The sequence below is a fragment of the Lontra canadensis genome, unplaced genomic scaffold (genome assembly GCF_010015895.1).
Source record: "Lontra canadensis isolate GAN:19392208 unplaced genomic scaffold, GSC_riverotter_1.0 scaffold45, whole genome shotgun sequence".
Classification (NCBI taxonomy): domain Eukaryota; kingdom Metazoa; phylum Chordata; class Mammalia; order Carnivora; family Mustelidae; genus Lontra; species Lontra canadensis.
In genome coordinates this window covers 9,731,933-9,850,330 of record NW_022631039.1, presented here as the reverse complement: position 1 = coordinate 9,850,330, position 118,398 = coordinate 9,731,933, and the positions used below count along the sequence as shown (strand labels likewise).

At 48.0% G+C, this 118,398-nt stretch overlaps 1 protein-coding gene across 8 annotated transcripts; it reads left to right on the top strand.

The window, feature by feature from the left end:
• The first annotated feature begins 1,475 nt into the window (after positions 1–1,475).
• Positions 1,476–114,800, top strand: TRRAP (transformation/transcription domain associated protein). 8 transcript variants are annotated; one of them, XM_032872669.1, is made up of 73 exons: positions 1,476–1,583; positions 4,561–4,721; positions 5,125–5,174; positions 10,831–10,941; positions 12,373–12,477; positions 13,428–13,511; positions 15,578–15,634; positions 17,904–18,029; positions 19,262–19,339; positions 19,545–19,633; positions 20,511–20,607; positions 23,276–23,414; positions 26,924–27,002; positions 28,344–28,578; positions 29,247–29,607; positions 29,695–29,792; positions 30,248–30,442; positions 31,453–31,644; positions 33,828–33,993; positions 35,854–36,110; positions 38,395–38,595; positions 40,092–40,243; positions 41,206–41,405; positions 43,192–43,409; positions 43,521–43,718; positions 44,280–44,540; positions 45,234–45,395; positions 47,328–47,424; positions 48,724–48,845; positions 49,167–49,337; positions 52,534–52,602; positions 54,966–55,019; positions 55,150–55,170; positions 56,838–56,957; positions 57,203–57,322; positions 57,758–57,922; positions 58,019–58,200; positions 58,645–58,843; positions 59,283–59,411; positions 61,435–61,701; positions 63,040–63,246; positions 64,279–64,437; positions 64,535–64,666; positions 65,527–65,637; positions 66,546–66,692; positions 68,195–68,408; positions 69,143–69,268; positions 71,115–71,261; positions 71,969–72,168; positions 72,809–72,930; positions 73,250–73,463; positions 75,828–76,007; positions 78,074–78,220; positions 81,587–81,706; positions 81,902–82,189; positions 82,353–82,490; positions 83,104–83,216; positions 83,676–83,811; positions 86,722–86,913; positions 89,096–89,291; positions 89,922–90,187; positions 90,789–90,889; positions 94,739–94,940; positions 96,313–96,477; positions 97,924–98,014; positions 99,326–99,525; positions 100,311–100,572; positions 103,715–103,940; positions 104,825–105,042; positions 107,397–107,581; positions 111,791–111,994; positions 112,082–112,276; positions 114,355–114,800. In XM_032872669.1, exons 2-73 carry the CDS (start codon positions 4,622–4,624, stop codon positions 114,637–114,639), a joined length of 11,616 nt encoding a protein of 3,871 aa, XP_032728560.1. In that variant the 5' UTR covers positions 1,476–1,583; positions 4,561–4,621; the 3' UTR covers positions 114,640–114,800. The 8 variants fall into 8 exon arrangements, with proteins under 8 accessions (XP_032728560.1, XP_032728564.1, XP_032728566.1 ...); XM_032872671.1 differs by lacking the exon at positions 1,476–1,583 and adding an exon at positions 1,699–1,715; XM_032872670.1 differs by lacking the exon at positions 1,476–1,583 and adding an exon at positions 1,907–1,977.
• Positions 114,801–118,398: the final 3,598 nt, after the last annotated feature.

The window sequence follows — 118,398 nt, the reverse complement described above, 5'->3', positions numbered from 1 at the left end:
TTTGGAGGGTTTTAAGCAGAGGAGTGGTGTGATCTAATTTACCTGATAGAGATAGAGTTGACACTGTCTCTGACAAGAAAGCAGACAAAAATCAAACAGCACTTTGGGTACTTTGTTAGGAGAAGCTAGGGCCATGGGAAGTGCAGGAATTTAGCCAACATTAGAGCTAGGCTTAACTGTAGGTCTTTAGCATGTGCAATTAATCTGAAATTTATCAAAAGATTTATCTACTTTCTGCTTTTTTCTCCACCCCCTTTCCACGGAACAATATGAAACAACTGTACACTGATTTCAGCTCTCAGATTATTAAACCTTCCCCAGCTTTGGAGCTATTACTTTGTGGGGGCGGGGGGTGCTAAGGAGCAGAGAGGATTCTGCTTGCAAGTACTTTTTCCATGGGCGGGGAAGTTATTCTGACCCATTTTATTTCTCCCAGGGAAGAAACAAGTGACACGAAATATATTGATGTAAAATCCCAGTTCAACAGAAGGTTGTTCTTGAGTGGCAACATTTTTAAACAAGTAAGGAGCATGCTTCTGAATAGGGCGCCTTTCTTCTGAGACACATTGCAGCTGTTGCAAACTGCATTTATTGCAAAGTGTGAAATGTATCTTTCTGTGAAGGGAACACAAAGACTTTGGTAACTTAGTGATGATGTGGGGGAGGGTAAGATATTGTTGGGAAAGGGTAGGTGGTGGAACCAGGTAATGGAGATGGTGGAGATAGGCCATCACTTTAATGCTCTGTCCATCTAACATGGTAACCATGGGTTACCAGGAGCCGCTCTTCTAGATGGAGTCGTAGGTAAGGCTCAACAGTACTTTTCCCTTCTAAGGCGTCTTGGTCCTGCCCACGCCATCTCACGTAGGCATCAGGGCCTTCTGCCCCACTCCCCTTTCTTCTCATCACTGGTCTGTCCTGGCCAGAGACATCTGCCCGCCAGGTAGGAGCTGACAGAGATCGTCCGCGGTCCCGCCTCGGTGATGCAGCTGCAGAACAAATGATCAGGCCGGCCACCTCGGAGCAGAACACCAGGGCTTTCCTTTGCATACAGGGTCTCCTCTGTCTCCAGCCTGCTTGCCTCCTCCCTTTACTGGTTAAAAACGAGCCCAGGAAGGGAGGAGGGAGGAAACCCGCCCGGACTGCCACATTCAGTTCAGGGATGGACTCTGCCTGGGCCCGACCGCCGCCTGCTAAGGGAGCCCCTCGGGTGCCCACCGCCCTGCCGCAGCCCCCGCTGTCCCTTCCCTACCCTTCCCAGACCTGGCTCCTGCGCGCCTATTTAGGGCAGAAGGAGCCCCAAGACTGCCGGCACCTGCGGCCTCTCCAGCCATGCGGGCGGCCCGCCCACCAGGCGGTTTAAAGGGTCCAGCGGGACAGACCCGGCGCAACGCCCCTCCCCGCTCCCGCCGCTCGCCCAGGCCGCACCCACTTGGGGGCGGCGCGCCCGGACCTATTTCTCCCGCGGCGGGCGCGGCCGCTTTAAGCGGGGGCGGGACTGCACGGCGGCTGTGGCTGCGGCGGCGAGGGCTTCGCCGGGGGTCGCGGGCTGGGTCTGCAGGAGGCCCGCCGCCGAGCTTAGGGTAAGCGCGGGCCGGCGCGAGAGGGCGGCGGAACGGCCCCGGGAGGCGCGCGCGGAGGCCCGGGCCGGTGCGGCGGGTCCCCAGCGTGGGGAGGAGGCCTCTGCGGCGCGGCGGCTCCGCGCAGCGACAGAGGTAGGCTCCTTGCGTCCGCTCCACCCGGCCATCCCCTCCCGGTACCCACCGGTGCCCGGCCCGGCAGGCCGAAGCCGGCGGCCGCCCTGTAGCCTCCCGCTGCTTGGCCGCGCTGAGGAGCGCTGGGAGGCGGAGGGCTAGCGGCGCGAGAATTGGCCCTCGGCGCTCGCCGTACCGCGGCCTGGAGGGCGGACGCTGGGTGTCCGGAGACGGCGACAAAAGGAGGGAAACGGCGAGCCGTTTGAGACCTGGGAGAGAGAGCGTGGGTTTGGGGCCCCGTACCCCCAGAAGCGTCCCCAGGCCAGCCTGGCACCCCCGGCCTCCACGCAGGCCCCTGGCTGGTCTGGCCCGGCGCGGAGAGCGAAGGTAGCGGCCAAGACAGCGCCCCCTCTGGCCCGGCGGCGCTGCATCAGGCTCCGCGCGGCGCGGTGGGGCGGGGCGGCGGGGCCGTTTGTCCGTCCGTGCGCGGGCGGCGCCGGCCTTTTCACCTGGGCCGGGAAGAGGGGGCCGGACGGAGGCCAGGCCCTCGGCCCCGGCGTCTTCAAGCCTCTCTCCCACGGACAGGCGCGATGGGCCGTTTTCCCTTCTCAGGCCCACGCCTCCTCCCCCCACGGCCCGGCAGGAACGCGGGGCCTGGCCTTTTGGGGCTCCGGGAAATGGAAGAGTGAACCGACTTCGGTGAAAGAGGGGGTTCAAGCTTTTAAGGAGTTTGGGCACGACCACAAGTTTCGTAGGCACGGAGAGGCCCTGACCCTGCTCTTGGGTCCCCAGGGATGGGATGGGGGTTGGGGGGGCATTCGTGTTTGGCGGAGGGCGTGCGTCCTCAAAGAGGAAGCAGTCGTCAGGTCATCCAGCGGGGCTGACAGGGTGCCTCTCTTCAGTCTCGGAGAGTTTTCCTGCTCTGAGTCGGAGGAGTGCGAGAGAGCAGCAGTCGGCGTCTTCTCTGCGTGGGAGAAGTGCTTTTGGTGTCTCGAAGAGAGTGGCCCGGAGAGGCTATGTGGAGTCAGGGTGTCCCCGTCACTTGGGAGCAGAAGTGTGAGCCGCTAAGGGAGGGCTTCCGGTAGGGAGGGCTTTTGAAAGGCCTGCAGAAAGGACGAGAAAATTAAGTCATGAAGCTGCCTTTTGATGCAGAGTGAAAATAAACGGTTATATATACAAGGAGGATGCGTAAAAGCAAATTAACCAGGTTCTCAAGATACTTTTTGTGAGCTCTTTTTTTTTTTTTTAAGATTTTATTTATTTATTTGACAGAGAGAGATCACAAGCAGGCAGAGAGGCAGGCAGAGAGAGAGGAGGAAGCAGGCTCCCCGCTGAGCAGAGAGCCCGATGCGGGGCTCGATCCCAGGACCCTGAGATCAGGACCTGAGCCGAAGGCAGTGGCCCAACCCACTGAGCCACCCAGGCGCCCCACTTTTTGTGAGCTCTTAAAGCAGAAACCAGGTCTCCCTCTGTGTAGGTGTCAGCCTGGAGAGGTAGTTCTTCAAGTGTGGTCCTCAGCAACTTGAAGTATTCATTCATTCATTCATTCAGGCAGCATTTCCTAAGTGCCTACTTTGTGCTGCTGCAAGCAAAATCTACAGCTTCCCGGGCCCCTCACTGAACCACAGTCTCTGGGTAGTGCTTGGAGGTTTACCTTTGGCACCTGGTGATCTTAGTGCACACTGAAGTGTGAAAACCAGTCACCTAGGGTAGAGGTTGCCCAATCCAGTCAGCTGCCCTTTTTTTGTTGTTGTTTTAAGATACTTATTTTTATTTTTAAAAGATTTTATTATTTGACAGTGAGAGATCACAAGTAAGCAGAGAGGCAGGCGGGGGCGGGGGGAGCAGGATCCCTGCTGAGCAGAGAGCCCCATGCGGGGCTCGCTCCCAGGACCCTGAGATCATGACCTGAGCCAAAGGCAGAGGCTTAACCCACTGAGCCACCCAGGCGCCCCAAGATTTTTATTTTTAGGCAAGCTCTACACCCAACGTGGGGCTCGAGCTTACAACCCCAAGACCAAGAGTTGCGTGTTCCACAGATTGAGCCTGTCAGGTGCCCCTCAGCTACCTCTTTTTATTTGGCCCACGAACTAAGAATTTTTACGTTTTTAAATAGTTGAGAAAAGTTGAAAAAAAGAGTAATGTTTCATGGCATTTAAGAATTCTATGACATTCTTAAATGCCATGAAACATTACTCTTTTTTTCAACTTTTCTCGGCCTTTTGGCTAAGATCAAGTGAAGAATTACATCACACTCAAATTTCAGTGTTCCTAAATACAGTTTTATGGATCACAGCCATGCTCTTCCATTTATGTGGTCCACGGCTGTTTTCTGGCTGTAACAGAGCTGAGTAGGTTTTTTTTTTTTTTTAAGATTTTATTTATTTATTTGACAGAGACCACAAGTAGGCAGAGAGGCAGGCAGAGAGAGAGGAAGGGAAGCAGGCTCCCTGCCAAGCAGAGAGCCCGATGCGGAACTCGATCCCAGGACCCTGAGATCATGACCCGAGCCGAAGGCAACAGCTTAACCCACTGAGCCACCCAGGCACCCCCTGAGTAGTTTTGATAGAGACCACAAAGTCTGAAATATTTACTGTCTGGCTTACAGAGAGGTTGCCCACCCCTGGCCTAGGGAAAGAAGGATAAACAGTAAGGGAGGGAAAAGCCTCTGTTTATAAAAATCATGTTTAGAAATTAATAGAAAAAATGGGTTCAAGTAAATTTTACTTTCAAAAAAGCAGAGGGAATAGTATTGTGGGTTAATTAAAAAGTAATTAGCTAAATACAGCCATTTAGATATGATTTTCATAACGACCGTGAGCCTGTGCCTTCAATAAGTTGGCTAACCATATGCTTCTTTTCATAGGCTGGGTGAACTCATGGGCCTGATACTTTTCTCTTGAGAAACAAACCAGCTCAAAAGAAAAATGGCATTTGTTGCAACGCAGGGGGCCACGGTGGTTGACCAAACCACTCTGATGAAAAAATACCTTCAGTTTGTGGCAGCTCTCACGGATGTAAATACACGTGAGTTGATCCTTCTTGTCATTAAGAAATGCGTTATGGTGACTCCTTCATCTCAATTCAGATGATGTACACATTGAGATGAACAAATATTCTTACCCTAAATTTCCCATTCTCTGCCTTGTGGAGAAGCAAAGTGATGTACATTACTACCTGGAGCCCCAAAGAGGCACTTGTGTGTGTGTGTGTGTGTGTGTGTGTATCCTTGTCTGTGCATGCACACGTACGTCTGAGAGTGTGAATGTGTGTGACTGGTTGTAGGGAAACTAGTTATGTGCCTTCTGTTGGACTGTGACAGTGAAACTGATAAGATCTGATTGCTTCTCTTAAGTTGTTAAATCCATTAATTTTGTGAAGATCCTTAATGTAATTTCGATTATCTGACGACTTGTTTTGTCATTCACAGCTGATGAAACAAAGTTAAAAATGATGCAAGAAGTTAGTGAAAATTTTGAGGTATGAGTTTAATGTATATATTTTTTTAATTACGAGGTAAATATTTACGTGAACTTGCTAGTCGCTTCTTTGTTGGTCTTACTAGTGAGTCAAAATCATTCTGTTAATGTGATTTATGTTATTTCACAACTGAAATTTGATGTGTGCATAGTGTTGTCCAGCTTCTTCATACCAGTGACTGTAAACTTCAAATGATGTTGAGGGATGTTGCTTTGGTTTTGGTGGTTAAACTTTTTTCCATCTTGAGAGGCATAAACTTTCAGGATGCCTTCAGACTTACACTGTAGGTTCATTACTTTCAGGTGTGTTACTGTGGACTGAGAGCACTTGCGTGACCTTGACCAGTTCCTCTTTCCGAGCCTCATGTTCCATGATTTCCCAGCGGACCGTGGGTCCTTGGGCTCTGTTCACTTTTCTTCAGTCTTCCCTTTGTTCTCTGGATGGGATGATTTCCATTATCTGCCCTCAGGTTTGCTGTTTCTGTGTCTTGTCTAGTTGGCTGAGAGGTTGTAAAGTTTCAGTTTACTTTTTATATGTTTTTGTTTTAGTTCTTGTACTTTCAGTTTTAGAATTTCCATTTGGTTCTTTCAGATTTCCCTTCTTCAAGAGATTATCATCATGTACCAACATCGTCTTGTTGTTGTTATTATTCTTGGACTGTTTTATAATGACTGCGTTAAAGTCTTTAATAAATCCAACATTTGGGCTAGATGAGGATTAGTTTCTACTGACTATGGGTCACATTATCCTGTTTCTCGCATTGTCTAGTAGTTTTTGATAATATGGCAAATACTATAGGTGAAGTATAGGGACTCTGGATTCTGTTACCTTCTCTGAAGAGTACTGATATTTTGATTGTGATAGGCAGTTCAGTTCCTAGCTGATCTCCTCGAACATGTGTAGGCTTGGCTTTATGTTGTGGCATAAGAGGATCCATGGAAAGCTAAGGTGTTCACCAGGTGTCTCTAACTTGGCAGGATTCAGCCTCCAAACTCCAGCTCCCCTCCCCATGTATACTATCAGAGGTTGATTTTAGGCTTGGCTTGTTGTAGAGGTCTAGAATAGGTCTTCCTCTAGGGCATGGTCCTTCCTCAGCTGCATGTCTGGGGTGGGTTGTTTGTTTGTTTTTGTTTTTAAAGATTTTATTTATTTATTTGACAGAGCTCACAAGTAGGCAGAGGGGAGGAAGCAGGCTCTCCATGGAGCAGAGAGCCTGATGTGGGGCTCGATCCCAGGACCCTGGGATCATGACCCGAGCCGAAGGCGGAGGCTTAACCCACTGAGCCACCCAGGCACCCCTTGTTTTCGTTCTTTTAAAAGATTTTATTTGTGGGATCGAGTCCCACATCAGGCTTCTTGTCCAGCAGGGAGCCTGCTTCTCTCTCTGCCTCTGCCTGCCATTCTGCCTGCCACTCTGCCTGCTTGTGCTCTCTCTATCACAAATAAACAAAATCTTAAAAAAAAAAAAAAAAAAGATTTTATTTGATAGCTCAAGTAGGCAGAGCAGCAGGGAGAGGGAGAAGCAGACTCCCTGCCAAGCAGGGAGCCCAGTGCGGGGCTTGATCCCAGGACCCTGGGATCATGACCTGAGCTGAAGGCGGCCTCTTAACTGACTGAGCCACCCAGGTGCCCCTGGATGTCTGGGGTGTTAAAGAAGTGTTAAGAACGTGTTTGCACTGTGTCCAGGCTGGAACCCCACCATCCTACAACATTGCTGGACCTCTTGTACATCTTCAGATCTCTCAGTCCCAAAGCTGTCAACTGTCTGGTAAGGTTCAGGTGGTCTTACTTCATCTTAATACGTGCCGTCCAGTCCTCAGTCAAGGTCTCAGAGAAGACCATTGCCCGTAGTTCTGTTTCTCTGGGGCTCTACTTTGCGGATTCCGGCCACCTGGACTGCTTGGAACTCTTGTTAGCTCCTCACTTTGGCAGGGTCCGCCTGCTGAGCCCCAGTCAGGACGTCCGGAGGGCCGGAGGGACGCAGGCGGAGAGCCACGGTGGCCATATAAGCTCCCCTTCTCCTGGAGATTGTGGTCTGGCCCTGCCTCTTGTTCAGCATCTGAAAACCATTCTCCGTTTTGTTTTTTTGGTTTTTTTGGTCCAACTTTATGGTTAGTTGTTAGCTGTTAGTTTCATAGGCAGGAGAAAAAGTCACATTTCTTATTTTTGATGTGGGGGTAATAAAACATTTTTCAGTTAATGTGATTTAGAACAGCAGATAAAATGTTTTTAGCTGTTGGCATGGTCATTTGAATTACAAAGGATCAAATAAATGCTAGTGGGAATGAATCAGGGCCCTACTCTGTAGCACTGGATAGTATTTCCGTTCAGTGGGAGGTTTTTTTGGTGGTTTTATTTTAAGTCGACAGTTTTTAAGGACTTGTTGCTTTGAACTGAGCTGGGGAAAAAAAAATCCTGAGATATTTCAAGATTGAGCTAAAGAGCTTTCTCTTCTGCCCAAGCTGCTAACGCAAGCTGTTAAAAAATAACAACAACAAAAAAAAACACACCAAAAAACAAAAAAGCTAAAAAAAAAAAAAGGTGGGAGGGAGGACGTGATAGGCGTGCATTCTGCATTTTTGGAAGAACTGCTAAGTGAGAACCATAGCCTCAGCGGCTTTGAGAGGATGAAGTCATGGGGAGCTGGTGAACCCACAGAAAGGAGCGCTTGTTTCAGGTCTCTGCGTGTGGGGCTGGGGCTGTCTGCTGTAAGTGTCCCACCTCTTTCTCTCCTGTCTGGCAGTTAGCAAGTTAATTTTGACTTTGGTCACAGACACATTGATTAAATTCACAGAACTAAAAGGCAGTGAAGCAGTCTGTGTACCTGGGGCTTTGGAAAATTGTGACTTTGGAAATCTGTTTGATAGAAACATTGGCCTTTCATGAAATTCAGATGACTAAGCCCTTCAAAGAATTAAATACTAGAATGAACCGCAGTAGGTAATTCTAAATTACCACCACTACTGCCCCAGAAGAATATTAGAATGAGGTGAGCGAAATTAACAAAAGAAAAATCCTGATGCTTTCGGGAGTCTTAAATACATTTCACTAAGCACTTAGAAATAAATTTGTGGGCCAAGTAAAGGTTCTATGGGCCATCTTTCAGGACTGGAAATAAAGGAACCTTCAGGTTAGAATTCACATGAAAAGTTCATTTGGGTCAAAAAGCTGGGGGCTGAGTTGAAATCCTGACAGAATAACCCGGCAGCTTTGCTGAATGAATCTTTTTTTATCAGAGGAACTTGAAACTGTTTTGGAACCTATGGAAGCAGCAGTTGGTATGGACTCATGTGCTGATGAACTTGATATTTTGGTGACCGTGATAACGTTCCAGTGGGAATCTTCTTGTTCCTTAAGTCCTTGAGTGTGGGCTTTTTTTTTTTTTTTTAAAGATTTTTTTATTTATTTGACAGATCACAAGTAGGCAGAGAGGCAGGCAGAGAGAGAGAGGAGGAGGAGGCAGGCTCTCTGCTGAGCAGAGAGCCCGATGTGAGGCTCGATCCCAGGACCCTGGGATCATGACCTGAGCTGAAGGCAGAGGCTTTAACCACTGAGCCACCCAGGCGCCCCGAATGTGGGTATTTTGTAAAAAGCCTTAAGCTTTGGGGGTTAAGGTTCCTGCCCCCAGTGAATTCCCAGCCTGTTTGGGGAGACGCTGGGAGGTACCTGAGGGCTGTTCCCACCAGTGTTTGGTGTGAATGGAGCCCTGGGTTGAGCCTGGGAGCCTGGTGCTCAGGCCCACATTCTAAGATTCCCACTACTTTCTTTCTTGGCTCCTGTGGCAACACTTTTTTGGTTTTCGTCTGTTCCTTCTCTTCCTTCATAGACTCCTCTTCCAAGATTACTTTATAATGGTAGAAAACCCCACATCTCTGTCTGCAGCCCAGATCCATGTCTGGAGCTCCAGACACTTGTATTTAATTAACTGCCCAGATGCCTCCCTCAAGGGCCTGTCAGGCTCGTGATGGTAACAGCCGGACCCCTTGCTCTCGCGCTCCCACCTGCGGGGCTCAGCTAGTTTACGTGCCTTTTATGCCCATGCTTTCTCATAATTTTGTGCCTTTGCATAGGCTTTTTTTTTTTTTAAGATTTTATTATTATTATTTTGACAGAGACAGAGATCACAAGTAGGCAGAGAGGCAGGCAGAGAGAGAGGAGGAAGCAGGCTCTCTGCTGAGCAGAGAGCCTGATGCAGGGCTCTATCCCAGGACCCTGAGATCATGACCTGAGCCAAAGGCAGAGGCTTTAACCACTGAGCCACCCAGGCACCCCTGCAAAGGCTTTTCTTAGAACCTTCTCTGCCCTTGGTTCCATCCAGCACTTAGTGTTCCCTTAGTTGCCAGTATTTCCTCCATCATAATTCTGTATTGTTCTTTTTTTTATCTGTTTTCCCAGTACATGACTGCCTCCCCCATCTGGGAGGGCATGAATTGTATCAACTCTCTTTTCTCTGTCTCTCTCTCTCTCTTTTTTAAAAATATTTATTTATTTTTAGAGAGTGCGCACATGGGCAAGCATGAGTTGGGGGAGGAACAAAAGGAGAGAAGAGATTCCTAAGCAGACTCCCCACTGAGTGCAGAGCCTGACATGGGGCTCGATCTCACGATCCCGAGATCATGATCTGAGCCAAAGCCAAGAGTTGGACCCTCAACTTACTGAGCCACCTGGGTGCCTCTCTCTTTTCTTTGTTTTATCCCCACTGAGCACATGATAGAGCCTCAGTGACTGTTGAGTGAGCAAGTGAGGCCTTAAAAGGGGAAAGGACTTGGCTGTTAAAGACACTCAATTTCCAACCACTTCTAAAGCCTATGGACTGACACTCAGCAAGTTTTATGACCTCTCTGAGCCTCTTTTTCCGTGATATGGAGACAAGACTTCACCTTGGGCTCATGAGGAGTGAGTGAGAAAGAGGAAGAACAACACCGCTCCGTATTTAGCACACGGGGGCTCTGGTAATAACACCGGATGATATTAATGACCATTTACCGTAGAGCATTTACTGTGTCCTAAATTAACTCACGTAATCTCCACGTCATTCCGTAAGGTGAGAAATGCTAGGACAGTCAACAGATGGGGGCGTGGTCACTGCCTCTGGTTCCCACTTCCTAAGCGGGATCCAGAAACTGCTTAGGATGCATTTTACTGCACCATCTCCAGACTGAATGTTCATTTCCAGTTCTCCTCTTAAAGTCAGTGCTGGGATTAATAGATGAGGTTAGATTATCATCAAATTGATATGGACCTGACCAATAAATTAGCTTTTCCGAGTAGAAAAATGTGCCAATTTGTTTAAGCTCTTCATTTCCACTTGAAGATGCTAAGATCTAGAAGGCAAACGATTTTTCGGAGGGCTCAAACTTAGATTGTGGCAGAGTCAGTCTCTAGGACAGGTGCTAGATTCTACCTTTTCCCCAGCATTAGTATGTGTACTTTGAACAGTAAATTTTAACATTCGCTTTCTATCTTAAATTGTATTTCAGAAACAGTGATCATTTTTACTTAAAACTGTGTTATCACTGAAGTGTCTAAAAGCATTAAAAATTACTGTTGACTTCACTAACATGCTTTATATTTTCTTGAGATTATAATACATGAATTTGAAAGGAAGGTATGTCCACAAACTTAATGGGGTTTTCTTTTATTTTTGCAAAATTAGAATGTGACATCATCTCCTCAGTATTCCACGTTCCTGGAACATATCATCCCTCGATTTCTCACATTTCTTCAAGATGGAGAAGTTCAGTTTCTCCAGGAGAAACCAGCCCAGGTAATCTGTTCAGAAATGTCGGGGAGCGGGGGTATGTCATGCTGTAAGATCACAGGCATTTATGAATTAAAACACCTGAGAAAATTTAGGATTCCACTTTATTTATTTTATTTTTTTTTAAGATTTTATTTATTATTTATTTGACAGAGATCACAAGTAGGCAGAGAGGCAGGCAGAGAGAGAGGAAGGGAAGCAGGTTCCCCACTGAGCAGAGAGCCTGATGCAGGGCTCAATCCCAGGATCCTGGGATCATGACCTGAATCGACGGCAGAGGCTTTAACCCACTGAGCCACCCAGGCGTCCCTAGGGTTCTGCTTTTTAAAATAAGGTTTTGTCATGTAAGGATAACTCTGTCCCCAACCATGCCTCATCAGTTAAGGTTTTAATTTAAGTCATTCACATTTGCCAGCTGGTGACGTGTGTACACTGAGTTCAAATATCCACAAAAAGGAGTGATCCTTTAGTGACCCTCTCCATACCTAGTGCCTGCCTCTGCTCTTCTAGTTACAGTTCTGACTTCTGACCAGTTTGTTTTTTTTTTTAAAGATTTTATTTATTTATTTGACAGAGATCACAAGTAGGCAGAAAGGCAGGTAGAGAGAGAGAGAGGGGGAAGCAGGCTTCCCGCTGAGCAGAGAGCCCGACGAGGGGCTGGATCCAGGACCCTGGGATCATGACCTGAGCTGAAGGCAGAGGCTTTAACCCAGTGAGCCACCCAGGCACCCCTGACCAGTTTTTATCTGTATCCCCACTGCTCTTTGCACCCCCTTCCCCACCTTGATTATTTGAAGTCTCATACCAATTTTTTCTATGAACATATATATAATATAAAAATATATATTATATGTAAATATAAATAAGTCTTTAAAAATTGCCATAATGCCAGTGAAAGTTATTGCCAAATAAAGTTATTGCCACATTTTTAATGTCATACCAGTTGAAGGCCCACACCTTTGACCTGCCTTTCAGTTGTCGGCTCCATCGCCTGAATCCTGAAAGCTTAGTCGGGTTGTGTAATCAGCCACCGAGCCCAAGGGGGATCCAGAGATAGGACTGTAGGAAGCAGACCCTGTTGGCAGGAGACCCCAAACCAAGTTCCGTTTGTGCCAGGCTCTTTCGCGTGAAACCCTCCAGATGTTCACACGCTGGGGCCCTTCCTAACCAGGGAATAATGGTTAGTTGTGGAAGAGGGAAAGTTGGACTTGATTCATTTGGTGCACAGCTGTTAGAAATCTTGAAAACAGTGGTTTGTGGTACATACCTGGGATACAATTTTAGTAATTCACAGCATTATTTTTGAAGTGGGGTCTATCTTGTAGTTTGGCATTTCCCAATGCTGGCTGCAGATAGCCGTGTACCTTACAGTGTGAAAGAATGACTTTGGGACTGTTGGGAGGATTTGATACTGACCTTCTTTTTTTCCTTCACCAGCAACTGCGGAAGCTAGTACTTGAAATAATTCACAGAATACCAACCAATGAACATCTTCGTCCTCATACAAAAAATGTTCTGTCTGTGATGTTTCGCTTTTTAGAGGTAATCTTTGAGAATTTTTTGTTACTTAGCCGTATCTTGATTGTCAGTGGTTTTCTTATTGTGGAATCTAGTATTACACAACTATTTCCCCTTTCACTAAAGTTCTGATTCACATGAGTAAAAATTTTCTTAATGTCTGTTTTCCCCCCATTTTGCTGACCAAATTACTAAGAAGTAGTATTAATTAAAGATGGTTTGTTTTGAGTTGGCAGGGAATTGACTACATATGGTGGAAATCTTTGGAAAGGGCTGGGCTGGTAAACTCAGAGTTGCAAGGCTCTTTGACTTCGTGCTACTTTAGGCACAGTAGATGCTTATAAAGAGTTTGTCTGATTCTTCTGGTGAATCCATCTGGCACCTACCTGTTATGTTAGCCTTGAAAATTGTTTTCTTGCTGTTCTTAAGCACGATATGTTTAGAATTCTGTTGTGTTTCTGGGCCCCTTGGAAGAATGAGCTTTGGAGGGGATAGAGATGGCTTTAGATCCGGCTCTAACTCATGTTGGCTGTATCATGTTAGCCATGTGGCTTACCTTCTCTGAGCACTAGCTTCCCGTGGGTAAGATGGGGAAGACACCCCATTCCAAGAGTGTAAAGTGTTTAGCCAGTGGTCCAATAAAAACATACTGGGTTTTTCTGACAACATTTTCAAGCAACGAAGAAGTGTCATTTGTATCACTAAGACCTTCACTCATAGCGTGACTTGCCTTAAGTGCCGTTTTTAATCTGTGGGAGCGTTACTTTCCAAAGCTTACTGGTGGGATGCCCTTCATGTGGTCCACCAAAGACCTCAAAAGCTTCTTATCTGAGATAATTATGTTCTGTGTTCCACAGATTGAATCTGAGTTGGCTGATGTAGGGTGTGTATGCAGAAAAATGCTTGGAAGATAGTCTGTAATCTTTAAGATAACCTCAGAAGTATAACTCTTTTCTAAATACTTTTTTTTAAAGACGGAAAATGAAGAGAATGTTCTTATTTGTCTAAGAATAATCATTGAGCTACACAAACAGTTCAGGCCGCCCATCACACAAGAAGTAAGTGTTTATCCGGATGGCATTTATACAAGTGTGTCAACAGGTTTTTTTTCCTACCGTGTGGTTTATTTGCTCTCTTAGAATTGACAGGAGATGTGCTGCATTCAAGAAAAGGATACCCTAAGTTTGGGGGAAATTCTTACAGGTTTCACTGTGACTTTTTTTCTTGATAATGTTTACATGACTATTTGGCTGAATTTGTACATTTCTTTGAAATGTGGTAAACTACCAGACTGGCAGGGCTCTTTGGGTAATTCTGGTATTTACACATCTGGTGTGCTAAAAGGCTCCAGTCATTTTATGCCCTGCATTGGTTTAAGATGTGGGTTCTGAAGTCAGAACTGGGTTGGAATCTCAGCCTTGTAATTAGTAGGTACTAACATTGTAAGTGTCTAGCCTTTTGGAGCCTTTATTGTAAAATGAGGATTCTCACAGGAAATATCCTCAAAAGGTTGCTTAAAGAATTAAAAAAATTGGGGGGGGGGGCGCCTAGGTGGCTCCGGGGGTTAAACCCTCTGCTTTCGGCTCAGGTCATGATCCCAGGACCCTGGGATCGAGCCCCGTATTGGGCTTTCTGCTTGGCAGGGAGCCTGCTTCCCTTCCCCCTCTCTGCCTGCCTCTCTGCCTACTTGTGATCTCTGTTGGTCAAATAAATAAATAAAATATTAGGAAAAAAAAAATTTTTTTGGAAACACATATAATTACAATCTGTATATCCTGGCAAACATACTCTCCCGCAAAGTGCCTGTTTTTTATACTCATTCTTTATTGATTCGAGTTAGATGTGGAAGAGTTCATAGTGGGCAGTAACCATGTTCATATAACAAGAGTGGAGAATCAGTCAAAAATCAGGTGTTCTTTAAGGAAGTCCTACAAGAGTAAAATATAAATGTAGCAAGTGTGGGAAAACCTTTGATTCTGCGTCCTGTTCTCTGTGACACCAGAGAACTCATACCCAGTTAAATATGTGGGTATGCAATAAATAGGGAAACATGAAGATTTAGTAGAACGGAAGACTTTCCATCTGGAGTCAGGATCCTTTAGCAGACTTTTTTAGCGTATCAATAAACCCCCTGCTTTTCTAACTGCATTTTGATTTTGCCTGTCCAAACGCCACTCATTGGTTGTTGGTTGAAGTTGAAGATGGATGAGAAGCCTCTTATCACCCTGAAGTATTTAAAGAATTAAATGACAAAAGTTAAAGTTCTTAAGAGTGATTGGTACCTGCGTAGTAGGCACTAAATAGGCTGTTAACCCTAATTATGATACTTTTTCTGTTGGGAACCTTAGTAACCTGTTGTAGATTATTGTGAAATTAAAAGAAGATGAAGTAGAATTCTTGTCATCTGAAAAAAACTGTCTTTATTTTTGTTCTTTTTACTATGTATATTTTCTGTATAAATGTGATAATACTGGATGTGGCGTTTTTTTGTTTCCCAAAATCCAAAAAATCATCATACAAGGTATGATCACATCATACAAGGGTGTTTTCCAATCATGAAAAGTCCTTTATAAAGGTAGTTTTTAATGGATGTGTAATAAATTGTCTTTCTTACGATGCCCTTGTGTTTGGATATTTAAGGTATTTCAGAATTTTTATTTTAGGGCTGTTGGTGAGTATCTTGTTAACCGTTCAGGTGATTTCCTGGACTGTGTTTGTAAGAGCTGGGTTATCAAGTCAAAGGTGTAAATGCTTTAATGCTTCTGATAGATACTGTCAGGTCGATTTCTGGAAAGGTCTGAGCAGTTGATGCTTTTCCTGGTAGTACAGGAGAGTCTCCCTCTCATTGGACTCTCTCGCACGTGGTATAGTAGTACTTTCATAAAGGCAAAAAGTGGCATTTATTTTAATTTTCATTCCTTTGCCCTTCCTGAATTAGAAACTTATCCTTTTTTTGTCTGTCTGTTCACGTCCATGGCCTGTTTGTATTTTGAGTCTGACATTTTTCCTGCCTGGTTTATTAGTTCTTATATAGTAAGACTATTAACATTTTTGTTACTTACTATCAGCGTTTTCGGTTGATAAATAGCTTCCTTATATTGTCTTTTTTAAATTTTATTTTTAGATTCATCATTTTTTGGATTTTGTGAAACAGATTTACAAGGAGCTTCCAAAAGTAGTGGTATGTTTTTTAATATTGTTTGACTCTGTTATTTATATTTACTTATTACTTCCTCATTCCGAAGGGAATTAGGAATAGTTGGGTTGAAGGAATAATGAGGGAAGGCTGGATGCTGATTTTAGAATGAGGAGGGTTGATGATGGTCAGAATGTAGCTTGATAAATCAGCCACTTAAAAGAAGAATTCTCCAGGCGCCTGGGTGGCTCAGTTGTTAAGCATCTGCCTTCGTCTCAGGTCATGATCACAGGGTTCTGGGATCGAGCCCCACATCAGACTCCCTGCTTGGTGGGAGGCCTGCTTCTCCCTTTCCCCCTCCGTCTGCTTCTGTTCCCTCTCTCACTCTTTCACTGTCTCTCTGTGTCAAATAAATACATAAAATCTTTAAAAAAAAAAAAAAGGAATTCTCTTGCTTTCACAGTTTAAATATGTTATTTTTGACATAAAAGCAATAATTTTATTTTGGAAATTAAAAAAAATAAATAAATAAACAAGTACAACAAAACCCAAGGCAGATCATCTGTAATTTCCTCACTTGTAATAAACCATTGATGTTGAAGAGTGTGTGTGTGGGTTTTTGTTTTGTTTTGTTTTTTTGCCTCTATATTTTTCCTGCTTTTTAAAGTGGTTATACTCCTATTGTGACAGCTTTCTGGGGAAGGGGCGTACACTTTCAGCCTCCTTTTCAGTATCACTAGAATTCTTTCTGTATTGAAAAAAGTCTGTCTTAGTGATGTCAGCAGTGTGTGGAAGTGCGTGGTGTGTGTGAGGGCGGGCTCCTCCCTGCCTTAGTCTCACCTGGTAGAGCCACTGGGACCAGTTTGGTATGTCCTCTAAATCACTTCTGACAGCAGTCATAGTTCCTTTTTTTTTTTTTTTTTTTAAAGATTTTATTTATTTATTTGAGAGAGGGAACAGAAGCAAGGGGAGTGGGAAAGGGAGAAGCAGGCTTCTCCCAGAGCAGGGAGCCTGATGGGGGCTTGATCCCAGGACTCTGGGATCATGGCGTGACATGAGCCAAGGGCAGACGCTTAACGACTGAGCCACCCTGGCAGTCATAGTTCTTAGTGGCCCCTTAACTTCCTGTCCTATGCATGTACTGCAACTGTCTCCTTGGTGCAGGTTTTCCCAATTTTCAGTTCCTGACTATCACAAGTAATCACAAGTAATGGTAATCATTCTGCGTAAATCTGTTCATATGTCAGAGTTTTTATTCTAAAGATTTTTTTTCTCCCCAAAGATTTATTTATTTATTTATTTGATAGAGAGGGAGAACAAGCAGGGGGGTGGGAGAGGGAGAAGCAGGCTCCCCACTGAGCAGAGAGCCCGATGCAGGGCTCCATCCCAGGACCCTGGGATCACGACCAGAGCTGAAGGCAGACGCTCAACGACGAGCCACCCAGGCACCCTCTAAAGATTTTTTTTTAAAGCTTTAAAAACAATTTGTAAAAATTATCAAAGTAAAATGGACCCCTTTTGGTATTTTGAGGATTTTAACCTCAGAATATATAAAACTTAATTAAGACTTAAGGGGCACCTGGGTGGCTCCGTTAGTTAGCATCTGCCTTCAGCTCAGGTCATGATCCCAGGGTCTCAGGATTGAGCCCCCGTCAGGCTCCCTGCTCTGCAGGCCTGCTTCTCCCTCTCCCTCTGCCTGCTGATCCCCCTGCTGTGTGCACGTGTGCTCACTCTCTGTCAAATAAATAAAATCTAAAAGAACCAAAAACAGCTTGAGTTCTGGTTACCAATTTCTGTCACCCATCACTTCAGTCAGAGAAGCTGCTTTTTGTAAGAAGTGGTCTTATTTCTGTGAAGCCCAAATTGCATTGAGAACTAAGGATGGTGAGAAGGCCTTGGCTTTTAAAAATGTTCTCTGTCCTTTGCTTCGGTCCCTGCCTTTGAACTCTGTGGAGGAGACTGTTTGCAAGGTGGATTCAGTGGGGACTAGCTCCTAAGTTCCTACCACCAGAGAGATGGGCTGCCTTCTCCCCTGCCTGCTGAGGTAGTAATGTAATCTGTCACACATTTCAGCTTCTCCCAGCTAGGAAAAAAGGTAGAAAATACTTTGGGCAGGTTTCTTTCCTCCACTGTTGGAGGTAGAGAATGTTGTCACTGTTGTGTTATCTTTGTCCATAGGACCCCAGGTCGTATGGAATCAGTGTGACAAGAGACGTGGACAACATTAGGTTTCTTCCACCACAGGTCAGGTGTGTTTTGCTGAGGAATATTGTGTCTGACTTTAGGAAGAATGATTTGTGCTCTCTTTATGCAGAACCGCTACTTCGAGAACCCTCAGGTGATCCCCGAGAACACAGTCCCTCCCCCGGAAATGGTTGGTATGATCACAACAATTGCTGTGAAAGTCAATCCAGAACGTGAGGACAGTGAGACGAGAACAGTAAGTTTTTTTCAGGTGTTTTGTTTTGTTTTTATCCTTGTCTTCCTGTACTAGGTAGAGGAGAAGTATGAGATACTGACTTTTTATGCATATCTTTAGTGTATTTTGGGGGTTTTTTCTCCGAGTATCAGAGGCATTTAAAATAACACATGTGTGCGTCACTGATTGTCTGTGCAGCCTTGAGGTGCTGAATGGGACTGCTGCTCACCTTGGATGCAGAAATTAAATGGTAAAACTGTGGAAATCCAGAATCACCTGTTGGAAAGACAGCCTCCCGGGCAGAGAGGCCTCCCCTCCATCCTTAGCTTTGACATTAACAAGGTCTCTTTAAGCTACACAGAAATTTCTAGCTCAGTACCTGAGAGTGTGGGCTCCGGGGGACAGAAGCTTGGGGACGATGTTCCAGCCCCACCACTCCGGCTTTCTAACTGCAGCAAAGCACATAATTTTTGTTCTGGCCTTAGTTTTCCCTCTCATTATCTGAAAAACCTTTCTTGTAGACTTTTGAAGAGAATGCTGGTATTGTCTGCAGGTAATAGGTCAGATTTGAACTATCTGACACACAGATAGTCTGTCTGGAGCAACTGTTTCCAGGGTTGAATTAAGAATTTCATCCGTATTTGTTTTACTGTAGTCATTTTGCAGAACGTTTCAGTTTGGGCTGGAATAAACAGGAATCTACATTTTGAATGAAGCCTTCATTCCTTTTCTCCTCCCTACTCAGAAACTTGTCTTCAGTTTTAGTCTTTGTGTTTCTTTTCTGGCTTATCTGCTCCTGTCCGTTGTCCTTTGGTATTTGAGTCTCACATTTTCCTTACCTGCCCTGGGAGTTCTTATATATTTAGACCATTCAACTTTTTCTTATATTTATCATAAACATTCTTTCTTTATAAATGGTTTTAAGTAAAACTGGGCAAATTTGTACTTTTTGCTGTTCTTTTGAGTTGGTTAATAGATACTAATTTAAAATCTCCTCAAGTGATTTGAATGTCTAAGTTTTGACAAATTTTCTTGATATCTTAACTGTGGGTGATGGCGTTGGAAAATATAAAAACCCTTGTATTATTAAATGATCTTTGTGCTTTATTTTTAAAATGTTTGGGTTCTTTGACCACAGATACGTACAAAGCTGTGGCAATACTTTCTCTTTATTTCACGGGGGCGATGCTTAGTGGTGGGCTGTGTTACATGCCATGGTGGTAACTGTGGCCCTGCTTGCTTCTCTCTTCCAGCATTCCATCATTCCAAGAGGATCTCTTTCTCTGAAAGTGTTGGCAGAATTGCCCATTATTGTTGTTTTGATGTATCAGGTATGCGTGTTGCTCACTAGTGTCTTGGGTTTGGGGCTTCTTGTATTACGACAAAGTTCACATCCAATTTTCTGTGCTAAATGGAAGATGTGTGGGGTGTACATGTGCTAACTAATGTAATGAATCGTGGAGGTTTTTTGCTGGGCCACCTTCTTTTGCCATAGCAGAGTGTAAGAGCATGAAAATCTGGTATGTTTGCTTTTAGCTCTACAAACTGAACATCCACAATGTTGTTGCTGAGTTTGTGCCCTTGATCATGAATACCATTGCAATTCAGGTATCTGCACAAGCCAGGTGAGATTTCTTCGGACAGAGACATGGCCGACCACCACAGTTCTAGAATTCCAAGTAAAAATACCCTTGCTGTCATCTTCTGTAAGACGTAAATATTTTGAGTGATAAAATCTTGGTAAAAGGATAAGCAGTTCGGACTTCTTGAACTTGTATTTCCATAACGATGTGAGTAGTTATTATCAGTTCCTTATTTCGAAAAGATGAGCTAGTACCTCAGGTTTGGGGGGCTTGTGAGTTTAGAACTATCGTTAGGGGTTACTGTGCTCACTCCCAGCTGCAGGATACGTGAGACTTCCCGTCTTCAAGCCCCATTCCTGCTGTGCCTTTCAGCACGAGTGCTACAAGGTTCTCTACCCCTTTTCCCCGTCACCCGTCACCCTTCGTCACTGACCATGTGAACCGTGCATATCCGTCTTTGAAGCCCCACTGAAGCTTTTTCCTCCAACTTAGAGCATTCTCTTAAGACCTTTCTCACTCACTCCACTGACCAGCCCCTCTGGCTCTGAGTCATTGGAGGACAAGATCTGAGGGTGAATCAGCCGTAACACTCTGCGTGGCCCTGACCGGGTCTTTCACGGAATAGGCAGTCCCCTGGTAGCATCTCCTGGCTGCGTGGGTCAGTCTGGCGTGGGCTCTGTGGGACGCCCGTCACGGCTGCTCTGCAGTGGCTTGGAGACCTGCTTGCTTCCTGCCTTTGTATCCTTTGTGTTATTGGGACCTGCACACGAATGTAGAGTATTTACGGTTGGTGCTGTGTTCCGGTCTATGTAGAAATCACACTTTTAGGGCTTAGTAATTACTGTAGGCTTTGATTAATACTGACATCACCTAAAGAGCTAAGAGCTAACATTGTAAATTCTTTTCACTTCTCATCCAGGCAACATAAGCTTTACAACAAGGAGTTGTATGCTGATTTTATTGCTGCTCAGATTAAAACATTGTCATTTTTAGCTTATATCATCAGGATTTATCAGGTAAGTTCATTGACAAAATTTTAAGTCAAGTTTACAGAGATATAATGCACATCCAATAAAATTCACCTTTTATAGGTGTTCAGTTCTACGAATTGGCCGATGCATACAGTTAGTAACCACCAACACACCGAAATTGAGTGCATTTCAAAATTCCTTTTATACGTTTTACAGTCCCATTTTCTCCCTAGTCCCTGGCAAACACAGACTTGTTTTTTGGCACTTAGTTTTTGCCTTTTCCAGAATGTCAGACAAATGAATCCCAGAGCTGATAGTGCATATAACCTTGGGAGTGTGAATTCTTTCACTTAGCAGTAACGCTGAGAGTCAGTCTTCATGCTTTATGTTTATTGGTGGTTAGCTGTCTTCGTCTGCTTAGGCTCCCTCACACAATACCATAGACTGGATGCCTCAAACAACAAAAATTTATTTTCTCACCGTTCTGGAAGTTGGGAAGGCCAAGATCGTGGTTCTAGCAGGGTTTGGTTTCTGGCAGGGACTCTGCTGCGCTGCAGGTGGCCGCCTTCTGACTGTGTCCTCGCATGGGGAGGGGGAATGAGAGGGTGAGATGGTGGCTTCTCTTCTAAGGCCACAGTCCCATTGGATTAAGGCCCTATACGTAAGACCTCATTTAACCTTAAATTCCTGAAGACTCTCGTTTCCAGGTACAGTCACAGTGGGAGTGAGAGCGTCAACGTGAATTTGGGGGGCGGGGGACACAACTGTGTGCAGTAATACCCCATATGGGTGCTCTGTGCTGTGTTTATCCATTCACCAGGTGCTGAACATTTTGGTTTGTTTCTAATTTTTCTTTTAAGGAGCTTTATCAGGATATAATTCACATATCAGCTGTACTCTTAGTTTATTCATAGCTTTGTATAACTGTTACCACCGTCCAGCTTTAGAACTATGTCTTCACCCTAAAAAGAATCCCCGTCCTGATCACTGGTGACATTCCTCTTCCTACTGTCCCCAGCCCCTGGCAACCACTGCTGTCCTCTCTGTCAGTAGATACGCCATTGCATTTCTGGCCTCTGTTAATAGGTCCGTTATAAGTAAACCCTGGCACACAGGCTTTCATGTGGGCCGACTTCTGTTGTTGGAAGTCATGTGTTAAAGCAAGTTTTAAGGAGAGATTAGAGTTTTAAAAAATGGCCTCGTTCATAAGCCAGGGATAGAGGAGTTTGGGATGCTCTTTTGAGGAATCTGAAGGGTGATTCTGTTTCTGTGTTTCCCCACTCGTAGTTGTATTCTGTCCAGATTTCAGTCCAGAGAAAAACTTGGAAGAAAGAAGTGACACCTTATTTCTCATTTGTGTAAGGTTCTGGTGTAGTTATGTATAACAATGGAATTATATTACAGTTATTTTTTTAAGGAAGAAACTTTATCTTCAGGAAAATAAAAACACATTACCAAATTGTTTAGGGTAGAAACTATCTTTTAAGACATTTGTGGGCACCTGGGTGGTTCAGTGGGTTGAGCCTCTGTCTTCGGCTCAGGTCTTGGTCCCAGGGTCCTGGGATCGAGCCCCGCATCGGGCTCTCTGCTCGGCGGGGAGTCTGCTTCTCCCTCTCTCTCTGCCTGCCTCTCTGCCTCCTTGTCATCTCTGTCAAATAAATAAATAAAATCTTTTAAAAAAATAAAACATTTGTAACTCTAGGGGCGTCTGGGTGGCTCAGTGGGTTAAGCCTCTGCCTTCGGCTAAGGTCATGGTCTCGGGGTCCTGGGATTGAGCCCCACATTGGGTTACCTGCTCTGCAGGGAGCCTGCTTCCCCCTCTCTCTCTGCCTGCCTCTCTGCCTACTTGTGATCTCTCTCTCTCTCTCTCTCTCTCTCTCTGTCAAATAAATAAATAAATAAATAAATCTTTAAAAAAATTCGTAACTCTTTTTTTGTCCCTTTTTTTTTTAAAAAGATTTTATTTATTTATTTGACAGAGATCACAAGTAGGCAGAGATGCAGGCAGAAAGAGAGAGAGGAGGAAGCAGGCTCCCTGCTGAGCAGAGAGCCCAATGCGGGACTTGATCCCAGGACCCCGAGATCATGACCTGAGCCGAAGGCAGGGGCTTTAACCCACTGAGCCACCCAGGTGCCCTTTTGTCCCTTTTTAAGGGCATTTGTCTAGATAATGGTAATAAGAGTTTGGAATGTTTGGCTTTAAAAATCTGAATTAGGTACGCTGTACATTTTAGTTAGCTTGTGCTATCATGGCGAATTGCCGCCTTTACACTCCTCAAAAGGAAACTTGTGAGAGCTTGTTTTGAGTTGAGGAAAGGTGTTTCTGGTGTCATTCGCAACTACATTAATGGGAGGACTGAGTAGATTATGTTCTATGAAAATTTTCAGTATTCTCCCTCCTTCCCACCAATAATGAAGTGATTCATGTTTATTGTTAAAAGCTGGGAAAATGCAGAAAAGTCCAAAGAATTCCATAATCCCATTGTGTAAAAGGAACTACTACTTAACATTGCTGTACATCCTTCCACCGTGGCAGCGAGCACACGCGCTATGAAAACTTTCTGGATGGTACTAGGATGATTACTCTATGAGGGTCCTTCGAACCACACTTAAGTCTTACTGAAATTTTTTGAAGTTTATAAAATTGGGGTTTGTCGTATCCACCCCCCCCATCTATATCAGTGTAACTGTTGTTTTCCTCTCGTTTGTACAGGAGTTGGTGACCAAGTACTCCCAGCAGATGGTGAAAGGAATGTTACAGTTACTTTCAAATTGCCCTGCAGAGACTGCACACCTCAGAAAGGAGCTTCTGATCGCTGCAAAGCATATCCTCACCACGGAGCTAAGAAACCGTATGTCCACCGTATCTTGCAATGCTTGCATGGGCCTGTCTGCCTGTGGGTCTGCAGACATCCCATTGTTGGGCGGAGTCTTGAGTTTGCTGGGGTGTTTCAGGCTCCATGTGTGCTTTCTGTGCTGCTGTCTTGGGTTTGCTCTTTCCCCTTCTTTCTTGGCCTCATTGCCTCTGCACTCTTAGTCTGCCTCTCTCCTTTGCCTGCTGCGTCCAGGGTTCTCCCTGTATCTTCCCAACCATCTCATAATTCATGTGATGATTTCCTTATCATAGTGCATGTCGTTAGCATCTCGTGGTACTTCCCTGCCTTTTGGCTGCATATCTTTTGAAACTGCAAGGGGCTGTTTCCTTATTAACTCACAGCTAACAGTCTTTAAAAGGTGAGAAGAAAAGAGTGTTTTCTTTCTCCATAGTGTGAAAATGGTGGATGGGTCCTCTTTTTATGCACAAGATTATTATTTGCTTTTTGCTAATCTGGCAATTATACTTTTTTAAAGTCAGTTATCGATATATATATAATTCAAAACTATTTTTGTATTTGCTATCTCCAAATCGTTATGTCAGAGTTACATCTTAATTGTTTTGAGGTGGTAATCCTTTTCCCCTCCAGTAAGGATTCAATATTCAATGTTTTATTTGCGTGGCTTGTAAATTGGAGTGTATGTAAAACAAAGATTGGGCTTTCTTACATAGTTCTTTAACGTGAAAGAAAAGGAATAGTTCAAATGCTAACTCATAAAGCTCAGATATTTCTATGCTGTTAAAATACAGATTATAGTGATATTGTATATGGATATAATAAGTGGAACATAGACTTTTTTTTTTTTTAAAGATTTTATTTATTTATTTGTCAGAGAGAGAGCGAGCACAGGCAGACAGAATGGCAGGCAGAAGCAGAGGGAGAAGCAGGCTCCCTGCCAAGCAAGGAGCCCTATGTGGGACTCGATCCCAGGACGCTGGGATCATGACCTGAGCTGAAGGCAGCTGCTTAACCAACTGAGCCACCCAGGCGTCCCGAACATAGACATTTTTAAAACCCCTTTTAAAAAAAAGTAACACAGCAGAGTGCACAAAAGAAACGTATGATTTTGCCAAAAATTACAGAACAAATGCGGGTGCACATCCCCCAGGGCAAGAAATCCAGTGTTCCCGGCACGCGGACACCCCACGTGCCTCCAGGGCTGAGGGCCGCTGGAGTTGCTCCAGCCCTGGCTCCCTTGGCTGTGTGTGGCTTTTCTACATGTTCGTCTCTGAACAGTATCAACATGGGAGAATTTTTAGGGGAACAGTTTAAAATCAAATCACTGCGGTTCTCAGATTAACTGTAGGCATTCCTGCTGTTCGAGTCATGAGGTTCTCTGCTGGGGAGCTGTGTAGCAGGAGGTTTCTACTTGTGAAATGTGGACAGATTAAAAAAACCTTTCCTGTGCTTATCAGATAATCGTGTTCCATCACCCACGGCCTGGCCCCGTAAGCCGCACAGCTCTGTTTCCGTCTTCAGGCTGTTCCACAAAGATCACTGTGTTTCCACGATGCTGCTCTCAGGGTTTGATCACGTCAGGCTTGTTGAATTCAGCTTTTAGAGTCCCTCTCCCCCTCTTAAGCCTTTTCTACTGATTGGTTTGTTTTTTGTTTTTTTTTTTTTAATATAAGATTTTATTTATTTGACAGAGGAAAAGAGACAGCCAGAGAAGAAACACAGGCAGGGGGAGTCAGAGAGGGAGAAGCAGGCTCTCCAGTGAGCAGGGAGCCTGACGCAGGGCTCAATCGATTGCAGGATCCTGGGATCATGACCTGAGCCCACGCAGACGCCTAACAACTGAGCCACCTGAGCACCTCTGACTTTTTGTTTCTTTTTATGAGGATATTCTAGGATACTTTGTTTTGAAGGCCATAGTAGTTCTTGGACTAAGTGGGTGACATCATCTCAGGTCTCAAAAAAGGTTTTTATTTAAAGAAACACTTAGAGAATCATCTTAAATATTAGTATTATATATCACGATATTATAAAATACCAAAAGAAATGTGTTAATGGAGCTAAAACTTTAATATCCACTAGCTGTACTTTCTTTTGGCATCCAAAACCATACCAAATGGTAACCCATTCGCACTAGTACTAAAGAACAGTGGTTTGAGAAAATCTAGCAGTTCAACAGCATAACCCATTTTTCTGGGATTCTGATTCTAGGTCACGGAGGGAATCTGGGAACTAGTGCCGCACAGCTTAATTTCTTATCACTTCCTCCTTGCACGCTTGGCTGGTCCTTAGCCAGCCCACCAGCAGGTGGTGCGTGAGTCCTTGTCATCTTTCCTTCTGTGCCTCCTTGCTCTGGGCTACCCACTGGGGACATCCCAAGCATGTTCCCTTCTCTGACTTCAGAGGGATCGCTGATTGCTTCTTGCATTTGGCACTTGTCCCTGTGCTGCCTCGCTTTGGGAATTACCTGGAGATGTGCATTTCTTCTCTCCAGTGCCCACACTTCTTTTGACCCCTAATAGCTATTAGCTGGTGGAGGAGGTACTGTATTCAGTTGATTGAAGCTGGCCACGATGTCAGGCTTGTTACAGAATCAGAACATCCTTTGAATATTTGTGGCCAGAGTTCCCTGGGGGAGTGTGGAGGAGAGGCCTAAAAAATGCAGGTTGCTGTCCTGTCTGCACATCCTTAGAGTTGTGATTTGTCCCTGAGTGAAGACCAGCTGTTTCTTCTCCTCTGAGATCTACAGGCTTGGTGGGGGGCGGGTGTGGGGAGGTGTGGCCAGGAGGTTTGGTGATGATTCCGTCTGCAGGATTAGACAGAACCCCCATGAGTTCCTTGTTCGCATCACCGAGGAGTGGGGACTCCTGACCTGGACCCCATGTCTAGAAGAACCCTGTAAAATTTTTAAGATTTTTGTAATTTATTTAGAGAAATACCCTTACTGCTCCATAAAGAGTAACTATAAAATGTTTAAGAAGGAGGACTTCGGGGCAGTGAATAAAGGGGCATTTAGAAGATGCTACCCCTCTTCTTCAGACAGGCCTGGGTGGATGGTGGCAGTTTTGTTGTTGTTGTTTGTTTGTTCTTTTCAGATAAGACTTTGTTGTTTTTGTTTTTGTTTGTTTTTTAATTTTTATGTGATCTCTGCACCCAGCGTGGGACTCGAACTCAAAACCCCAAGACCAAGAGTCACATGCTCTTCCACCTGAGCCAGCCAGGTGCCCTGCTGGTGACAGGTTTTAAGGATGGTGGGACGGGCCTCCAGCGAAGTACTAGGAGCAGGTTCTCTGCCAAGGAATAGGAAGCTCACTTTTTCTTGTTCATTCTTTGATACTGAATGTGATCCCACCTGCACCTTTGCCAGCAGATGGCTTGTATGGCCTGGCAGAGCCAATGTCTCGGACTGAAATACAGCATGTGTGTTTTTTTCCTCCCCACGCATTCCCAAATCTAGATTGCCAATTGCCTGTAGGCTCCTGTGTTGTTGGTGTAACTGGTGACATGTGCAATGGATATTTATGTTCTAGAGTTCATTCCTTGCATGGACAAGCTGTTCGATGAATCCATACTCATTGGATCAGGATATACTGCTCGAGAGACTCTCAGGTATGGTATTAAACATACATATCTATTGACAAAATGCAGGGGGGGGCAGTGAGCTGTGGCACTTGGTGTTATGAGTATTTTAACAGATGGAGGCTTGACTCTCCCTTTGGATTTAGAATTGCAGGAAATTTGAAATGCCTTAGGTTGGTTTTGTGCCTTAGCTTAGAGGGAGAAGTCAGAATAAGTATCTTGATTTAAATTGTAGGTAAAACTATATCCAACTTGTGTTAGTTTTTCTGTTGTTGTTTTTGTTTTTTGTTTTGCTTTTTTGTTTTTTATGTAACAAGTGTGTTTCTTTATTTTAAAAGAATATTTAATAACTCAAGAAGCAAGAAGGAAAGGAAACCTTTCAGTTCTGCACAAGGAATTCAAGTAACATGGATAATATTTTGGTGTATTTCCTTCTAGCTTCGTTTTTTATGCATTTTATAGAATAAATGTAGCTGTGATCACATTTATTGTTTCTAAAGGAGAAAGTTAATATTTTACCATGTAAAATGAAGCAGTGTTAGTAATTTTTTAGTTTTAATATGGGAGGTGTGATAGATCTTTTGAAAAATATGCAGAACACTTTGAATATGATGTAGACTATTTACTGCGTTTTCCATATAAAATAGTTACAAGTATAAAGACGCTGGCTTCCGTGGAACCTTGGCACTTGCCACTCAGGGCCTTTGTCTTTCCAGTTTCCTCCTTCTGGGAATTTCCCTGGCTCTTTGCCCTGTGGCCGTTTTGTCCTTAAAGTTTCAGCATCAATGTGACCTTTTCAGAGGGGCTTTGCCTGCCCCCCCCCCGCGAGTGGCTCCCCCTCTGGTCTCTGTCCCAGGGCATTCTCACGTCTCCTACAGCACTTACCGTGCAGTTCATCCTGGTGTGTTTCCCCCCTTATGAAGAAGATTCCTGAGGGCAGGGGCTCGGTTCACTTTGGTCTCTGGTATCCTGGTGTCTAGCTCATGGCTGGCACATGGCAGGTGTCTAGACCTTGAGTCCGAGAAAGTGCTCAGTAGCCCAGATGTTCCTTGTTCTGTCTCTATAAAATAGTCACAGTATGTAAGGTGTTAGTTGACACACACTGTTTATCTTTGAATAACAAAACCTGCTTAGTGTGTGATCGAGCTGGCGGTTATTCCTACCCATGTACTGTATGTGCCCTTGTGAGTATGACATGCAAGAACTTGGAAGTAAAGATTTAGGCACTGAGACCAGACTTGAGCCTTGTGGTCATGTAGCTGGGAAGCCGGAACCATAGAACGCCCGTGCCCAGGTGTACTGCCCCCATGCGGCTGCACATGTGGCCCCGTGGGCCTGTGACCCGCCTACTAGCAGAGTCTCTGCCCACAGGCCCCTCGCCTACAGCACGTTGGCTGATCTCGTGCACCATGTCCGTCAGCATCTGCCCCTCAGCGACCTCTCCCTCGCCGTCCAGCTCTTTGCCAAGAACATAGATGACGAGTCTCTGCCCAGCAGCATCCAGACCATGTCGTGCAAGCTGCTATTGAACCTAGTGGATTGTATCCGCTCCAAGAGCGAGCAGGAAAGCGGCAACGGGAGAGATGTCCTAATGCGGATGCTGGAGGTACTGGTTCTCCCGAGGGGCAGTGGCATCCTGCGCTTGTGTCCCACCCATGGCTAAACTTGTTCCAGGTGACAAGTTTATGCTGCTGGCAGATGGCCCAGCTGGATCCCTGGGGTCAGACCACCCGGGTTCAAATCCCCACTCCCCATTAACTAGCCAAGTGTCCTTGGGCAAGATGCTTAACTTCTCTGTGCCCGCCTACTCACGTGACCAGGGATGATCACAGGGTCTGGCTCCCAGGATTTTTGTCATGAGAGATAAGAAAATAATACATGGTTGCTCTCAGCACGCCTCTTGGCAAGTACTTAGAAGAGGTATTTCTGGGACACTGCGTAGCCACGGGCTGGGTTCGCTGCGAACACTGGCAAGGCACCCAGTTGGGGGTGTGGGTGCGGAGGAGAGCGTAATTGCCAAGGCCAGTGGGTGACTGCGTGGGTTTTGGAGTAGTCTGGGCCACGTCCAGGCTTACCAACAAGTTCCCCAGCTTTTCTGAGCCAGATTCTTCGTGGTGACAGTGGCCGTAGTGATGCCACTGCGGTTACCGTTGAGGAAAAGAGCGTGCTTCTCTTCCCTTCATATGAAGCAGATTCTTCTGTCTTCTGAAAGGGTTGTTGGCCTGTTGAAGAGGAATGATTTTTGTCTTTCTTGCCACTTTCTCTTCCTGATAGGTCTTTGTTCTGAAATTCCACACCATCGCCCGGTACCAGCTCTCTGCCATTTTTAAGAAGTGCAAGCCTCAGTCAGAACTCGGAGCCGTGGAGGCAGCCCTGCCCGGGGTGCCCACTGCCCCCGCGGCCCCTGGCCCTGCCCCCTCCCCTGCACCTGTTCCTGCCCCTGCCCCGCCTCCACCCCCCACCCCTGCCACCCCTGTGACGCCAGCCCCTGTGCCTCCCTTTGAAAAGCAAGGAGAAAAGGATAAGGAGGACAAGCAGACATTCCAGGTCACAGATTGTCGAAGTTTGGTAAAAACCCTGGTCTGTGGCGTCAAGACAATCACTTGGGGCATAACATCATGTAAAGCACCTGGTGGTAATTCTGCTCTTGAATTATTTAGACATGATGCTTTCCACAGAGTGAGTTTATTCCCAGTAACTGATTGTGCTCTCTCTCTTCCAGAAGCTCAGTTCATTCCCAACAAGCAGTTACAGCCCAAAGAGACCCAAATTTACATAAAACTTGTGAAATATGCAATGCAGGCTCTAGATATTTATCAGGTAAGGCAGTGCCCTCCAGCCAGACTCCCAGGTATGGAGGAGAGTCGCCAGTGATGGAAGGGGTCTTCAGAGTCTCATCTGTCGACAGTTTGACTGGCTGACAGTATTTGAACACCTGGGTTTGCTTCTCTTCAGTAGCACAGCACTGGGTTAACTGGAAGAAGTCTGACTTGTGTAGTGTGTGGGCTCGGTGGGCCAGTGGTTGGTGTAAATGGATGGCAATAGAAACAAGATTGAAGTTTACTAAATTTGTTTCTGTTTGGAACCCTTAACAAAGCTTTTTTGATTATTTTAAATATTTTCCAAAATTAAGCTGAGAATAGTGAATTAAAAGATGGGATGGGACATTGATTATCTAATTGAAATGTTCTCTTTTAAATATGTAGCTAATCTATTCATGGAATACATTCAGAGATGCCTGGTTTTAATGTCCATGGGTTTTCTTCCTGTGCTAGGTCCAGATAGCAGGAAATGGACAAACATACATTCGAGTAGCTAACTGCCAGACCGTCAGAATGAAGGAAGAGAAGGAGGTGTTGGAACACTTCGCCGGCGTGTTCACAATGATGAATCCCCTAACATTTAAAGAGATCTTTCAAACAACGGTCCCTTATATGGTGGAAAGAATCTCGAAAAATTATGCTCTTCAGGTATAAAACATTAACTTTAAAGTTATCTATGTGTTGAGTACTTGGTATTCTGTTTATTTTGAGGGTTTTCTAAATATGCCTAAGGATGTGCTCCTAGAACAAAAAATTTAGTTTTTGAGAGACCGTGCATGTACGCATGTGTGAACGGGGGTTGCGGGGGGGTAGGTATGGTGCAGAGGGAAAGGGACAATCTCAAGCGGACTTGCAGAGCCCAGTGCAGGGGCTCGATCTCAGGACCCTGAGGTCATGACCTGAGCTGAAATCAAGACTTGTACAGCTAACCAACTAGAGAGATATTGGGGTACAGTATTAAAGTTATTTTGGGGGGCGCCTAGGTGGCTCTGTAGGTTGATTTTCTGCCTTTGGCTCAGGTCGTGATCCCAGGGTCCTGGGATAGAGCCTTGTGTTGGGCTCCCTGGTCAGTGGGGAGCCTGCTTCTCCTTCCCCCTCTGCCATTCTCCCCTCTCATGCTCAGTCTCTGTCTCTCAAATGAATAAAATCTTTTTTTTTTTTTTTTTTAATTTTTAAATTTTTATTTGACAGAGACACAGCAAGAGAGGGAACACAAGCAGGGGGAGTGGGGGAGGGAGAAGCAGGCTTCCTCAATCCCAGGATCCTAGGATCATGACCTGGGCTGAAGGCAGACGCCTAACGACTGAGCCACCCAGGCGCCTCTCAAATAAATAAAATATTAAAAAAAAAAAATCTTTTTTGAAATAACAAGCTATTTTGGATCAGTTTCTTTCATTGGTAGAAATTAAATATATGTTAGATGTCATCTCTTGGTATTTGTTGGTGAGGATAAAATAAGGGACTTAAGTATTTGAAGTGATCTAATCCATTCAATTCTCACAGATTTATTAGTTTCTTTCCCCTTGGGGTGAATAAATAATTTCTTGGAGTGTCTGATCACAGGTTTGATTTTGTATTTTTGGACAGTTCATTACTTTGTGCTCAAGCTACTTGGAAGAGGGGATTATTTTTGTCACATGTATGTCTTGTTTGGGCAGATTGTTGCCAATTCCTTCTTGGCAAACCCTACTACCTCGGCTCTGTTTGCTACAATTCTGGTGGAGTACCTCCTGGACCGCCTGCCGGAAATGGGCTCCCACGTGGAGCTCTCCAACCTGTACCTCAAGCTGTTCAAGTTGGTCTTCGGCTCTGTCTCCCTCTTTGCAGCTGAAAACGAACAAATGCTGAAGGTAAAGCTCACTTAGATCCTGGTATACTGTTGGTGGTGTTGTTTTAATTCCCATTTTCACTTTTGCACAGATTGGAGTTACTCTTTTTATATTTGTAAAGTGCTCTTTGAATTAATAAATACTTAAAACCAGTAAGGGCCAGACATAAAAAAGATTTCATGTGTCTTTGAGCAGAGCTTGATGTGTATCCATGATTTAGAGTGAGACCTTCAGGATGCTTGTGGTCAGCAGTGGGTTGCCAGGAGTTTTGGCCACCACATAAATTTCTTTGGATTGATTACCCAAATTAGGAGCACATCGTTCCTATTCTAAAAATTGAGCGGTGGAAAGGAAAGAGGGGAAAAATGTCTTTGCTAACTTCTGTCCAAGGACAAACAGCTGGTTTTGTCACCGTTTTGATGACATCAGGCATCCTCCACTTTAAGTCTGTTTCTTCTCTACGTTCTTATTTTCTGTGGCGATATATGAATATCTCAATTTGGGACCATTTGTTTATTCCCCCCCTTTATATCAAGAATTCTTACCGATTTGTATTCCCTATTAAGACTGTCTTAGAGCGATGTGTCTCCTGACATTTTTGTGGATGACCAATGCAGTATAATTTGATCTCATCAGTTATTTGATTTTAGCAAATGGCTAAAAAACTTACCCGTGGTTCCATCTACCACTGAAAAAGCAGCAGATGGTATAACAGAAAACTTAATAAAAATTCACTTCCACTGAAGCAGAATATTTTAATTCCTGCAGAAAGTCAAATATTATCACCAGTTGTCTCTGAAGAGTGTTGTCTTCCTGTAGGGGAATTCTGAAGAAGTAAATAAGCCTCCCCCCCCCCCCCGCACCCGCCCCGCATAGTAAATGCACGAATGGTGACAAAGAGCACTGGCCATCTCTGCTCTTATGTGACTGTTTTTAAGGGAGTTTTTCAGTTCTGTAGTAATCACTTGTCAACAACCTTGACATTACTTTCATATTCATATGAAAGAAACATACTTGAATTTTTCCGAGAAGAAATATTTGATTGCAGGCTACGTCCACATGATTTGGTATTGTCAAAAAATACAAATTTTGCTAACTAGATACAGGACAACAAAAACAGAACAAACCCTAATGGTAGGGTGTTGGAATATTGTTCCAGGAAAACATTCAAAGAACAAATTTCACGCAGGTTTTTGTCAAAATAATACGTGTAGTTGATTTAGTCTGTAAAATCAATCTGTCGTGCTGCCTGTGACAGCAGATTGGGAACCGTGTCATTGACTGTGTCACTGCCCATACAGCACTTCTCAGCTCATGTTCGGTATGCTTGTAAAGCATTTTATGTGCAGCTGAACCTGTCACATGTTAAAACCAGGACCTGAAGTACAAAATAAAAAGTTTAATCTGGCTTAAAATGTTAATTTCAGTTACTATTATAAAGTGCTTTTTTAATTTAAGAAATACCCATTTTTTTTAATTAAGTAGTCCAGAACCGTATAATCTCAGGGTTTTTTTTTTTCCTCAGTTTTGTTTTTTTAAGGATTTTATTTATTCATTTGAGTGTGAGAGAGAGAGAGAGAGCGTGCATATACACAGGCAAGCGAGCAGGGGGAGGGGCAGAGGGAGAGGGACAAGCAGACTCTGTGCTGAGGGCGAGCCGTACCTGGGGCTCAGTCTCACCACCCGGAGATCGTGTCCTGAGCCGAAATCGAGGGTCACACGCCCCCTTACAATTTCAATTTTTGCGGCTCTTCCAAAACTCTGTGTGTATCATATTTGATAGTGAAGTTTCCCTTCCCTTAGGGGATTTCTTGTATTTAGATTGTTATAGGAAATGGGCTTCTTCATCTTGTTTGGTGATTGAGTCTTGTAAAGGAAGTGACTGTATTCACAGGACTTACAGGGCCGACAGACCCTCTGGTTCCTGTTCCAGAACGTCCTTTTTTCAACATCAGGTAACTGCGTGGTAACAAAAGAACCTATTAAACGCTTCTTTCGCAGTCACCCCTGTGGAAACCAGCGTGTATTTTAAGAGAAATTAATTTGAGCCAGATAAAGGTCGGACAGATCTTGTTTTTCCTTTCGGAGTAAAGTCATCATAATTACCTTCCATTCCTGTTTGCAATGAACCTTTGGCTTGCCTTGTGCGGGCGGGGCCCCCCTTCCCTGAGAGCCTGTTAACCTGCCTTTTCTCCACCCTGCAGCCCCACCTGCACAAGATCGTGAACAGCTCCATGGAGCTTGCACAGACTGCCAAAGAGCCCTACAACTACTTCCTGCTACTTCGCGCCCTCTTCCGCTCCATTGGGGGAGGCAGCCATGACCTCCTGTATCAGGAATTTTTGCCTCTCCTGCCAAACCTCCTGCAAGGTCAGTGCGGCGACTTGGGTTGCCTCTTAGTCTTGTGTGCACGTAGGAGTTTGGCTGCCTGTGTTTGTGGGGTTCATCCTCTGCACCCAGTGAAGGTCACGGTGAGGGGATGGATGTGCATGTCACCTGCCAGAGGGGTTGTGTGTGTGTGTGTGTGTGTGTGTGTGTGTGTATGTGTGTCCATCCATCCATCCCTGTGCCCCACTCTCTTTAAAGGCAGTGGGACTTTGAAGGGAGCCCTCCTACTCAGGAATGGACCTTCCTCTCCCCGCTCAGAGTGGAATAGAGTTGGAAGGTTTTCATCACGTTGGTCAGGCTTTGTATTTTCGTAGCATTTGGTAAGCAGGCCTGGAACATGTTTTCTGGGGCTGCTTCGTAATAATACCAGGGCTCCTGAGATTGAAAGAGAATCTAAGTAAGACAGGGAAAAAGCAATTATAAAGCTGGCTTATAAGTTTATGTTTTTCTTTTGTTGCACGTTTGCATAAGCAGAACCCTGTAATTGCATGTAAGCAGGAATGCTTTTAAGATAGGGAGCTAGAAAGGGGCTCCTTGAAGAGAAGCCATTTACAACATATGGTACTTAGGAGGTAGTGGGAAATCGTTGACCATGTGGCCTGTAATATGGCCAGAAGTCCACCGTCCATAATCCAGCTCCACTCGCCGTATTTAAGCCTGTCTCCTGTCCTTCCCCAGCCTGAGCCCTCTGCTCTGAGTCTGACTTCCTCCTCCTGCACTCCCTACCTCGTTGTGTTCAAGTGGGTCCCCTTCTGGGGACCTGGTCTTTCCCTCTCCTCTTCCTCCTTCTCCTCCGGACTCTGAATCCAGTGGTGCCTGCTGTGTGATGCCTGCACCAGCGCCTCTTTTCTCTGAGCTCTCTCCATCCTTTCTGCCTTGTCTCTGAGCACGTGGGGCACGTGCTGATCCGACATGTTTCCATTAGGAAGGAGCTCAGGGGACCCTCATGAAGCGTGGGGAATTGACTTTGTGGAAAGGAAGATCCTCTCTATTGATAGGAAACAAAAGTGGATTTTTTTTAAAGAAAATGTTTATTTTATAGCAATAGAGCTCAGCTGTTGTGTGTTGAAAGCCTGATAACAGACGTAAGGTTGTAAACCTCAAGCTTGAGGGGAATGGATCTTACTGGTCTGTGTCTTTGGATTGGGCTTGTTAAAAAACATAACATGATTCTTATTTTTTTATTTTTTGAGGGGTGGGAGGGGGCAGAGGGAGAGAGTCCCAAGCAGGCTCCACACTGACCACGGAGCTCAACGTGGGGCTCTATCTCATGACCCTGAGCCGAAATCAAGAGTCAGACGCTCAACCGATTGAGCCACCCAGGCGCCCCAACATAACACAGTTTTTATTTAATTTTTTTTTTAAAGGATTGTATTTATTTGACAGAGATCACAGGGAGGCAGAGAAAGAGGGAGGGGAGCTGGCTCCCTGCTGACCAGAGAGCCTGACTCAGGGCTCGATCCCAGGACCCTGAGATCATGACCTGAGCAGAAGGCAGAGGCTTAACCCACTGAGTCACCCAAGGGCCCCCATAACACAGTTTCTAAAAGATTTATGTATAATGTTAACCATTTCATGAAGATCGATGTTAAATAACTATAAGTTAAATTTTAATGTGTAATTGCGTGCAGCCTGCTGTTACTACCGTGAACGTGGCCGACAGAAGGAGTCACGGTTATAGGATGGGTTTAGCTAACCTGTAGATCACGAGAACAGGAGATCGTGTCCTCCTGTCGTCACGTTCGTGGTGACAGGGAAAGGCGGAACCGTTACTTTGCACAGTCCGCTGCGGCCGGCCTGGGCGTAACTTTGCCCTCGGTCCTCCTCCAACCCCGCGTTTAGGGTTGAACATGCTGCAGAGCGGCCTGCACAAGCAGCACATGAAGGACCTCTTCGTGGAGCTGTGTCTCACGGTGCCCGTGCGGCTGAGCTCGCTCCTGCCCTACCTGCCCATGCTCATGGACCCCTTGGTGTCCGCCCTCAATGGGTCGCAGACGTTGGTCAGCCAAGGCCTGAGGACCCTGGAGCTGTGTGTGGACAACCTGCAGCCTGATTTCCTCTACGACCACATCCAGCCGGTGCGCGCGGAGCTCATGCAGGTAGGCCCGACATCTCGCCGGGGCCAGCGCGGGCCAGGGCCGGACGGCGGGTGCTTGTGTGTCTGGTTTCTGCTGGGAATTTTAGGCTGGTGTAGGTGGTTTCCAGAGGTGACGGGCCTGCCCTGTGCCCCATGTTGGGCTCTTTGCAAGACGAAGTGCTGTCGCTTTCAACTTCGTGAGTCTTCCGGCTTAGGAAGACATGTGCAGAAATTGCCTGCGTTTCGGGCAGACGCTCGTTTTGTAGTATTTCCCTCTTCCAGAGGGCTTTCCCGGGGGCGCGTCCTTGTTCATTGGAGGACCCGTGAGGGCGGGCGTTAACAGTTCTCTGTGCTGCCAGCGGGATCCTTCCTTTGCCCACAGAAGATCTTGAGATACCACAGTAAAGAGAAGCAGACTCCTGAGGGAAGCACAGGTGTCCACTTGGGGGTCAAGGGAAATGAAGCAGATAATCAAGGAGATTATTTTGTTGTTGTTGTTTTGTTTTTGAAGATTTTATTTATTTGACAGAGAGAGACAGCAAGAGAGGGAACACAAGCAGGGGGAGTGGGAGAGGGAGAAGCAGGCTTCCCGCTGAGCAGGGAGGCTGATGCAGGACTCAATCCCAGGACCCTGGGATCATGACCTGAGATGAAGGCAGATGTTTAACCGACTGAGCCACCCAGGCGCCCCAAGGAGATTGTTTTGAAAACATTTCATATTTTCTCTTCATGAGAGTTTGTATAATAAATATCAGGTTTCTCCTCTATGTTTCGCAGTTGTATTGATTCATAATATAGTCGGTAATTGTTAGAGGTTTATTTAGGCTGCCTGTTACTTACTTGTCTACCCCTTTGGTAGAGAGTATTTGGGCCCAGGCAGGGGTCAGAACGCCAGCTTTGTATGATGGAGACACCCTAACGCCTAAAAGACAGGAGTCCAGATTGGAAACTCACTTGAGGCAGGGTCGGGAGACTTACCCACCAGTCCCGAAATGCAGACCCTGGGCTCTATCTAGGTGGGAGGGAGTGGTCCTGGAGGTCAGGTCAGGGCCTCAAGTCCACTCTCTTCAGCTCTTATGGAGAATTTGAGAGCATTCCTCGAGAACAGCACTGTTGGTTCTGGAAGGCAGACTCTGGGTCTGACCCAGGTGCGGGTGAGCATCATGCGGGAGGGGAGGAGGAGGCAGGGATGGGTTCATGGGCCTCTTGCCATTCCATGAGGCAGACAGCCCTAGGCAGAGACCAGGGCGAGGCTACTTCCTGCTTTTGGAGATGCAGTAAACTCCCCCCACCTCCACCCCGGACAAGGGTCATCTCTCTGTGGTCCCATCAACCAGCATTCATTCCCAATGCCACCTTGTCCTGGGGAGTAAAGCAGAATTTCCCTCTTCTAAGGATATATGAGAAGTGGTTGGGCTGGGTCCGGGAGAGAAGGTAGGGAGGATTAGCATCTCTCAACAGGTGTTCATTCAAGACAAGCCTTTTCAGACCTTTGGGGATGTAAAAGACATTGAAATTTTGCTTTAAAGAAAAGTTCCAAGATTTTATGTTGGCTATTGCTAGGTACTAGTATCTGGCATTGTTATGGAAGATGACTTAAGAAAATTGACTTAATTAGACAGACATAGTAATTTTTAGGACTTAAGATAGTTCAGGTAAAAGAATGTGAGAACAACAAGTTCTTTGGAACTGTTGAGTGCATGTGGCCCTTACACTAATTGTAAGTATGAGGTACATGTCCTTGCCATGTGTTCCCGTAACACGGGTCCTGTCATGATCTGTGTTTCCCCTCTTAACCATCCTTTCTAATGTGAGGTTTGAAATGTATAAGATAGGTTAGTTGTCCTATTTTTAGGAATTTGTCACATTGATACATTATAAAGCTTAAAAAAGGGACTAAAAACCTGAGAACTCATCATCAGACCCCAGGACAAGAACTTCACCGGTAATTAGCACTACTCTCCATGCTTTTCATCCCCGCATTTTGCTTATGCTTAAACCATATGGGGCTTAGTTTTCTTGCTCCTGAGCTCTCTGACACTTACCACATGCTACCATTTGTATTTCAGGGGCATGGAAGGACATTTATGTTTATGTGTGCATTTTCTTTAAAGGCAAAACGTTTCTGGAAGGATACACAAGACTACTAACATTGGTTTCTCCCAAGAAGGGGAAGTGCATGTTTAGGGGATAGAGATGGGAGGAAGAATTTTTGCTGTATAGTCTTATAACTTTCGGATTTTATTTATGAACCACGAGAATGCATGACCTTGGAAGGATTTTAATGGAAGTGCGTTGGGTTGTAGGCTTTATGGCGCACCCTGCGTAATCCTGCCGATAGCATTTCTCACGTGGCCTACCGTGTACTTGGCAAATTTGGTGGCAGTAACAGGAAGATGTTGAAGGAATCCCAGAAGCTGCACTATGTTGTGACTGAGGTTCAAGGCCCAAGCATCACAGTGGAGTTTTCCGATTGTAAAGCATCTCTTCAGCTCCCGATGGAGAAGGTAAATTTGGAACTTGCGGAAGTTTTGAGGAACTTCTTAAAGTTACTATGCATTTCATTTTAAGAACGCTGATTTCTGTTTGAAAATATGTAAATAAAACATGCACTTTCTTGGGAGGGGATATCTTTTTTTTTCTTTAAGATTTTATTTATTTATTTTTAAATTTTATTTATTTGACAGAGATCACAAGTAGGCAGAGAGGCAGGCAGAGAGAAAGGGGGAAGCAGGCTCCCTGCTGAGCAAAGAGCCCGATGTGGGGCTCAATCCCAGGACCCTGGGATCATGATCTGAGCTGAAGGCAGATGCTTAACCAACTGCGCCACCCAGGGGCTCCCCCGCCTTTTTTTTTTTTCTTTTTTAAAAGAAGACTTTCCTGACATCTGGGAGGAATGATACCATCATGGATAAATGTCCCCCTAGAGTTATTTTCCATCATCACCTCAATCTTCCTGTCCCCACACTTCCTGAAGCCCATGCGTTGTCCCTGACCCTCCCCCAGCCTCTCACGCAACCCCATCCCATAGATGGGGGTCCTCTCCAGACCTCAGGGGGAGGACTCCCTCGTGCAACCCCGGCCCCTCACCCAAGCCTTTCTCAAAAATACCTGCCAGTAAAACACCAGTTTCCTTCTAAGAGACTACGGTTAAAAATCCGTCTTTACGTTGAAAGTCGCTCTAGTGAACATTCTGTGTCAGGTGCCCCTTCCCACATTTTAGGGAATTTCCTTAATACAGGATTCTGTTTGCCGTGTCAGTGGCGAGGTGGGTATTAGTAGTGAAAACTAAGGTACCTGACAGAGCCAGAAAATGTCTTTAGAAGTGGTTTTCCCTCAAAGAAGAAACCAAGTTTTGAAGATAGGCTTCCCAGTCCTCCTGCACGCCCACACGGACTTCAGACTATGTGAAGGTCTGGTTTTCTGGCAGCTGGCAGCCGAGGGCACGCAGCACCCTGCTACGGCTGGAGGGGCTGCTCAAGCGAAGGGAAGAAGCAGCTTGGCCACGCTGAGTGCCAGTAAATCCCCATTAAGATAATCCTGCTTTTGGCACACTTCACAATCCTTTGTTCTTTTGGCAGGTAATTGGCTCAACCTTAGCCCCTTCTGAAATTATCCCTGCAAGCCGGGGGTGACTCAGCAGGTAGCTGTGGTCATGCTCCATGTGGCCGTGGGGAGTCTCTAGGGCAGGGCTGCTGTGTCTATCAGCCCCGCTCTGCTTCCTCACACACAGCCTGGGTAAATCTTGCCTCTGTCACACAGACCAGTTTTTTGGTTGGTAGGTATGTAATTGTCATGACAGGTGACTGGTCTCTTACTATTAAAGGCGTCACATGATTTTGTGTGGGATTTTGCCCCCCCCACCCCCTCCAACCTAACTGAACAGGATGAAATGTGTGTGTAGCCATGTGGGTTTTCTGGAAAAGTAAAACCCTCTTATCTTCTAAAGAGAGAATTGAGTGATTGTGTCATTTCTGCATCAGCTGTTCCTTTACTGTTGTAGGCCATCGAAACCGCTTTGGACTGCCTGAAGAGTGCCAACACTGAGCCCTACTACCGGAGGCAGGCGTGGGAGGTGATCAAGTGCTTCCTGGTGGCCATGATGAGTCTGGAGGACAACAAACACGCCCTCTACCAGCTTCTCGCACACCCTAAGTATGTTGGGAATGTGGTTCCTGCGATCGGTGCCTCTTAGGACGTAGGGGTGCAGAAGGCCTCCCAGATTCCTAGTGCTAAGTGCATGCTCTTGTGAGTCGGGAAGTCCCCATGGTACCTGCCTAGTGGTGCTTTCCTGGGCTTTTAGAGGAAATGAAGAGAAGGGACCAGCTGCTGGAGAATTAGAGTTTACCTTCGTCATCGTGTTCCTGATGGTTGCCTCTCCCTGAGGTTGTCAGCTTCAGGAGGCAAGGGTCCTGCCCTTTTCTCTCCGTAGCTCGCTGGTGTATCCGTAGTGCCTCGCACATGGCAGGTGTTCAGTGGGTCTTTGGCTCTTCTGGTCCACCGTGATCCTTTCATTCTCCACACATTTGTCTTGCAATACTTGTATTTTACTCTTACCATTTAGGGCTGTGACCATAGGTGATGGTCTTGTGTGATCGTGTGTGTATGTTTTCTTGCTGTGTTCCCCATATTGTCTTGCTGTGTTCCCCATATTTTCTTGCTGTGTTCCCCATACACATTTCACAAATGGGAAAATGTGTATTTTCACATTTCTCACGGCATCAGTGGTGGGTGGTACGTGTGCCATCAGTGAGCTCTGTGACCTTGTCTGATTGTTCCCGTGGGGTGATTTTTCAGCACATAAGGCGTGTATGGCTGCCATTAATAGCTTTTTTTCATTTCTGTTTCCTCATTGATGGGGGTTACTTCTTAGAATTTGGTTTAGTTAGTCATAAAAGATCAAAATAAGACATCAACTTACTTTAAAAACTGTAAAAATACTGAATCTGCCGCCATGTTTTAAAATGGGTCTGATTCATCCCCTGTGCTTGTATGAGGTAGGACATCCTGGATGTCCCCAGAACCATCGTAATGAAATTCATCATGTAAGTCCTGACGGTGGAATCATCAGCTCAGGACTTCAGTGTTATGAGGACGGACTGGATTTTATCTTTCAGCTTTACAGAAAAGACCATACCCAATGTCATCATATCTCATCGTTACAAAGCACAAGACACTCCAGCTCGGAAGACGTTTGAGCAGGCCCTGACCGGGGCGTTCATGTCTGCTGTCATTAAAGATCTCCGGCCCAGCGCCCTGCCCTTTGTCGCCAGCTTGATCCGCCACTACACAATGGTGGCCGTTGCCCAGCAGTGCGGTGAGTGGGGCAGAGGAAGTGCTTATGGGACTCCTTGTGGTGCTTCAGAAATGCAATCAGGACATTGTGGTGGTCAGAGGAGCGGTTTGGCTGGTTGATTTTTGGCCTTTGTTTTCTGTCTTTTTTTTTTTTTTTCCTAAAGATTCTGTTCATTTATTTGAAAGACAGAGATCACAAGTAGACAGGCAGAGAGAGAGAGGAGGAGGAAGCAGGCTGTCTGCTGAGCAGAGAGCCTGTTGCGGGGCTCCATCCCAGGACCATGGGATCATGACCTGAGCCGAAGGCAGAGACCTTAACCCACTGAGCTACCCAGGCACCCCTGGCCTTTGTTTTTTGATTTCCTGCTTACTGCAGGTTAATTGCTATTTCGGTGGTCATTCTAGTAGTAACTTGAAAACTGCTACCAAGTGTCTCTGTACAGTACACCCAGTGGAAGATTTTCACCCTTTGTTGTTCATGGAAACGGGTAGAATACTGTGGACACTCTGCATATGAGACAGTTTGTGGTCTCCCTTGTTGCTGGTCTTCTCTCCCTCCATGTGTTGCTTTCTAAGGCCCAGCCTCCCTCCCTGCCCTTCGGCTGGGTCCTCCCTGCGGTGCTCCTCGCTGCTGTTCCGACCTCTGCTTTGGGGTCCTCGGGCTCCAAATGGGGAGGGACCACTTTTATTCATCTCCTTGTTTCTCTTTCTAATCCATTGCAGAGATGATAAAAGTGTCCCGAGACTGCCCATTGCTATACAAGTTTTAGAAGTTTCTGGACACTCACTCCCGGTTTTGTAGCTCCCCCAACCAGCACTGGTCAGTGGACACACTCGAGTAGCACTGCGGCAGTTTGTGCCCCTGAGGTCCCCCATTCTCCAGACGGATAAAGCCGCTTTCTCTGAATGCTGCAGAACACTGAGAACATTCCCGCTTGTAGCTCTTCATGCCCTTCTTGACCTGAATAGTCATTGATCTTAGATCGTTTCTCAGTGTCTCTCTCTTAACATCTTTCCAGCAGGCTTGTAAGCTTGATAACGAGCGCCCATCTTGCCGGGTACCTGCAAGGCTTTAATTAATTGTTCTCTCTGTGAGCTGGGCATCATAGCCGGGTTGCTTTTTAATTATTTGTACATCAGGAATGTCCAGAGTGTAGCCCACACTCATTTCTGTGCTGTGCCCCTTGGCCTATTTAATAATTTTTTTTTTCTTTAAGGAGAAGATACATGGTTCTGATTATCTTAGAGAAAATCTGAAAAGAGCCTACTTTATAATAGGAAACATTCAGAAAAATAACCTTAGGCCACTTAGTTTACAAGTAATTGCAGTTTAATGGAAGTTGGCTAAAAGCACCAGTGCTGGCTTTTGTTGAGCTCCTAAGTTCAAGTTAAAAAATGAGATAGTTTTGGGGCGCCTGGCTTGCTCAGTCGGTGCAGCATGTGACTCTTGATCTTGGGTTGTGAGTTCGAGCCCTGTGTTGAGTGTAGAGATTAGTAAAAAAATAAACTTTAAAAAAAAAAAAAACTTCTTAATGAGATGGTTTTGCTGTTTGGGGGCGCCTGGGTGGCTCAGTGGGTTAAGCCTCTGCCTTTCACTCAGGTCATGATCTTAGGGTCCTGGGATCGAGTCCCACATTGGGCTCTCTGCTCGGCAGGGAGCCTGCTTCCCCTTCTCTCTCTGCCTGCCTCTCTGCCTACTTGTGATCTCTCTCTGTGTCCAATAAATAAATAAAATTTATTTGAAGGAAAAGAACACGCATGTAAATAATTAGCTCTTCTTTCTCCCATTCCCACCGCCTCTCTTCCAGGTCCTTTCCTGCTACCTTGCTACCAGGTGGGCAGCCAGCCCAGCACAGCCATGTTTCACAGCGAAGAAAATGGGTCGAAAGGAATGGATCCGTTGGTCCTTATTGATGCAATCGCTATTTGTATGGCATATGAAGAAAAGGAGCTTTGCAAGATTGGGGAGGTGGCCCTAGCTGTGATATTTGATGTTGCAAGTATCATCCTGGGCTCAAAGGAGAGGGTAAGGAAGGGCTGAGGAGTAGTTGGGCATGGTGGTGCCTGTGGGTAGTCCTTCTAGAAACTGGTTCCATGGGGGGCTAACAGCACGGTGTGTCTGTATGTTTCTCCCCAGGCATGCCAGCTGCCTCTGTTCTCGTACATCGTGGAGCGCTTGTGCGCGTGTTGCTATGAACAGGCCTGGTATGCAAAGCTGGGGGGTGTGGTGTCCATTAAGTTTCTCATGGAGCGGCTGCCTCTCACTTGGGTTCTCCAGAACCAGCAGACATTCCTCAAGGCACTTCTCTTTGTCATGATGGACCTGACTGGAGAGGTAGGTGATGGGTGGCCCCAGACCTATCCAAGCGGTTCCAGAAGCTGACTTGCCGAGAGTATTTGGCATAGTTAGTACGAAGCCCTTCTGCCAGCCTGCTCTCCTAGAGGCCTAGATTTCATTACCGCGTCTTTCACACGAGGACAGATCAGGACCCCCATAGGCTTTCCCTGGTTACCTGAATATCTGCGTTGATAAAGAACCGTCCCAGACCAGAGCACGTAACACGGTGCCTCTGTAGAGGGAAGTCGTCCTCCTGGCTCTTGCTGTAGGGCTAAATATTGCACGTGCTGCAGGAGTTTCTCTGGAAGTTGCATTTCCATGAAGCTGTGCGCAGGTGTAATGCACATAGTACGTGGTGGGCATTTCTAGCTTCTCCGTTTGGGAAATGCAGGAGTTTGTCTATGTCGCCATTTTCTTCCCGGAGTGACATACAGCAGGCTGAGGTGCCGTAGCCGCTGAAGTACTATGTGCAGGTTACGAAGCGGTCTTGGTGAACCAGCGGGGATCGGGGTGGATCCGCAGCAACAGTCCCTTTCATTCCGAGTCCCTGGCCCACAGGTTTCCAACGGGGCCGTCGCCATGGCAAAGACCACCCTGGAGCAGCTTCTGATGAGGTGCGCGACGCCGTTGAAGGATGAGGAGCGAGCCGAAGAGATTGTGGCCGCCCAGGAGAAGTCCTTTCACCATGTGACGCACGACTTGGTTCGAGAAGTCACCTCTCCAAATTCCACTGTGCGAAAGCAGGCCATGCACTCACTGCAGGTCTTGGCCCAGGTCACTGGAAAAAGTGTCACTGTGATCATGGAACCCCATAAAGAGGTGAGATTTCTGTCCCTGGAAAAGGATAATTGGAGCAACACTTCTGAGACCTTTTTCCCTCACATCTGACTCGAAGAAGATACATAATCTGTAATTTCGTGTCCACTTCCCCAGGTGCTACTGTATATGCTCTCTTTGACCTCGGGGACGTAGAAAGAAGTGGGCTGATGTTGACAGCTGTATCCGTAGTTGTCAGCATCCAGAGAACAGAAGGCTGGTTTCCCAGGTCTCTAGCAAAACCCAGTCGCTCTTCTCTTTTTTAAGAGCGGTTACTTGGGGGGCGCCTGGGTGGCTCAGTGGGTTAAGTCTCTGCCTTCGGCTCAGGTCATGATCTCGGGGTCCTGGGATCGAGCCCCGCATCGGGCTCTCTGCTCAGCGGGGAGCCTGCTTCCCCGTCTCTCTCTGCCTGCCTCTCTGCCTACTTGTGCGCGCTCTCTCTCTGTCAAATAAATAAAAATTAAAATCTTTAAAGAGCTGCTACTCAGGAGACTTAGGAGTTCAGTGTGCCTGAAATGTAACTATCCACCGGCCAGTTTTAGCCCATGGAACGTAGCTTCCCTTCCCCAACTAAAGGGCATCCTAACCTTTCATGTCATGGCTTTCAGATTGATAGTCGCTTTAGAATGTGGTGATGAGCAGAATTTGCTCTTCAAGGGACAGCAGGTTAGTGGTGCTTCCCCCTTGCCGCCCCAGGTCCTCCAGGATATGGTCCCACCGAAGAAGCATTTGCTCAGACACCAGCCCGCCAATGCGCAGATCGGCCTGATGGAGGGGAACACGTTCTGCACCACGCTGCAGCCCAGGCTCTTCACAATGGACCTCAACGTGGTGGAGCATAAGGTGTTCTACACAGAGGTAGGGGGGTGGTGGTGCGGCGTGGTGTGGATGGTGATGACGTGTGTCTGGTAACCTGTCTCTGTGCGTGAAGACTGGTCAGGCAGCACTCAGAGAAGGCACGGGTGGTGACCCCAGGGGACCGGCCCTAACCTGGCACAGCGCCCTGCGCAGGTACGTGACAGGAGGTAGGCCTGCTGACGGGAGCGGTCCCGCCCAACGCGGCTGTGTTCTGAGACCTTCTCCAGGGCACCTCGCTCTGCAGAGCCTTAAGGATGTAACCTAGAGAAAGACGGACTCTCTGCTTTGACCACTCTCATCGGCTGGTGCCCAGAGTAAGACGGGCTCGGAGCGAGCGCCAGGGCATCGAATGTATTTGTCCCCTGAGAACGTGCCGTGTGCTGGTCAGAGCTTACTCCACACGAGGGCCATCCTTTAGCTCTGACAGCTCTCTGTGAACTGTCGATTCTGATTATTCTCATTAGGGTAGTGGCCGATGGCATTCTGCAAGTGTTTCTCTCTCTGAACATTCTAGTATGGGGCGGTATTAGAAACAAATCGAACTGTAGATACGGTCAAGTTCTAGCTATTAATTCGTAGAATACTTTAATGGTCTGGTGATCAATCCCAATGTGAGATTTTTTTAAGACCCGGATTTTTTAAGACCTAAGGCATTGTTAGAGTAGACGGAGGCAAAAGTCATAAGGAAGCAACTTCTTTCTGATCCACACTAAGTTTGAATTTCCAATTACGGAAAATTTACCTCTTGAGTTTTTAAGTCCTATGTATTTACTTGGACATGGAATCCTATGATAGCGTGGTCTAGCTTTGATCTTTTATACCTTGTTGCATCCCTTGTGTAGGAGTCCTAGTTCATGTGACCTGACAGAGGTCCTAGGAGAGCCACCAGAGAATGGGGGCAAGTTTCCCTTTGCTGGTTCCAGAGGCAGATGTATCTTAACCTACGTGGAAAATTCCTCACTAAGCTTAAGGCCAGAACCTGGTGGTGTTGAGTGGTAAATCCCGGGGGATGCAACTGGTTTCCCAAGTGTTGATCAGAGCATTAACTGTATCAGAACACGTGAGGGTCTTTTTAAAAACAAAGACTCTCCTGAGTTCTCAGGTCAGACCTACAATGGACTGGCTGCAAGCTTCCCAGCTGATTCTGGTGCACGCTCACTCTGTCTAGATAGAGCTGCCAACACAGATGTCTGCACGTGTGTGCATACACACATGTGTTGATACGGGAGGAGAGTTGTTGTGATGGAGTGGAGTAAGGTGGTGACTTGAAGTGCTTTTGGTATATATGCTTTTTTGCTGTTTGAAATCTTTTACTAGGTAGGAATCTTTAACGGAAAAAAGGTGACGGTAAAGTTTATACCGTTTCCCCAGGATGTACGTAAAAGGGGAAAACAGTGACAGAACAATATACATGATATTTTGTGTTTTAGATATATCAGTATATACTGGAGTATCATAAAATGTCCAGAAAGATAACCACAGGAATCTCTGAGTTACGATATTCTCCGTGACTTTCAGCTTCTTTCTTTGTACATTTCCTGTACTTTGTTGGGAGGGGGGGTGTTAAGCACTCCAGGGTCAAATCACAGCACACGTTTGTCGGGCACCAGCCCACAGCTCTGGAAAGCAGCTCTGAATACAGAGGGAGACGTACCTGCCATCGTGTTTGCAGTTCAGGTGATCCCTGGGGTGGGGAAACCATGTTACAGTATCAGAGTGGGGGAGAAAATGTCTCAGAATTTATTTCACTAATGAGGCTGACAGTTTGCTTGAGAGGAAGCTCTGTCACGTTCGATATTAAATTCCCCAGGGTCTGAGTTTAGTTTGTCAGTTGTGTTGCATGTGTGTAAGATTGCTGTGTTCTGTTATTTTCAAGGTTACTGTGTCTTCACAGAAAGAGCTGGCTAAATTAAGTTGTTTTATCTTTCACAGCTGTTAAATCTGTGTGAGGCTGAAGACTCAGCCTTGACAAAGCTGCCCTGTTACAAAAGCCTTCCGTCACTCGTTCCCTTGCGAATTGCGGCATTAAGTAAGTTCATATGAATTAAGTCTGAAACAAGTCATGGGTACGAAGGTGCAAGGAGGCAGTGGCCTTTTGGGGGGTTTTATTTTTTTATATTCTTTCTAAGGTGGGACAGTTACATTTGTCTGTTTCTTAAACGACATGAGGAGGTGTCAACGGGTTGTATAGATGGTTAGGATTTAAACAGTTGTTTACTCTTACAAACTATGTATTTTACTTTATGGTGATTAACTCGGTGCTGTAGTTCACTGGTGAATCCAACACTGTAGTTGAAGAGTGTAGTCCTAGTGTTCGTATGTTGCCAGTTCACCCAATCAGAGGATACGGGAAGATACGCTACAACCTTCAAAGGCTTTTCGGTGGTTCCACGGCACTTGAGAATCCTGCTCTCTTTAGGCTTGCATGACCAGCGTCAGCTGCATTGTTGAATTTTTACTGACTTGAATTCTTCTCACTTAGAAGCATCATTCCCCCCACTATTTTTTTTTTCCTGAATAAATACGCAGTAAAGTTTTTTTAGTTGACTTGGTCTTTTGCCTTGTTGATTTCTATACGCTACGTGAAATGTTGCCAGAATCATCCTTGAATTAGAGGTAGACAAATTGAGAGGCACACCATATTACCTGTGCTCAGGCGCAGGGCTGGGGTGTGGACGACAACGGGGGGGTGGGGAGAGGCTCTCTGCAGCCAAGTTTGGCATCTTTGTTCTTTGGTGGGGATTCCTTTCTTCCTGCACCTCTCATGCAATCCTGTTGGCTAACAGGGGCATTGCTCTAGAGGATTGAGGTGTGTCGCCTTTTCCAAGAGCATTTGTGTTTTCAAAGCCTTGAACTCCCCACGATGGGAGGAGGCTGCCTGATGAGACACGGATAGCGGAAGAGAAGTCAGGCTGTGTGTGTGTGTGTGTGTGTGTTCCCTCCCTCAGCGCTAGAGTTCAAGGCCAGCCCTCTCTGTCACTTCATTGTGCGTCTGCCCGCAGCTCAGCCATCCTCTCACCCTGTGTGGGGATGTCTTGGGGAAGGGGTGTCAGTGGGTGCCCCCTCTTTTCCCCCTCTAGCCCTTCTAATATCTGGATGGGGTTGTATGTGTCACGGCCTTTCTGAGAGGCTGTTGACTTCCCTCTTAGATGACACAAACACGTGTTAGGAGACCATGTGTTCTTTGGTCTTCCTCGCGGCCAGACACTTGGCAGGTGCTTCGGTGATTCATACTTGGTGTTGGTTGGGAAGAGCCTTTAGACGAGGACATCGTTCATATATGGTTTTCAGGTTAATAATGAAATTGTATTGATCTCTCTTCCTAAAGATGCGCTTGCTGCCTGCAATTACCTTCCTCAGTCCAGGGAGAAGATCATCGCTGCACTCTTCAAGGCCCTGAATTCCACAAACAGCGAGCTGCAGGAGGCCGGAGAAGCCTGCATGAGAAAGGTGAGTGAGTGGCGTGTGCGTGCAAATGCGCGTGTGTCCTGTCACCGGGCTTCTTCCCGATCACGTTCACCTGGTTTGTACACCTGGAAGTCTGCCTCGCGTGAACACACACGGGAGTCCAGTAATGTCTCTGCTTGTTTCCTAGTCACACTTGTTTAAAATATTCAACAGTAAGGACGAGTCTCTGTTTCATGATAAATTTTTGGAATGTATGTGGTTAATATTCCACAGATTGGCTGCTGGAGCCAAATGAGTTTATTCCGTTATAAAGTGTATTCTCTTGGCTATTTTCCTCTGTAACTTTTCTTTTTTTTTAAATAGTTTCTGGAAGGTGCTACCATAGAAGTAGATCAAATTCATACGCACATGCGGCCTTTGTTGATGATGCTGGGGGATTATCGAAGCTTGACGCTAAATGTCGTGAATCGTCTCACTTCCGTCACCAGGCTCTTCCCAAACTCCTTCAATGATAAATTTTGTGATCAGATGATGGTAAGCCAAATGCATTTAAACGTAGTTAGTAATCAACCTGATATTTTAACTTATTTTTTTTTAGGTAAGTAATAGATATGTGTGTGTATATATACACGGTTTAAAATTTAGGAAGTGTGAAAGGGGTACTGTGAAAGTCTCCTCCCATCCCTGTCCTCCAGCTGCCCACCTCCCCTGCCCGGGGACAGCCAGTGGTAATGGTTTCCTGAATGTCAGTCTAGAGATGTTTTATATTTGTAGTGGGACATACATATATTCTTTTCTGTTTCCCTCAAAAGGAAGCACCGTATACACAGAGTTCTTACTTTTTCTATTTGCCACTCATCATTTCAGATCAGAACAGAAGTGCTTCTTCCTTCTGTCTCGTGGCCACGTACTATTTCAGTATGTGGACATGCCAGAGTTCATGGCACCATTCCCCCACTGACGGTGTCTAGATTGTGCCCAGCCTTTTGGTATTATAGACATTGATGTAGTAAAAAACATACAGGAACTTTAGAAGTCTTTAGGGTTTTTTAAAATTACCAGGTAATTATGCAAATAAAATACCTCTTTGACAGTGTTTAAATTTGAAGTATAAGCCGATGAAGGAGGTTGAACTATAAACTGTCTTATGCATTCAGTTTTGCTTCTGGTAAGTAGAAGTTTATAAATAACTGAGGATTTCATGCTACATTGACTGCAAATGTGCACGTACTTTTCATGCTTAAGTTTCTCAAGTGGCCTTTGGCCATTTAGACGTCTTGGGGATCGAAAGGCTTCTGTCTCGGTAGCTGTGGTGCGTGTAGTGTGTGCGGAGTATAGCTCTGTGGCTGCGCGAGGACCACACAGCTTTGTACCTCACACACGGTTTCTTTGTACCTGCAGACTCCCGAGAAAGGAACAGTGACCAAAACACCTTGACTGGGAGTTGGTAGTATTGTGGTTGGCCCTTAAAATTGTAGCTGACGTCCTGTTAGAGTGTTACTGGGAAGCAGTATTCCATGGAATTAAGTTTTCCGAACTGGAAGACCCCTTCCTCTTTAGCTTCCAAATGTGTGGAACCCACACGCTCTTCCAGCGTCCGTGCGCGCACACCCTCGCAGGCGTGGGCACGGTCCCTTCCCGACGCGAGCACATTGGATCCGTGCCACATCTGCTGTCACGTTGCAGCTCTTGGTACCTGTGGCGTGTGACCCTTGCGTGCCTTCCAGGTGGCACAGCATTGTCGTTGGCATCTCTGCCCTCCCCGCTGCCATTTCTTGCTGCCTTTGCCTCCCTGCCGGAGGCGACACGTTTGTGGCTATTTCACTGGCAAACCGTCGGGCACCTCGTTCAGTGCACGTCGTTTCCCCAGCGGTTAAGAGTGGCCTGGAGAGACTGCCGTCCCACCTCACAGTCTGCAGTTGCTGACATAGGCCGGGGGCTCTGTGTCTGGTATATTGCGGGGACTTTCCCCCCTTTCTGGCAGGAGAGCTGTTTTCAGAAGGGTTAGGATTTCTCTGAAAGCAGATAGCGTTGATGTACTTGGATAAAAAAGGGCTGAGTTGCCTTGCCATTTGTCCGGCCATTTTCCTCCGGCCCCCACCTTGCCCAGGTCCAGCCTGGGTCTCTGCCGATGGCACATTTGCAGTGGGGTCTTCTAATGTGTCTTCTTCGCGCTGCGCTGAGGCGGGGGCAGCACAGCAGTCTTTGTTTTCCCGAGTATGATATGCTTTTGAGATTAACAGCTTAAGCCTTCAGTGTAATTTTAAGAGCTGAGACACTGCTGCGTAGAATGGTCATTCATGAAATCAACCCCCAAAATTGCCTTTTTAAAAATTCAAACTTCTTGTTACTTGACCTTGAAGTCTCTCATGTAGGTATGTGCCTCTGAGCTAGAAGTGAATTTATGTAGAGTGAGTGTTATTTTTTTCCTTTGTGGCATCTGAAAGCAGAGTGCCTAGGTGAAGCAGCTGGCTGCTTCGTTCGCCTTTGGTTTTTGTTCCTCTCTTATCTTCAGTAAAACAGCTGTTGTGGAAAGATAGACTTTCATGAACGTAGATCTTAGTGATGATTAATATCTTTCCAGGAATTTTACTGGCAAATAGCTTAACATACTAAGTTTCTTTGAAAGCATGTATATTTTAGTGTCTCTCACTGTGTATTCTTTGGAACACTGGCCCCGTGAAGTGTTTAGGTGGACTTAAGTCACCTGTCCCCAAGTCACTTTGACCTCGGAACTTCCTGTAGGGCTTCAGTGTGTGAAGAACAGGTTTTGGACAGTGTGGGACAGTGAATATAGTTCTGTTATTTGGATAGTGTTGTGGTTTTACCTTTAGGCTGAGTGCTTATCTGCCAGGCTTTGCAGGACACCATGGCTGGAAGGCTGGCTGCCGCGTGACTGGGCAGGCCAGAGTTGCTCTGGGCTCAGGGATCTCTCTTCTTGTACTCTTGCCATAGAATACAGGGTCTTACCACATAATGATTGTCCTGGTTCTGCATAGGAGGGAATTGCTTCCTGTTCACACTCGTTTGTGCAGCCTCTGACGAGATGGGATCTGTGCTTCGCCCATCCCCCAACCCCCTCCTTGTGCCCACTGCTCTTTCGCCACATACAGCGGCCAGGCCTGCCTGTTGGTGGCTTCAGGGCCTTTGCATCTCCTTTTCTATGCCTGGTGTGCTCTCCCCTTGTGCTTCTGGAATGTATTCCTCAGCAAGGTCCTCTGTGACCCTGATCGCCTTCTGCAGCTGACTCCTTTTCCTCTTCCACAACCCTTACCGTGACTGTTCCACAGCCAGCGCCCATGTATTTCACCTTGCTCTCCCCGCTAGAACCCGAGCTGGGACGAGGATAGGGATGATGTCTGCCTGTTCACTTCTCCACCCCGGGGGGCCTAGCCTGTGCCTGGCTCCTCAAGGCTCTGCATAAACAGGCGCAGCGCAAAGTAACGTGGTCATAGGAGCGCAGCAGTAAAATGCCGTATCGGAATGGCCAGGTTTCAGGACGTTTCCTGTTACATCAGGGCAAATTCAGCCTCCTGCTCAGAGAACATGATGCACAAGGTTACTCCCTCTAGTTCAGTGTTAGGGCTGTTTCAGATTCGAACACTGCCATCTTCACATGGAATATGATGGAAATTAATGATTACATACGAATTTTCATCTAAGAACAGCATGGACTTGAACTAATCACGTGTGAGAGAAGAATGACTAAGGATGTTGTTTTTTCCAACAGCAACATCTACGAAAGTGGATGGAGGTGGTGGTCCTCACACACAAAGGGGGCCAGAGGAGCGACGGAAACGTGAGTGACTTGTTTGCTTCTGGGAAGGGCACCCGTGCCACTGCTGTTCACAATGTTAATATCGAAGCAGGGCTTTTAATTAAAACCCCGGTCAGAAACCCAGTTTATGTGATTATAGTCGTGTGCATTGTTGAACATCTTCTACTAGCAATTACAGTTTGCCTTTGTTTTTCTTAATTATTAGAACATTCCTTTTTGTGTTTCTTTAAAATCTCTTTTTGTTCACTTTAATACATTTTCGTTGACAAGAATTCTGGGATGCTTGTAATGTTAGTATTTTTAATTTTACTGGTTTTGCCGTAAAGTGTATAAAGTGTATTTTCTAGACTGTTCTTGGCAGCCGCTGTTTGCGTGGGGGCGCGTTCCTCAGCCGTTTCCCATTGCTTCCCATCGTCACTGCCTCACGGAACTAAGTGTAGGTTTCAGGGCTTCAGACACGGAGGAGAACGTAGCAAAGCGTCACGTAGATACTGGCATGTATGTTGACGGGTCTGAATCCCCACCCCAACTGTTTGCCAAAAATCACACGGCCAGTACTTGAAAACCCATTTTCATGGCTTTCAGGGAAAACTACTTTAGGTAAATTTTTTTATGTGTCTGATGTTGGTCACTTAAGACTTCGCTCTTAAAAATAATGGTTTTTGCTGTTTTGAATCTAATCTGTGTATGTTAATTTTCGTTTAAAATACTTTCCAAGTTGATGACTGTCCAATCGGTAGGATCGTGTTTTCCCTAAGGTCCTGTTAAACCTGGTGAAATTGTACGGCAGTGTCCTAACGAGGGGACGCTATAGCTCCTCAGAGGCATAATCAACGTGGCTTTTTGTCTTCCTCTGCGCATTTGTCGGATGCTGTGTTTCATCCCAACTTGAAATTTTTTTTTTTCCTTTGGCTTTATTATGCTTTGTTTTGGCCATTCTGTGTCAAGGTGTTTTGTTTATGTAAGTCTCAATTCCTGCTGCTTTTAAAAACAGCCAACTAAAGCAAAACGAAACCAGGATTTTACACTTTTTTTAGGAGTGTTATACCACCATGACCTCTTGGGAGGTTTGTTACTTATACACAAAGGGAAAAATCAGGAACTCTTCGTGGGGGAGAGCAGAGTATATATTCAAAGCCTAAACTCTTGGGAGTAGGTACAGGTGTCTCTGTGCCTTTCCTCCCCGTCTCTTATCCGCTAGGTATTTTTGTTCTAAATTTTATATCTGTTTTATAATCTGTTAATTTTCTGAAACGCACAGTTCTAGAATAAACATCGAACAACCTCTAGGGGGCAAGTGAATGATTTCCATTAGATCAGAAAGATTCCATCAACTTTTATAGCACATTATTCGGAGGGCTTCTTGGATGGGGCAGAGGCAGTGGGCAGGAGACGGAGCTGTGGGTACTGGAAAGTCTTCCAGCTCCTACAGAAATGTGTTGTGACTTCCTGACCGGCCTGGGAACACCCAGCTCCGCGGGGGGTGGCCTCAGGCCCTGGTGTTTGGGGTTCATGAGCAGCGTGCCCAGTTTCATTGCCTCTGCCCGAGGCCAAGCCGCCCTTCTGTCCTTGAGCTCTGATCATTTTTTATGAATGTTGTTCAGGGTTGGGGATGGATCTTAGATCATAGTCTGTCCCCATTTGGTTGACTCCCAAAATAATATTCCACGATCGGTGAACCTACAACTGAAGACGTGTTAAATATTTGACTAAAATAAAACAAATACGAGCTTTTCTGTGATGCTCTGTACCCTGAAAATCAGAGCTCCGCACGAGCACCGTTTTTAGGAAGGTTTGCTGCTTAGCGTTAAGCTCCCGGGGTAGAGCTCCCGACCCCTTGCGGTGCGGTGTCTCTGTGTGCATGCACAGCTTCCCAGAATAACCCAGCTCTCTGTGGGCAGCGGCCTGGCCTGTGGGTCCCTCCGGCGGGGGTGGGGGCCTCACACGTGCCCCGTTACGGGGGGCTAACCCACCTGGTACTCTCCTGACTTCCGCTGGGAAAGAGGAAGAGCATTTCGTTAAAGTCAGTGCTGCACCTAAGATCGTAACTTACTCCAAACAGAACAGAGTTTTAAATGTATTTCCTTACAATAGTTTCTCCCCCTGGGCCAGAATTCCGAAATTCCTGCTTTTTAAATTTGATATAGGGAAGGGACATGTGCTGTTCCACACTCTCTGAAGGGTTCTGTTTTGACGTCTGAAGGGTGGAAGGTGTACTTTTTTGCTGCTGAGCATTTGCCAATGACTGTGTGCTTTTTGATAATTGTCTTTACTGTCTTGTTTCTCCCCTCCCCATAATCCTTACTGTGTATGAGTATATGGGAAGTTTTTATGTAAATAACATAAATAGAAAAAAAAAAGATGATTTTCCTCCCCATCCTCAGGAAAGCATTTCCGAGTGCGGGAGATGTTCCTTGTCTCCATTCTGTCAGTTTGAGGTGAGAACAACCCTATTAAAGTCAGTTTATGACTTGCACTGTGAAGAACAGTTTATATTTTCTTTTCTTTTCTTTTCCTTTTTACCTTTTTGTTGCCTTTTTTCATGCTGTAATTTTTGCTTTGGTTCAGCCTGCCATGGAAGGGGTAGAGGTGAGAATCCCAGTGGAGGCGCAGGAGGGGGTGTTGTCGTATTTGGTTTTGCTGTGACTTGTGGTTCTGTGGTGGACAGAGTGCGTTGTGCCTTGGAGTGCAGTGAGCCGTATCGTCTGTCTGTGGCAGAGTCGTATTAGTACCATTGCTGTGAACTGTCCGGATGCCACGCATGTTTCCTATTAGGACGTTTTAAGCAAGATTCTAAGTTCTTTGGTTTTTCTACATGTTCGAATTGCAGTATGTCAACACCGTTTAAGATTTGACTGGGTTTCGCTCTCAGAATGTTCGTATGAGCTCATACATCTAACAGCCTCTTGGGAGGAAACCACACAGAGAGTGTCATATCTGCTAGGAGTTGGGAGGAGCTCTATTTTCTTTCACACTCCCAAGTGCCTGCCTGCCTGGAGTTTAAGACCTCCTTGCCCCTCCACGCCCAGTCCTCCCACATCTCTCGCTCACGCACACCACACCGACGTTGTCCCGACACTGGGACTTTGGACGTTCAGACCCCGAGCTTTCCCTCTGCTGTAAAATGGGGATGATAACATCCGTCAGTCCTATCTTCCGGTGGTGTTGTGGAGACCAAAAGAAGTGATTGTTTGCACTTCGAAAATGAAAACCCATAATGCAAAAGTGCCATTATGAGCAGGTTGTGATTTCAGAACAGAGCTGGCTCTGTGTGAAGACCTGGAAATTCTGTAGAAGAGAGCTCTACAGGAGAGGTGGGGTGACCCTGAGCCACGTTTTGTCATTTCTTCCCCAGCTCACTGTTTGGCCTTTCCCTTGGTAGAGGCTTTCGGGGAAGTATCTCAGATGCCCCTGGGGTGTGTTCCCTCCTGACGAGTGTTTATCATCCCCGTTTTACTGTGCTTAGTGTGACGGGCCTCCTGTTGCACACGAGGCAGGGCGGTACATCAGGGAGTCTTCCCTTGTCTGGCCAGGGCTCTGGTCATGTGGGGTCTCTTTGAATTGCGGATTCCAAACCATGGGGACTGCCACTGAGAGCAAAACGTTGGAACAAGAGCCATTGACCATGGAGCTCTTAGCACCTTAAAAAGTGCAGAAATCTTGGCATTTCACAGTTTTTGTACGCTTCAGTAGGAGATTGTCAGCCTCATAGGCCTGGTTGACAAGTACTTAGTACCATGGTCTGTTTATTTACATTAATGTCTAATTGTCAGGATAAATACTTGATGCTTTGAAGACTTTCTTTGTGCTAAGTTTTGAGGGCAGAAGGAATCTGTGCCCTCAGACCTTAGTGTATCGGGAAGACCCCATGATGTCACAGCAAAGCGGGGGAATCGTAACACTCACGGCCGCAGGTATGCTCGTCCCCTCCTCCAGGAGGGGCTGGCGCAGGCAACCCAGCAGCTCACTTCCAACCCCTGGCCCTGTTCTTGAAAACAGACACAGCACGATCACGTCAGGTGCACACAGCTCTATCTCCCCTCCGTTGACAGATAAAATCTCAAGGCCAAGGGCAGTTACTTTCCTTGAGCCACAGCAGTAACCTGACATTGATAACTTGTGGCTTTCTACATGTTAATTCTTCGCTTCTGGTGGCTAGCCTTGCGAATGGAGCTAGTAGGGTCTGTAGTAATGTTGGTATCTCTAGCTGGCACCGTTAATTGGCCTATTTTGTAATTTTTGGTTTTCTTCACTAGGAAATGAAAATTTGTTCAGCCATTATAAACCTTTTTCATCTGATCCCAGCTGCACCTCAAACTCTGGTCAAGCCTTTGTTAGAGGTGGTGATGAAAACAGAACGGGCTATGTTGATTGAGGTAATGGTCAAACTCGAGGTTACTTCTGATCCTTTCTCTCGTCTGCTGGCTTGTGATGTTTTCACTTTGTTATATTTTAGATGCATTACTCTAACAGCATGAAGATGTCTGATGTTAATATTTGCTTATGGTTGTGGCGCACACCAGTTACAAGGGGGAAACGTGCCTCCTCCTGCCATGGTAGGTCGGTAGACCGACGAAGCCGCAAGCCCTGAGAAGATGCCATCTCCCCCCATGTTTTCTAGGCTGGCAGTCCCTTCAGAGAGCCTCTGATCAAGTTCTTGACACGGCACCCCTCACAGACGGTAGAGCTGTTCATGATGGAAGCAACGCTGAATGATCCCCAGTGGAGCAGAATGTTCATGGTGGGTGCGCAAGGAGCTGGAGTCAGGGGTCCCTGCAGACTTGTGTCAGCTGGTGTGCTCTGAAATCTGAAATTCGTAGTTCACTGTTCAGTGGCTTGGCTTTATTTTTCTGTCACGTATCCGAGTGTTAGAAACATCGTTGTTGTGCGTGCGGAAAGTTCAAGTGGAGGAATCCTTTAGGATTTTGGTGGTGGTAACAAATGAATGAGCTGCTGAGCTTATGAGACCCCCATAATCACAAAGTATTATTACTGCTGAGAAGCACTTTTTTTTTTTTTTTTTTAATTTTTTTTAAAGGGTGCTTATGGAGACTTTTAAGCCTGCCCGGAGAGATTTAGAAAGAACCTTAGAATTCAGAATATCTAAATCTTTTGTGGGTTTGAAATGGCTTGTTTAAAAACAAGCTTAAAATGGCTTGTTTTGTTTCGTTTTCAGAGTTTCTTAAAACACAAAGATGCCAGACCTCTGCGAGACGTGCTGGCAGCTAACCCCAACAGGTTCATCACTCTGTTGGTGCCCGGCGGTACGCAGACTGCCGTGCGCCCTGGCTCGCCCAGCACCAGCACCATGCGCCTGGACCTCCAGTTTCAGGCCATCAAGGTAGCCTCTCTTCCCTGAGCACCTGAAATCCTGAAAGTCTAGGCAAGGCACACAGAGAACCCTGTCAGTTGCCTAATCCTGTCACTTCTTTGACAGATCATAAGTATTATAGTTAAGAACGACGACTCCTGGCTGGCCAATCAGCATTCTCTGGTGAGCCAGTTGAGGCGTGTGTGGGTCAGCGAAACCTTCCAAGAAAGACACCGGAAGGAGAATATGGCTGCCACCAACTGGAAGGAGCCCAAGCTGCTGGCCTACTGTCTGCTGAATTACTGCAAGTGGGTGCATATGTTTGCCTGCCCTCAAGTGACTTGTTCTGCCCTGCAGGCGAAGCCAGAGCCCGCCTGGGAGTTTGGGCTGAGCTGTGGTTCACTGGCCATGTGTAGTCACATTTGTTACAAAGGGCAGACTGGCACTTTGAGCTGTTGAAAGTCAACTCAGGGGCGCCTGGGTGGCCTAGTGGGTTAAAGCCTCTGCCTTCGGCTCAGGTCATGATCTCAGGGTCCTGGGATCGAGCCCCGCATCGGGCTCTCTGCTCCTCAGGGAGCCTGCTTCCTCCTCTCTCTCTGCCTGCCTCTCTCCCTACTTGTGATCTCTGTCTGTCAAATAAATAAATAAAAGCTTTAAAAAAAAAAAACAAAAATAAATAAAGGCAGCTCAAAGATCCTGCCTAGTCCTGAAGTGGGCGGGGACTTCATCTGTGCTCTCCCTTGACCCCGCAGAAGGAATTACGGTGATATAGAATTGCTGTTCCAGCTGCTCCGGGCCTTCACCGGTCGTTTTCTCTGCAACATGACGTTCTTGAAAGAGTATATGGAGGAAGAGATTCCCAAAAATTACAACATTTCTCAGAAACGTGCCCTGTTTTTTCGCTTTGTGGACTTCAATGACCCCAACTTTGGAGATGAACTGAAAGCCAAGGTGAGTCCCACTGGTAGACGGTGGGAGCCGCGGGCATGGGGGCGTGTGTCCTAGGGAAGCGAGGGCCTGTTCATCTGCTGTGCCTCTAGTGACACTTACACAGCATCTGGACTGTTGGTGAGGAAAATGCCCTTGTTGAGAAACATACGGCAGGTCCTAGTGAACCAGTGCTGAGAAGTAGTTTGTTAGTGTCCTTGTTTTTAGAAAATGACTTGTCGGACGTGAGAAGAGTAGACAGACTGATGTCACATTTCCTCCTGTTTTGCTCTCCCTTTCCAGCTGATTGCTTGAGTAAAAGTCGGGATGATGAGTCATACCTGTGACTGAGCTCTAGCTTCCCGGGTGCAAAGGGACCCCCTGGTGGTCCCACCCACCTTCGTAAAGAAATAAAGAGCATGGCTTTGCTTTCCTCCTCCTTCATTTTTAAATTTTTTTGTAGGTTCTGCAGCATATCTTGAATCCTGCTTTCTTATACAGCTTTGAGAAGGGGGAAGGAGAGCAGCTCTTGGGACCTCCCAACCCAGAAGGCGATAACCCGGAAAGCATCACCAGTGTGTTTATAACCAAGGTGGCATCACTAATAATATGTTGGCACGAGAAGTAACTTAGCAGATGCGTGAGTGAGACAGAACGTGTGCATGTGTGTGTGTGCACATGTGTGGTGGGTTCATTGAAATAAGTGTATTTCCCTAAGGTTCTTATTTTCCATGATTGCGTTCATTTCTAGAAGAGCATTGTAATTCTTACTGGTGCAGTTTTAAAGGCATCTTCACTTTAGAATGGACTGACTTTCCACACTAATAAGAGCCCAGTGAGAAATAGAACATATGTCAGTAAAAACTCAGATTATCAGAGTTATTTTGTAAAAACCCCTCTTGCTGGTCAACGTTTTTGAAGTACAGTTTTCATCTTTAGCTTTGCAAAAGAATCTACCAAAACCCAGTGGGAACATCAGACCAGATCTGGTTCCTCCTTCCTTCCCCCCCCCCCCCCCCCCGCCCCACCAGGACCTTTTGTTGTCAAGTTCGCAAAACTGTTGCCATGGCAGCCCTGTCGTCTAGTTACCTTAGGTGGTACAGTCTGCGTGTCTTACAGCTGCGTTTCCTGTTTGCACCAGAGGGGGCGTGTGTTTCCTTGAGAAATGCCAGCCCAGTGTTCCTGGAGGGGTGGGGAGCTATCCTTCGCATGTCAGGCCTTCGAACTTCGCTGGCAGGTGCTGTGTCGGCTTTAGGTTGTGGAGCGTGTGGTTTACCTGTTGTTCGCTGGGGTGCTGTGAGCCCCAGGCATGCCTCGCAGCACGCCACAGCTGCCTGAACGCCCTTGGGAAGGACTCAGGTTTCTCACCCCTCTGTCACTCTTCCGTCCTAGGATCCAGGTGACGGGGACTGTTCCCATGGGCAGTTATTGGTCCTTATATAGTCTTTGTCCCATAAGACAGGCCTCTTTTCAGGGTGCCTGGGTGGCTCAGTGGGTTGAAGCCTCTGCCTTCGGCTCAGGTCATGATCCCAGGGTCCTGGGATTGAGCCCTACATCGGGCTCTCTGCTCAGCAGGGAGCCTGCCTCCTCCTCTCTCTCTGCCTGCCTCTCTGCCTGCCTCTCTGCCTACTTGTGATCTCTCTTTGTCAAATAAATAAATACAATCTTGAAAAAAAAAAGACAGGCCTCTTTTCTGCAGTTTTCACCCCACCTCTACCTTCTCTGGGAATTCGAGCTGAGCCCAGGGAATCTTTTCGAGTCCCCGTGGTGATATTTGCCTTATTCTGGGCAGCCGTGCTAACCCTCTCTGGACTGTCTTTGGGGTCAGATGCTGCTGACGTGCCACAAGTGAGGAGCTGGGATCTGAGTGTTGGAGGAGGACAGATGGCAGCAGGCAGGTGGCGGCCCCAGGGTGGGGCTGTCGGTAAGCAGCCAGTCCAGGGAGAGGGGGTCTGGGGGCCTAAAGGGACCCTGACAAAAGCACAGTTGTGGGGGAGACTTAAGCCTTTCAGAGCTTTCTGGTAGACGGAAGGGGGTCAGGAAGCCCACTTGAAGGAGGATGCCAGCGGTGCACCAGATTCAGTAGAGACACGTGGGGTGTTCTTTGAGGTGTACTTTTGTTTTTATATTCATAAAACGTAAGAATCTATCTGATACTTGATTAGGTAGAAAACTGTAACCGTTTCTGTAGAGATTTGTTTTCTGGGTAGCATTTTCTGATCACGATACTCAAAAATCAGGACAAGATCATTAATAACTGACTAGGAAAAAAATCCTAATTACTTGGAATTAAACTCCACCCTGAATCAGTTACCTTGTATCAAAGAGGAGGCCCTCCTTGTCCCCTCATGTACCTTCACCCCCTGCCCTTCACCATTGACATAAATGCAGTGAGTTTCTAATCCATGCATCTGAAAGGGAAATTGATGTGACATCATTGCTTCCCTTGTCCTAAAACTTAGTTATATATGCACATATAGTGTGTGTGTGTGTGTGTGTGTGTGTGCGCGTGCGTGTGTGTGTGTGTGTGCTGTAAAAGCATAAGCTTGTTGTAGAACCCTTCGTAGGTCACTGTTCAGGGCCAGAAGTGAGTTCTTTCCTTGCGTGCCCGGCAGGTGCTGGACCCCGAGAAGCAGGCAGACATGCTGGACTCCCTGAGGATTTACCTCCTCCAGTTCGCCACGCTGCTGGTGGAGCACGCCCCGCACCACATCCACGACAACAACAAGAACCGCAACAGCAAGCTGCGCCGCCTCATGACCTTTGCGTGGCCGTGCCTGCTCTCCAAGGCCTGCGTGGACCCGGCCTGCAAATATAGTGGCCACCTGCTGCTGGCGCACATCATTGCCAAGTTCGCCATACACAAGAAGATTGTCCTTCAGGTGCCGCGAGGCTCCCTCCTGGTCCCCCACCCCCACCCCTGGCTCCTCCCGACACTCCGTGGGCTTGTGCGCATGTGCATGCCGTCCTCTCCCACAGTCGGGGCCTCCTTTCCTGTTGTCTTTCCCAAAACCATTAAAAATGCTCCTTTCTGCCATCTTTACGCTCTCTGAGCTCTCCGGTGACTGTGCGTTCTCTCCTCCCTCCCCAGTTCCTGCTCTGCTCTCTCGTTCCTCAGCAGCCTTGCTGTTGAAACAACAAAATGTCCCCTTTGTTCACCTCATGCTCCTCTACACAGTGCATTCTGGCTTCCATTCTCTGGTCTGCTGAAACTCTTCTGGAAGGGCTCAGTCCACTCCTTAGCTAAAGACATGAGGTGCTTCAGAACCCTCATGCTGTCTTGATCCTGTGCTGATGACGAGAGATCTTCCCTAAGTCCCTCAGTGGTTTAGGCCTTGATGCCAGGCGGCTCTGGGTTTGAGTTTCTTTTTGCTGTCACAAATTCTTAGGAACCTGAGTGTGTAAATTACTGTCTCTTAAGAGTTAAAGGTATATACTTTAACTCTTATATAAGTATATACTGATATACTTCAGCACTCGGTGTGTCCCGTTAACATTTTATAAGTGATCGCCTTTTTTCTGTTCTGTGAGGTCACTTCTAAATGTTTTCCTCTGATTCCTTGTCTTGTGAGCTTCTGTGGTGGTAAATCCAAGACCTCGACCGAGCCCATGGCCTCAGATATCACTTCCCACAGGCATGTCTCTGTGGCGCTGTCCACTTAGCCAGAGACCCAGGTACCAGCCCTGACACTCTCTAGTTTCCCCAGTATCTGGGCTTGGGTGAATCTTACTGATTTCCAGCACCTCTCCTGTTCCCTCAACCCTCAGCACCTGTCAAATAGTCTTTGTGTCCTGTGACATTATATACGTCAGGACGTCGCCTCTCACTTGAACTAGCCTAAGACTGCCTCCCATGGCAGCCCCTTTCGCTCCCTTTGCCACATGGTGGCGGGAAAGAAAGGGTCTCTGCTTCAGCTGACAGCCATGGGTTACACGAGAGCAAGTCCCTGCGGGGAGTAGGTCTCACTCATCTTTGTGCACTGTGCACTAGCCCAGCATTGGCCCAAAGTGAGTGCTCGGTAGGAAGAGAATAAATGTATTCATCACTCAAAACTTAATGAAGAAGGAAGCAACTGTGTTCTTTCCCAATAAGATGGCCCTGAGGAATTTTGTAAAAATCATTCTGTAGAAATACCCTGCCTTGGTTCGGTGATTGGGTTTTTTCTTGTTTCTCTGAGTCTTCGTTCTCATCCCACGTAAGAATCTCTTCCATGCGTTAGGTATTTCACAGTCTGCTCAAGGCCCATGCGATGGAAGCCCGAGCAATTGTCAGACAAGCGATGGCCATACTGACCCCGGCGGTGCCTGCCAGGATGGAGGATGGGCACCAGATGCTGACCCACTGGACGAGGAAGATCATTGTGGAGGAGGGCCACACGGTCCCTCAGTTGGTTCACATTCTGCATCTGATCGTGCAACATTTCAAGGTGTGTAGAAAGCTGTAGTCGGGGCTGTGTGGCATGTTCAGGCATATGCTTTGACATTTTGCTTCTCTTTAACGTCTCGGGTAATAAGATAGCTATTCACCTTTTAGTAAAGTTACTTCTGGTCCGGTGGTGCGTGTGTGTGTGTGTGTGTGTGTGTGCGCACACACGCATGTGTTTGCATGTGTGTGTGTGGTTTTGTCAACATGGAAATGGTTCTGGTGTAGAGACTGTGTCCCAGGTGTCTGCTTCTGTCTAGGACTGTTTTTCTTGTAAGGACACGGGTAACCGTGAGTACTGATGACTTACTGCTTTGGGAGGTAGTCCTTGTTTGCTCTCAGTTTTGGTAACTCGGCTTAAAGAGTTGTTTTGTGGCGTTGGCACCTCCTTCTCTAGAGCCAAATGCCCCACTTTGTTAGATTGATTCAAATGTGAATATTTCCTGTAGATTTCTGGTTGAGGAGAAATTTCTTTACAGTCAGCTCTTTTAGAATCGGTGATTTGTCTCTTGGTATGGCTGAATGTCTGTGACATCAAGTCTGAAGTTTGGTACATGTTAGTAGTCTTGCCTACCTAAAGAGAATTCAATGTTTCAACACTCTTTTTTTTTTTCCCTTTTTTTTTTTTTATGATTTTTTTATTCATTTGTGAGAGCGTACCTGCTTGTGGGCAAGGGGGAGGGACAGAGGGAAAGGGAGAAGCAGACTCCCTGCTGAGCAGAGAGCCCCAAAGGGGGATCATGACCTGAGCAGAAGATGACACTTAACGGACTGAGCTACCCAGGCGCCTCTGTGTTTGACCATTCTTTGGAGATGGTACTAAAGGGCTGAAATACAGTGTTCTCTGGTGACTCAGCGAGGGGTTGTGGTGGGGGTGGTGGTAAACGCCCACACACGTCTGCAGGGGGATGAGAATTTCTTGCTCGGCTGGGGGTCAGTGGTCTTGAGCCGGAGTCTGCGTTAAGCGCATGTGTTTGTGCGTGTGTGTGTTCGCACTTGCTTGGGTTTTGGACATGACGAGACCCTGTGCCCACAGGTTTACTACCCGGTGCGACACCACTTGGTGCAGCACATGGTCAGCGCCATGCAGAGGCTGGGCTTCACGCCCAGCGTCACCATCGAGCAGAGGAGGCTGGCCGTCGACCTGTCGGAGGTCGTCATCAAGTGGGAACTGCAGAGGATCAAGGACCAGCAGGTATGGCTACCAGACCTCTGTCATCCCAGACGGCACTGCTTCTGCTTCTCCCTAGAAATCAGTCGGTGAGGTCCCGTGTGTGTGTGTTTTTTTTAAGCCGGATTCGGACATGGACCCGAATTCCAGTGGAGAAGGCATCAACTCTGTCTCCTCCATTAAGAGAGGCCTGTCGGTGGATTCCGCCCAGGAGGTGAAACGCTTTAGGACAGCCACGGGAGCCATCAGCGCGGTGAGCATGTGGGCACACGCCCTGTGTGCTTGCTTTTATGGGGTCTTCTTCGAGGGGGTTTGTTCATTTACTCCACAAATTTTGAGCATGTCTAAGTACCCAGCACCATGCCCAAGTACCCAGCACCACGCCCGAGACACACCTAGGAAAGGCTCCACTCAGCAGGGGAAGCCCCAGTGACACCAGCTTACCTGCTGTGTTTCCGAAGTCACCAGACGGCGTTTTCTTGACGCACGTTTAATACCCTTAGAGTTTATTACCCTTATACCCTAATACCCTTAGAGTTTCATTTCTTGCAGTAAGACACTGGGAGAAACACTATGAGGTAAGAAAGTTGACATTGAGAAGGTGCACCTGTGTTGTATTCAGTTTTTTAAATGATTTTCCCATTTTGTTGGAGGGCAGCCACCATGAGAACCCTGGGGATGCTTGCTCTCCTCGCCCCTTATTGAGGGGATGACTCTGTCCCTCGCTGCCCCGGTGGAACTGTCCCTCCCCTCCCCATTCCTCCCGAGAACATGGTCTTTGCATCCATCTGTACCCGGGTTGGCCTCCCGGAACCACGTGAGGTTTTTTCCGTTTACGTGTCCGCCCACGGCGGTGGCAAGCCGCTCTTCCTGGCGCACGCCCTGCCCTGCCGGCTCACCACGGAGCCTCCCAGCTCCTCTCCCTTCTCTGCGGTACCCTCTTCCACACGCAGTTCACAGAGCAGAGCACCCACGGCTCTCTTACCAGATCGAAGTCAGGGGAGCGCCCAGAACAGTGTCTGCCCCACGAGGGCTGCGTTGTGAGCTGGCTGCGCGGGTCCGTGCCCTGCGTTGGGAATGCGTCGTTGAATATGTTCTTCCTGCCTCTCGTAGGTGTTTGGGAGGAGCCAGTCATTGCCGGGAGCAGACTCCCTTCTTGCCAAGCCCATCGATAAGCAGCACACAGACACCGTGGTGAACTTTCTCATCCGCGTGGCTTGCCAGGTACGGCTTTCTGGGTGTCTAATGCTTGGGGTTCTTGAGAACAAAGACTTCTTAGTAGATTCCAGACTTGTGTCTGATAGAAATGGACAAACCAAGGTCTGAGGCTAGCTCTTTTGTACCAGATTCCATTGATTTCATGACATGCTAATATTTCTGAAACCTGCCTGTGTTTTATGTGTGATAAGATATTTTTAAACCATTTTTTTTCTTTCCGTGGTGATAATGGCATGTTTTAAAACTGGGCACGTTATTTAACCTCCAGGGTACCTGTCTCATAAAGGTGTTGCTAGGATGATCCAACGTATATAAATTATATACTACATTTAGTGATTTAAGTGCCTTTAAAACTTGTGTTTGTTATTCACATCAGTTTGTATTTTCGTGGATTTGTTGGAAATCTATTTCTGAAACTTTACCTTTCCTTTTCAAAAAAACATCATAAGTGAAATTTTCCAAAGTTTTTTTTTGTTTGTTTTTTTTTTTAAGAATCTGGGAATCTTCAGTTTGTGTAATTTTTAAACGGAATATTAGGTCTCGCCATACTGGTGAGCATTTCAGAGTACTGAGAAGAATCTGCTAAGTGATCGAACCAGTCCCTTCTTGGTGCTCTGGTGTGCTAGGCACAGCCCAGCAGGTCCATGGTGGGGAGCTCAGGTCCTGTTCTGGGGAGCTGCCTGACCCTGATGCATACACCACTCAAATGAGTGCACATCACCACTGACCTGACCCCCCAGCCAGGGAGTAGGAGGGCCCAATCCGAGAGGGTCTCCAAAGCACAGGAGGCCCCGTGGAGTCAGGCGGGAGAGTTGGTGGCTGGGGGTGGGGCGGGGGAGGGGAAGCTGGGCTGTGTGGGCAACACGGAAGACGAACACAGTGAGACGGGGCCTTGAATCTGAGTGCACTTCCAGGTCAACGACAACACCAACACCGCCGGGTCTCCTGGGGAGGTGCTGTCTCGCCGGTGCGTGACTCTCCTGAAGACCGCCCTGCGACCAGACATGTGGTCCAAGTCTGAGCTCAAACTGCAGTGGTTCGACAAGCTGCTGATGAGTGTGGTGGGTGCCTGTGTCTGTCCCTCGCTCCTGGGCCACCAAACCTCCAACCCTCCGGTCCCTCGGCCAGTCATGGCCGTTAAGGAGAAGGAGAGAGTTTCACTCTCTGGAAAAGATTTTAAAACATCAGTTTGAGCCCCCAACCCCAAGGAAGGAGCTTTGGAAACATCATAGTTCTCTTGCCTCTTGAGATCTCATTTCTTAAATTGACCTCCTGGCTGGATCGGGATAAACCGTTTCAGTTGATTTATGTGACAACCTCTAAAACAAATGTGAGTTTATAAAGGGGACATGCAGTTTGTTTTTGAGCACTGTAGAGTCAGATAGCAAAGAAATGAGCGCCCAGAACTAATTTAGTGGGTTTTTTATTTGGTTTGTTTCTGTAAAAACCATGATCCTGTCATTTCTGGCAGCTGCAGACCCATTTTAAACCTTTGTTACTTTACATTGCCAAGACGGACCTAATTGCCTCAGTTTTTTTGAAAGGTTCTAAAGATTCCCCGTGCTATGAAAACAGTGCGTTCACAGGCTGCCTTTGTGCAGTACATGCTTTCATTCTAACTTATGTAGCACTTCTGGATTTTCTGCTGATTTCTTTTCTCTTTTTCAAAGGTCAAATTACTTTCCTCTCATGCAGTCACAGTTGAATCAAGTTCAGCCATTAGTGGACAACCTCTGCCACATGATAGGCTAACATTTTCATGACGTGGTGTGCTGAGCTCATAGCAGCTTTCCACGTTGTTCCCGTAGTGAGTGGAAGATTTTATCTCAGCCCACCGTGTATGTATCTGTATGTGCAAACCTCAGAAACAGAAGTTGGAAGGAACAACGGTGCACTCAGTTTTCTGTTGTTATTAATGCTAACGTCATCTGTTAGATTGATTTCATGATCTGCCGTCTCAAAGATACTTTCTTTTGGAAGGATATTTGTATTTTAAGTAAAAAAGATGAGAAGAGTGAAATTCGGTGATTGCTTTTTTATTTTTTTTTTTATTTATTTTCTTTTTAAAGATTTTTTTTTATTTATTGATTTGACAGAGAGAGATCACAAGTAGACAGAGAGGCAGGCAGAGAGAGAGAGAGAGAGAGAGAAGCAGGCTCCCTGCTGAGCAGAGAGCCCGATGCGGGACTCGATCCCAGGACCCTGAGATCATGACCTGAGCCGAAGGCAGCGGCTTAACCCACTGAGCCACCCAGGCGCCCCCTCGGTGATTGCTTTTTTAGACCAATTTTAGGGATTTTCCATTTTTTTTTCAAGATTTTATTTTTGAGTAACCACTACACCCGGCGTGGGGCTTGAACTCAACAACCCTTGAGAGTCACATGCTGTACAGAGTGAGCCAGCCAGGCGCCCCTGATTCTCACCCTTTAGTATCGTGTATTTGTGTTTTTCATGAGCTTTTAAAAGGATGTTTAATTTTCAGTTTTGCATGATTTGTGTTTCTGTAATGGACCGGACCAGAGGAGTGATGCCGTCTGTGTGTGACCTGTGTTCTCCGTTCCAGGAACAGCCTAATCAAGTCAACTACGGGAATATTTGCACGGGGCTAGAAGTGCTGAGTTTCTTGCTCACTGTCCTCCAGTCTCCGGCCATCCTCAGCAGCTTCAAACCGCTGCAGCGGGGCGTCGCTGCGTGCATGACGTGCGGGAACACCAAGGTCCTGCGAGCGGTCCACAGCCTCCTCTCCCGCCTAATGAGCATTTTCCCGACGGAGCCAAGTAGGTGACTCCTGCCCTGCTGCCTGAGTGGACGGGAGGGCATGGAGCCTGTCACTTGAGAGTCTCCTCCTCTGGTTCTTGTGGAGAGCGTTTATTGTCCCTCTCTATGCTTTCAGCGTTTCTTTCTTTTTTTTTTTTTTTTAGTGTTTATCTATTTGACAGAGATCACAAGTAGGCAGAGAGAGAGCGGGGGAGGCAGACTCCCCACTGAGCAGAGAGCCCGATGCAGGGCTCTATCCCAGGACCCTGAGATCATCACCTGAGCCGAAGGCAGAGGCTTAACCCACTGAGCCACCCAGGTGCCCCTCAACGTTTCTTTAAAAAGAGTGGGCATAAGCAGTCATGACGTAGTATTTTTTGTCTTGCTTTGGAAATGCTGTTTCTCATCAGCCGAATGTGACATTTCCTTAAGGCAGTAGAGGGGAGAGCTGGGTTATCGTGTTCGGTCAGCTGTCGAGCAGCTGCCAGGGTCCGGTTTTGGCGCATCATAAATAGGCCTCTCTTGAGCGTGTTCCCGTAAGGCTTGGGGAGAGAAGACATCACTTACCTTGGTCGAGTCAGAAGGAGCCCAGAGAAGCACGCGTCCTGCAGCAGGAGAGACCGGCCCGGGCCAGTCGCTCCAGCTCCCAAGATAACTATAGCTCAGTGTCTAGTGTGAGGAAGGTCTACCTCCTGGAGCCCAGACGGGCCCAAGAACCCAAGCCACAGGACCCACGTTCTCGCTTCTGTTTCAGGCACTTCCAGCGTGGCCTCCAAGTACGAAGAGTTGGAGTGCCTCTACGCAGCCGTCGGGAAAGTCATCTACGAGGGACTCACCAACTACGAGAAGGCCACCAACGCGAACCCCTCCCAGCTCTTTGGTGAGTGTGTGTCTGCCCTGGTGTTTCTGACAGCCGTTCCATTTGGCATGATCTCTCTGTGCTCTCTGTCCGAGCTTTCCTTCTGGGAAAGGCTCGGGATGTTGGGAGGAGCTATGAGCTGACGTGTGCTGAGGGCGTCTGTGTGTGGCCTGGTACACATGACGCCCCCGACACTGTGGTCTGAGGAGAACACCCTCCACCCGACCGGTGTCTGTGCTTCCTTAGTCCCTCCCACTTCAGCCTCAGCTGCGGGATTGGGCTGGAGGGAATTGTCCCACGTCACGTGGATCCTGTTTTCACGTGGTTCTGCCTCGAACACGAGATGCGGCCAAAGCCGTGTGCACATGTGGACAACTGCTACCTTTCATCGTGTGTTCCCTGTTAGTAAACCACTCACAAGATGAGAGCTGTCCCTGTCTGCTTGGTGAGGCTCTGGCTGCCCCAGGTGAAATGAAAATTGGTTTCTCGGGTAATCAGGGCAGCTGGACCACTTTGGTCTCCAGAGAGACCCAGAAGTCCAATTTTTGTGAAACTCACATCTGTGAGGAGGATTAGACTTTGGGGGTAGCAATTGAAAAAATTTTTTAAGCTTATTCATTGTATAAAATTTTATAAGTACCAAGGAAGGGGAACTAAAAGTTGTCTCTCTACTTGGTAGCAGTTACTCTTAACATCTGGACACGTGTGTCTTTTTTCTATATATGAGGATATAAATATACGTATAGGTGGCCTTTGTTATGGAAACACTTATATTTGAATTTGCAAAGTGAATACATTAGCTTTCCAAACTCTTACTATTTGCTATCTGAAATTCCGGAGCCAGATAAATTCAGTTGAAATTGATTCCTTAACTGTTCAAGCTTACTATTCCTATTCTAGAACCAGGTGGTTGAATAATTTTATGACTTTGTTAGAAGTGGGATCATACAGTAGATCCACTCTGCAGCCTGGCTTCCAGAGCATAAATGTCTTGTTAGTTCTCCAGAGGACTCTCTTTGAGCAGAGCTGACGATCATTGGCCCTGTCTCCCTCCTTTGAGGGGTGACAGCAGGCCAGGGGCAGCACTGGGGCTGGTACCTGGAGAGTTGATCACACCATTCCCCTCCCTGTCCTCAACCCAGGTCTCAGTCATGGACCTGTCGTCACAAGTGTCAGAGGTGACCTGTTGTAGAATCAGACAGATCATACATTCAGTCTTTACTGAGAAATTGTCCTAATCTGTGGTGATGGCATCTATAAATGGCAAATAAGTACCCTTTTATTGGTGTATAATGGGAACCTTGACTATAAACTTAAAATTTAAGGTGTACATCAGGGTCAGGATGTTCATAAAAATGTCAGCTAGAAAAGGTAACCTTTTTTCCCCCACATACTCCATGTTCGTGCTCTGTTGTCAATTTTGCTCATTTTTATTGATCTTAGTTTTACAGAATGGATACAAATTGAATTCTATAATATTTATCATGTCCAGGTAGTCAGATTTTCTTTTTTTTTTCCCAAGGATTTTCTTTCTTCCTTCCCACCCCTCCCTACCCCAAGCATGTCATGGCACTAAAAACTTAGGATACTTCACTATAACCTAAAGATAAAATCCAGAGCTGTAGGTATGAATGTCGTTGCCACCAAAGGACGGAAGTTGGCTCTCATGCCTGGTGTCGATCCTGAATTAAGAATTTACAAAAGCTTAGAATGTTGACATTTGGGGGTTCATCCATACTTTTGTCAGAAAGAGCACATTTTTGTTTAGTGCATTTTAAAATGTTTTAAGTAGCACATTTTTGTTGTTCCTTTTTAAAAAAACTTTTCTTAAAAAAAAAAAAACAACCAGCAGATTTCTGCCTTTTAGGGACCCTTATGATCCTCAAGTCCGCTTGTAGCAACAACCCGAGCTACATAGACAGGCTCATCTCGGTCTTCATGCGCTCCCTGCAGAAGATGGTCCGCGAGCACCTGAGCCCTCAGGCGGCATCGGGCAGCACAGACGCAACCTCAGGTAACAGCCAGCGTCCCTAGGGGTTTTCTCAGACTTCGTGTAACACCCCAACTGAACTCTGACCCGAACACGAATTCCTGTTGCGTTTCCACAGTCCCTTGTCTGTTTGCTCTTGACAGAGAGGGTCTGAGCATTTCACGTAAAACCCAAGTGAGACTCGTTTTCAAAACAAATTACTTTCCAAATCTGTGAATGTGGGGATGAAGGGATTTTAAGTGGTTGCACATTCACGGGAAACATTCACCACTAAATAAGGACTGTCTCAGGATTTTTGCTATGAAACTGCGTGATCAGAGCTGTCATCCCTGGCGCAGAATGAAGTTGCAGGTTCTGGGCCTAAGCAGTGGGCCCGGGAACCCGAGTGATACATCGGCGTGGGCAGGAGCTGTGCTTGGCTCAGCTTAGAGGCAGCTTGGGATGGAAGTGCTAAGAATGCGGCTTCAGGACTGGCTGGGTCTGGGTCGCCCATGCTGGTCTGTTTGCTCCATTGTCCCCTTGCCTGTGCAGAGGCTCTTAGGAAGCCACCCTCACGGGGCAGAGTAGCGGGGAAGTGGTGAGGCAGCACCTTAAATCCCAGAGCTCTCACTGGAGAAAATACGGGGGCTAGGGAGGATGGGCAGACCCCAATGTGCCACGTAATGCAGAGTGGTCGCCCGTGGGCACAGCATGTGGACTGTTGGGGTGATTCTCTTTCTCCGCCTGCACAGGAACCGGTGAGCTGGTGATGCTGAGTCTGGAGCTGGTGAAGACACGCTTGGCCGTCATGAGCATGGAGATGAGGAAGAACTTCATTCAGGCCATCCTGACCTCCCTAATTGAAAAATCCCCAGATGCCAAGATCCTACGAGCTGTGGTGAAAATCGTGGAAGAGTGGGTTAAAAACAATTCCCCGATGGCAGCCAATCAGGTGAGCAGCCAGAGGGCTACGTCCCGGCCAGGACCCCACCTCAGACAGAGAGACAGAGAGAGAGAAAGAGAGTATGTGTGTGTGTGTGTGTGTTTCAAGCACAGGTTTCTCAGCTCTTCTCCAGAAAGTTCTCCAGCAAATATATTCTCTCCTGTGTTGGCCTTCACAGTATTTTTCCTTAAGATGAGTTTTTCTCACTGTGCTTCGCAGATTTTAACTAGAAGCTTAAAATAAGTAGTCACTCCTCTTAATGTGGTTTTACTTGTATTAAAATGTGAAGTGAACCTTGCTTCTTAGTCTTTGTATGGGTAAAGTTAAACCCAAAAAAATTAATAGTGAGGGACTGTCACTGAATTTAGAAGGATGCTTGCAAATGTCTAATTTGTTTAATTCAGTTGCTTTCTCTTCACAGTAAGCTGTAGCCTCTAGGAAAGTTAGATCCGCAGCTGCCTTGATTTTAAGTATTTGCACATAGTCAGACCCAGGATCTTTCTGTTTAAAAACAAAGATTTACTGACGGAGTTGTAGGAGCTTAAAAGAGAATAGAGCAGATGGCTGGAATACTTTTGAATATGTCTGTTCTCAAGCAGATGTAATTGACCATTTCTTTAAAAAAAAACACAAAACCCAATTCATACAGACACCTACGCTCCGGGAGAAGTCTATTTTGCTCGTGAAAATGATGGCCTACATAGAAAAGCGCTTTCCAGAAGACCTCGAGTTAAACGCCCAGTTTTTAGACCTCGTGAACTACGTCTACAGGTAATGACCGCGATGAACCAAATACTGCCCGTGTGTCCACACTGTGTCCTTTGACTAACTGATGTGTCATTTAATCTTCTCATGATGGCTGAAGCTTGACTGTGTGTCTAAATACTAGATCCTGTCACACATTAGGTGCGCCACTCGCACACCCTCTGCTCAGGTGCTCCGTGGGCCCGGGGGGCCTCGTGATCCGCCCTTGGCTCTGGTGTGGGGTTTCGGAACGCCGGCGCCCGCTGGTTCTCTGCCTGTTTGCTTGCGGCCTGCGGGGGCTCCGTCTGCCGTGGCTCTTCACCCCGGTTTCCTCCTTCCGTTTCAGGGACGAGACGCTGTCGGGCAGCGAGCTGACCGCAAAACTCGAGCCGGCTTTCCTCTCCGGGCTGCGCTGTGCCCAGCCTCTGATCAGGGCCAAGTTTTTTGAGGTTTTTGACAACTCTATGAAACGTCGGGTGTACGAGCGCCTGCTTTACGTGACCTGTTCGCAGAATTGGGAAGCCATGGGGAACCACTTTTGGATTAAGCAGTGCATTGAGGTAGGACGGGCTTAGCTCAGCGTCTGTGGCCCAGGCACCAAAACCAGGGTGGGAGAGGGTTAGCACTGTCTGAGAGGAACTGGAAACCTCCACCTTAACCTGCTCTCATCTCTTCTAGGAAGAAAAAAGACTTAAAGCTGTGTTTTCAGTTCAAGGGGCTTTTTTTTTTTTTTTAAAGATTTTATTTATTTATTTGACAGAGATCACAAGTAGGTAGAGAGAGAGAGAGAGGAGGAAGCAGGCTCCCTTCAGAGCAGAAAGCCTGATGTGGGGCTTGATCCCAGGACCCTGGGATCATGACCTGAGCCGAAGGCAGAGGCTTTAACCCACTGAGCCACTCAGGCGCCCCTCAAGGGGCTTTTTAAGGGTGATTTTAAGTTCTTAGAAAGTTGAATAGTGTTCCTTAGTTTATAGCTAAAAGATTCATTTTTCCTCATCTCTAACAATTGTAAATTCTGTCTACGTGTCCTTCAGGATGTAATGTACTGTGATTGTCTGGTCCCATCATTCTTAGAGCTGGAAGTTAGGGCAGCCTGACAGAGCCATGGGCTTTGCTCTCTCTGTGATGAGTGCCGGTGACAAGGGCCTGTGTAAGCCTGTCAGACCATTCCAGTGGCTGGTCAGATGTCCACGACCGTGCTGATAGGACGGTAGTGAGCCTTCCTGGGTTCTTGTTTGTTTGTGATTGAAATCCACGGTCTTTCGTTGGCACTGGGCCGTCTAGTTTACCGTGCGTTATCAGTACTGGCAGGTGATCCTGGTCTCCCGGTGCAGGACGGGTGGAACCAGCAGGTCACTGTGTTACTTTGTCCAGTGAGACTGAAGCATGTGAAGTTCTCTTCGGGGAAAGGGGCTTTGTATACCAGGCAACAGGGAGGACTTGCTAACGTGTTTGTGTTGGTGCCCCGTGTGCGTTCCATAGCGCTGTGTGGAGCACGTGCTGGGAACTTGGCAAAGGGCCACACAGTGAGCGGTTCCTGATGGATGCATCATTGGTTCAAGAGAACTTTTAGTTGCTGTTAGGTGCCAGGCCCTGGGTCAGGTTGTAGAGACACAGATGGAAACGACCTTGACCGCGGTAGGTATGCTGGAGTGGACGGAGAAAGGACAGGTCATAGGGCACCAGCTGGGGATCTGCCATTCCTTCCCTTGTTTGTTCTGCATGTCTGGTTTGTCCCTGCGTGTTACCAGTCAGGGCCACCTGCCTGCTTCTCATCCTTTTTTCTTCCTCCTCCTTCGCGTGGCCGCCATCACTGCTCACAAGGGTGACGGGAACAGTTGGCTCAGTGTCCCCACTTTCCTGCCTACCCACCATTCTCATTATTGTGGCAAAATTGTCCTCAATAAAGCAGATCATGTCCCTCCTTGCCTTGGTACCAGCACAAACTCCAGCTTGCGGGATACGGTCTTTCTGGCCCCCACGTGACCAGACCCTTGCGCCTCTGTCCAGCCCTGTGTTGGCCTCCCTTCCTCCCACCCTCCCTCCTTAGTCTCCAGCCCCGCTGGCCTCTCATGTTCCCAGACGTGCCACGTTCCTGACACCCAGGCTGACACTGGGCACTCTTGATGCTGTCTGTCTTCTGGGTGTGTTACCACAGTGAGTATGTATCTTCTTGGTTTCATTTGGTTTGGGGCATGTTTTGTTTTTTACTCTTGTGTCTGTTGTTTTGTTGGTGTTGGTCTTGTCCTTCCCTCTGACCCTTCAGCTCCACCAGGGCAGGGAGGCCTTCCTGTGAAGTTGACATATGAATCCAGGGCCTCACAGAGCACCAGGGGGTGCTCAGTAAATAATAAATTCTGCCCCCAGAATGCATGAGTGCCAGGCCGAGGGGCAGAGGCCAGGTGCCGAAGCATTTTGGGACATGGGGCAGAGTCATGAAAGTGCTGGCTGGGGGTGGTGGGGGAACTGTTAAATTACAGAAGAGCTCGTGAGCTCTGCTCAGGAGACTGCACTGTCCCCTCGGGGCCGTGGGAAGCCATGGGGGCGTGAAGGGGGGGCACAAGGAGAAAAGCACTCAAGTCGCCTATGGGTGAGGAGGGAGGTTTGTGAAGAAGAGGTTGATGCATCAGGAACTTAGTCCAGGCAGGAGTCGATGGCAGGAGGAAGCCCGTGTGGTAGGGGAGAAAGATCCTGAGCTTATGCTTAGACAGTCAGAGGTCCTGAGTACGGGTGTCTGAAAGAGAGGCTGAGGCTCCCTCTAAGCTGGGGAGAAGCACACAGCCGAGCTGTGGGCTAGGAGTCCTCCACACGTGTGCTCAAGAGGACTAGTTGAGAGGACTAGGCCTTCACCGTGGGTCCCTGCACCCCAAATGCCAGGCGAACGTCCTAGGTTTGTCTTCTTTTTCTCTCTAAACCCTCTTCAGCTGCTCCTGGCAGTGTGTGAGAAGGGCACTCCCATTGGCACCAGCTGCCAGGGAGCGATGCTCCCGTCCATCACCAACGTCATCAACCTGGCCGACAGCCACGACCGAGCGGCCTTCGCCATGGTCACGCATGTCAAGCAGGAGCCTCGGGAGCGAGAGAACAGCGAGTCCAAAGAGGAGGTAATGCCGCCGATAGTGTAGGGCCTCCTTTTCACAGCAGAATCCCCGTTTCTGTTGGCGAATTTTCTATCAGCCTTAGATTTTGGAGTTAGATTCTGTCTCTAACCTCAGAGTTCTGAATGTGGTACCTGCATTCAGTCAGATTTTTCTTTCTTTTTTATTGAGGTACAGTTGACATAAATTACGTTAGACTCAGGTGTCCTGCATAATGATTATTTGTTTATTCGTGTATATTACTAAACAGTCACCACGATAGGTCTAGTTAACATCTGTTACCACACAGTTACAGAAATTTTTTTTATAATGAGAACATCTGCTATCTCTCTTAGCAACTTACAGATGTGCAGTACAGCGTTATTAAGTGTAGTCACTGTGCTGGACATGGCCTTCCCAGGACTGATTTTATAACTGGAGTTTGTACGCATTTTGCATATTCCTGATCTCTCTGGCAAGCACCGGTCTGCTCTGCAGGAGATTTTTGTGCTTATAAGATTCCACATATGAGTGAGAGCATATTTGCGTTTATCTGACTTACTTGACTCAGCAAAATGCCCTCAAGCTCCATCCACGTTGTTGGAAATGGCAAGATGTCATTCCCTTTTTCTGGCTGAATAGTACTCCATCATATGTAGCCACACCACGTCTTCATTGTCCATCCATCCGCTGAGGGACACTTAGGTTGAATTGATAATCATCTCATGTTGCCGTTTAATTTTGACCTTGTCACGAGCTAGTGCTGCTTAGTATTGGATGTTCTGGTGTTGGTGATGTTTCTCGCCAAGTGAAGGGTAGCCCATGTTGTATGAGCACTACGCTGCGGAGGAATGCCCACCGTGGCACTAGCAGGTTCCACTGGCAGCCTGCTGCAGACCTCCCAAATCTCCCACCTGGTCCTGGCAGGGGCAGCCCTGGAGCCCAGAGCTGGCCAGCAGGGCTCACGTCCCCATCTTCATGGCCCTCGGCACTCCGAGAGGAGTGGCTGCCACTACTCCAGGCATAGATCTTTAAACTCTGTCTCCTTTAGGTGGTTGGCTCTTAGAAGCTCGGTCTCTTCCTGGAGTGTTGGGTTTTAGAAGCAGCCGCCCTGGGGCACCTGGAGGGCCCAGTTGGTCAAGCGTCCACCTCCTGGTCTCGGCTCAGATCCTGATCTCAGGGTCGTAAGACTGACCTGTGTCAGGCCCCACACTCAACAGGGAGTCTCCTCCCCCACCCTTTGGTGCACCCCACCCCTACTGAGCAGGTGTACATGCGCGCTCTCTCTCTCTCTTTCTCTCTAAAAGAAATAAAATCTTAAAAAGCAGAGCAGCTGGTTTTGAGGCACCCTCTTTGCTTTAAAAGGAATAGTTTGATCCCTCTCCTGGATGTGTAATATCTACTCATTTTATTAATAAATAAGAATTAGAATTTTCTTCTCCTTTCCTAAACACTAGATCATGTACTAATATGATCGTTTCCTTCTGTCATTCTGTGTGAACTAAATTACCAACTTGGAAGTGACTCCTCTGCTTTTTCATGGGCACATCCCAAATGGTCAGTTCGATGATGGGATTTTGGCTGTGACTTCTTAGAAGCTTCCCACAGAAATAAGGTTTGTTACTTTCTGGGAATGAGTCCTATAAACCACCGTGCCAGCAGGTTCCGCACCGCGGCCCTGACAGTATTCTTACTCTGGACGAGCAAGGCAGCCAGGCAGCCCTCCTGCACAGAGGAATGGCAGGCTCTGATTCCTTAGAATCTTCTACAGTCTTCCTTATTATTGCTGCTTGAAGTTTGTGCTTTCATTCTGCTTTCCACAATCCGAACAGGAGAACAAAACAGTGACCTTTTCATAGTGTTTTTGTTTTTTTTCTTTCTTTTCCATAGCGTCACTTAAAGAGAGATCTGGTCCAGTTAATCTGCTTGTTGTTTTTTCTGGAACTCCAGATTATTTAAATAATTACAAACTTCCAGGAAACGGACTAAAGTTTGACTTGCAAAAATGTAACAAGTCTGTAAGAGTTGTGTTTGTTGGATTTCCTGTAATCATTTGACCTTTTGGTTTTACCCGTTTGTGTTTTGTCTTGCAGGATGTAGAGATTGATATCGAGCTGGCTCCTGGAGACCAGACCAGCACGCCCAAAACCAAAGAGCTTTCTGAGAAGGACATTGGGAACCAGCTGCACATGTTAACCAACAGACACGACAAATTCCTTGATACGCTCCGGGAAGTGAAGGTCTGTGTGCGGGTTCGGTAGGGGGGGATGGTGCTTCTTCTCCTGAATGTGTTGACTCCTTAGGCAAGGCTACTTCACAGTGGTGTGAAGTCGTCTTCTACAAATTACAGTTAACTTTCTTTCGTTTCTCAATTGACGCCATTATAGTTGTGTGAGACTCTAGGGAGGTTATTCTGTGCAAAGATTTGAGAAAGAATATACAGTATCTCACAAAAGAATATAAGAAAAAGTTAATTTTCCCACTGCTACCCCTTGAAAGAAATGGAAAAATGGTTTTACTAAATACACGAGACATGGCTGGATTATTTTCAGATACAATAAAAAGGAGAAAATGAGAATAGGGTAACATGGTAAGTGAAGTCCACCCCTCTTTGCAGGGAGAAGTATTTAGCCAGGTAGAAACTCCCACTCCTACAAAGTCTAAGATTAATTGTAGGTATGCTAATTTTAAAGACTAAAAATCTAGGGGTGCCTAGGTGGCTCAGTTGTTAAGCATCTGCCTTCAGCCCAGGTCATGATCGTAGGCTCCTAGGATCGAGCTCTGCCTTGGGCTTCCTGCTCAGTGGGGAGCCTGTTTCACCCTCTGGCCCTGACCCCCATTTATACTCTCTCTCTCAAATAAAATCTTTAAAAAGTTAAGGCTCCGTATACCAAGTTGCTTTTGATGTGTATCACAAAGAAACAGTGATGATTCTGTTCGTACCTTGAGCTAGGTGAAAAAAATTAAAGGGAAACTACCTATTACAGATAGTTTCTGCATTTAAACGTCTCTGGTGATCTATCCTGAGTTTATGCATTAAATCAGCCTTTGAACTTCTGAGTGATAGTTGTGGTATTTGTGTGGGGAGAAACATTCAAAACTCCGTCTCCTGGTGCAGCAGAGCGTTCTTACACGACCATGTAAGCATCTCTTGTTCACAAACTGAAGACCTTACTAGGCCCCTGTCTCTGCTATCATCACTGCCAGCAGGGGAGATGGTGGATCAGTGCCCCCAAACCTGAAGGCCTTTCTTGGCTAACAGTCATCAGGATAAGTTGCCATGTAGATCCTGACTTACTGGGAGCCTTGGCATAAGCTTGATGACCAGCTCGTTGGGGAAGATCAGTCAGAGTATATTTTAGCCGTGCTAGACAATCGAAGGAAACAGACAAGAGTAGCCAGCGCTCGTGGGGCTTGGGTTCTAGTGGGGGAAAGTAGTAAACGGAAAGAAGTAAAATCAGGATGTACTGTGTCAGGTGGTGAGCGCTCTGGGGAATAGGGAAGCAGCCGGGAGGCTTAGGGAGTTAGTGGGTGTGGCGGTGGTCTTCATATTTTTTTTTTCCTTTTTGATGGTCCAATCCCATTTAAACTCTTTAAATTAAAATTCAGTTAATTAACATATACTATATTACTGGTTTCAGAGGAACAGACCTGTGATTTATGCCTTATCCTATAACCCCAGTGCTTATTACATCACATGCCCTCCTTACTGTCCATCACCCAGTGACCCCCCCTCCCTCCACCTCCCTCCCCTCCAGCAACCCTCAGTTTGTTTCCTGTGATTGAGTCTCTCATGGTGTGTCTCCCTCTCTGGTTTCATCTTATTTTTTCCTCTCTTCCTCTATGATCCTCTGTTTTGTTTCTTAAATTCCACATATCAGTGAGATTATATGATAATTCTCTTTCTCCGATTGACTTATTTCCCTCAGCATATTACCCTCTGATTCATCCACATCGTTGCACATGGCAAGAGCGTTCCTGTTATTACACCATGTGTGTATGGAAGCTGTTTTTTGCAGAGCAAAGTAGGGTTATAAGTCCCTGCATTTGTAAGTCAGTTCCTCCCTGACATTTTGATTCCTGAAACTCCTCTACCTGTGAAGTGGTCAGGGGCCAGTGGGCGCCTCCAGGCTCTTTGTTTCTAAGTCTGGAGGGACTAGGGGGCATCTGAACAGGTCTTTCCTGAAACCGGGCAAGCCTGATCTCGTCTCTGCTGTGGGTCTCTGGTCCCAGAACTGACCGTCTTACTGGAGGTGGGAAATCTGTTGAAGCCAGTGTCCCCTCCCTGTCTCCCCCACAGTGTCCCCTCTCTATCTCCCTGGCGCTGAGGGCTGCCACAGAACCCACACCCTTCTTCACCTCTCCCTGTGGTCGCATGAGAATGAGGATAAGCCAGGAGCCTGTAGAATCCCCCACCTGTGCTCGAGATGAGCATTTTTTTTTTAAGATTTTATTTATTTATTTGACAGAGGGCAGAGATCACAAGTAGGCAGAGAGGCAGACAGAGACAGAGGGGGAAGCAGTCTCCCTGCCAAGCAGAAAGGCCAACGTGGGGCTCGATCCCAGGACCCTGAGACCATGACCTCAGCTGAAGGCAGAGGCTTAACCCACTGAGCTACCCAGGCACCCCGAGATGAGCATTTTAATCGGCCGGTCTGTGACTGCTTGTGGCCCTTCAGTGCTTCGGCCTCTGCTAAATGACCCGGGGCCGGGAGGCTGACAACACACTGGCCGGGGAGGACGGAGCCGCCACATGGGGTCATCCAGGTTCTCGGGGCGGCCTGAGTACCAGCCAGGAGCATCCTTCACTGAAGCGTTTTCCCCCATTTTCCTTGAAATATTTCTGTCTTTGCTTTTTGCATTTTCAGTAGACATGAATCTGAGGGTGATTTCTTTTCTTGGGTTTGCTGTCAGAGAAAGGAAAGCAAAATCATGAATCCTCCGTCATTGAACCCCTGTCTCCGTGGGGAGGTGGGCCCTATGGGCCCAGTGGCTTTAAGCTGGCTAGAAACCTGCCTGTTCATAAGGAGTCCTGGCAGCTAATTCAGACTTTCAAACACAGCAAAGCTGTGGACAAAGTCAGAGGCACCTGTGGATTTTGTTCCCTTTTGGGGTCCTTTGTTCCCAACCCTAGCCCCTTACGCGGGGCGTCCCACTCCAGGCCAGGCCGCTCGCTCCCTGTCCGCCTCTCCCCCGCCGTCAGCTGCCGGGACGTCTCGCTTCTTGATCTGTTCTTCAGAATTGTCCTTCTTGGCCAGTGACTCACCTCCCGTGCATGGGCTCCTCCCCTTTGCTCTTCCACGTTGCCAGCGGCCTTGTTTTGCTGGCACCCCCATGCCTCCCATCCTTATCCACGTCAGCGTTGCGCTTGTACCTCGCAGACGAGGTTAGAAAATGCCCCTGAAAGTTAAAAAATGTAGGCAGGAAGCTGGCCGCTAAGCGCACCGTGCGTGCTCCGAATCTGTGTTTTTGCTCTGACCTGACACTTGCCCAGTCTCCGCAAGTGCGGAAGTGGAGGAGCGTCCGCCGAAACACGAGATGGGAGTGTCCTGTGTGTGGACACGTGGACTCCCATGTGGCTTCATGATTCTCTGTTCTTTCTGTAGACGGGAGCCCTGCTCAGCGCGTTTGTCCAGCTGTGCCACATCTCCACGACACTGGCAGAGAAGACGTGGGTCCAGCTTTTCCCCAGATTGTGGAAAATTCTGTCTGACAGACAGCAGCACGTGAGTATGTTTTAAATCCCGTTTTGGAAGACGTCGTTTTAGTTGTTGATAAATATCTGTGAATCACCTTAAGTTTCACGGGGCGAGGAGACCGCTGGCCTTTATCTGACGGTGAGTTCTCTAGAACACTGTCAGATGCTGCGTGAGTGTGAGGCCGTGTTTTGAGTAGAGACATGACGTGCTCTTGGGTTTCAGGCTCTGGCTGGTGAGATCAGCCCGTTCCTGTGCAGCGGCAGCCACCAGGTGCAGCGGGACTGTCAACCCAGCGCCCTCAACTGCTTCGTGGAGGCCATGTCCCAGTGCGTCCCCCCGATTCCCATCCGGCCCTGCGTGCTGAAGTACTTGGGGAAGACGCACAACCTTTGGTTCCGCTCCACGTTGATGCTTGAGCACCAGGCTTTTGAGAAAGGTCTGAGCCTGCAGATTAAGCCGAAGCAAACAACGGAATTTTATGAGCAGGAGAGCATAACTCCGCCTCAGCAGGTGAGGCCCTCCTCCTCTTCCCGGTCCCGTCGTCTCTGCCAGGGACCTCCCTGCCTCGGGGATCCTCCCCCCAGTGATTTTAAATGGCAGCACAGTGAAGTCGCCTTATTGGGAAGAAAACGTTTTTGTCCCGAGCACTCAGGAATCCACGCTGTGTTTTCAGGAGATACTGGATTCCCTGGCCGAACTGTACTCTCTGTTACAAGAGGAGGATATGTGGGCTGGTCTGTGGCAGAAGCGTTGCAAATATTCGGAGACGGCGACGGCCATTGCTTACGAGCAGCACGGATTCTTCGAGCAGGTAGCCGCCGTCCCGTGCCCAGTGACGCGGCCGGGCCACATGGCTAAGGAGAGGCCGTTTCTAACATTCTCAAGTCGGAGTTCACATTAGATAACTTCTCCGGTTTATTTCAAGTGTTTATCCTCCGTAGAAAGGCTCTTTGATTGAAGTCTCTAGCGTAAGAGAAACCTATGTTATATGACACGAACATTTTTGAAACTCAGTCGTGAAGCCTTTACCGTTAGTTGCTAACGTGGATGTTTTTTATCTGCACTCAATGGTCCTGTCGGAAATGGCAGATAGATTGTGAGGACAGACGTGAGAATTACTGTTAATTCTCACGTCTGTCCTTTCATTGAAGTGTGGCCCCGTCCCAGGATATGGTTCTCAGCCCCCAAACTCTAGAAGCACAGGCATGAGCTGCGGCCTCCTCTGTCCTCTCACTGAAGGACGGAGAGCTGCATCCCGGGGCTAGGCTGTCTCCACTCTGTCCGTTCTGTGGGGTGTTATGTGCCACTCCGTTCCCTGTGCGAGCAGAGCCTCAGGGCCAGTGATCTAGAGAAGAGGGCAGGGCACCCCCAGGCCTGAGTTCCCGCTTGCCCTAAATAACCGAGAGCATTATTGACTTCTTCAGGCTCAAGAATCCTACGAAAAGGCAATGGACAAAGCCAAGAAGGAGCATGAGAGGAGTAACGCCTCCCCCGCTATTTTCCCAGAGTACCAGCTGTGGGAGGACCACTGGATTCGGTACGCCACAGTGCTTGACTGTTCAGGACTCTCTTAAGGGAACTGGGGGCAGGGGGGCAGGGAGAAGCGTTTGAAATTGTCTTGTAATGAGTGCTTTTAAAAGGGGACTTTGCTATTTTCTTTATGGCCTTATAAAGAAAAGCACCTCAGAAGAGCATTTAATCCATGAGTAATTAAAAGCATCCATTGGAGAAAGAACAGATGATCTCTGCCTCCCCACTGGCTCTGGTGCTTAGGGCTCCTGCCATGTGGTCGGTGGCCCTCGGTGTCCTGGGAGCGCCGTTTCCTTCAGGGATCAGGGGGACTCACCGCAATGGGGCACCTTGGGACCTCACCTTTTGCCCTGTGGGGGGAAAATTTTTTTTGCAACCCACAACTGAAAATCTTATCCCTTGCCCTTTCTGAATCTGTGAGTGTTTTGGTGAGTGAACGTCTGCCCTTGAATCCCTGGTCTTCCAGATGCTCTAAGGAGTTGAACCAGTGGGAAGCCTTGACGGAATATGGCCAGTCCAAAGGTCACATTAACCCTTACCTGGTCCTGGAGTGTGCTTGGCGGGTATCCAACTGGACCGCCATGAAGGAGGCATTGGTGCAGGTGAGACCACCCTCCCCCACCGGTGGTCCTCCCGGGCTCGGGTGGTGTGGACCTCCAGAGAGTTTTCTTTGCTTGGGGCAAGCTGGGCGTTTTGTCAGATGAAAGACAGCTGTTGGGAAGCAAGTACTATTTTCAGTTCTCTAACACCTTTCCCACATTTGTTCAGTTTGGGAGCTGGAGGAAGAATTAGTTTAGCGTGATGGGTCTGGTGCAGAAACGCTGCTGGAGGTGAGCACGGCAAGGGTGAATCACGCGTCGGGCCTGGTGGGTTAGTCGTCGCTGTCAGCAGCCGTGTGCTCAGTGAGGCGGGTGTTCTCTTCCAAGCATGTTTGTTATGGAAGTGAAGGAACCCAGTATCATTAAGCTGAGTCAGGAATTCGGTTGAGCGCCACTTTTTCTTTTTCTTTTTTTTTTTTTTTTTTTTTTTAATTAAACTCCATCCAGAGGATTCAGCGCACAGTGGGAGCGTGGGCCCAGAGGCCCTATTCCCTTTTTCCCACTGGGGGGACCCGAAAGCCACAGTGTGGGACAGGGCAGCTCAGTGTCATCTGAGCCCCACGATACATTATTTTTGCCTTAAATGGTCTTCCGATGCGGCCATTCTTGCTGCCCTTCATCATTTCCTGCATCTGGGCCCTTCCCTCATACTCTCCCTCGGCCCTTTCCCTGCTTCTGCTCCTCATCTCTCCACCTTTCCCGCGTGGGGTTCGTGGCTGGGGTCAGGTGGAGGAAGTGCTGCCATCTACCCATCTCACCTGTCCTCTACCCAGCCGGGCTTCGTTGACGCTCACACCAGTGATTGTCCTTTCCTCTTGTAATGCGGAGATGACTTCAAAAGCACACTGAGATTGTGGAGCGACTGTCTTTGAAACGACGAACCTGAAATTTTTAACCTATGTTGTGGCTACCTTGTTTATGTTGTTACTAGTGTCGCTTTTTAACGAACGCGTGGAAGATGGTGGAACTGAGATGACGAACCACAGAGGGCGGAGACAGCCCAGGGCTTGACTTTGGGGTTGGGATCTGGAAATTGCCTGTCTGATGCAGGGAGTTTATTCCAGAGATAACCCATTACTTGTATTATTTCTGACAAAACGCATTTACAGTGAGTTGTTCTCTTCCTTGATCTGGTAGATGTTCTGCTGAGTAAATATTTATAGCTCACTCTGCTCTTTCTTCTCCCTTCGTGGGGTTTTACTTAGCTGGATGCAGGCAGTGTCAGGTGTCATGCATGTCAGCCGTAGGTCTGAGAAGTGAGTCTTTTCTTTTCTTTTTCTTTTTATTTATTTATTTTTTTAAGATTTTATTTATTTATTTGACAGTAGGCAGAGAAGCAGGCAGAGAGAGAGGAAGAAGCAGGCTCCCTGCTGAGCAGAGAGCCTGATGCGGGGCTCGATCCCAGGACCCTGGGATCATGACCTGAGCCGAAGGCAGAGGCTTTAACCCACTGAGCCACCCAGGTGCCCCGAGTTTTTTCTTTTAGAAACCCTTAATCATTTTCTAAAAATTGTGTTTACGGATTAGAAAAATGCTCATTGTATGTGTGAATAAACATTCTGGGTAGTCTGTAGTACATTCAGAGAGTGTTGGTCCAAGGAGATGGTCCAAAATTATTTACTCACTTACTGATAATTCAAGAAAAAAAATTACTTCTGTTTTTGTTAGTGTGCATTATGGTTTCAGGGCTGCTTGGTTCGGTATAATCGATGGGGTAGCTTGTTTCATGGGATGGGAAATGAGAGATGCCTTTGTTCTCAGTGTTACAGGGATGGATGTGGTGATTGACAAATGAAGCACAGAAAATGTGCGATTGGTGTGATTTTAGCGGATTGTGTTGGAAGCAGATGTTTTGACAAGTTTGTCTTCCTAAATTTTTTCATTGTTGGATTCTTGAGATCTGAGAGAGGCCATGAATGTGAATGTGCTTTAGAGAAGTAAGATGTCAAAAAAACAAGCCAGAGGGTCACATAATGCAGGATGGCCCCATCATCATCCTGGTCCTTGTGTCACTTAGTATTTTGGCACTAAAGTGTGGATGGTTTTTATTACTGCCCAGAGATGCTTCAGAATGAATAGCCTTTCTTCTCCTACACAGAAATGATTTTTGAAAAGACCTTAATTTTTATCATTTATGTTTTTAAATGCTCTGGACAGAATTGATAAAGTGAGATCGGTTTTAATGCTTCCTTTAGAGGGTGGTGGGCAGACAGAGCTTTTGAGGGCTGAAGGGGGAGCACGGGGAGCCTTTATGTGGAGGCACATGTTGTCGGGGGAAAGGGGCAGGGGTTAGAGCCGAGGAGAGAGAATGTGACAGCTCCGGGCTCAGTAGTTCGTGAGAGAGCTGACAGGCGGGATGTGAGAGACCTGGCGGGGAATCTTATAGTAGACGGCGGAGTGCGGCTTTTGAAGAACAGTCAAGTTTATGTTCTCTCATATTCTGATCAACTGGAATCATTGCCTTTCGCTTCCTTGTCTAATGTGGAAAAAGTTAGATTGATTTCCCAGGATAACAGTATGAATTGGAAGCAACTCAAAATTATATTTATCCGAGTGGAGACAAACATATATTGAATGCTTTGGAATCGCTCGCTGACTTTGTAGCCAAGGGATGATTGTTCACCTGGTCTGTCACATCGGTGTTCACCTGTTTCTCTCCTTTCTGGAACTGCTGATGACTTAATGCAAAGAACCTGTAGAGACTGGCTACTCACTAGAATTTAGAAAAGGAGAGTGTCCAGAAAATGCAATCTAAATTCATGACTTCTCCAAAGAAAATAAGTGTCTGTTCGTAGCTTAATTCCTGCTTACCGCTTTGCATGATTGGCTACAAACAAATTGGCTTGCATTTGTGACCCTTTGTACAGACACGTTTGCCCGTTACTTCCCATGTCATGTTCTTTTCCCCACCAGGTGGAAGTAAGTTGTCCCAAAGAGATGGCGTGGAAAGTCAACATGTACCGCGGGTACCTGGCCATCTGCCACCCCGAAGAGCAGCAGCTCAGCTTCATCGAGCGCCTGGTGGAAATGGCCAGCAGTCTGGCCATCCGCGAGTGGCGGCGGCTTCCCCACGTCGTGTCCCACGTGCACACGCCTCTTCTCCAGGTGGGTGTGGTGAACGCACCAAGCTGGACGGCAGGGAAGAGAGTCCTTCCACTTGTCTCATCCTCAGTAAAAGGAAAGCAGAGTCAAAATATAGAGTAATGTTCTCATTTCTGGAGCTTCCATGGGATTTGAATGACAGGTGACCTGTCAGGAGCGATTTTGATGTTTCTCAGTTTTGCTCCAGGCATTTTCATTAACGGCCACCATAGCCCATCAGTGTGATGCTGCTGTGTGTCCTCTGAAACTCTTGTGGGTGCCGACAACCTGTGCCTGAGCCTCTTCCTTGCTGGGCCATCTGCACAGTTTCTGACACAGGCCACTATGCACTTGCTTGGCTCTGACGTAGTTTCTCGCACAGCCCCTCGCGGTGCTGCTCCTCTCCACAGAACAGACTTCTTCCCTCCCGGCTGCCTGACCTCTGACCTTGAGGCTCCCTACGAGCCGGAAGTGAAGGCTAAGACAGACTTGTCAAGTGCAGGCCGCAGCAGGTGCACAGCCCTCAGCAAAGGCTGAGCGGCTTCGTGGTTCTGGTCTTTAGGGACTTCTCGGGCCAACTGGTTGACCACTGAGCCACCCAGGCAGAGACTTCAGTGGTCACGTTCCGTAAATAATAGAGACTTGATCAAATCAGTACCAACATACTTACCGTGGGGGTCCCAGAGGGAGTGGAGCCAGAAGAAGGGGCAAAGGGAATATTGGAAAAATAATGGCTGAAAACTGCCCAAATTTGAAAAAACGATTTCATTTACAAAGCAGATATACAAAGGAGCATACGAGCTTGGGAAAAATTGCTCACCAGCATTAGTTAGTAAGGAAATGCAGATCAAAACCACGGTGAAATACTACTTTACTCCCACTACCCTTCTAGAATAAAAAAGACTATCACGAGCATTGATGAGGATGTGGGAAAATTGGAACCAAACGTATATTGCTGGTGGGATTGTAAGATAGACTGGAAACAAGTCTGACAGTTGCTCAAAATACTAAGTAAGGTTTCCATCCTACGCGCGCACGCTTGCACACCCATGTTCACAGCAGCAATACCCATAATGGCCAAAGTGTGGAAACCGCCCAAATGATCATCAGCTGATGATTAAATAAAAAGTGGCAGATCCAGGCAGCGCACTGTTGTGCAGCAATAAAAAGGGACGAGTAGTGAGCCTTATCGTGGCGTGGTGAGCCTTAGCAACGTGCTGAGTGGAGAAGCCAGCAGAGGGCCATGCTCTGTGTCATTCCCTCTCCACGGAGTGTCCGGGAGGGGGAGATGCATGGAGACAGATCTCAGATCAGTGGTTGCCTCCTGCTGGGGGGAGGGAGCATGGGGAGAGAGAGGTTTCAGAAAGCCGAAGGTAATGAACTGAACTTGAAGTGCGGCTGGAAAGCGGCGGGCCTTGCAGGATGTATCTCCAGTTAAGATCGGTCAACGAGATGGCAAGTGGGGGGTCTAGGTGCTGTGTTTGGGAGATTCTGACGAGCTCAGAACAAAGATTTGCCCCAGAGGAGCATCTAGCTGGAGAGAGGACACCCACGAGAAGCACAGCTTCACACCAGAGGGAGACTGGACAGAGGAAATGCGGGATTTAGAAAAGGGAGGATTCCCCATGGGAGGGTATGGAACCTCGCAGCGGGAGGGAATGGAACTTGGATAGGCTGTGCATCCGGCCAGTGCGTTTGGAGCCAACTGTGCGTCTGGGGTGTTGAAGGTGGTGAACTAGACAATCTCCTAAGGGACACGCTGGAAGACGGATTCGCCAGCCCGAAGGGATCACCCAGACCATGTTTTGAGATGCTTAGTGTGGCCATGGGGTTTGAGTGTTGGTGGAAAGAGAGCCTGAGGGCAGGCGGGCCTGACTGTTCTGCTCTGAGCCCTTGGTAGGAGAACCCGACTTAGGTGGTGGCAAAAGGAATGAGAAAGAGTTCGGAGGCTCCGTGTTTGCAGGGTGTGCTACCTGCGCCACTGTCCTCCCTTTCCTACTTTGCAGTAGCCACAGAGCTGAACCTTGAGAATTGGGGGGATCACAAGAGCAGAGTTTGGGGCAAAGAGTAAACGAAAGCGAGAAGTGCGAGTGCTTCCTTGGGGAAGTGTGTCGGGAGACCTTTATAGTCTCAGATTGCTGATGGACTCCGGTTGGTTTTCCTCATGTGCACTCACCGTGGGGTCCCTGATCCTGGTCCCCTTCAGGCAGCCCAGCAGATCATCGAACTTCAGGAAGCGGCGCAGATTAACGCCGGCCTCCAGCCCACCAACCTGGGCAGGAACAACAGCCTGCACGACATGAAGACGGTGGTGAAGACGTGGAGAAACAGGCTGCCCATCGTGTCTGACGACTTGTCCCACTGGAGCAGCGTCTTCATGTGGAGGCAGCATCATTACCAGGGTAAACCGACCTGGTCCGGCATGCATTCATCATGTAATTTCCCAGACGCCCCACTGTTCGGGTTTCATGTCTCGGCTTTGTTGTGTGTTTTTTTTCTCCCCCACTTTATCAGATGTTCTATTTTCTGGTAGATTTAGTCAGTGGTGGTTGGTCTGGGAAGAGTAGGGGGGAGGCAGCGAAAGGTGGGGAGAGCCCCCCAACTCGTTAACACTCGTCCAGCTAGAACAGAGTCGGTGTTGGGGGCGCGGGCCAGTGGGATCTGAGCTCTGAGTTTTGGTGCTCGTTGCGAAGGGTCCACCCAAGGACGAGCTGCTTGAGGGTGGCCTTGTGGAGCCTTCTGCGGTTTTGTTCATCCCCTCACCCTGCTGGGCATCTGTTAGAGCCGCCGTCCTTATTCAGTTAGCCACAATGGTAATGCTCAGCTCCACAGTCTGTGCTGTTTGCCTCTTCCTTTCGTATCACGTGTCTTCCGTGTGTAAAACCCAAGGGAAAGTCATGGGGGCTTATCACCGAGCTTCCTGTTTTCATAAGCCCATGTGTACATGTTTTTCATTTTTTATTTCAGCCTTGTTGTGGAACGCTTTGAGAAATGTTTGGCATGGACTGATTGCTCTTTTCTTTGCCCTCTAGCTATTGTAACTGCCTATGAAAACAGTTCTCAGCATGACCCCAGTTCGAACAATGCCATGCTTGGGGTTCACGCGTCTGCCTCAGCAATCATCCAGTATGGGAAGATCGCCCGCAAACAGGGACTGGTCAACGTAGCTCTGGACATCCTAAGTCGCATTCATACGATCCCAACTGTGCCTATCGTGGATTGCTTCCAGAAGATCCGACAGCAAGTCAAATGCTACCTCCAGCTGGCTGGAGTCATGGGGAAAAACGAGTGTATGCAGGTAGAGTGATGATGGGAGCCGTTAGCCGCCCCTCTGCTAAGTAGGGCCGGCAGAGCGCGGGTGCCCGTGGGGACTCCTAGTGCAGAGAGTAGGAAAGGAGGGTGAGAACTTACCGTAAACATGACGTTGTTCGTGGGAAACCGTCCCTTCACCACCAGAAAGGGAAAGGAAACCACTTGAACATTTGTCTCATATATATATATATTTTTTTTTTTTAATTTTATGGTCTATATTTTACACTGTCTTTGGTTGACGTATTTAAGGAAAGAAAATGAAAAAGTGTAGGAGTATGAGGATGTAAAGTAGATTTTGATGAAGTTCAGAGAAATATTAATAAAAACAATGGAATGGACTAGACATAGAAAGCTTTGGAAAAAATAGTACCTTTAAGGTATCCAGGACTGAATGTGACACTTCGCGATTCAGTTTACGTACGCTTGTCAGTCAAGAACTGTTAGCAGAAGGCAAGGTCAACCGTCAACTTCAAGTGCACTTGTCAGTGACCTTAGGACTTAGTACCTAGATAAATATTTAATACAGTTTTGACACCATTGTCTAGAAATTTCAAGAAAATTTTTCCTACTTTTGTTTTTTTAAACAGGGTCTTGAAGTGATTGAATCTACAAACTTGAAATACTTTACAAAAGAGATGACAGCTGAGTTTTATGCACTGAAGGGAATGTTCTTGGCTCAGATCAACAAGTATGTATGTTATACAGGAAGGAAAAAATTCGTCAGATTATTTAAATAGTTATTTATAACTTGGAAGTCAATGTGATTGGGTGACAGTTGTCAGGGGTGATAGTTGAGATGTTCTGTCTCTGTGAAGACAGTAACTTACGGTGGATGGATAAGCCAGTTTGATGGGTAGTACTTAAAAATGCTTTTTTAAAAAATGAGTTGCTTGAACACAGGACTGCTGGTGACATAGATTCATTTCCCCATTTTCGCAGCATGATATTTTGGATCAGAGCTGATATGATTCCTTTTATGGAGACAATTCCTGTTTTAGAGCAGGGGGTCAGTCTGCTGTGGCCTGCAGACCAAACCCGGCCAGCATCTGGTTTCTGTAAATGAGGTCTGGGAGCTCACCCACCCCCGTGGATGGGGTGTATGTCTGCTTTCCCATGACAGAATTGAGTAGTTGTGCCAGAAACGGTGCAACCCACAGAGCGTAAACCCATTTACTGTCTGGCCCATTCAGAAAAAGGTCACAGAACCCTGTTTTAGAGAAACGAACATTAGATAAAATTTTATAAAAAGTGGGCAAATGAGATAGGCTTAAAAGATGCTACTCTTTGCCACATGTGGGACTGGAGAGCCCACTTTTCATATTTTCAGTAAAAGGGGTTGCATTTTTAGCTTATTTTAAATTACTGATTATTGTCAAGATAAAAAGGTTTTTTTTTTTTTAATTTTTTTTTTAATATTTTAAACTCACATGACCTAAGGTGCACCATTTGGAAGTGTTAGTGGGCTTTAGGCATCCATGGTGTACAGCCGTCACCACCTGCTCATTCTGAAACATTTCCATCATCCCCAAGAGAAACCACATACCTGGTAGTGGTCCCCTTCCTTTTTTCCCTTCCTTTGTCTCCGGACAACTGCTAATCTACTTTCTGTCTCTGTGATGGGCTGCTTCTGTGCATTTCGGGTGGAATCCTACAGTCTGTGGCCTTCTGTGCCTGGCTGCTTTCCCTCAGCAGCATGTTCTCAGGGGTCGTCTGTGCTGTGTCAGGGCGAAGTACTCCCGGGCGTGTCTGTAGGTTTCAGTCCAGGCAACAATCAGTGAACATTTGGACTGTTTGCACATGTACCCCTGTGAGTAACGTTGCTGTAAATGTTCACATACAGGCTTTTGGGGGAGCCTTGGGCATATACTTAGGGGTGAAATTGCTGGGTCCTGTGGGACTTCTTTCTCTGGTCAAGAAACCACCAGATGGTTTTCTACAGTGGCTGCGCCATTGTGCATTCCCGCCAGCACTGTCCGTGGTTTCCAGCTTCTCCGCGTCCTTGCCGGACAGGGTCACCTTCCATTTCTCAGACTGCAGCCATGCTTGTGAGGATGAAGGGGGGCCTCACTGGTTTTGACTGCCATCTTCCTGATGACCGGAGATGTTGAGCATCTTTCCTGTGCCATGTGCAGGTCTTTTCCATGGCAGCGTGTGTTCTGTTATTTTGCCCATTTTTTAGTGGGTTATTTGGCTTTTTATCATCTGGCTCTAGTTCCCAGATGTTTGGCTGTGTCTCTGAGGTGTATGATTGCGGACATTTTACGCTGTCTGCAGGCTGTCTTCTCATGTTCTTGGCCGTGCCCTTAACGCACAAAGCTTCTCACTTAGAAGTTGGGTGTATCTGTTTTCTCGGGTAGCTTATGCTTTTGGTGTCGTAGCTGAGACACTATCACCTAACCCAAGGTCATAAGATTTACTCCTACGATTTCTTCGAAGAGGTTTAATTCTTAGAGTCAGGTCTTCAACCATTTTGAGTTAATTTTTATATGTGGCAGGAGATGGTGGTCCAGATACATTGTTTCACACGTGTGCAGACTCTGTCCTGGCATCAGTCCTCGAAAAGACTGACCCAGAGAACGACCGTGGCCTCCTTTTGGAAAGTTAGTGACCAGAAAAATAAACGTTTATTTCTGGACACTCAGCTCTATTCCTCTGATGTACGTCCATCCTTGTGCTGGGGTCACACTGTGTCACTCGCTCTCCTTTGCGGCAAGGTTTGAAATCAGGAAGCGTTCTTCAACTTGATCCTTTTTCAGGATTGGCTTGGCTGTTTGGAAGCCCTGACATTCCGCGTGAGTTTTAGGTTATTCATTTCTGCAAAAGAGGCAGTTGGAGTTCAAGTGATGATTGCATTGGATAGTGGAGGTTAATTTGGGGAGTTTCCCATCATGACAATACTAAACCTTCAGTTCATAGACATGAGATGTTTATCTTTGTCTCATTTAACAATGTGTTACAGTTTCTGGCATGTAAGTCTTGCATTTCTTGGGTGTCTGGGTGGCTCAGTTGGTTAAGCAACTGCCTTCAGCTCAGGTCATGATCCTGGAGTCCTGGGATTGAGTCCCACATCGGGCTCCCAACTCCACGGGGAGTCTGCTTCTCCCTCTGACCTTCTCCTCGCTCATGCTCTCTCTCACTGTCTCTCTTTCAAATGATTAAATAAAATATTAAAAAAAAAAAGTCTTACATTTCTTATGCTGAATGTATTCTTAATTTTTGATGTTATTATACGTTATTTTCCTAATTTTATTTCCAGATTCTCCATTGCTAAGGTGAAGAAATACAACTGAATTCTGTATATTGCTCTTACATTTTCAACTTTGCCAACTGTTTACTTGCTCTGTTTTGCGTGTCTGTACCCTGTAGGGTTTTCTGTGTATAAAGTTATGTCATCTTCGAGTAGAGATGATTCTATGTCTTCTTTCCAATCTGGATGCTTTTACCTTTTTTCTTGACTAACTGCTCCTACCTAGGACTTCTGGTGGTTAGTTCAGTAGAAGTGGTGAAAAGTTCTTGCCTGGTTGGAGAGGAAACCTTTTACTCCTTCACTATTGAATAAGATGATACCTGTGGGTTTTTCCTGTCTCACCTTTATTACGTTGAGGTAGTTTCCTTCCATACCTAGCTGTAGTTGGGTGTGTTTATCATGAAATGGTGTTGGATTTCATCAGATGCTTCTCCTGCATCCACTGAGAGGATCATATTTTTCTTTTTCATTCTGCTGACGTGATGCACGTGGGTTGATTTTTTTGTGTATGTTGACCCACCACCTTGCATTGCTGTGATAAATCCCACTTGGTCATGGCGTATAATACTTTCACATGCACTTGGCTTTGGTTTGCATTTATAATCACGAGGGATAGAGAGTATCTAGTTGTTGTCTTTTGTCTTGCACATTGTTGGAAGATGTAAAACCGTCATTTGCGGATAGTAACATGATGTAGCCACTGTGGAAAATAGTTTGTGAGTTCCTCAAAAATTAAACAGAATTCTCATGTGACCCAGGAATTCCACTCTCACGTGTATGTACCCAGAAGAATTGAAAACAGGTGCTCAAGCAGGTTCTTGGTCATGAATGTTTGTAGCAGCACCGTCCACAGTAGCCAAAATGTCAAAACAACCCAAATGAATGGATAAGCAAAAACCTGGTGTAGACCCACAAGGGAACAGTATGAGATGCAAAAAGGAGTGACATGCTGACACCTGCTGCCGCATGGGTGAACCTTGAAAGCCAGTCACATAGTACATGATCCCATTTCTGTGAGGTACGCTGATGAGGTCAGTCTGTGGAGCCAGAAGGCAGGCTGCTTGTCCCCAGGGATGGGAGGTTCAGGGAGACGGAGAGTGACTGCTCTGTGGTACGGGGATTTCTTTGGGGATGACAACAGCATTTTGGCACCTGAGAGAGTGGCAGTTGTATGACAGTTTGAACATACTGAATGCCACTGAATTACTTACTTTAAAAATGATTGATTTTATGTTACGTGAAGCTCTCCAAAAAAAAAAAAAAAAAAGTTTTGCTTTTGTCTCCTCACAGATCTGAGGAAGCAAACAAAGCGTTTTCTGCAGCTGTGCAAATGCATGATGTGTTGGTGAAAGCCTGGGCCATGTGGGGCGATTATCTGGAGAACATCTTCGTGAAGGAGCGGCAGCTCCATCTGGGCGTGTCTGCCATTACCTGTTACCTGCATGCCTGCCGGCATCAGAATGAGAGCAAGTCAAGGAAGTACTTAGCCAAGGTGAGACAAGAAGAACCCATTTTCACCAAAGGCTGTTTGGTAGCCTTCAGGTTTGCACGAGAAGCCAGCTCTTTGCTCATCCGTGCTGGGGGTGAGGCATTATTTCCCACCTGTCTGGCCTGTTCCCGTCAGCTTTCGCGGCATCTGTCCCAGTTCCATTTGAAAGCTAAGAAAACAGACCTGACATGCTTGGGGTCCCAAGACTTTTTAAGCAGCAAAGCCGTGCCTGGACTCGGTCCTGGGACTTGGTCCAGTGTTCTGTCTGGGACCTCACCCAGGACAGAGATGGCTGCAGACCGATGAGGAGGCTGCCAGGAGAACTTTCCGCCGCACACCTGGTGATTCTCCTCCTCACCTGAAGGGGAGGTTCCTACAGTCCCAGAGCTGCACAGCGCTAGTCGCAGGTGTCCGGCATTCCGGGATTTCTGCACGCACTGCAGGGTGCGGTCACACTCGCTGGAGTTCTTGGACCCTGGTGGCTGACAGGCACCTGCCCAGAGGTGACCGCTTAATACTGAGATTCCTTCTTAAGTGTTGCTGCCTCTCTCTTGTCTCTGGAAACACATACATAAAACCCAGCATTCAGGGCACCTGGGTGGCACAGTTGGTTAAGCAACTGCCTTCGGCTCAGGTCATGATCCTGGAGTCCCGGGATCAAGTCCCACATCGGGCCCTCTGCTCATCAGGAGCCGGCTTCTCCCTCTGCCCCTCGCCCCTTTCATGCTCTCTCTCTCTCTCAGATAAATAAAATCTTTAAGAAAAAAGAAAAAAGAAAAACCCAGCATTCATCCTTGCAGAAAACTTAGGAATAAGTTGTTCTGCTTTTCTGGTTTGTCCCATTAAAGATTTGGATTTCTTAGAACCCCTTAATGTCCAGATGTGCAACGAACATCAGCACCTAGTGTTCGCAGCCGACTCCAGAAACACACCAGCTGTGTGACACAGGGACGCCCCCTAAATATTTGACTCTGAATTTGCCTCCTTCTCGCTGTAGTTGTTTCAGACATCCGTGGACACCCAGCCTCCAGCTTGTGGCCCCCTCGTTCTGGGGTGGTGGTCATCAGAGACTTTTAACAAGTCCATTTTGTTGTGGGGAGGTCATGAGTGTGAACTGGAAGGTTGGCGGGGCCTTGGGTCGCTAGGTTGGTCGCTGGTGGCTGGCGGTAATGCCTCCGCCACACAAGAGGCGTATTCACGTTTGCGGTCTCATCTACGGTTTGTGTGGTGCGTTTAGCAATATCGTTGGCCCTTTTGTACATCTTTCCCCACATTGCCAGCAAGGCTATGCTGTGTGCTGTTTTAATGTTGGGAGAGAGTCATTGATGAAGGGCCTCAGTTTCCCTTCAGCTCTGGGATTTTCCTTCTGTCTTAGGTGCTGTGGCTTCTAAGCTTTGATGACGACAAGAACACTCTGGCCGACGCCGTGGACAAGTACTGCATCGGCGTGCCGCCCATCCAGTGGCTGGCCTGGATCCCGCAGCTGCTCACCTGCCTGGTCGGCTCCGAGGGGAAGCTGCTTCTGAACCTCATTAGCCAGGTGGGAGCAACAGGGTCTCTTTGTTCACGAGAAAATTAGGTCTTCATTTCCCGTGTAGGAAGGTGCACACATTTAAATGTCACTTGATCTAAAGCACAATTAAAAGTGATTGGAACAAAATAATCCAGGATCGGAACGAAATAATCCACTACATCATTAAAGTATTAGAGTATTAAAATGCCAATTTTTTTTCTTGCCTATGTTGCCACACAAAGATGCAAGTAAAACAGGTATTCTCTTAAAATTACGAGTGAATCCTCTGAATTAGTGACACGGATATCCAGTTGATACTTTGTAGCTGCCCTTTAGACTGAAGTCCTTGTAATCGTAGCGGCTGTCACCCCTCGTGCCGTTGTTGTGGGTGAAAGTTGTGTGCCTTAGGGATGGGGTCGGGGTTGGGGGAGTGCACACACTGGGGTCCCGGAGGAAGGCTTTCGTGACCATGATTCGAGATGGTTTCAGGTTGTCCCTCCTTGTGAGCAGCCCAGGGGTAGAGGAAGGACCCTGATGGTGGGAATTGGGAGACAGTTCTCTGTCGCTGCCTGTGAGCGCATTTCTTCTTACAAAGTTAGAGGGTCCCGTGACGGACTTCTCGTCAATGTAGAGAGTCCTGACCAAGTACTTAAGATCATGCCATTCTGTGTTCTGTCTGTGCAGCCTACTTGTACCCAGAAATGGTTTTTGTTTTTCCCTGCGAGAGGCTGCAGCGATGTCCCTGGGTACTGGCATTTTGCCTGGCGTTTATCTGCCGGGACGTAGAATCGGTCTATGCGGGAGAATTGTCGTTCATCAGACATCTCTCCCTGTACGTTTGCCGGCTGCCCAGCAGCCCGTGGCCGAGCTCGATCCCACTCCTGTCATCTTTTTATAGATGCACTTGGAAGGGTCTTAGGGACATCAGAGTAGCTGTTCAGGCCTTTTGAAGAAGCCATAAAACCCCAGTTTGGTAGGACTGGTGTTTCTTAAACAGAAAATCTTCAGCATCCTCTTCGCTGCAGTTACGTGAAGTTTCTGGCGAACCTGTTTGTCAGTCAGAGTCGGTTTCCAGTTCCCAGTGAGTGGTGCCCAATGTGAAGACTGACCAGTGGGGTTTTGAGTTTTCCCGTTACTTGCCTGAGTAAGATCTGGGGGCCAGTGCGCTTTGTCTTTCTCACGTTTGTCGAATCCAAGGCAGGTGTGGTTTCTCTGTCATTAACAGTCCCCCAAGCAGAACTGAGGGAGTGCACCGGGGTCATCTTTCTCAGATCTTTCAGAGGTAAACTAGGTGTTTGACCTGCTGTTCAGTCCGGGCTCGTGGATGCGCCCTGTGGTGCACTCTGTGCCTCCTCGGTCTGGACGGAGGCCCCAGCCCATTTGCAAGTGGCGCCAGTTACTTTCCACGCAGATCGTCGTCCTCCGGAAGCCCGGTGGTGAGCAGTGCTCTCTACACCCCGTGTCTCTAAGCAGGTTGGACGCGTGTATCCCCAGGCGGTCTACTTTCCCATCCGGACCCTGTACCTGACCCTGAAAATAGAGCAGCGGGAACGCTACAAGAGCGGTATGTCTTGGGCAGGGCTGGCTGGCCAGACCGTGAAGGGCTCAGTCCGTTGGGGCGCTCCATGTCTGGATGGCTGTGGCCACTCTCCTGCCCTCAGTCTGTCTTTAGCCCGTGGGAGGACACCGTGGGGCTGGAAGGTTCGGGTTAGGTTTCTGAAGGAAGTTGGTGGTTCCCCATGGTTGCGATTTAATAGGGTGCTGGTTTACCTGAGTGATGTGGTCCATAAGTCGGAAAAATACATGAAATGTTTAGGTCTGAAGAATTATAAAGTTTAAATAATGCATCCTGGTAAGGAGTCTAAACGTTGCTTACCATGTATGTCATTTACTTTATAATATCTTTAGCTGTCGAAGAATCAGCATAGAAGTCAGTTTTACCAGATTCACTCAAATAGAAGAGTTTTGATCTGTGCTGAATCCTCCTGCGTAAGAAGTGACTTTTAATGGTTTCGTTTGTTGCCCGCTACACATGGTACCTTGTAAACCATTAAAGCACCATCTGCTTCAGGCTATTTTTAACACCCAGGTGTTCATGGTGTGAGGCCAAAGACTCTGTAAGAAGGTGACCTGATCCCCTGGGCGTGGTTGCACTGCCGCTGATGAGCTGGGCTGGTCTGGAGACCTCGCGGCACCAGCTCTGGCCTCACAGGTCTACCTAGATGGGTGTTTGAGTCCTTTGCAAATTAAGGTGTTTATTCTGAGTGAGCCAAAGCTAGAGAAATGGGCATTTGGGTTCTATAGTATATTTCTCACATCACAAAGGACTGTATTTTTCAAAAATACTATTTTAAAACACATGATTTGGCTTTCCTAGATGAACAAATGTAGACCTGCTCATTAATTACTTCTAGAATTTCTGAGCCATCTGCAAGGAATGTATCATGAAATAGTTTTTCCAAACATTTAAAAAATGCTTGACCTTACGGTGAAGTTAGAAAGAGGACAGTGAACACTTACGCCCCCTTACCTCAGTTCACCACATAGCACACGGCCCTGTTTGTGTGCCCACATGCTAGCATGCACTCTCTCTCTCTTTCTCTTTCTCTCTCTCTCGACGTGAACCTTTCTGCTTTTCGTGGAAACATCCAAGGCCAGGTTGTAGGCAGTCACGCTCCGCATGCCCAGCCCCTCAGCGCACGTGTCCTTAGAGCCAGCCGGAGCGGCTCCCAGGGTCCCTGGGGAACCAGTCTCGTGCTGTGTTAACACGCCCGCAGGAACCAGCGTTCCTTTGGCCGATGGGTCCTCTAGAGCACCGAGCTCTCGCATCCGGCCAGTTTTGCGCTGACATTGGCGTTGTGTGTGTTACTCTCAGATTCTGGACAGCAGCAGCCAAGTTCAGTGGGTAACCAGTCCCATTCTGCATCAGATCCAGGGCCCATAAGAGCAACAGCCCCAATGTGGCGCTGCAGCCGAATCATGCACATGCAGCGAGAGCTCCACCCAACCCTTCTGTCTTCCCTGGAAGGCATCGTCGATCAGATGGTCTGGTTCAGAGAGAACTGGCACGAAGAGGTACGTGCGGGGACTGTTGTCCGCGTGCTGTGGGCTGTCATCCTTCAGATTCGTTGCCTGGTCATGTCTGGGTTCTGTGTTGTCAAACTGGACAGTGGAGTGGGCGGGTAGCAGATGTCTGCATACGAACACAGCCTCAAACACCTGACGCGGGGTATGCCTGGAGAAGATGATGAGATCGGGAAAGCCAGTCCTGGCCTTACCCTGCTTACTGTGCTCACATCTGAGACCAGTTAGCCAGCAGCAGCCATGGGGGGCGGGCAGCAGCTGGTGGGGGGCAGGCGGCTGTGGCATAGGTAACTCCAGAAGTGAAGTCCGTTTTTCAGTGCACTTTCAGCAGCCAGACCCTCTCCTGAATGGTGTTCGTATAAGCTGATGACTGGTATCTCGGTGTTTGTCTTGTTGGCCAAGAGGCCGCCTTGTTATTACTGTTACCGTGTGTGTGTGTGTGTGCGCGGACACGCAGCAGTAACTTCAAAGCTGTCTGCATAGAAGGTTTTTCCTGTGGTTAATCATCAGGGTAGGTGTATGCCCAAGAAAGTGGAGGACTTTTTGTTTGCTTGTTTTAACATTCAGGACACTTGGTCCTTATGGTTAAAAACACCGCTGACAGTGCAGTGTGCACAGGGGGTGGGCACAGGTTCGCTCTGTGAGGTTCTTGCTGATTTGACACCTCCTGTGCGCCGGGAGGCGGGGGAGGGGACGTGCTGGGTGGATGCTCGGCGGTCAGTTAGCTGCTGGCCTTGAGAGCTGCTCTGCGATGTATCTGGGTTTCTCTCCACCAGGTTCTCAGGCAGCTCCAGCAGGGCCTGGCGAAATGTTACTCTGTTGCGTTTGAGAAAAGCGGAGCTGTGTCAGATGCCAAAATTACCCCCCATACTCTAAATTTCGTCAAGAAGTTGGTGAGCACGTTCGGGGTGGGCCTGGAGAACGTGTCCAACGTTTCGACCATGTTCTCCAGCGCGGCCTCTGAGTCTCTAGCCAGGCGGGCGCAGGCCACCGCCCAGGACCCCGTCTTCCAGAAGCTGAAGGGCCAGTTCACAACTGGTGAGTCCCTCCCTGTACCTAGAGAAGGTTCCACTTGCCATTCTTCCTCTGTCTTTAACAATCAGCTAGCTGTTATTTCCTGGTTTTCACGAGCACAGACCTGGCTGAGCTTACTGGGCTCTTTAAAATGTGGACTCTGATCATGAGGTCGCTGTAACTCTCCGCAGCCCGAGGCTGCACAGCCTTCTCTCCAGTGACGGGTGAAGGTGGGAGCCAGGCTCTGCATGAGGGGTTGGAGGGTGTTCAGGAGAGGAGGGTTTCAGGCTGAATCCAGCCTCTCCTGTCCTTCTCTCTCTCTGCTTGGTTTTTGCGGGGAAACTGAATGGCAGGCCTGGGGTGAGTCGGGCACAAAGGTACAGGCTTAAGGTGACAAGTAGAATTCAAACCAGTAGTGGATTCAGGTAACAGAAATGATGCAAGGAAATTGTATCATCATTACTGGCCCTTGGTTTGGGTCCGTGCATTTTTCGAGATGCCGAGGAGCGCGAACCTTGGCCTCAGGGTTCGTCTGATCGGTGGCGACGAATCCAGTCCCCTTTGGCCTCAGTCTTCACCTGCCAGATGGGCCCTGGTTCCCGCAGTGCATGCACACACAGGCTGACCACACACGGGTGTCCCATCACCACCCCGCTGACCTGCCCATCCTCTGACATGGGAGCCCAGTGATCCCCAGGCCTCAGAGCGTCTCTCTAGCCACCTGGGCAACTTCTGCAGGCCTTTGTGTTGAGTGTCAACCCCCGAGTTATCATCATGGGAAACAAGGTTTGTCTGCTCAATAATCCAACGAATAGAAACATTCTCGTTTAATTACTGCTTTTATAACTGTCTCCAGAACATTCTTTCTTCACAGAGACACTAAACCATAGAGTAATGGTTCACACTGCTAGTTATTTAAAATATCTTTTAAGAACTCATAATGCAGAGAACACAGCTAGGATCTGTGCTGTGTAGACGAGGGTGAAGTCCTGTAAAAGGAAATATTTATCCCACTGATTGCAAAGGATGCTTTGCAGCTACAGCCATGAGTTTCTTTTGATCCATGTGAGATCAGGCGTGTCTTGCCGTCCTTCAAGGCAGCCCCAGGGCCCCGCATTTTCTCCCCTTGTGCTGTGAGTGGGTCGTTAAAGGTGATGCTGAACTCCCTTTAAGGTCGAGGGGCTTCCCCCAGCGCACCCCACCTTGAAGAAGATGCTCTTAGAACAGTAAAATATGAGCCCCTCGCACCTTTTCCACTGAAGCACTTCCGTCTTCTTCGATTTTTTTCTTTGTGACGCTCCCACGATGTGGTCGGTCGTATTCCCTGACAAAGGAAGAGTCTGAGATAAATTTTACGGAATCTATCCTATTTTACTCAAGGGAAATGATACTCAGTGTGTTTTTAATCTTAAAATGCCCACTTATTAAATCAAATGAAGTCTGAAATAGAGAATTCAGAGTGAGACAAGTTCGGATTTTGATATGAAAAAATACAAAACCTGAAACTTGGAGGAAGACCGCTCTGAGGCTCTGACCTTCCAAGCATGGGCGTTTCATACGCAGCTCAGAGGACCAGCCCCTCTGGTCCTCCTTTCCCGGGAAGGACCAGCTCTGTGTTTCAGTGCCACGTCCTCATCCACACAGCGGAGGAGTTACCCCACCTCCGTCCTTGGGCCCCGTCGCCTGTGTTGGCTACTCACGCCCACCCCAGTAAGGAGGTGGAGGAAAGTTCAAAGCCAGTACATTCCCGTGACCGCAGGGAATGAGGACTGACTTAGATGCAGGAACTTGTACACGAACGCGGCATGAGAAAATGGATGAGCAGAGCAAGCCGCACCCCTGCTCGCAGGAGAGGAATAAAGTGGAGCTAGCCACTGGTGCGGCAGCTTGGACGACCCTCCCATCGTGCTGGGTGCAAAAAGCCAGCCCCGAAAGGACACCTAGTGCACGGCCCGCACTCAGGAAACGTTTGTAAACTAACCTCAGGATGGAGGCGGAGAATGGGTCAGTGGTGGCCAGGAGTTAGGGATTCAGGGCAGGAGCGGTGTGGCCAGAGGGCTCACACGGAGTGTCCGCGCTGATGGACATGGGAGCGCCTTGCTGGTGGGGCGGCGCTTCTGGGCGTTCGGATGGCCGCAGTGCCCCCGGGCCCCCGTGTAGGTGTTGATGGGCCTCCTCCGGGCCCTGGCTCCACAGGCACGTTGCTGACCCCACTCACCTTCTCTGCATTTGGCCCCAGCCCAGCCTGCTGAGGCCCCGGAGGGGGTGGTGGGGAGAAGGCAGTGAGGATGGTGGAGGGGGAGGGAGTCTGCACCAGGCTCCCCCACGCACCCTGACTCTGTGGAAGAGCATCCACACGAGGCCCCTGGGAGCCCATCCACTTGCGTGCGAAGGGCCCCTGCCGCGTCTTAGATCCTAGTCCTTGTCCGTGGAGTATGGTGGCTCCCATTGTGATTGAGATGGTTTGGCTTATCCTGACCTTTGGGTTCTGGCAAGTTCGAGTAATCAGAGCCTCTTCCACCCTTGGTGCTTGTCTGTGTGGAATTGGCACTTTTCTTAAGAAGGGTTTTCAGTTTAATTGACCTTTTAATGCCGAGTTTTAGGAAAATCTGAGATATACAGCAATCGGGTATTTCAGTTGCTTAAATGAAAAGTACACGTTTTCCGTTTTTGTCATTTCAGTTTCTTGCCTTAATTTCTTCTAATGAACTGATTTATAATTTAGTATTCGCCTGGACTGTTTTTTTTTTCTCCTTTAGCCTCAGGTTATTTGCAGTGTTGTCTTTTGGCACAGGGCCAGGGCCGTGGTTCCCCAGTGTGATGCTTGCTGTCAGGCGGGGCTGCAGGTGGGCAGAAGGCGGTGACCTTCAGGGCTGGCCGGTGGGCTTCTGTGCCCCTCGGAGGCCCCCGCAGGGCCTGTGGTGACGGGGACAAGGCTTCCTCTTGGCACTTTGTCCCTTCCCTCTCGTCCCAGGGTCAGGAGAGAAGTCGCTCAGGCTGCGACTCACACTTAAGAGTGACAGGGACTGAAGATATTCTTGGCTCCGGGTTAGACGTACAATAAAATGTGCCTCTTTCCTACCTGGGAGGCTTTTGAGCGTGATTTTGTAGTGAATTCCAGATAGCCCAGATGATTAAAACTGTTTTTAATTGTTTTATTTTGAAGATTTTGACTTCAGTGTTCCGGGATCCATGAAGCTTCATAATCTTATTTCCAAGTTGAAAAAGTGGATCAAAATCCTGGAGGCTAAAACCAAGCAGCTTCCAAAGTTCTTCCTCATAGAAGAAAAGTGCCGGTTTTTGAGCAATTTCTCGGCACAGACAGCTGAAGTAGAAATTCCAGGGGAGTTTTTGATGCCCAAGCCGACCCATTATTACATCAAGATTGCTCGGTGAGTGTGGCGGCGCGGTGGTGGTCACTGACACATGGGACCCCAGGCAGCCCCGCCGCGGGACGGGCCTCAGGGCAGATCTCGTGCGGTGATCCGGGCTTGTTCCCTCCCCTGTGCTCTTCTTGCACCTGTAAAGGGAGAATGTGAGATTGTTCTGGAATTTCAGGAATCAGGCACTTAAAGGGTCTGGCCTCACTGATGGGTGAAATGTCTTGAGTCAAGTGTGTGTTTCTCTTGGTTTTAAAAGAATTTTTTCTGAATCCCCATGGAACTGAACAGAAGAGAAAGTCACCCAGTCTGTAGAACTCCTGAAGCTCAGTATTCAGAACAGAACTGGACATTTGTAAAACTGTGTTAGGGTAGACGTTCTGTCTTATGGTAAATGTCAGAAGTTCTGTAACAAATGGTCACACGCAGACCCAGAAGTCTGCTTTCTCGTGCATTCAGAATTGGGTTTCTTGGCCCTCCAGATGTGACTCCCCTTCTGGCCAGACCTCCCTGGTCCCTGGTCCATGGGAGGGAGATGACGGCGAGGGCCAGCAGTCCTCACGCTTACTCCTTATTCCCAGGGCACCGCTCCCCACAGCCCCCGTGCCTGACTGTCCTGGGCCTGCCTGTCCTGCTCCCCCCAATTCAGGACCCCTCCACCCCCAGCTGAATGTTTTAAAGCTACTGTGTCCTCTTCCTGCGTTTTCCCTCTGCTGAGGGGTCTTCCCCCCCATGTTGTAAGAGTGTCGCACCGTTTACACCGTATCAGAGTGACAGCTGTGCCTGTGGGAGTCTGTCTCCAGATGTCATTCGTGTAAAGTTCCCTTTTCTTCTCAAAGGGACTGGCATTTGGGGGCTCAGGGAGCTGGGGTTTCACCGTGTGCCCGCTTGGGTAGGTTTATGCCCAGGGTGGAGATCGTGCAGAAGCACAACACTGCGGCCCGGAGGCTCTACATCCGCGGCCACAACGGCAAGATCTACCCGTACCTCGTCATGAACGATGCCTGCCTGACCGAGTCGCGGCGGGAGGAGCGCGTGCTGCAGCTGCTCCGCCTGCTGAACCCCTGTCTAGAGAAAAGGAAGGAAACCACGAAGAGGCACCTGTTTTTCACAGGTATGAGAGGTGCACTTTGGGGGCGCGTGGCCGCTCCCCTTGGCCTTCGTGTGTTTGCACGTGTGCCGTCCCTTGGGAGTAGAGAACGCCGTGAAGCGTATCCTGCTCGGAAGGTTCTGGAAGGAGGGCCCCACTCCCAGGAGAAGCTGCTCCCCGGCGTTTAGGCTTCTCAGTTCAAGACGAGTGTCTGATGAGTATTGGTTTAGAGAAGGGGGTGCCATGTCTGTGCCCGCCGCTGCGCCTCCCTGCCCAGGAATCCGGCCGTGTGCTGGTGAAACGTGGGCCGAGCGCAGGCCATGTTCTGAGCGTGTTAGTGGGGGGTCTCCGAGCAACTCCTGGAGCTCACACGGCACTGCGTGGCCACGGCCAGAGCGTGCCTTTCCAGTGGGAAATGCAGCACAAGGGGGTCGAGAAGCCCTGAGAAGGCCGCAGAAATCTTGGTCATGTGGTGACCGGCAGCCTCTGAGTAAGGTCTTTTCATACCAACTTGTGGGTCATTCATGAGTGACCCATTTCTGTCTCTAACGGGGCCAGAGGTGAGCTGTCATCCCAGAGAAGAGAACCAGTGAGAACATTGCAGCGTCTCATCCTTGAGGCTAGGAGCCCGTGGCAGTGCACGTTACCTGGTCCTGGACAGAGCTTCTTTCTGACCACTAAGATTCCCACCCATTTTGACCCAAAATCCCTTAAGTTCAGTATCCCTGAAATAAGAAGTAGATCGCAGAAACGAGTCTGTAGAAAACCGTATGCATGTTAACATGTACGTAACGTGCTCTATAATGTGGGTCTTGTCTGGGGGTAAAATACATGGTTCTTTGCTTTCTCCAAAGAAACAAACTCTTTGTCAGCATCAAATGACAGTTCAAATAGGGGCCTTTGAGTCACAGTGGAACTTTTCTTTTTTCTTTAAGTGTTTTTTTTTTTTTTTTTTATTTACTCATTGAGAGAGATACAGAGACAGAGCACAGGCAGGGGGAGAGGCAGAGAGAGAGGGAGAAGCAGGCTCTTCACTGAGCAGGGAGCCCAATGCGGGGCTCAACCCCAGGACCCTGGGATCATGACCTGAGCCGAAGGCAGATGCTTAACCGACTGAGCCGCCCAGGCGCCCCTCACAGGAAACTCGTGCTTTTATTGATGTTAGGCTGGGTTCACGCTGGGCTGAAGCGTGTGTGTGTGTGCGTGTGCGTGTGTGTGTGTGTGTGTGTACACACCACACTGAAACCCAGTGCGGGTGCCGACAGTCACAGGGGCCTAGGGACAGGCTGGTGCCGGCACAGGGTCACAGCCTCCTCTGTTCAGCAACACCCGTGCGGCAACTGCTGTGACCCCACACTGGACAAGCTTGATTCTGAGGCCTTTTTTGCTATCTTCTGGAGATTTCTCCGCTCTCTACAAAATATTTTCCAAAAAATGTCTTAAGGGACGTGGGGCTGGCTTAGTCTGTAGAGCACGTAACTCTGAAGAGTCAGGAGTTCAAGCCCCGTGTTGGGCATAGAGCTTACTTAAAAAAAAATAAAAGAGTCTTAATAATATTCCCTTGATCTAGTATCTTTAAAGTATTATTTAATGTGCAAGCAGCCCTGTGGGGTAGGTACTATCCTCTCATTTACGGATGAAGAAACTAAAGTTCACAGACGTCCAGTGACGGGTCCCGAGCTCGCATCAATGGGAAGACAGACTTGGGGAGTGAGTGTGGCTGTTCGGCTCCGGGACGGGCACGCCCGGCACTTTCTGGTTGGGGACCATCCCGGTGGAGGTTGTCCCCACATGAGGTGAACTGCTTCATCAGCGGCCTCTCCAGTGCGAGCGTGGTCGTCGGGGTCCCGGGTGCGCCCCAGTCTCAGTGCAGCTCCACGGAGTGGCCGGGTAGAGTGAGCAGACTCGCCCCAGGAGCTTCCCGTAGCTGAACCCCAGAACACAGAGCAGGGCTGGGGTGTCCTCCTAGTTGGGGCCAGGCCTCCCGACCCCGGAGGAGCGGTTAACGAAGCCTCACTGGACAGGCACCTGGGGCCGAGTGCGAGGATGGAACTCTCCGATGGAAGCCGGCGAGGGAGGGCCTCGAAAGAGTGAATTGTTGGTAGAGTCTCTAGTTTGTATTTTTGAAGATTGCTTCCTAAAGAATTTCTGTTCACCTGTGTCTTCATCACAAGGTGGTGGCAGCTCAGGCTCCGCCAGGGCACCGGGCTTCGTGCCAGGTGCGGAGTTAGGACACAGTGTGTGATTTCCGGTCTGAGCCCCTTCTCTGCTCACCAAGGGGCTGAGTGAGCTGCTCCCAGGACGTCCCCAGCAGCGGAGTCGAGCACTGCCCGGGCGTGTTCGCGGTCTGCTCCCATTTCCTTCTCCTTTCTCCCCAGTTCCACGAGTGGTGGCGGTGTCCCCACAGATGCGCCTCGTGGAGGACAACCCCTCTTCTCTTTCCCTCGTGGAGATCTACAAGCAGCGCTGTGCCAAGAAGGGCATCGAGCACGACAACCCCATCTCCCGGTACTATGACAGACTGGCCACGGTGCAGGCCCGCGGGACCCAAGCCAGCCACCAGGTACCGAATCGGGACGGTCGGGAGCGCAGGCTCTGCCTGCGGCCTTGTGGGCAGCCGAGAGGTACCTTTTTCCGTCCTTGGCCATGTGAGGTGGTAGAAATGAGATGACCGGGGACCCTAATGATACGACATTTGCTGCAGAGTAACTTCATGGCAAACTCACGTGGCAGCCAAACTTGACCTACGGGACATGAGGCCGTTTATCCCCTTCATGTTCACGTTCCTCTGGTTTGTTGCGGGGCGTTAGGTGACACAGTCTCTGTACTGTAAATACTTCCTAAAATACAGAAAGGGGCTCGTGCTGAAACACGTCAGCCCAGCTGTGTCGGGAGGGGAAACTCCCTCGGGAGGAGCACAGTGCCGACCGCAGGAGCCTGGGTGGCTCTGGCCTCACTGGGTGGGCAAAGGGCCCTCCCCGCCTATAGATTCCTGCCCGTGGCGGCAAGTGAGGGAGGCGTGGAGTCTGGATGAGGAGGTCTTGCACGGCACTGGGTGCATCACCAAGAGCCCCCTTTCCTGGCCTGTTCCCCAGAAGCCACTGTAGTCCTTCCTGTGCCTCCTGAGAGGGCCTCCCGGCTTCTAGGAGCCATACCAAGCAGCCAGAAGCTATGAGCTGGCCTCCGTCTGTCCAGGTCTAGCGGGCCCAGCAGGACCCCACAGGGTCTCTATGTGGATCGCCTGTCACCCTCGTCAGTCACACGGCTGTTGATAAAACACCAGGGAACACTCATGTCAGCACTTTGGTTAGTCTGGGGCATGGGAGACTGTTAGCAAGATGGAGCCCACAGGGTGCTCGTCTGAGCCACCCTGGCAGTGCTCAGGGCACAGAGGGCCTGCGGGGTCCGGTGCAGCCTCCTGCCTCCGTGCAGAATCCATCTGTCCTGACTGACCTCCACAGACAGAGCTTGCGGCCTCCCTTGGGAATTGGCATCTGGGCTTCATCAGGTCACAGGCCACTGCCTGGTCACTCTGTGGACCAAGGACAGTCCTGGGGTGTTTGTGGGAGAAGAATGGATTGTATCCTTAAGGCTGCATTTGCCTTTGGTGTGGAAACTGATGATCTCCATTTGCAAATATTTGCTGACATGAGGGTCCCCTAGTGTTTTATAACTGGCTGTGACTGATGAGGGTGATGGTCGGTTCAGCTTAGAGACGGAGTGGGGTCCTCCCGGCCAGCTCGAGGTGCTGGCAACGGTACAGAACAATCCAGTGTCATGGCCCCTTCTTACTCTTTGCACCTGGCTTGTTGCCTTACTAACTCTGCTTCGTCCTTTGGTTTTTACAATACCTTTATTGAGGTATCATTTACTTGCCAGAAAATTCACCCTTTAAAATGTACAGTTCAGGGGTCCCTGGATGGCTCAGTTGGTTAAATATCCAACTCGATTTTTGGCTCAGGTCCTGAACTCAGTGTTGAGAGATCGAGCCCCCCGCCCCATCCTGAGCGTGGAGCCTGTGTAAGATTCTCTCCCCCCTACCCACCCCTCAAATACAATAAAATAAAATGTACAATTTAGCATTTTTAGCATATTCAGAGTTGTACAGTCATTACCACTCTTCGTCTGTAAAACATTTCATCAACCCAGGGGCACGTGGCTGGCTCAGTAGAGCATGTGACTTGATCTCAGAGTCAGGAGTTCAAGCCCCACATTGGGCATGGAGCTTCCTTTTCAAGGGAAAAAAAAAAAAGAATTAAAACAGTTCGTCACCCACAAAAGAAGCCTCATACCCATTACTCTCACTCCCTGTTCCTCTCTGTCCCAGACACTGGAAACCACGAATCTTTCAGTTTCACGCATACTGTGAATATGTTAGTTCTTCATCATCATATGAAGGGAATCCGACAATATGTGCTTTTTTGTGGCGTGTATCAGTAGTTTATTCCTTTTTATTCCTTAATATTCCTTTGTGTGACTAATACCATGTTTAGTTTATCTCTTTGTCAGTTGGCAGACTTTTGGATTATTTATACTTTTTCTTTTTAAGATTTTATTTGACACAGAGAGAGATCACAAGCAGGCAGAGAGGCAGGCAGAGAGAGAGGAGGAAGCAGGCTCCCTGCCTAGCAGAGAGCCCGATGTGGGGCTCGATCCCAGGACCCTGAGATCATGACCTGAGCCGAAGGCAGTGGCTTAACCCACTGAGCCACCCAGGCGCCCCTGATTATTTATACTTTTTGACTTACAGCCAGTGCTAAAGACTATGAACATTCGTGTATGTTTCTATGTGGATGTATGTTTTCATTTCTCTTGGACATACACCTCGGAGTAGAATGGATGGGTCAGGTCGTATGGTCAGTTTTGTTTAACATTACATGAGCTGCCAAACTATCCTCCCAGGTGGTTACAGTGGATAAAGGTTCTCTTTTCTCTGCGTTCTTGCCAGTAGTTATTATCCTGTCTTTTTGGTTAGAGTCGTCCTCATTCATTTTGGTTGATAACAAGTGATGTTGAGCAGCTTAGCTTTTCATGTGCTAATTGCCTATTTGCGTATTTTGTTTGGAGAATGTCTATTCAAGTCCTTTGCTCATTTTTAAATTATATGATTTGTCTTTATTATTCTAAGAATTCTTATGTTCTGGATACAAGGACTTCACTTTATTTGCTGTGTATTGGCCGTGTTTTCCTGTTCTTTCACTTTCCTCATGATTTTTTGTTGAAAAACTGGTATTTCTAATAATAGGTGACAACTCTAGAAATCCGATCCTTTTCCCAAGTCTTGTTATTGTTGCTGCTCGTTTAGTAACTTTCCTGGACTACTTTGCAAAAGTGTTTTTGTCATGTGCAGTCATGGGAATCTCTGCTCAGCTAGGCAGTGATTTGACAGAGATTTTCTCACATGCCTTTAAGCAGTAAGTCTTCTCCGTTTTTGAGGGCCTCTTTGTGTTGGGGAAAGGGGAGAGATGCCCGTCAACATGTCCAAGTAATTTATCTCTCTGCCTTAGCTTGCACTTCTGTTTATGTAGTCAGCACATGTGAGAGCATAGGACTTTCTGGGGTTTCTCAGGGATATACTGAAGCTTTTCAAAGTCTCGTGTGGTCGTCTCATTCCCTAGCTCTTCCTCTTGTTTGCCGTAGTCTTTTGCGCTGCAGCTGGTATCGCTGTCTCGGGCATCTGCGGTGTTAAGCTGTTGTCACGGATTGCTTGCAGCAAATGCCCTTCAGTTGAAATGGATGCTCCTCACTGACTGAACTCGGAGTTCAGTCAGACAAGCCCAGTGAATGGGGCTTTTTTCAGAAAGCCGCCAGACAAGACGAAGAATGATAATTCTGCGGAGATGAGGTTTTGGGGGCTCACTGAACCCATTCACCCACTGCAGTGGCTGTTTAGGCTGCTGGTTTCTCCAGCTGCCGTGGGTGCAAAGCTCTTGGTTTTCAAGGCCACCGTGAAAGTGGAGAAAAGGGGATGGGAATAGTATAATTAAACTGTTCCAAAGCTCGCTGTCACTAGGATTCACCCTCTCTTTCTTGAGTAAAAGCTACTCAGATGGTTGTAAGCCTTTAATTTCCAGAATTTAAAAAATTTTCCGAAGTTTATATAAAAGTGTCGGGTTTTGTTTGTTTTTTATGATTTGTGCTAGTGTTCTTGATAGTCTATGTGGTTCTTGGTTGCTTAGGGCCTGCATTCTAGTAGCTACTGAAAGCCCATGGGTAGAACTTAGCCCAGAACAGACATTGTGCCCTTACCATTTGGTCTAACAAGAACTAAATTAACTCTAGTAAAGTTTTTTTATCGAGACCGTCTCTGAATTTGTGGTGTCCACAGAATTCAGTGTGAAGTGTTGTGTAACATCTGCTCTGCCTTGAGAAACTGACTCCCGCAGTTTAGGGCACTTCTGTCTTTAGTAGTCTCAGGTATGAAGTGTCAGTATCCAATTATTCATTTGTTCTTTTCGTTAACTGTTCCAGCATATTCTGTAGTTAACAAGGTGCAGTATTCGGGTTTTACCTAAATTTTTGGTAAGACAGGTATCACACATCATGCCACTAACACTTTTACTCAGGTGGCTCTATTGTTGCTCTAAGCTTACGACATGAGCCCGAGAGGGAAACTGACATCCCCGTGTTTAGTTGAATGACATCATATATGTATGTGTGTCAACAGAAGTCACACTGTTGGTGCCAAGTAAGTACGAAAATACAATTTGAGAGTTTTCCTTTAGAGAAAACAAGTCGAGGGAAGCTATGGTGGAGTGATCTACCATTTCAGGTCCTTCGAGACATCCTCAAAGAAGTTCAGAGTAACATGGTCCCACGCAGCATGCTCAAAGAGTGGGCTCTGCACACGTTCCCCAACGCCACGGACTACTGGACCTTCCGGAAGATGTTCACCATCCAGCTCGCACTGATTGGCTTTGCAGAATTCGTCTTGCATTTAAATCGACTCAACCCCGAGATGTTACAGATCGCTCAGGTAATTGGGTGTTGCTGGGCAGGGCCTGTCCTTCCATGTGGGCGCTGTGCTGTGGGAGTTCTGAGACTGTCTCCTTCTGGGGTTTAGGACACCGGCAAGCTGAATGTGGCCTACTTCCGATTTGATATAAACGATGCCACTGGAGACTTAGATGCCAACCGGCCCGTCCCTTTTCGCCTCACCCCCAACATTTCCGAATTTCTGACCACCATCGGCGTCTCCGGCCCGTTGACGGCCTCTATGATCGCTGTCGCCCGCTGCTTTGCCCAGCCCAACTTCAAGGTAGGCCACACAGCACACATGGGGCCACCGGGGCCACTGAAGCCTTAAGGGCTGCTGGTCTGCTGGTAAGGAAGGAGAAGGCTTGCTGTTGCCATGCAATTCAGGGTTCTTAAAAGTGTTTCAAGATTTTTGCTATCTAATAGCATGGAGGATGTTGAGGGAGCAATTTTACATGGAGAAGTTGGAAGCCTCTGTTGGAGGACTTTCCCAACTACTGGTGTTGCTCAGCGCTTCGTTTACTTGGTTTCGTAGCTGTCTTCCATTCTACATTTTTGTAACGCTTTCTGCTACAAAAGTGCAGAAGAGGGGCGCCTGACTGGCTCCGTGAGTAGAGTGTGTGACCCTTGATCTCTGGTGGCGAGTTCGAGCCCCACCTCGGGTGTAGAGATCACCTAAAAATAAAAGGGCGGAATTGTTGTCTGCAGACACCCGTCTGACTTGCGCGTGGCTACTGGGCCTAAAGGACTGTGACAGGCAAGGCACACCCTGAGACCCAGTGGTGGGAGACGTGATGGATGGTGTCGGCCACAGAAGACTGTGGGGCGGCTCTGTCACAGTGACATGGTGACAGGACAGCGGCTCCTTTGGTTGCCGTGGTGGCTTCTCAGCAGCTGCTCTGGGCGGTCGTATGGACAGGGAGCAAGGGCAGGGAAGGCGAGCGACTGTCAGAGCTCACACCACTGGAGAGGGCTGGCCGGGGTTCAAATCCAGTTCTCGTATTCAAATCCCAGCCTGTCTTGACCACTGGAGTAATTCTCTCCCTGCAACTGGGGACTGAACTCAGGTTATTTTTCCTCTAACTGGAACCATTCGTACCTTTTTATTTTCCTCCTTTTTTTCTACTGATGGGCAGTCTGTGCCTTGAGAGGCCTTCAGATACCAGTTGCTCTCCAAAAGCGCAGACTCAGAACGGTTTTAAAATGATTAGCTGAATGCTTAACTGTGAACACAGACTTTACATTATACACGTCTTCTGGTTTTCCGTTCTCGGTTGCACATGTCCATCAGGGGCGAGTGCTTTTTGGGGAGAGCATGAGTATAACAGGAATAAAGATAGCCCTGGGATTTCTCGGTGAGGAGCCGCCTGTGCTCTGATGCAGCGAGTTCACAGTCACGTACCCGCGGCGCAAGGCTTGAAATAGGAAGTCCTCAGGTAGATAGAAATGTTACACTTCTGGAAACAGTGATTGGGCAGGTCTTAGAATGGCATCCATTTCAAAACTTTAAGAAGAAGAAGGCTCCCCATATCTCAAAGGCCTGTTACAACCTGGATAACGCCATGCGCTACTCTTCGTGTAGACAGTGCAGTGTAGATGGGAGGGACTCGGGGCTGTTTCCAAACTTTGGACTCACATTTCCTAACAGCCTAAATGTAGAGAATGCCTTTAAGTTGGCTAAAATGTAGACCATTCTGTATGGGAATCTTCTAAAAAACACGTTTGGGAGGCTCTTTTACTATGCCTTGTATGTAAATGGGGAAACTGAGGCACAGAGGGCTAAGTAACTTCCAGAGTCACCCAGGCGAGGAGTGGTGGAGCTGGGCCGGAACCCCGAGTCTGTGCTGGGGTCATGTGACAGCCACATGCTTCTTGTCCTTGATTCCTTCCTTCTCAGCCCAAATGTGACTTCGTGACCAGCCCCTCCCCCCGCCAAGTACCCGCTCCGAGGCTGCCTCACCTGCTGTTCCCTGAACATGCCCATCACCACAGGGCATGCCGGGCATTTCTTTGTTAGGACCAAAGCCCCCTAAGGGCAAGGGGCTGTTGGTGTCTCTGTCCTGTTCACTCTTGGCTGCAGCGCTGGGAATAGGCCCCGACAGGTCTCGTGGAGTGACACAGACGTTTGGCTCCAGGAAGTGGTGTGACAGTAGCAGGTGCCGTGGGACACGTGTCCTGCTCAGACCAGATCAAAGTGCTGGGCCTCTTGGTCACTTCTCGACCCCAGGCGGCTTCCCTGGCACATTGGCGAGGCCCCGGGCACCATGGCTCCCGCCGCAGTCGGGCCCAGCCCTGTTAGGAAGCCGCCCCTCTGCGTTGCTCGCGGTTAAACCAGCGCCATCTCCTTCTCTCTCGGCGCAGGTGGATGGCATCCTGAAAACGGTGCTTCGGGACGAGATCATCGCTTGGCACAAAAAAACGCAGGAGGACACCTCCTCTCCGCTCTCGGCTGCGGGGCAGCCCGAGAACATGGACAGCCAGCAGCTGGTCTCCCTGGTGCAGAAGGCGGTCACTGCCATCATGACCCGCCTGCACAACCTGGCCCAGTTTGAAGGCGGGGAGAGCAAAGTGAACACGCTGGTGGCCGCCGCCAACAGCCTGGACAACCTGTGTCGCATGGACCCCGCCTGGCACCCGTGGCTGTGAGCTCGCCCGGATCGTGACGCGCCTCTCTGCCCCGCGCCCGCCGGCCGCTCGCTCCCATCTGCCTGTCCCCGCACCAGCTGCGAGGTCCGCGGCGTCGCCGGGCTGCCGCCCCCGTCCCCCACCCCTCCTGACCGCTCCAGTGCGGGAGCGGGACATGGAGCTCCAGGAGGGGTGGGGGCACCACCCGCCCGGGACGGGGGCCGGGCCTCCAGCCAGAGCAGAGCAGAAACGTCCGAGCTTCTGCTGCTCCTTTTAAGAAACCAGGCTTCCCCGGTCTGGAATGTGTGAATTCTTTCTTTTTTACTGTGTTCCTCCCTCTGTGTGAATGTACAGCTTGAGCCGCGGAAGACAGTTCCGTATTGTCCATTTTTAACTCAGAAGCGACACCTCCCGGGAGCTTTGTCCTTTTGTACAGACCTTTGTAACAAGTGTACAGAAAACCCGCTTTGTTAGAGAAACAGGAAATTATGAACACATTGTGCTGGCTTTTCTCGAAGCACAAACTTCCGCTGTACGGAACCGGCTCGAGGGTCTCCCGGAGCGGCCGACGCGGCTCAGCAGGGCCTCCTGCGGCCCGTGGGCGGCCTTGCCCGCGCGGGTGGAAGCGCCTTCTGCCGGGAGAGCGCGCTCTGGCAGCGGCCCGGGGACCGATCGCCTCTCACCGCTGCCTGTCGGGCACCTGCGGGACGTCCGCTATCATCGTACCTGGAAAAACACTTTTCCTTGCTAATTTAAAAAGGAAACAGCCACAAAGTTTGTCTGTTCACTCCAGTCTGTTCTGTTCAGATTTTTATAAATACGAGCATTGAGAATGTTCTATCTAAATTTGTACAGTGTGATTTTTTTAGAATAAATATTTTATAAAAGGCTGTGTCCTCCCCTATGTGTGTGGAAATGCTTGTTTCTGTGAGGTGTGCCCTCAGCCCCTCGGGGACCGAGCCCTGCCGGGCCGGCAGGGGCCGTGCTCAGGGTGGCTCTCTGGTGGCAAGCCAGTGACGCCTGGAGGGGTCTCAGTTTGGAATTCCGGGGTTGGAACCCACACGCAGTGGCTTTTGTGATGGTGACAGAGAAGGCTGGTCCCGACTCTGACGGTATGAACCATGCCCGGGGTCTGGTCCCTTTGGCTTAGTCTCCCCACCTCAGGGCTGCTGCTGGGTGGCCTCTGTGCACGGAGGCCTTGCCCAGCCCCCAGCTTGGCCTGCAGGGGGGTTTGGGGGTGGTTGCGGTTCCTGAGCCCATGGCGTACGGGATTAGGATTCTGAATTTAAAAGGGCTCACTCCACTGGGAAGCTCTGTCTGCTCTGAGGAGGAGGACGGCCTTCTCACAACCCAGGGTCTGCCTGGCAGGGCCCCTTTCAGGGCCAGGACTTGGAGCCCTTCCCAGGCCTTGCCTTTACCAGCCTTGTTGTCCCCCGATACCCCAGGCCAGCACGGGGGACGCCTGTGGCCGATCGCATGCATTGTCCCCACAAAGTCCAGTCCAAGAGGCGTAACCAGATATGCAGAAGACGCAGAGGCGACCGTGGAGGGGCCCGTCTGCGCCTGGGAGTCAGGGTCGATGGCAGCTGGTGGCCCCAAGGTGGGGCCACTGCACAGGTCACCAGTCCTGGAAGGTAGAGGGTCCCTGCATCCTGAGGGGACGGCCCTCCACTTCACGGAGAAGGGGCGTCAGCTGTGGAGCACACTGGTGGCGGACATGTGTGGTCTGTGTTTGGAGGAGGGAGGCTGGTGTACCAAGGGGCCGGGTTTTGTGCCAGGCTTGCCCACACCGTGCCTTCGGCGCTGCCCCCGCTTCCTAGGAGAACCAGCCTTGGAGCAGGGAGGGCAGAAGAGTGTTCCTCAGGGCAGCTCCAGCACCTTCTACACACCATTGGTACGTGGAAAGGCCGGGGACCTGGAGCTGAGAAGCCAGAGAACCGGTCTGCTTGTGGGAACCACACACGGCTTGTGCCCTTGATTCTCCAAACACCATTGCAAGCAAGGTAAGGACTGTTACTAGACTCTCACCTTTTTAAGTTTTTGTATTTTTCTAAGATTTTGTTTATTAGAAAGCAAAGCGAGAAAGAGAATGAGTAGGGGTCCGGGTGTAGAGGGAGAAGGAGAAGCAGGCAACACTTTTATGATGGGAAAATATACATAAGAGTCACCATTTGAACCATTTCTAAGTGTCTGGCTCAGTGACATTAAGCGCGTACATGGTTGTATAACCCCACCCCACCCCTACCATCCTTCTCCAGAACTTTCTTCATCTTCCCAAATGGAAGCTTTGCCTCCCTTAAACACGAGCCCCCTGCCCCTGGCAGTTTCTTCTTCTGCTTTCTGTCCTGTGGATGTGTCTACTCCAGGCATTTCCGGTAAATAGAACCGTACGTATCTGTTTTTCTGTGCTTGGCTTCCTTCCCTCGACATCCGCCCTCCAGGGGCGTCTGTGTTAGAGCGTGTGGACGCGGTTCCTTCTGGAAGCTGAGCGATCCTGTGTTTCGACCACACCACATCCTGGTTATCTGCGTCCCTCGACCGGTTGCTTCGGTTATTGCGACGAATGCCGTGTGGACAGGGTCGTACAAATTCCGGTTGGGCCCCCAGCGCGGTCCTTTGGGGATACGCACAGAAGCGGAGTTGCTGCGTCCTAGGGTAATTCTATTTGGAACTGTTCGAAGGACTGCCATGCGGTTTCCCTCAGCCACTGAACCTTCTACGCCCCGCCCACTGGTACGTACGTGGGTTTATTTCTCCACATCCTTGTCAGCGTTCGTTTCCTTTCTTGTAGCAACCACCCGAGGGGTGTGTAGGGTGGCACCTGTCTTACTGGTGTTTGGGTTTGCATCTCCCTTGTGATTAGTGGTTTCGAGCATCTTTCATGAGCTTATGGACCACTTGTGTATCTTCTTTGGAGAAACAGTTATTCACATCTTTTATCCATTTCTTCAATGGGTTGTTGGGTTTTGTTTTTTTTTTTTAAGTTGTAGGAGTTCTTTATATATTCTGGATACTAATCTCTTACAGGTACAGGATTTACACCTACTTTCTCCCATTGTGTGGGCTGCCCTCGCATTCTGTTGATAGTACTTCACAGCTAAGTTTTGAATTTGGATGTAGCCGTTTATCTAGTTTTCTGTCGTTGCCTGTGTGCTTTGTAGCTGTATCCAAGGAATTATTGCAAAACCGGATGTCACGAAGTTTTCCCCCCATGTTTTTTCTAAGACTTTTATAGTTTTTTGGTCTTTTGGGGGGTTTTGGGTTTTTTTGTTTGTTTGCTTTACAAAAAGAAATCATAAACAGAGGAGCAGGCAGAGAGAGGGGCGGAAGCAGGCTCCCTGCTGAGCAGAGAGCCCGATGTGGGGCTCGATCCCAGGACCCCAAGATCATGACCTGAGCTGAAGGCAGAGGCTCAACCCACTGAGCCACCCAGGTGCCCGACTTTTATACTTTTGTTCTTACATTTAAATCTTGGATCCATAAGGTAGAGAGGTTCAACCTCATTCTTTTGCAGGTGGATCCGAGTTTTTCAAGGGCCATTTGTTCCCAAGTGCCATCCTCCATGGAATGGTCAATTTGATCATATATGAGGGGGTTTATTTATGGGTTCTCTATTCTATTCCATTGGTCTGTATGTATGTCTGTCTTATTTTTTTAAATATTCATTCGTTCATTCATTCTTTTAGTAATCTCTGCACCCAGTGTGGGGCTCGAACTTATGACCCTGAGATCAAGAGTCACATGCTTTTGCAACTGAGCCAGCCAGGCGCCCCTTAAATA

Coding starts and splice junctions, on each gene's coding strand:
- TRRAP (XM_032872669.1), top strand. CDS start 4,622: ATGGCATTTGTTGCAACGCAGGGGGCCACGGTGGTTGACCAAACCACT. Junction 59,412..61,434: donor CCAGTGTGTTTATAACCAAG/GTGGCATCACTA, acceptor CGTGCCCGGCAG/GTGCTGGACCCCGAGAAGCA. Junction 86,914..89,095: donor TGCACACGCCTCTTCTCCAG/GTGGGTGTGGTG, acceptor GGTCCCCTTCAG/GCAGCCCAGCAGATCATCGA.